Genomic DNA, 142,054 nt, shown 5'->3' with positions numbered 1-142,054 from the left:
TTCATTTTATTATTCTTTCTGCTTTTTTTTTCTTCTCTGTTCTTTTCAGTTCCATCCTTCCACCCTGGTGTCTCACTCTTTCCTCATGTCTTCTTTCTACATCTTTCCTGGTGTCTGCCTTCTAACAACTTTATTTTCTTCTCTTATAGCTTATATACCCAAGTAAATTCTTTCAAAAATATAAAAGTTACAATGTGGTTACATTCTATTTTTTAAGTGAATGATCACAATGAGTACAAGTGAAAAACAACACCTTTCCCATTTCCCTTATGTGATTAAACATTTTACATACTACAGGTGAAAAACAAATTATCCCCCAAAACCCACATGCATTCATGTCCAAGCAACTTGTTATAGATTAACAAAGTGTAAGCAAGCAAGGTATTTTTCTCAGCCAGTTCTTTATTGGCAGGCTGCATTTTTGTGGTTACAAAGAAAGGACCAATCATTTTAGTATTTGTCTCAAAAGGAAATCTTATAAAGAAATCTTAAAAGAATCACAAATCTAAACTTTTACATATGAAAAACAGTCATTTCTACTTTAAATCCTCAGAGTGCATACACACTCATCAGCAGTATTTTTATTAAGTCATATGAGGAAGCTGAGGGCAGAAATGGGTACAAGGAATTAATCATCACCCTTGATCACCAACCCGTCCTAGCAAGAAAGGTATGCCAGGCAGCAATAGCCAGGCCGCATTGTTTTTGTTCCCTGACCTCAACGAGTCCCTCGCTCAACTATGAAGAATGTTTCTTTCTAGCCGGGCGGTGGTGGCACACACCTTTAATCCCAGCACTCGGGAGGCAGAGCCAGGCGAATCTCTGTGAGTTCGAGGCCAGCCTGGTCTACAGAGCGAGATCCAGGACAGGCACCAAAACTACACAGAGAAACCCTGTTCGAAAAGCAATAAAAAAAAAAAAAAAAGTGTGTCTTTCTAAACTTTCAATTGTTCTCCAAAGTTTAAACTTCACATTGTTCTACCTCAAAGTCATTAATAAAAAATGTCTTAACCGACCCTTGTCATTAGTTAAAGCTTTGTTTTAGCTATGGTGCACACCAAAACCCGTGAACATGTCTCCCAACATTAAGAGGAAAAGAATTTGAGCTAGCCTAGCTTCTGGAACCCAGTGGTTTTCCTTACCCATTAACCCAAGCTCCTCAAGAGAAACTCCTAAGTCCTAACTGCATGACACATTCTTGTTCTTAGTTGCTTTATCAGAGGCAGGGCAATGCTGTATCCTACCTTTATCTACATTAATTTCCCCACTAAACTAACCTCTATCATAATCCTTTACACATTTGTTAAAATCCCTTAATCATCAAAATTTAAATTATTTAATATTTATTTTAAATATTTAATTTAACTTTATATTTAAATTAACACTATTTTTAAATTAACACTACTATTGTATAAAATCATTGCTTCAGTTAAACAGTACAGCTTAAGAGGAAATCATCTTCATAATAATCCACAGGTAAAAATGCCCAGTAGATTAGGATATTTCCATGAAATAATCACACTACATTGAAGGCAGTGGGGATCCCCCCACACCCATTCACACCGTGCCAGAGACCAGAGAAAAAGGGCAGCGGCAAACACGTAAAGACACAGCAGTAGCAAGAGACGTTCTAGAACTGAAGCCCTCGGGCCTTGCCTATCCGAGATTCACCCATCAGTGCTTTGCTTTCCTGGTGGACCAACTTCCCAAACTTCAATTGCCACCTGCTGTCCTCTGACGTGGCCCCTGGCACCTCCTTAAGATGCTTTTACACGTTTTCCGTCATGGGGATTAGAAAAGAAACATACCTGGATTGTGGGATTCTGCTGTCACTGAACAAAGCACAGGACAACAGAGAGCAAACCAAAGCCAAGGTCAGGGAAGGCTCCTCGAGGATGTGCCGCAGAGTCTGAGACCTGAAGAAAGAGTAGGCATTGGCTGTGAGGGGAAGGGAAGCCAGGGAGGGGATGCTGGGCACAGAGACTAGTAATAGATAAGCCCAAAGAAGTGACAGAGAAGGGCCTTTGTGACTGTGGCTAGAACACAGAGACCCAGAGGGGGAAACTTGTCGGGTAGACTGAAGCCTTTGGCTACTGGGAAGTGACCTTGAATCTTTGTGGACTGGAGACTTTCCACATAAGCCTCATAGGCCTCGAGGCTCTGCTCTCAATGGACAAGCTCGGGGATGGTCCCACAGATGAAGGTGATCCTGTGACCCAGTGATGTGTGTGGGCAGCTCACACAGCCCAGAAGCATCTTGTGCTCACTGACCTAGTGCAGCAAGAAAGCCACTGTGGCTGTTCATACGCCGAGTCTGGCTGCCCCAGTCACACAGGCCTGCCAGTCCCCCTGCCCCAGACTGCTGTGGGATGGTCTGTATGTCAAGTGTGTTGCTGATTGGTCAATAAATAAATCACTGATTGGTCAGTGGCCAGGCAGGAAGTATAGGCGGGACAAGGAGGAGAATAAAGCTGGGAAGTGGAAGGCTGAGAGAGACACTGCCAGCCGCCATGATGACAAGCCGCATGTGAAGATGCCGGTAAGCCACGAGCCATGTGGCAAGGTATAGATTAATGGAAATGGATTAATTTAAGCTGTAAGAACAGTTAGCAAGAAGCCTGCCACGGCCATACAGTTTGTAACCAATATAAGTCTCTGTGTTTACTTGGTTGGGTCTGAGCGGCTGTGGGACTGGCGGGTGGCAGAGATTTGTCCTGACTGTGGGCCAGGCAGGAAAACTCTAGCTACACCAGACACTGTGGCTTCTCAACACAGTTGCTTCCTCTTAATAGCCCGACCCTATCAGAGGGCTGGTATTGGTTGGTACCCATGGGGCCACTGGTTACTGTGATCTTTGCAAATCAGGAAGATGTTGGTACCAGGGGCTTTCCTTCTCTCTCGCCCTTAACCATCTAGAGAATGAATAGCAGAAGTCTAAAAACCACAGGCTTTGAGGACAGACAGGGTCTGAATTCAGCTGCCACTATAATTAGCTGTGTTATATACAAGCCATGAGTTTCACTGGCTAAAGGAAAATATTAACAGTGCTCTCTGTGTGGGTTTACAGTAGCAAATGATAGAACCTCTGTCCTGTGGCATTCTGCAGTGCCTCAGGGCAACAAGGGCCAATAAAAAAGTGTCACCAATGCTTATCAACAAAGTGATATCAATAGAGGGGCTGGGAATGTGGCTCAATTGGTAGAGTGCATAAATATGGTATGGTGGCATATGCTTGTAATCCCAGCATTTCCATATTCCATTCCATTCCAGGAGGATTGGAAGTTCAAGGTCACCCTCAGCTAAAAAAATTTTGAGAACTCTAACTTATCCAAACTGTGGTCACAAAATGTCCTTTCAAAGACCAAGCTATCTGGACACAGTTTCCTCATTGAAATGATGAGTTTGAGGGCAGGGGCCCATGGGAGAACACACAAGGCAGATTTGCAGGGAAAGAGCCAGAAGCCCAGGCAGGGCACTCGAAGTAGTGAGTGAAGACGCCCTTGTCCGAAATGCCCCAGTGTCCTGCTCAGTGGGCTTCCGGGTCTGAAAGGGCTGCCGCTTCAGGGTGGAAGTGTTAGGAGTCTGCCACTCCTCCAGCAGCATGTCTGCACATGTGCAGTTCAGTAGTTAAGCAAGGGGTCTTTATGCCATCAGTGCGCTGCGTGATTATGCAAATGCGCACAGCGTGGTCACGCAATCGGCACATGCATGGCATAGCTCTGTAAGCCCACATGCGCATGTGCAGGGGAATCTTTAAAAGCGGGTCACAGGCTCCTCCCCTCTCTTCTGCTCTCTCTTCTCCCTCTCTCTCTCTCTCGTGCACGTGTCTTTCACAGGCCTGGTCACTCTCTTCTGTGCCCCCCCCAAAAAAAATGAAGCTCTGATACTGGGTTTTGTCGTGCCTTGAGTGACCTTTCCTCGCAGAGTAAAAGCGCTGCATTTAAAGCCAACAGAAGTGACGTCAGATCTCCTGAGGGGTAAACCAATGACCTCTCCCCACCAAGGCCTCATCTGTCCACGAGGCCCTGTAAAGAAGGGCTGCTGCAGTTGAAGGCACACACATTCCACGACAGTTTGGACCTTCCAAGTGTCTGCTGCCCCTGCCAAACTCAAGGCAAGGAAATCTGTGAAGATACATCTCTCCCAGAAGCTGGTGAGACCTGAGCTGAGAGTCAGGTGGGACCCAGACGGAGAGAGAGCCAGCTCTGTGTTAGGACTGAGGCTCAGGAGTTCCTCTGCTTTACAGGCTCCTCTTTCCTAGGTCCCATCTCGCCTGACCAGCTGTCACCAATACCCGGGCAGGGAATAGAGTAGTACCACAGGGACAGTGTGACCACGGAGTCAGGCCAGCTTCCCAATGGAGCTAAGTCTGAATCTTGTGCCTTCCAGCTGCATCAGCTCACTGCGCACGTAGATGGCAGTTTCCTTATCTGTGGAGGGGAGAGAGAAATGAAAGGAAGGGAAGAAATGGGGAGGGATGGGTAAGGGGGGGAAGGAAGGGAAGAAGGAGAGAGGGATGGGTAAGGGGGAGGGAAAGGAAGAGAAAATTCTGAATCCTCCGTTATGACAAGGGTCATGAGGTGGAGTGAATGGGAACATCTTCAGGCAGAACTTAACAAAGATGTCCTGTTCCACCTCTGAAGAGAACTAAGATGTGTTTCCTCGGGAATTTTCTAGATTTAACCCTACAGACACAGCAGCAGCCCTCCTCTGTGGACTGTCCATCCCGAAGCTTCCTACCCCTCTTGTCTGTAGCTTTGTGGGTTCCAATGAAGTACTTGTGCATTTTCTAGCCAAGCCCAGTTGGACTCAGTAAACAAACCCCTTTATTTCAGAAACCCCTCCACCTCAGGGGTGTTAGATTAACACAGCTATGATTGATTTTAGAATAAAAGTGACTTATCTTGTTGGAAAGTAGGAGCTGTCACTTTCTATACTGATTTGATTTTTTTTTTTAATTAAAATTTAGAAGCATGACCAGAGAGAAGAGGCTGTTAAAGAAAACACTCATCGGGGGACGGGGACACAGACCAGTGATTGAAGCTACTTGGGAGGGTGAGGCAAAGTGATCTCAAGGACAAAGCTGGTGAGTTCAAGGTCAACCTGGGCTCCTTAGTGAGACATAGACTCAAAAGGTAAAAAGAGGTCACGGAGTGCTTGCCTAGCATGCCTGGGCCTTGGATTCAACCTTCAGTACTGCCAAGCAAAGAAGAACAACAAATCCTCTTGGGGCTGGAGAGATGACTCAGGGGTTAAGGGCACTGGCTCTGAAAGGGAAAAATCAGTAGCCCTCTTGAGAGACGCTGCCCATGCTCCTCCTCTTGCTGACCAGCAGTTTTAGAACTGACCAGAAGTTGAACTCATGGGAAGACAAGGCTGAAACAATAAGTCTATATATCCTGGACTTGGCAAGACAGGATATGGGGAGTAATGGACTCAACTGACCAGAAATTGAACTTATGGGAAAATAGGACTGGAACAATAAATCTGAATGTATGTATCCTGGGTTCAGCAAAAATAGGACATAGGGAGTAAAAAATTTATGTCTCTGTAGATACCCTGCATCCTGCATCAGCCATCAGTAACCTCATGCTTATAGTTCAGCCAATAACTTCAAAGAACTACCTCACCCTGAGCCCCCTCGTCCAATCCCGAGATACCTTTCCATATAAACCCCTCGAAGTGAGTGCTCAGGGCCGTCCTCCTCCACTTACTGTGTTGGACGTGGACAAAGCCCGGGTTTGCTTTGTTATTAATAAACCCCTGTGTGCTTGCATCAGATATCGGCTCTGTGGTGGTCTTGCTTTGGGGTCTTTCGACCTGGGCACAACAGCTGCTTTTTCAGAGGACCCAGGTTCAATTCCCAGCACCTGCATGGCAGCTCACAACCATCTGTAACTCCAGTTTCAGAGGACCTGATGCCCTCTTCTGGATTCTGTAGACACTGCATGCACATGGTATGCAGGCAGAGCATATACACACAAATCAATTAGCTTTTAAAAATTTAAAGAAAGAATCCCCAAAGTAATAGCCATTGCCATAGTGGTAAATGTCTAGGTATTCCTCCCTATGGTGTCTACGAAGACATAGCTTTATCTAGCTTTTGGTTGTTTTGTTTTGATTCAAACAGTAGACCAGGTTAGCCTCAACTCAACATGAAGCTCAGAGAAGCAGTGGTCTTCACTTCACAATAAGAGCCCTGGAGACTCAGCAGCAAATCAATTTGTTTCATGAACTTGTAGAGCCAGCATTGGCCCAGAGAAAAGGCAAAAATGGTTGGTGCATCAAATTTGGCACCAAACTGGGTTTGATGCCCCTCAGCGTATTTTTCTGCCTCCTTCAGGGAGTTATAATCTACCTGTGTTGTTAAATGTTTTTTATTACTTACAATGGCTGTCCTTTAGCAACTGCTGTCCTGATCAGAGACTGCAGCTCCTCCATTACCAGCAGCAGTTCAGCTGCAGGAGCCGCAGCCTGAGGGAATTCTGTTCCTCAGGCACCGACTCTCTCAAAGCTAGTAAGGGAATGAGGTGGAATTCTGCTCAGAGAAGCTGAACAGCAAGTAGCTAATCTTCTCCCTTCGCTGGCGGCTTCCAAAAAACCCAACCATTCTTCTGCTCAGCCCCCACTGAAGAACCCTGGCTACACGTGGCTCCTCCCTACCACTTCCTGTCAGCTACTTGCTGACTCAGCCTCCTGCTCACAGGTTAATTTTATTTAATCAAACAAACGTAACACAACTTTGCATCGTTAACAAAAGCAGTAGGGGAAAAAATGCAACACACTTTAAAATAATAGTCCACAACATACCTATTGGCTAGTATTGCCCCCTTCCCAAATTCCTCACCTTAATGGTTCAGGACACAACCCCCTCCTTCTCTGGTATGTGAGCTCAGTCATGTGAGCCGACTACCTGCAACTTTCCAACCCTAGAACCCAGGAAGGATGCCTAGATAAGCTGCCAGGCAAAGGAGCTAGGGACCTGGTGCCCCCTGCTTATCCCTGATGAGCTCTAAACACACCTCATGCTGAAAATGGACCATACTGGTTGATTTCTTACAGAGCCAAGGTTGAGTCCCACCAGGAGCCCCTTGTTGACTGGGCCTGAACAGAGCATATTCAAAAAAATCAAGGTAGATCCACCCATGTTAAATTTTGGTCCCCACAAAGAAACTAAGCTCTTTATCGACCTCCCGGGAGATGAAGAGAAGCTTGAGCTAATTAATGGCTTGCTTACCCCAAGGCTTGGCCTTTGTTGCTTTTCTATCTTGTATTTATTCTCCAACAACTCTGTACAAGTATCAGTGGATCTTGGTGGTATCTACCCCCCCCCCCCCCGCGCGCCCTACCCCCACTCCCCATTCCCCCCCCCCCCCCCCCCCGCACCGACCCAAGCAAAAGGTAGAAAATGAAGTTTGCACAGCCTTAATCCTTACACACAAAAGGACCCCCGATGTTGTTGTCCTGTCCCTGCCCCACTCCGCCTACAGGGAGAGTAACTTTGAAAGAGCGACAGGCTTTCCCTCCCGTGCCTCCACGGTTTCCAGCCATTCTCTGTTTGCAAAACCAGCCTCCGCTTGGCTAGTTAGAACATTTTGTGTCATGGAATGGCGTGTCCCCTGTTCTAGGATAGAAAACAAAGCTTTTAGCGACTTCCTTTCTGGTTAGTGACTGAATGGCCAGCATTGTGGCTTCTGTCCCGATTTGGAAGGACAGCCTCCTCAAAGTCCCTAGAGCGAAGTAGGCGGGCAATAACAAACAGGCCTCGAATTCCTGCAGAAACTCCGGTAGGAAACGCAGGATGCGCTAGGTGCCTTCCCCGGCTCCGCCTGCAGAACAGGAGACATGCCGGTGACGGCGAACTCTGTTCTGGGTGCTGATTGCTTAGTCCTCATCGGAACCCCAGAACTGGATTTCTTGCCTGATTTACAGAAAATGTTACTGATATCCCCGTCCCCACCCACTGCGGGGACAGCAGGCGGGACGGCCCTAGGTGAATCCCCACCATTGGCCCCGCCCGAGGCTCCGCCTCCCTGGGCCGCCGCCTTGGTCACCTGCGGCCCATGGGCCTGGCGCCGGGCCGCGGGCCGCGGGCGGCGGGCAGCGGGGACCACGGGGACCGAGATGTGGCAGGCTGGCTGGTGGGCGCCCCTGCTCCTGTGCCTGCTGCAGAGCGTCCCAGGTAAGCGCGGGCCTCGAGGGGCGGCGTGGGTGGGCCACTCACCCGAGATCCCGAGACGGATGTGGGTGCTGGGCCACCCACCCGGGGACCTCAGGGACCCTATGCTCCTGCCGCGGGTTTGCTTGGTCCCAGGATGAAGCAATCCTGAGCTTGGACGTCCTTTCCGGGAGGAAAGGAGCTGGGTTTCCGGAGACCGAGGCAGAAGACATCTGAGCGTTTACTGTATGTTTACCGAACCCTAGAGTGCGTTCCTGATTGACCCTTATAAATAGGACAGGCCTCTTCTGCCCTCCTCATCCTCTGGCTGCGGATCAGACGCCCCACCCGGGCCCCCGGGGACCCAGTTCTGGATGATCTGGTCCCTCCTATGAGACTCCTTAACAGGGCGTTTTCTCTCTCGGTCTCTCAGCTGGTAAATAAGACACCAGGGCACAAAATACCCGAGGCCAGGACCCAGGCACAGAACCCCAACTTTCCACAGATACCTGCCGGAGGGAGGAGAGCCTCTCTTGATAGCAATAGGCGTACCTCGGAGTCTTAGACTCAAAATAGAAAGGGCTGAAAAGGTTCTTAACTAAGTAAACAATCATAAAAGTCCGCATTATTTTTGTTGCTTCTTTGTGCTGGGCACTGTGTTCTTATTAAGGTTTGCAGCCCAGTTGTCCTGTGAGGCAGATAGGCATCATTTTCAGGTGGGGGAAACTGAGTCTCAGAGCACTTAAGAGGTTGCCATAGAAGTACCCCAGAGGGGGACACAGAACAAAAGAAGCTAGCCTGAGCCTTGGTGTGCTCATGATCAGTGCTACCCAGAGCACCCTCAGCTCTGCAGCGGGGTTTTTAAGTTAATGAGGGTCTTGGGTGTGGGGTATATTCTATCCCCAACACAAACTTTGTCTCTGAGCCCAGTGCCTCCTCCATGAAGGGTGTGAGTGGCACTTCCTCGGAGTGGTGGTTTGAAAGCTGTGACTTTTCCTGTGTGGCTAAGCTCAAACTTTGGAGCCGGCCTGCTCATGAATGGCTTAAAACTAAGGGGCTTATGCACAGACTGGCCTCTTGCTAGGTGCCTGCCTGGCAGGCCAGGAGCTAGGTTTAACGACAGTGGCAGAGGCTCGGAGATGCAGCCTCAGGGCATTGGACAGGATGGAAATAGACTCCCACATCTGAGTCTGAAATACCTGAGGTGAGGAGGCAGCCCAGTCTTGGGACTGAGCTGAGAGACATCATGTAGAGCCGGGATTCTCTTGCCTGATGCCTAAAAATGTATGGGTCTCCGTAGTGATGCACATGACAGAATTCTCCCTGGGACCATGAGCTCCCCTGGGGCAGGAGATGGAGCAATTTCCTTCTGTTTCCTGGCACACGGAGGAACGTGGGAAATGCGGGTTAAAAGTAGTAAACAGGTGTGGTTGCTCGTTCCTGTAATCCTAACACTCTAGGTGCTGAGTCAAGAGGATCACCATAGATTTGATCTAGCCTAGGCTACAGAGTGAGACATGTGCATCCCTGCATACACACACACACACACACACACACACACACACACACACACACACACAAAATCTAAAAAGAGAACATTAGGAAGAATAAGACTGAGCCCAGGATATACTGGAAGAGGAAGCCCAGAGCACAGACTGGAGAGTTGGCTTGATCTAGATTTAAGTATCAGAGAGGAACTTGGTTCCCCGACCTGGGCTATAACACTCCTAGATCACTCCCAAAGCGCTCAGCTCAGCTAACTGGAAGTGACACCTCAGTACAAAAGAAGCTGTGCTTCCTCTGTGGTCACGGTCACCATCTCTTCTTAGAGATGGCAAAGCCGGCTACCTGGAGGAAGTGACATTTGAATAGAATTTTCCAGAGATTAGATGGTGAACTCCAGGTAACCCAAGACACCAAAGTTCAAAGACATCTAAACGATGGGAACTGCAGCTTTGTGAGCCTGTGGGGAGCTGCCAGAGACTTCAACCAGATCGCCAGGCCACCCAGACAAGTCCTTGGACACTTGGATGAGGAGTATGGACTTTATTCTAGGCAGGGGAAGGACAGGAAGTCCAGGCATGGAGCAATCATCTGAGGGTAATTAGTATAACTAGTTATCTGTGAAAGAGGAGGTAGATAGAGGCCAATAAAAGGTGGCCAGGGAGCATGTCACAGGGAACTGTCATCAAAGGAATGTGACAGAAGCCAGTGGGTGTCTAGATGTTGGGAGCACCATGTGCAAAGGCTCAGAGTAGGGGCAGGCCAGCATGCTCCTGGAAGTCACCAGCCAGCAGGACTGGAGAGACGGGGAACAAGGAGGGGTACGGGTCATACTGGGGGCCCCTTGGAGGTTCCAGTAAAGGCTTTGGAGTTTCCTTGGAGTCGGGTAGATGGAAACCTTGAAAGGGTTAAGCAGGAGGCAGACAGGGTGTAACTTTCATTGTAACCCTTGCGTTTGTGCAGAGGGTGGACTGAAGAGGGCACAGATGTTCTGAGAGCCCACAGATACCCGAGGGTTCCAGCAGGAGGCAGTATTCCCACCCTCATCCTCACAGACGCTGCATGGGAGCTGGCTATGGCGTTTTTATGGTGGCTTTCTCAGTGAATTTGTTGGGACAAGCACCTGGGAGAAGCATCTTAAAGGGGGAAGGATGTGTCGGGGTTCAGGGGTTCAGAGGGTCTACGGCCATCGTGGCGAGGAAGGCATGGCCCAGTGGCTCTAATCTGGGGCAGCCAGAGCCTGCGGTGAGGTTGTTCAGAGAATGAACTGGAACAAGGGCTGGGCACAGTGCTCAACGGCCCCCTCCCCCTCCCCCACTCCCCACCCCATCCCTGGTCACCTGTTCTACCAGCCAGGCTCCACCTCCGACAGACAGGCTCCACCGCTTTCAAAATGGCGCTAAGAGCTGGGGACCAAACGTTCTAACTGTGAGCCTGTGGGAGGCATTTCAAGTTGAAACCAGAACACACGGGACACTTCTTGTACCTGGCAGGGTGCCTAGGACCCAGTTGTCTAGGCAACAACCAGGTGCCCCTCATAGAAGAAAACCTCCTGTGGCTCTCGTCTGACTGGTGCCCATTTTAGACCCACCTGACCATCGCCTTGGCACTGAGCGCTGGCCCTATGTTCTCTGTGGTGCCCTAGGAAGAGCCCAGACTAATTCTTCAGTAAAAAGTGTGAATTCAGTACATCACTGCAGGTGAGAATAAGACCAAGGATCCTGACCAGGAGGGTTCGATAAGGCAGGAGGGTTGTCCCCTCTCTCTGGGTCAGGAGAAGCAGGAATACAGAAAGGGGGAAGCGACTTACTGTCTGTATAGGGGAATGGTCTGGGGACCACCTGGCGCTCATGGGCAAATGCCTGAATGCTCTATTTAAATAAGCTAGCCATGGGGAGTGTGCTGGTAGGTGGAAAGGTTTGAGTAGGGTCAACTCTGGTTGGGTCCCTTGGGATGACAGCTCTGTTCCTACCACCTAGGCAGCAAGCTTCACTGTATCTGTCCTGCTCCATCAGCAGGGAGACCCACGAGGGGCCTTCTAAGATTATAGTAGTATCTATTAACTCAACACACATGTATCATGTGTGCACTGTGTCTCAGGAGCCATTCCAGACAGGCACTGGGTCACAGGGTCAATATAATAGAGATGACTTGGTGGGTAATAGCGTCCAAGCCTGATGACCTGAGTTTAGTCCTCAAGACCCATGATGGGAGGAGAGACTCAACTCCCCAGATTTGTCCTCTGACCTCTACATGTGTGCCATGGCATGCACACACCCATACTCACACATACATGTCACACATGTATGTCACACACACACACACACATATACTAGTAATAAATTAACAGTTTAAAAACATAACACACCTTTAATCCCAGCACTCGGGAGGCAGAGCCAGGTGGAACTCTGTGAGTTCGAGGCCAGCCTGGTCTACAGAGCGAGATCCAGGGCAGGCACCAAAACTACACAGAGAAACCCTGTCTCGAAAACAAACAAACAAACAAAGATAACAACAAAAACAATGCTTGCCCCAAGAATCATGTGGAGTTTAGGAGGGGTATGAGGCCATTCACTGGCTCTTGCCCTGTGGCAACCAGGTGGAACCCACCCGCGGGTGCCAGAGTACACAGAGCCAGATCTCTCGCCACAGAGGGGACACTAAGGATTGGAGAGGGCAAGGGCTATAATACAGCAGCTGGCAGATGCTGATACTCACTGAACACCTATCACACATCTCATTCTTCAGCAATGGGAACCTGTGCCAAGCTTAGCCAAGAGCTCCAGGCTTCATGACCTCTTTCTCTTCCACAGGAAGGTCCCGTCTAGCCCCACCCAGAAACGTAACACTGTTCTCCCAGAACTTCACTGTGTACCTGACATGGCTTCCAGGGCTTGGTAGCCCCCCAAACGTGACCTATTTCGTGACCTACCAAGGGTATGGGGCACCTGCATGCTGGTGGGTGGGGAGATGGAGGAGTGTGTGAGGGATGGAGGGGGCTGCCCTGGGCTCTCTGCCTTCCATGTATCAGCACCTAGAAGTTCTCTGGGTCTCTGGGAGATGACCTGTGGCAGGTTCTTGGAGAGGTGCTCTTGCTAGAGGCTAGAGGTGGTAGGAGAGATAGTCAATGGAGAACGGCAGATGATAGATAGGCTTGCTGGAGATGAGGTGGGGCTTTATGTAAAGCTGGAGTAGGGCTTGAGTGGAGCTGTGAGGGCCAAGACACCAGGGGACAGAAGTACTTGGGGTTTGTGTTAGTCACTTTTCTGTTGCTGTAATAAAACACCACAACCAAGACAACGTATGGAAGACAGAGTTTATTTCAGCTCAGGGTTCCAGAGTACAAGTCCGTGATGGTGGAGGAGGCATAGAAGCAAGAGCAGGAAGCTGAAAGATTCCATCTTCTTTTGCTGCCTGGGGGAGCAGCCTCTAGCAGCTCAGGGCTCAAAGGGAATCCACAGAGTTGGCGTACTAGATAACGTTTTTATTTGAGGGGGTAAGGGAAAAGACACTCACACTCTCTTGATGGGTTCCTCCTTTGTTCTTTTTCTATATTCTGATTCTTTATTTTTTCTCTACAGTTTATATACCCCCAACAAAATCTTTCAGGCAATATAGAAATTATAATGTGGTTACATTCTATTTTTCAAGTGAATGATTACAATGAATACAAGTAAGAAACATGTTTTTCATATCCCTTACATGATTTAACATTTTACATATTACAGGTGAAAAACAAATTATCCCCAAGAACCCACATACATTCATACCCAAGCATCTTGTTATAGATTAACAGAGTATGAGCACGCAAGCTATTTTTCCCAGCCAGTTATTTTACTGGCAGGCTGCGTTTTGCAGTTACAAAAGAAAGGACCAATCATTTTATTAGTTATCTTAAAAGGTAATCTTATAAGGAATCATAAACCTAAACTTTTATACATGAAAAAAATCAGTCATTTCTACTTTAAATTTTCAGGGTGTACACTCATTCATCAATAGATTTTTATATCAGGAGATTGAGGGCAGAAATAGATACAAGGAATTAATCATCATCTTTCATCACCAACCAATCCTCGAAAGGAAAGGACATCAGTTAGTAATAATTGGGCTGCTTTGTTTTTTTGTTCCCAACCTCAAAGCTATTATCAAAATACCTTAATCTAACCTGAGATCATTCCAAAGCTTTGTTTTGGCTGTGATGCACACAAAAACCTGTGACTGCATCTTTTAACATCAAGATTAAAAGAATTCCAGCCAGCCTGGCTCCTGGGACTCAATTGTTTTCCTTAATCCTTAACCTGAACTTCGATCTATGCAGCTCTTTAGGTGAAACTCATAGGCCCTAGCTGTATGACATTTCCTTATATTTATTTTTAATCATCAAAACTCTATTTAAACTAACATTATTATTATCAATTAGACAGTACTGCTTAGGAAGAAATCATCTTCATAACAATCCACGGGTAAAAATGCCCAGTAGAACGGGATGTATCCATGAGATAAACACACTACATTACAGGCAGTGGGGATCTCCCCACACCCATTGCACCATGCCAGGTACCAGAGGAAGATGGCAGTGGCAAACATGTGAAGGCACAGCAGAAGCAAAAGACATTCTGGAGTCTGTGGTCTCGAGGCCTTGCCTATCGGAGATTCACCCATCAGGGATTTGCCTCCTGGTGGGCTGACGTCAATTGCCACCTGCTGCTCCCCTGACCTGGCCACTGACGATCTTCAACTGCAAGAACAAAGCCAAGAGAGCAAACAGAAGTGGAGAGAGGCTATATGCTTTCAAAGCCCTCCCCCAGTGATGTACTTACACCAGCAAGGCTACACCATGTCCCCAAACAGTGCCACTGACCGGGGACCAAGTGCTCAAGTGCCTGGGCCTATGAAGGACATTTTTCATTCAAACCACCAAAAGGTTGTTGTAGCCAAACAAGTGGCCAAGGGTCTGGTCCTTCTCCCTGTAGAGCCTGGTCATTGAGGTGGACAGGGTGACAGGGTCCTTATCATCTTGGAAGCCCAGGCTGTCACTATTAGTCTGGAGGAATCTGAAAAGGCAAGCTGGTGTGCCATCTTTCAGTCTTGAACCACCACAGCCAACTGAAATCCGTGTTCTTTCCTCCCTCTTCCCTCCCTCCCTTCTTTCTTTCAGTGTTGGAAATCAAACCCAGGAGCCTCATGCATGTTGGGCAAACACATGACCACTGAGTGACACACCCAACCCAGAGGAAGGTTTTAAAGACCAGATTCTGTGTTGTAACTGCACTGGGCTCCACCAAGCTATTGCTTTAGGTCTTTGCAGTGAACAGTGGTATTGATCATAACACACCTGTGTGCAATTGCTCAGAGAGAATGACTGATGCATTCATTCATTCTGACACTTTCCACCTAAATTTGGTTCTTTGGGATTTCTCTTAACTTCTTGTGTTGACTGGGTTTCTCTCTCTCTCTCTTTTTTTTTTTTTTTTTTTTTTTTTTTTTTAGGTTTTTCAAGACAGGGTTTCTCTGTGCAGCTTTGTGCCTTTCCTGGATCTCGCGCTCTAGACCAGGCTGGCCTCGAACTCACAAAGATCTGCCTGCCTCTGCCTCCCGAGTGCTGGGATTAAAGGCGTGCGCCACCACCGGGGTTTCTCTCTTTTATACTACAGCCTTAGCTGTCGTGGCCATGAGAGAGGATAGCCTTCAAAGAACTTATAATCACTCATTGCTCAATTTTCTTTATCCCAAAGTCTGTAGGACAGCTTCCTATACATGTTCTCTTTGTTCTAGAACAGTGATTCTCAACCCTTCTAATGCTGTGACCCTTTAATATAGTTCCTCATGTTGTGGTGACCCCCCCAACCATAAAATTATTTTTGTTGCTACTTCATAACTGTGATTTTGCTATTGTTAATGAATAATAATGTAAATATCTGTGTTTTCCGATGGTCTTAGACCCAAGGGGGTCCCAACTCGACCCACAGGTTGAGAACCACTGCTCTAGAATCTGCTAATTTTGTAGAATTGTACTGATGTCTATCACTGGTTCTGGGCTGACATCTTTAGGTAATCAAAGTTTCTAGTAATATCTGGTTCCAAGTTGGGTTTTTTTTTTTTTATTTTAATTTCAGGAGATTTTTCTTAGTCGTTCATATTCTGTTCTCTTGCTTTGATTTTTCTTCTTCGGGGACTCCTTTCATTTCCATGTTTGATGGTCTTTTGCTCCCTTAGGTGTCTTTTTCTAGAACATTCTGTTTTTTTATTTATGCATATGTATTTTGTTTGTTTATGCTGTTCTCCAAAGGATATAGGTTCCATTATTGATTGTTTTGGATTCCATTTGTGTTCGTATTCTAGGTTATTCACCATTTTAAATGTTTATTTATTAGTGTGTATGTGTGTATTGAGGGTATACATGATGTGTGTGTGGGTGTGCATGGAGGTCAGAGAACAATTTTGTGGGGTTGGTTCTCTCCTTCCACGTGGGTTTTGGGGATTGAACTTGAGTCACCAGGCATGTACAGCAAGCACCTTATGGCTACGCCATCTTGGTTGTACCTAGTTTTCCTGACATTGTAACTGTTGGTGTCAGTTTTATTGTTTTCTGGTTGAGTTCAAGTTTTCTGTTTAAATCAGCACCTTTTAGTTAAAATTTGCATACTAATAGAACAAAATCCTCCCCATGGATGTGTGCATGTAACCACTCCCACAATGAAGGTGTGAAACATCTCCACTAGCAGCTGAGGTTCTCAAAGACCACTTAGCATTTTGGTCTCCACCCCCAGGTCTGGAAAGCAGCTGCCCATCTGCCTCTGACACTATGAATTAACCTTGTATGTTCCCAAAATTCATATCAATGGATATGATATAGTGTTCCATGCCTGTCATCCCAGAACTAAGGAGGCTGAAGCAGGAGAATTGCTCTGAGTGTGAGGTGAATTCCATCCCAGACTGAACTACAGTATAACATCCTGTTCCTCAAACAGAAAATGGGTTTGTGTAGTGTGCCCCCTTTTGTGCCTGCCTGGCTTTACTTAACACCTTTCTGGGATTCACCCACATGGTTGCATGCACCCTCCATTTCTTTTTCACTACTGAGTAGTATTCCAGTCTCGACTATACCTGTACTTGTTTCTCCATTTTCCCCTCAATGGGTTTTGGGGTTGCTCTCAGTTTGGGGTGTATATCAGTTCACTATGGCTGTTGCATGCTCTTGTCAGTGCTCCCCAAAACTCATGTTCTCCTCATCTACAAGATGCATTCACATGTGTCTCAACAGCCCCAAAGGTCTTACCTCACTCCAGCATGCACTGTCAGTCCAAAGTTCCCTCTAAATATTATCTAAATCATGTGTGGGCGTGACTTAGAACATGACTCACGCTGAGGCAGAACTACCTTCATCAGTGGACCTCAGAAACCAGAGGACGTCACATGCTTCTAAATTGAAATGGTGGAACAGGTATGAGACAGGCATGTCCATTCTCAGAGGGAAAATCAGAAGGGTGACGGATGCCAGTCACGCCTGGCGAGGCAACCTTCAGTGAGGTTTTTTCTTTGTTTGAATTGTTTTAAAAAGATTTATTGCTGGGCATGGTGACATATGCCTTTAATCCTGCACTCAAGGAGGCAGAGACAGGTGAATCACTGTGAGTTTGAGGCCAGCCTGGTCTACACAGTTAGCCCCAGGACACCCAGGACTACAGATTGAGACCCTATCTCAAAAAAAAAAAAAAATTGTAGTGTGTGTGTGTGTGTGTGTACATGTGTGTATGTACATGTAGGTGCAGGTACTCACAGAAGCCAGAAGAGGGCGCTGGATACCCTGGAGATGGAGTTACTGTGAGCTGTCTCATGTGGGTGCTGGTAACTGAACTCAGGTCCTCTGCAAGCGCTCATTACTGCTGAGCCATCTCTCCAGCTCCCTCACTTGTTTGAGTCTTGAGACAAGATTTCACGAGGTAGTGCCGGGCGGCCTCAAGCTTCTTCTACCTCTCAAATACGGGAATTACAGGCATCTGCCACCCTGCCCAGCTTTGCTGATATTTTTTAGACAGGATCTCCCTATGTAGCCTAAACTGACTTAGAATTCACGATGTAGCCCAGGCTGGCCTAGTACTCATGATCCTCCTGTCTCTGCCTCCCAAGTGCTGGGACTATAGATGTACTCCACCATGCCTGGTTCCACTGAAGGCCCCAGAAATGATCCTTTTTAGCTCAGTGTTCTGGCCTTGGGCCCGCTGGGCTGGCAGTTGAGAAGTTTGAATTAACATAGGAGGACTCTCCCCACTTTTCCCTGTAAGGCAGCCCTATCCCCGAGAGAACTGTGTCCCAGCAGTTGGGAAGACAGCCTCGCCTTCACCCCTGCTGATCTCGCAATCCTCTTCAGGCTTCATCATCCCTTGTCCCAAAAGATAATGCTAACTAACATACGAATAACTCATTGTCCCCTCTGGTCAACTTACTTCATTTTCTCTAGTCTCTGTCCCCTTCGGTCAAGGCTGGCAGGAGATTAGCTGGAGCAATTCCACACCCACTTCTGGCTTCTTCTGAGGGAGCTGATTGCGTCCATTAATTACACCCATGAATTCTTTTTTTTAAAGCTTTCTTTATTTCCATGTGTGTAGGAGGTTTGACTGCATATATGTTAGCGTTCCAGTGCAGTGTCCTCAGAGGCCAGAAAACGGCTTTGGAGCCTCTGGAACTGGGGTTACAGATGGTTATGAGCCACCATGTCGGTGCTGGGAACCAACATGGTCCTCTGCAAGAGTAGCAAGTGCTCGTAACCACGGAGACATCTCTCCAGCCCCATGAATTCGTTATCAAAGGATCTTCCAACCACAATGTTGATGTTCTTTCCAGAATACTTTTTTTTTTTTTTCTGGAGCTGAGGACCGAACCCAGGGCCTTGCACTTGCTAGGCAAGCACTCTACCACTGAGCTAAATCCCCAACCCCAGAATACTTGCTTTGAAACAGGATTTCATGTAGCCCAGGCTAGCCTTTAACTCATTAAGTAGTGGAGGCTGACCTTGAACTCCTGATCCTCCTTCCTCTGCTTCCCAAGTGCTGGGATTACAGGCATTCACCGGCACGTCCAACTCTTTATTTATTTTGCTGTATGGGTACGCTGAGACTTGAGACTTTTCCAAGTCTTCAAGCTCTGGTTCCTTCTTTCTTTAACAGCCACCCACATTTTACAGTAAGCTAAAAGCCAGGCCACGCTCTCAACACTTTGCTTAGGAATTTCTTCAGCTAAATATTCACGATCAGGTCTCTTAATGTTTATTGTCAACAAAACACGAGAACACAATTCAGCCAAATGCTTAGCTACTATATAAATATTATAATATAATATATATGTTATAACAAAGACTGCCTTCCCCTTGGTGACAAAGCGGGTGTCCTTTCTGTCTGGGACCTCACGGGAATCACCCTCTGCGGCAGTTTGAGAGATATCCCCATAGGCCCAGGTATTGAACATCTGTTCCCAGTTGGTGGCGCTGTTCTCCAGAGCATCCTTACTGGACTTCTCCATTTTCTCATGACTCATTCATCAAACCCAGGAACATCCTGACTTCCTGTCCTCACACTCCACACCCAGGCTCTGAGCACATCTGACGGGCTTCACCTCCAGAGTATATCCTGGATCTGCCTGCTCTCTCTTTCTCCACCCCTGCTCTTTCTGGCACTGCTGCCGCCTCCGACTCGGCTTTCAGGATCACCTTTGAAAAGGCATTTTAATGTATTGTTATTATGTGCATGTACACGCGTGTGCATGTGTGGAGGTCAGAGGACAACTTTGTAGAGTCAGTTTTCTTTCCATTGTGTGTGTGTGCACATTGTTTTGTTTAATTTATTCATTAATTTATTTATTTTTGAGACAAGCCTTCACTATTTAACCCTGGCTGGCTTGACACTCTCTATGTAGACCAGGTTGGCCTCGAACTCACAGAGATCGGTCTGTGTGCATGCTGGGATCGAAGGCATGAACCACCATACCCAGCCTCTACTCCCTTCCATCTTTACATGAGTTCTGGAGATCAAACTCAGGTGGCCAGTGTTACCTGGCAAGCACCTTTACCTGTGGGACTGTCCTGCCAGCTCCAAGGGTGACCTTTTAAAAATATGTTAGATCACTTCAGTGTGCCTCAGCCTGTTCACGGTGTCCTAACAAAGTACCTCGGTCTGTGTAAGTTAGAGACAGTAACTATCTAGCTCCATATTTCTGGAAGCTAAGGAGCCCAAGGGCAAGTCACTAGCAGACCTGGTCCCTGGAGAGGGACACTCCTAAGATCAGGCTTGCTCACTGCATCCTTACATGGCCGAGATGCCAACCCTGTGTCCTCACGTGGGAAAGAGGCAGAGTGTCCAGCAGCTCTCTGAAGCCATGTTTAAAAGGCCATCCTTGCCGGGCGGTGGTGGCGCACGCCTTTAATCCCAGCACTCGGGAGGCAGAGCCAGGCGGATCTCTGTGAGTTCGAGGCCAGCCTGGGCTACCAAGTGAGTTCCAGAAAAGGCGCAAAGCTACACAGAGAAACCCTGTCTCGAAAAACCAAAAAAAAAAAAAAAAAAAAAAAAAAGGCCATCCTTACTAGCCATATTGTCCTCATGATTTAAACCCAGAAGGCATCACTTTGGGGTTTAAACTCCAACATTCATTTGGAGGAACATGGGCCTTCAAACCACAGCAGACCCCGTCATGCTTAGGATACATTCACACTCCTAACCCAGACCTGGACTGCCCCTGACCTGCCACCTCCCTGTCCCCCTCGTCCCGCATCCACCTGGGCCTCACCATCCCTTACCCACTGGACTTTAGCGCTCTGGCCTTGCGTCTCTCTGGTTGTACCAAACGCCTCCCTGTGCGTTCTAGTTCACTTTCCATTGCTGCGGTAAACACCGTGACCGAAAGCCACTTCAGAAGGAAAGGGTTGATTTGGCTTGCCTGTCCAGGTCACAGTTGATCACGGAGGGAAGTCAGTCAGGACAGGAACTCAAAGCAGGACAGAAACCTGGAGGCAGGAACTGAAGCCGAGACCATGGAGGAGTGCTGCTTACTGGCTTGCCCTTCATGGTTTGCTCCGTCTGCTTTCTTTCTTTTTCTTTTTTTGGGGGGGGTGGGGTGGGTTTTGTTTGTTTGTTTGTTTTGTTTTTCGAGACAGTGTTTCTCTGTGTAGCTTTGCACCTTTCCTGGAACTCAATCTGTAGCCCAGGCTGACCTTGTTGAACTTACAGAGAGCCACCTGCCTCTGCCTCCCGAGTGCTAGGATTAAAGGCTTGCGCCACCACCGCCTAGCTCGGTCTGCTTTCTTATACAGCCCAGGACCACCTGCTCAGGAGTGGTACCGCCCACAGTGGGCTTTGCCCTCCTACATCAATCATTGGTCAAAACAATGCCCCACAGTCTTGCCTACAGGCCAATCTGATGGAGGCATTTTCTCAGTCAAGTTCCCTCTTCCTGGATGATCCTGCCTTGTACTGAGTTGACAAGAACTACCCAGCACACCGTCTCAGGCCTGTGTTCTGTCTCTTGCTCTCTCTCCATCACCTGGTCCTCCTCTTCCTCCTCACTGGGGAGCACCGTCTTCCTGGTCTCTTCTGAGCTGCCCTTTGGAATCAGTCGCTGTGTTTTTAACATGTTATCACTGTACCTACTGCTGTTACTACTGTACCTGGATTTACCTTGCGGGTGTGGTGATTGTCTGCTGTTCCCTCCCATCAGCTGTGAACTTTAGGGAAGCGGGACCTCATCTGCCAGGCTTTATTGAGTCACTGGTACCTGGAATAATGCCTGGGCATAAGTCACTTTTTTGACCCCTGTGTTCTGAGGATGTTGCAGTCATACGAAGCCTTATGTGTTTGCCTGTGACAGTCACTCAGCCCAGCATGGCCCCTGGCCTGTAGCTGGTGGTCTGCAGATGCCTGAGCAAATCACCACACAGAAAGTACCCACTAACATTAGTGATAGGGGCTCCACCATAGCCTTGTGAGGAATCACTGCCCGTTTGTAGACTGGGACCGAGGGCCAGTGCCCTGTGGAAGGACCCAGAGATATCCATGGCAGAGACAGGATTCCCATCCACACTTGTCTGCCGGTGGCTGCCCGGCTGAGCAGATGGACAGGCAGATGTAACAATGGCATCTGGCTGAAGGGTGGGATGTATGTTTGGTGAGTCCATGGCCCACCCTCTTCTGTCTCCCCTCAGCTACTCCAGCTTCCAACGTTGGCGAAAAGTGGAGCAGTGTGCGGGCATCGGGGCTCTGGTGTGCCCCCTGATGTGCCTCAAGAGACAGGATCTGTACAACAAGTTCAGAGGACGAGTGCAGGCGGCTTCCGCACGGGGCAGGTCCCCACAGGCGGAGTCCGGGTACCTCGAGTACCTTTTTGACGGTGAGTCCCGGGGCTGAAGAAGCATTTGCTGCTCTTGCAGAGGACCAGAGTTTGGTTCCCAGTACCACAGGTGGCTCACAACAGACTGTAACTCCAGTTCTAGGGGACTTTGACGCCATCTTCTGGCCTCCTTCGCCACATACACATACACACAGGCATGCACATACATGCATACATACATACATACATACATACATACATACATACAAATAAGATAAATATTGAAGGTAGGTCCTTTTAATGAAAATACTGAGTGAGCAGCTATCCCTTCTAACACTGTCCAGCACAACATCTTGTATGTGCTTGTGTATGTATTAATATGTTTGAATATGTGTTCATGTGTGTGTGCATGTAGGCATGTGTGCATGTAGGCATCATAGGGCGACCTCTAGTGTCACAATTCATCAGGCACAATCCTACCTTTGTTTTCCAGATAGTGACTGACCCAGAACTTGCCATGTAGGCCAGACTGGCTTCTCTGGGTCAGAGGTCCAGGGAGCTCCACCACCCCTCTGCCCAGGTCTCACCATAGACGCCCAGGGCAGAGCTTCTGAGCTCATTCCGGTTGCCAGGCTGAGGTCCCGGTCCCTCACTGCTCACCAGCTAGGAGCAAGCTGCTAAAAATGCCTGCCTTTCTCCTCACGCTCCCACCACCCCCTCTTCTAACTGGAGGTGGCACAATTGTGTGCCAGTCATATCTGCCATCTCGGCACACCCCCCCTCTTCTCTGGCTTTTCTGTTGCCAACAGCAGGAAGGCTCTGGGCCTGTCTGCACGGCCCAAGGATAAACTCACCATTTTAAGGCTCTGAACCTTAACTGAAATTCCTTTTGCCACTCAATAATGACACCTCAGACTGGCCGCATCCAGGGATCAGGGTGGATCTGCCTGCCATGGGCTTTCCTCTTGGCCCCCAAATTCACATCATTTGCAAATGCAGAATTCATTCATGCCATATCAAGGTCCCCAAAGTTGCCTCTTATTACAACATTAACTAAAATTCCAAGATCTCCCGGGTAGTGTCTGAACCAGAGCGTCAGATGGCTTGGATGCAATCCACTCAGTACGACTTATGGGCACGGTTCCTCTCCACCTCTGAGTTGGTGAGGCCAAGGTATACAATCTCTGTTCCCTATATAAAATGTGGGAGAGGAAGGTAACACTAATAAAAAATGGAGGAGACAGGGAAATGGGGGCATTGGTCCAAAGCAGCTGTAAAATCCAGCCAGGTAAACAAATGCCATTCAGGTTGACAGTCTGGGGCAATTCTCCCTGACTCCCAGAGAAGACCTTTGAGCTCCAGCTTCCGCTTCCAAGACAGGCTTCCTTCTCCACCGTGGGCCCCAAGTACCCGCAGCCAAGGGGTTTGCTAGACTCCATCTTGTGAGCAGGCATGAAGTCAACGGCTTTCTTTGGTTTCATACATTAAAGACCAGATGGCAATGTTTCTGTGGATAGAAGAGTCTCAGGAATTACAGATTTCCTGTGGCTGCTTAAAGAGCAGCCCCATGGGACATCTAATGTTATGTCTAGGCACATTGTGCTGGCTTGCTTTCCCTGGACATCTTTAACTAATCCACCTTCCCGCCCCCCACCTTTCATCTTTCTGGGACAGCAAGAGACAAAGCTAAGTTTTGTGAGGTTACTGTTTGGTGTTCACAGCCCCCACCCCACCCCCGTGATCACCCTTCCTCACCCAGACTTACCTAAAGTCAGAAGGATCCCGACGCCCATCCAGTACCCACCCGCTACTAGTAGTGTGTTCTGGCAAGTTATAGCTTTGAGGGTCTTGCTTCATTTTAAAAAACTGAGTTGGTGAAGACTGGGGAGAGAGCTCAGTGGTCAAATGCTTCAGTGAGCCCCAGGTTCAGGGAGAGACCCTGACTCAAAGGATAAGTGGAGTTCAACAGAGGAAGACACACGTGGACCTCTGGCCTCTGCACATGTACTCACAGGTATGCTCACCCACACAAACACATGCATAAAACACACACACAGTGGGGCTGTGACGCTTCCCTCCAAGGGCCAGTGAGAGGTAAATAAAAGGGCTGTGAGGAGCTTGCAGCACAGTAGATATTTGAAAAAATGCTAATGTGACTGCTGTCTGGGCAGGACAGACAAGAGAATGGAGACTGGGCCCCCAGAGGGTTTTGACGGGTTCTATTCTGTTTCTGACAGTGGAGCCAGCCCCACCCACCCTTGTGCTCACCCAGATGGAGAAGATCCTAAGGGTCAACGCCACCTACCAGCTGCCACCCTGCATGCCTTCGCTGGACCTGAAGTACGAGGTGGAATTCTGGAAGGAGGGCGTGGGACACAAGGTAGGGGAGCCTGTGCTGTCCCGAATGGGGTCCCCACCTCACTTCTCACACTGCTTCCTACACTTTCCTCCAGGAAGCCTCCCAAGGCTCCCTGACTCCAGTCAGCCCTTGACGGTGTGCAACACCCACGGCGTGTGTGACAGGAACATTCTACCCAGGAGATCAAGCACAGGGCACTTTGCCCTTCATGGGACAGGCCTCAACTGCTCCATCATCTTGGAAGTTGTGGGCCTTGCCTCCGAGCGGGGTGGGGCACAAGCCCAAGAATGTACACTTGAGTGTGCTAGTGCATATCCACGAGTGTATGTTTATATGGCAGCCCCAAGGTATCTCCATCAGTCACTTTCCACTCTCTCTTTTTTTTTTTTTTTTCAGACAGGGTCTCACCATGTAGCCCTGGCTGGCCTGGAACTTGTTATATAGACCAGACTCACAAAGATCTGAATGCTAGCATTAATGCCCCACCTTATTTTTTGAGACAGGGTCTCTTGGTGAACCAGGCACTCCAGATTAAGCTAGGCTAACTGGCCAGCAAGTCCAGAGATGATCCTGTCTCTGCCTCGATAGCTCTGGGATTACGGACATGCCCAGAGTTTTTATTTATTTATCTATTTATTTATTTATTTATTCCCCAGAGTGCCGGGGATCAAACTCAGGTCCTCACACTTGTGCAGAAAGCACCTTATTGACTAAGTCTCTCCCCAGCTCTCCCTCCCCAACACCCATAAAAGTTTGACTGAAGGAGACTGATTCTCCAAGTCACCGGATTCATTACCGGAAGCCCCGAAAAATTCAGGCGAGCTGCAGGCAAAGCAGAGGCCCCCAGAGATGGCCGTGGATTGCTCTTGAACATCCAGCTTCAGACCTGTTTCCAGCACGTACCGGGAACAGGCCTGAACATTCATTTACAACAGATTAGAAAACCTTTTTCTATACAGGACCAGAGAGTCAATGTTTGCCACTGTGGCCTCAGAGTCTGGGCTCCGCGGCTGTAACTCAAACATCACCGCTTGTAGATAATATGGAAGTAAGTGTGTGTTGCTGGGTTCTTACTTGTGAAATTAGGCGGTGGGGTAGAATTGGCAAAGCCGTGGCTCGACGACCCTGGCTCTTATTCACTCTTCTAGCATTCACACCTGTGATCCTAGGGATGCGAACATAAGGTGGTTTCTGCCTTCCAGAATCTCATGGATAGTAAAACATCACCCCATACTCCATCAACATATACAATTTGTTCAAATCTGGATCTCATTATCCCAAACTCAATCCTCCTGCCTCAACCTCCTGAATGAATACTGGGATTACAGGTACATGCCACCATGCTTGGATTAAATATGTATAATTTTTGTAAGTCAATTAAATCAACATCCTACCTAGCATTGCCCAACAGGAACATACTATGAGCCATGTATATCATTTAAAATTTTTTTATTGCATATAGTTATTTTGTGTGAGTGACTCTGTGGGGGCAGAGCAGGTGTGTATGCCACAGCATGTGTCTGGAGATCAACTTGTGAAGTTGGTCCTCTCTTTTCACTTCCTGGTTCTTAAGGAATTGAGCTCAGGTCATTAAGCTTGACAGCAAGTGACTGGCCCCAAGTCATTTAAAATGTTCCTCATTAAGTTAAAGGAAACAGGTAGCTAGGTTTGAGGGAGAGGAGGTGGTTGAGATAGGATTTCCTATAGTCCAGGCTGACCTTGAACTTGCTATGTAGCCAAGGATGACCTTGAACCCCTGGCCCTCCTGCCTCTACCTCCTAAGTGTTGGTAGTACAGGCATGCACAGCCATGCCTGGCTTGACTTTTGTGTTTCCAGACAGGGTCTCTGCATAACCCTGGCTGTCCTGGAACTCACCTGTGTAGATCAGGCTGGCCTCAAACTCACAAAGATCCGTGTAGTTGGTTGTTTTAACTCTTTGGCTCTTTTGGGGGGCCCGCCACCCAGCTCCAAATAAATATGTGGAGACTTAATTCTTTTTTATGAATGCCCGGCCTTAGATTGGCTTGTTTATAGCCAGCTTTTCTTAACTGAAACTATCCCATCTACCTTATCCCTCTGGGCTTTTGCCTTTTTGTATTCCTATATATCTTTCTTCTTACTCTGTGGCTTGTTGTGTAGCTGGGTGGCTGGCCCCTGGAGTCCTCCTTTCTTTTGTACCTCAATCTTTTTTTTCTCCCAGATTTCTCCTCCTATTTATCCTCTCTGCCTGCCAGCCCCGCCGATCCTTTCTCCTGCCTAGCTGTTGGCCGTTCAGCTCTTTACTAGACCAATCAGGTGTTTAGACAGGCAAAGTAACACAGCTTTACAGAGTTAAACAAATGCAACATAAAAGAATGCAACACATCTTTGCATCATTAAACAAATGTTCCTCAACATAAATGAGTGTAACTCATCTTTAACTAATATTCTGCAGCAGATCCGCCTGCCTTTTATCCCATAGCATATTGCCACGTCAACACGGAATTAATATTGCTGTTTTGCCTTCTTCTTCTCCTCTGTCTCTGGAAACTGATAGGCATTTTGTATTCAGGGCATATCTCCCTTCTCACAAGCCACCCGCCCCTGCCTTGAACTGCACTGGGCAACTGGGGCAGCTTCTGAACCTACAGTGATTGAATAGCCCTTATCCCCAGTGGAAATGTGGGTCCCTGCAGACCTTGGTGAGCTACATAGGAGTGGCCCCGAGTAGCAGTCTGATTTTGAACCCCAATGGTCTATACAAGGAAATTCAGCTGAGAAGAAACCAGGAAATAGAAATCGCCCTTGGTGCTTGCACTTTTTTTATTTTTATTTTTTTATTTATGTGTTCTGTCCGAATGGAATGCTCATTTGCACACCAGAAGAGGGTACCTGATCTCATGAGACTACAGTTATAGACAGTAGTGAGCCCCCATGTGGGTGCTGGGACTGCTGGAAGAACAGCCAATGCTCTTAACTGCTGAGCCATCTCTCCAGCCCCATGCTTGCACTTTAGGAAGGGAAATGAAAGCTCCTGGGTCCCGCCCTATCTCACCTGGCCACCCCACTACATGTACCCATCAGCTGGGCGCATGCTCATTGCTGCTTGCTTCTCCAAACAGACCCTGTTTCCTGCCACTCCACATGGCCAACCCATGCAGATCCCTCTCCAGCAAGGTGCTAGCGGACGTCACTGCCTCAGTGCCAGAACCATCTACACCCTCATTGCCCACAAGTATAGCCACTTCTCTGAGCCCAGCTGCATCTCCCTTGAGGCCCCAGGTGAGTGCAAAATGGCACTAGAGTAGGGACTTCCCTCCAGAACTTCAGAAGTCTCGTGATAGGATTGTTGAAAGTAGAAACTGAGAGATGTGTTCACTTATGGAAATCCCAGCTCTGCCACACTGACTGTATGTCTTTGGGTAGTTTATATAACCTCTCTGAGCCTTGGCTTCCACCAGAAAGGGCTTATCCTCCTGAGGCATGAGGAGGATGGTCACTGGAAGCACCTGGCACACGGAGGGACTGGACCATTGATCCGTCTGCAGTTCCTGTGTTCTCTCCTCCCTAGGGATCAGCTGGGCTGTCCTGGCACTGCCCTTACTCTTACCTCTATCGCTAGCCGCTGCTGCAGCAGCTGTGATCTGGAAGAAACTGGAAGGGGACCCCTGGTTTCAGTGGGTGAAGAGGCCTCAAGTAATGGTATGGCACATCTGGGGTGTATAGAGGGCATGGAGGGGTATGTAGAAGTGAGGTGTTGAGGAACAGAAAGTGGGGCTGAGTTTCAAATGCTTCACACAGAACATCGAACTGGCCCAGAGTGTAAGGTTGGCCGTCTTGTCTCAGTATCTAAATTCCCACCTCTGGCAGTGAGTTCCTTTAACCCCAAATCCAACAGCAAATCTGCCCACCAGGGAGAGATGCCTAAGCCCCTTTCCGTGGAATCACTCCACATCTGCTAAGGATTTATCGGGTGCAAAAAGAAGCACCCAGACCTGAGACCCAGGAGAGAGGGTCAGAAGTGTGTGGGGTGGGAGGTAGTACAGATGGGGGCATCATTTGAGACTCTAAATGCTTAGTTTACAACTTGACTAAGGCTGAGCATCACCAGGCCAATATTGGGGTGCAAGATGCTCTGTCAGAATCCAGGAGCTAGCTGGGGGAAGGGAGAGGCCTAGAGAGTCAGAGGAGAGCTGAACCAGGTGACAGGCTTTGAAGACAGAATGCCCTGTGTCCCTGTGTCATAGCAGAGAGTAGTGAGCAGTGCATTGGGCCAGCCCTGAGGCTGCCTATTCATGACAGTCAGCAGATCTCCCACACCAGCAGGATTTCTCACACTTAATGGCATTCCCCACACCATTTGTATCTCCCTTAATAGCCCAGGTGCCTCCCCCATCGGTGGGGTAGCTCTGAGGTGCAATGGCTCCTCAGAACAATTAAGGTTTTTGCTAGAGAACTGCCCCCCCCCCCCCTCACAGCAACACTCCTTCCCCAACTGTGCCTTGTCCTGGTGTTTTCTGGAAACGCCTCCCAAAGAAACAACTTCCACTTGAACCCATCTGGACTATTGCCGGGGGCCCCAGATTCAGCCAGTCCTGTTTCAAGAAACTCGAATCACTTTCTCTCCCCTTCCCTCCCTACATCAGGACTTCTCTGAATACAGATCTCCGATGGCAACCTTTCAGCCCAGTGGACCTGAGTTCCCAGATGACCTGATCCTCTGTCCCCAGAAAGAACTGACCATAAGGATCAGACCAGTCCCTCGAGTCAGAGGCTCAGGCACACTACAGGCAGGACCAGAAGAGGACAGCACCGAGGATGAAGAAGAGGACACAGATGACAGTGACAGTATCCAGCCCTACCTGGAACCGCCCCTCTTCATGAAGGAGAAGCTCCAGGTTATGGGGCACTCGGAGACAGATGAGTCTGGGGTAGATTCAGGGGGGAGTGAAAACTTATCCACCTGGGACTCTTCAGACAGGAGCTGGCCCAGCACAGGGGACTCCTCACTTAAGGATGAAACTGGATCTTCCAGCTGTTTGGACAAAAAGGAGCCAGACCAAGAGCCTGATGGGAATGGGCACCAGGAGGCATTTCCATGCCTGGAATTTTCTGAGGACTTGGGCACCTTGGAAGAGCTGCTGAAAGATGACCTCTCCAGGTGGAGAATTTGGGATTCCTTATCCCCAAAGAGAGATCTGGTTCCTGGGGAACCCCCAGTTTCTCTTCAGACACTGACTTTCTCCTGGGACAGTCACCCTGAGGAAGAGGAGGAGGAAGAGGAGGAAGAGTGGGAATCAGAACCCAAGGGCAGCATCGCCAGCTGCTGGGACACTTCAAGCCTGCAGAGGACAGAGGTCAGGAATGGGATGCTGGGAGGTTATATGGCCAGGTGAGCTGGCCCTGGTGGCCCATCCAGTCTGGTATTGCTACCTCTACTGCACTTCCCAGGGACCAGAGACACCTCCAGGTCTCAAGAGGCACTTGTCCCTTCCTGAGGTAATCAAGGTCCTGGCCACTATTTGCGGATTACTAACAGGCTCTTGGTCATTTGGATTGAGCCGTAAGATGTGGCCATTTCCTGTGACCCAGCTGCTGCAGGTAACCTGTGAGAGGGATGGAGCTGTGGTCAGAGACTAATGAGTTCCAGTCTGCCCATTGTCCCAGGGATGACAGACCTTATGGAAAATCATCCTTGGACAAATGAAACAGGCGAAGCCAGGTGTCTGTGGACCCCAAGGATAGACACACCCTCGGCCATAGTCATGTGTAGCATTGCATGAACCAGATCTCAGTGCAAATCCCGGCTCTGCCATTTACCAGAGTCATCTGAGCAAGCCACCCTCAATCTCTGTGCCTCAGTTCCCTCTTGTGCAGCTGTCACACGGGTATGGTGAGGATTCAGGGGGTTTTCAGGTATGTGTGGCATGGGGCCACCCATGTCACTTAACTGTTTGTGCACTAGAACCCTCCGTCTGTTCAGACTTGGGGAGACCCCAGGCATCTCTCACCAGGGACCCCCTAAGTCAAGAGTGACAAGAATACCTACCTTCCAACCTGTCTCCCCTCTAGGTCACCCCATTCCTTCCTTGTCACCGTCACACCTTCTAGTCAGGGGCTCTCTGAAACCAGAGCCCAACCAACTCTGCTTCCACTCACTTTATTGTTTAAATGAACAGTTCCCAAAGCTTACTTTCTGGTCTAGCCTGAGCCTTTTAGTCATTCTAAATTCCAGCTCCTTTCAGCTCTTAGGTCATTGACAAAAAGCCTGTGGAAAGCCCCAGAAAGGGCATGAGGATCAACACAAACGTTCATAATGTGTGCTCAGCACTTAACTTGCGTGATAGCCCTGTACACAGCATCTGGGGACTGCAAGGACATTGAGGTCAAAGTGACTGCCTTGGTGTGTGGCTTCGGCATGCGAAGGCTATATACACCTTTCTTACATATTTGTATTTTTATCGAATTTTGCACTGTGTTTTATATCCTATTTAAATAATACTTTAATATATCTGTTGGTATAATATCCAGAACCTTAAATAAAGAGATCTATTTTTAGAGAAAAAGCTGTAATTGGTGGAAACTAATGTACACTCAGCTGTTTGGAATACAGGGAGAGTCCTTGAAAGGAGACCCAGAGAAAGAGGTCTGGGGGATACAGATTCCAGATGATACCATAAGGAAGTGGGGAACTGAGATGGCCAGTCGAGGTACAAAATTAAACAGGTCCCTGAAGCTGGAGATGAGGCCTCCACGCCCTTGGGGAACGTCTGATGTGGGTTCCTGGCCCACCAGATGTGATCTTCTGCCAAGGACAGGAGCTGAAGGACTCAGCCATTAAGCGACACTCATGCTACGTGGAGGTTGTGTTTGGTTTTGAACCTAGGGTCTTTGTGGGAGCCCATTTTCAGGTTCCTAGTGGCTTTACCCAGCAGGTCTGCATAGAGAAGATGATTGGACCATGGGCCTAAGTGCAGGTATCTGAGATGATCTGCACTTGGCTGTGCTGGGGGGAGGTCTTTTGCTCTATCCCTTGGCGTTTCTATAAATACCGTAGGGCAGAGACAGTCAGGGCCCGTTGGAGTAGGTTCCAGGCCCTCTTGAGGCTATCCTGTACTTTCTGTTTATCTCCACAATCTAAATCCTTCTATCTAATATTTCCTGCTGCTTTCACTCAAGAAAACTCTGGGGAACTGTGGGGTTGGTGGGTAGCCGCCCCACAGGTCTGACAGGTGCTAGGTAGGTATCGTACCACGGAGCTGTATCCCCGGCTGTGGGGTATGGCGGACTCCACCATGTGGGCCTCAGGGATTGAACTCAGGTCTGCAGGTTTGCATAGGGAGTGCCTCTGACCCCTTCTTGTTTTTGAGACAGGGTCTCTCTCAGTTGGCTGTGCTGATCTTGAGTTCACCCTACCGCCTAGGCTGGTCTTGTTCTTGTATCTTCCTGCCTCAGCTTCCCAAGTAGTTGAAGTGACAAGCCTGTACCACCAGGCCCAGCCTCTCATGCACGTGCTGTTGGGATCCACATCCATGGTGTGAGCAGGGTGAGTGCCGGCCATGGCGCTGGGTCCTCAGGGCCACCTGCTCTACAATGGGACTGGAGTTTGCTCACTGCCCTGGGAGCTCACCCAGTGGAGACAGTGGTTCACAGAAAGACACAGAACAGTCCCAGTGGGGCCAGCCTCGCAACCTTGACCTCATTGCAGCAGCTCTCCGCTACGGAGGGTGCCCAGCCTCCAGTGACACTCCTGGGGACGGACACACAGTGATTTCGTGACATTGCACCTGCAGGTGTCACCATAGGCGGCTGCCGATCAGACCCCTGCCACGGCAGAGCTGACCAGCGAGGCCAGGAGCAGGTGCTATGACCCCTCCCTCTATAATGAGTATGTGCTTCCTAGAGTATATGATTCCTGCTCTGAGTGGTGGGATGCTCAGCCCACAGCAAGAATGGGGTCTTTGGAGTGAGAAGCCACAGAGGCCAGCAGAGGGTATCACATCCCCTGGAACTAGAGCTGCCATGTGGGTGCTGCGAGTTGAACCTGGGTCCTTTGGAAGAGCAGTTGGTGCTCTTAACCTCTGAGCCACCTCCTTGCGTCCCAGTTTTAGGGAAGTGCCAGCTGTCACTTTTAACCAATGGCTTTCCAATTCACAGGCACAGGCAGTGAACAGTGCAGCTTGTGGGCAGACGCAGGCATCTGTGGCCCGCTCGACTGCTGTGCAATGAGATCATTCCAGAAAGCAGGGCAGATCCTCCTTTTCTGTTGACCCTCAAACCACTTCCGACCCTAACTCCGCTAGATTCCATTCTGAGCACCTGGGCCTGTGTGCTGCCACCTTCTGGACAGTGGTGGGATGGCAGGACTGCCCGAGGATTCTCAACCACCCCCTTTCAACCCTCTTGTCACAAAGAAGGGATGAAATGGACACTACATCAAGGCCCAGGGTGGACACTGGACACTAAATAAATAAATGAAAGAAATAATAAGATCCTAGGTAAGATGGCTGGCAAAGGGAAAAAGAAATTATCCCAAACAAAGAAATAGAGGAAGAGCTTCCGAAAGTCACCGGAAGTGATATGGGAAAGCTGGCAAAACAGCAGAGTCACAGGGAGAAGTGAGCTGAACACAGCCTCGGCCATGCCGTCTCTGGCCGGGAGAGGGGGAACAAGCCACTTCTAAAGCAAGCGACCTGAGACCTGAGCATGCCCACAACCCTCACAAGCCTCAAATCCAGCTACCGGCTTAGCAGTGTCCAATGAGACAGTGATTGGTGTGGCCTATGAATCAGCGGTAGAAAGAAATCCCATTGGCCACACCATCCTCAGAGAAAATCTATTGTTAAAACAAACAACAAAACAAAAACAGACCTACTCCAGGCACCTGAGATCAGGGATTATAGAGAACATGACAGAGAACAGAGCATCCCCACCCCGGGAGAGGGACAGCCTATGTCCTAACTGGTACCTTCCCTAAACTGCTCAACTCCTAATCTGAAGCATCCCCAAGGTGGACTAGAACGATGGGATTAACTCCTGAGTTTCAACCTTATATCCTATCCGGTACCTTCAAACTGCTCAACTCAGAGACCCCGCCCATCTCAAGTCTATAAAATTATGGGATGCCCTGTGCTTTATGAGTTGCTGTTGAATCTCCTATCCCAGATTACCCGAGGCATTACTGAAAGGCATTCCACTTGAAATCCATCTCAGCTCTTCTCTCTGCCGACTCTGAAAAGAATCCTTATTATTTAAGATAACCCACAGATCCAGGAGCGACAACCTGACCCACCATGGCTCCTGGGGGAGAGAGAGAGCTATGCAAGGCAGGAGGACTGGATGCTGACGGGGCTCAGGCTAGGAAACCTACAGAGAACTTCACCCTGCAGCTGGGAACAAATCACATCAACTGAGAATTACCCCGAGTTTGATAGCTCTGATATTGAGACCAGTGGATGCATCAGATTCTGGGCCCTGGGCACGTTAATTTGTCTCTCCCTCCTCTAGCCCAAGAACTCTGAAGTTCCGGGGATGTGTATGATTTCCATGGCAGCATTCCTCTACAGTGGTGGGTTTAAAGGAAGCTTTGAAAATATAAAGACCGGTCCTTTGCCCAGGCCAACCTCAGCTTCTCACACTCCCAACACACTTGGGAGACAGCAAAAACATGGACCCATGGATGCACAAATATGAGGTCGGCACCAGTGGACCTCAGTCCAGGTCAGACTCGGCAACAATATAAACCACAAGAAAAGTAAGAGTCCACTGAACTGGTCAATGTGCTGAGACTACGTGACTCTTGAGCCCTAAGTCCTAAATGAGACACCTGTGTCAAAACCCAACCCCCCCACCCCCCACCTCCCCACCCTCCACCTCCCCACCCCGGCTCAGGGAACATCTACAAAGAGAGGCAGAAAGAATGTTAGGAGCCAGAGGGTGGGGAGGAGCATTGCACGATGCTGTCTTTAGGACCTGACATGGCCATTGTGCTCACAAACTCACCTCAGCTATGGCTGCCTGCACACGATGAAGGCGGTAAGACCAGTCACCACCCCAGCAGGCAGCGAGCTATAACTGAGTTATTAGCAGAAAAATTAGGACATGACAGGATGGAGAGATGGCTCAGTGGATAAGAGCACTGGCTGCCCTTCCAGAAGACTCTGGTTCAATTCCCAGCACCCACATGGTAGCTCACACCTGTCTGTAACTCCAGTTCCAGGGGCTCTGACACCCTTACACCAGTGCACATAAAATAAAATTAATTACTTTTTTTAAAAAAGAAGAAAAAGGAGATGACATGAAGGGGGTAGAGGAACAGTTGGGAGGACCTGGGGAACAAGGTGAATGTGGAGGGGATTCATATGATCAAGACACATTGTTTACATGTGTGAAATTGCCAAAGAATAAATAAAAGTTATTCTATGTTTAAAAAGAAAGAAAGAAAGAAAGAAAGAAAGAAAGAAAGAAAGAAAGAAAGAAAGAAAGAAAGAAAGAGACAGACATTTCTGTAGAGATCCACAGAGGTTTCCTAGTGAGAACTTACTCAGGGTCCCAGAATGTGAGCTTGCTTTACCCAGTAGGGCTGCATAAGGGGATGATTTGACCACGGGCGTGGTTACCAGGTGTTTGGAAGGGTCTACACTTGACTGTGCAGTGTGCTTTGATCTTGCAAGGGGGGAGTCTTTTGCCCCGCCCCTTGACATTGCTATAAAAAGCCCTTTTGAATAAACAGAAGGGGCCATTGGGTAGTGATCCAGGCCCTCCTGAAGCTATCCTGTGTTTCTGTCTTTCTCCTCTTGTTATCTTTCTATCTAAGAGTTTCTTATCCCTCTCTCCTCCTCATAGGAACTTTTTTAAAAGGTGGGAGCTGGCCTCCCACACGTTTCAAATAATAACAAAAAGAGAAAGAACCCAAAAATTCAGCTGACCCTCCCTGGCACTTCTGATCTTTGAAAGCCCAGAGAGAAACTGACTGTGCTGGCTAGTTTTATGTCATCTTGACACAAGTTAGAGTCATTGAAAGAAAGAAACCTCAACTGAGAAAATGTGGCCATAGGTCCAGGTGTAGGGCATTTTTTAAATTAGTGATCGATGCGGGAGAGCACAGTCCATTATAGGTGCAGCCATCCCTGGACTGGCAGTCCTAGGTTCTGTAAGAAAGCAGACTGGGCAAGTCATGAGGAGCAAGCCAGTAAGAAGCACCCCTCTATGGCCTCTGCATCAGCTCCTGCCTCCAAGTTCCCACAGGGTTTGAGTTCCTATCTTGGTTTCCCTTATAATAGACTATGGCTCCAGATAAGTAAGCCAGATAAACCCTTTCTTCCCCAAGTTGCTTTTGCTCATGGTGTTTCACCACAGCAATAGGAACCCTGACTAAGACACTAATCCAGAATATCATTTTTAATTCTTGATTTTCCCCCTTGTAAGTCTTTTTTGCCCCCTGAAGTTTAGTAGGACTTTGACTTTCACATATATAAAAATGAAACGTTATGTTTATTGTTATTCCTCTTTGTGTGCACATCTAATTTTGTTTATGTAATTTTCCCCCATTGGCAGCAATATTTTCCCCTTAGTTCCTCCCTCTTCCCCCATGTTTATTTTATTTTACCTTCTTAATCTTTTTAAAATTTAAATAATTAAAAAAGAAAGCCAGCCAGGCGGTGGTGGCACACACCTTTAATCCCAGCACTGGGAGGCAGAGCCAGGGGATCTCTGTGAGTTCGAGGCCAGTCTGGTCTACAGAGCGAGATCCAGGAAAGGCACCAAAACTACACAGACAAACCCTGTCTCAAAAAAGCAAAAAACAAACAAACAAACAAAAAAAGGCCAGACGTGATGGTGCAGACCTCTAATCCCAAAACCAGGGAGGCAGAGGCAGGTGGATCTCTGTGAATTTGAGGCCAGCCTGGTCTACAGAGTGAGTTCTGGGACAGCCAGGACTACACAGAAAGACTCGGTCTCAAAACAAACAAACAAATATGTGTATGTATCTGAATGTGTATCTGTGCACCATGTGTGTGTACAGGCCCAGGGAGATCAGAAAAGGCGTCAGACCCCCTAGAACTAGAGTCGCAGGAAGATATGAGCCACTGAGTGGGTGCTGGGAACCGAACTCAGGCCCTCCACAAGAGCAGAAAGCATTCTGAACCACTGAGCCATCTCTCCAGCCCCTGTTGCTCTTTTTAGTATTTTAGCTATTATTTTTATACCCCTTCTTGTACTGACCTAATTTTATTTTGAACATCCTCATTTACTGAACAATCTTCTTGTCTCCTCCCTTTTCTCCTACTGTTTCCAACCTCACACCCTCTGCTCTTTCCTGCAAACGCCTTCTCCTTCCTCCTCAGGTTCATTTAACCCTTTGTCTCCTCCTCTTTCTCTCCGTTCCCTGCCTCCACGTTGATCTCACCTGTGCTAACCCCCCACCCCCACCCCGTGGACCTTTGACTCTGCAGCACTCTACAGTTTCCCACAGGCACTGGCGATGTCACTGGTGGGCTGTCACCAGCTTTAAGCCTGTTTCTGTGTTTCACACGGCTTGGCAATGCTGCTGTTCTTCCGACAGTTTGTTTTCCCCTTGCCAAGAGATGCTGGGGATTGAGCCTCCGAAAAGAGACAGCTCAGTGAGATCCTCCCCCAAACCGGGCTATCCAAAGCATCCGACGCAAAACTCCCAATGCAGAAACACAAGACTGAGGAAATGCAAGACAGCTGGGCTCCCCCAGGAGCTCCTCGCTCCACAGCAGATGATCTACTGAACTAGGTCAAGTGTCAAGTGAGTGATTCAAGTGTTTCCTGGTAAAAACGACGGAAGAGGATACTATACGCAGACGTAGCCCATCCAGCTCCCAGGAAAGTCAACATCACCGACCCCTGACATTTCCCTTCTGCTTCACCCAATGTATCAGTGCTTCCCACTGGTTTATTATTATTTGACTCATTTCTATTTTCACCCCAGATTTCAATTTTCTTGCTGACCTTTTCTTCCAGGTTGTTGATTTGCTCATTCATTTTGTTGACAAGAAAGCAACATGACTCCAGACTGACTTCCAGACTAGTGAACATACATGCAAAGGATTCTTGCAAACTGAGGGGCTGGAGAGAGGGCTCAGTGGGTAAGGCACTTGCCACAGTAGCATGAGGACCAGAGTGTGGGTCCCAGCACCCACATTAGAAGCCCGGCAGACATGGAGGCCCCTCTGCACTCAGGAGGTGGAGATGGAGGATTCCCTGGGCAAGCTGGCCAGCGACACTGAGTCAGTGAGCTCCGTGCTGAATGAGAGACCCTGCTTTAATAAACAGATCAAGGGTGGCACCTGACGTCAACTTCAGACCTTCACTCGTATACACATACAAGTGAACGCATGTAAATGGGCATACAGGCACACACACCACACACACATGCCAAAGTAAGTGAATAGGTGACTGAGTGGGAGGCCAGTTCTCTGGGGCTGACTTACATGTGAGACAGACAGAGATCCCCAAGTCCTGCTTCATATAGGTGAGCGACCTTTGTCACACACATGTGCTCTGGGCAGCGGGGGTTGGGGTGGGGGCTGTCAGTACTGCTCAGTGGTCATGGCACAGGTGGGGGTGGCACCAGACAAGTCAGGACCTTAGTTCCCAGACGGTGACCTGTAACATCGCATTGCCTATGCAACATATGCATTGCATTGTCTGACCATCGATGACCCCGCTGCCATCCTCCCTGGGTTCATTCCCGAGTGTGCAAAGTGATCTCATCTGCTTTAAAGAACACAGCCCCACAGTTCCGTCTATATCTAAGGGAGTCAGCCCTATGAGTCACTGCACAAAGACACTTTGGGACCCGGTCCAGCCCAGGAAGCAGGCTCCTGAGCATGAGTTGACAGGCACTCCAAGTGTGAAGAGCAGTTTGCATAGTGCAGAGTCAGGAGTGTCTGAGTGTTTCCCCTTCACTGCTTTACGTGGGCCAGCCCCTGTCCTGGTGCATAAAATCGTCAGCAGATGGGGTGGCCTCCCTGAGTATTATCTGATAATATTCCAGCCTCAGTTCCTCTGGGAAGCCAAATTCCCACAGGGCTCTGGGGTCCCGCATTCCCACCTCTGAATTTAGGCCAAGTTCCCCCTTTTCGAAATTTCAGCATCTTAAACTGTGGGGTGTTTCCAGCAATGTTCACCTGTGCTGCGTGTGTTTGTTGTCTTGGTGTTACATGTGTTCCTGCCTCGGTGCTGCATGTGTCGCTGCCTTGGCACCTGGCACCATACATGCTGTCATGCCACACGATGCTAGTGGTCACTACCTGAAACACATCAAGTCAGATATAAGTTACAGAGTGTGGGTTTTATTTTTTAGTTATATTTATTTGTGTAGCTGTGACAGAAGTGTGGGGGTCAAAGGACAATTGGAGGGAGTCGGTTCCCTCCTTCCACCACATGGGTCCAGGACTCGAACTTAGGCTGTCAAGCTTGGTGGCAAGTGCCTTCACCTGCCGAGCCCTCTCGCTGGCCCAGAGAACAGGGTTCTTACTGGGCACTAGTTTCTACTCTTGTAGAAACATAATGGCTTAATTATGATATCTTACATATTTTTACTTTATGTGTAGAAGTGCCTGACTGTATGTCTTTGTACCACATGCATGCAGAGCCCACAGAGGCCAGGAAGGCACCTGACTACCTGTGACTGGAGTTAAAGATGGTTGTGAGCCTTCATGTGGTTGCTGGGAATTGAACCTGGGTCTTCTGTAAGAGCAGCCAGTGCTCTTAACCACTGAGCCATCTCTCCAGCCCCAGCTTAATTATGAGAAACAAAGACTTTCAGTATTTTTCTATCATCATTCCTCAGCGGGTATGAAATCAGCACATCTCTGGGTTGTATTGTGTTGGAATACTTGATATTAAGATTTAATTGGGGTGGCTTACAGTTTCAGAGGTTTAGTTATTATAAACATGGTGGCATGCAGGGAGACTTGGTATTGGAGAAGGAGCTGAGAGGTAGGCTTTGGGCTTTCAAAAACCCATGCCAGGCCCAGACTCACTTTCTCTGTCTCTCTGTCTCTCTGTCTCTCTCTCTGTCTGTCTGTCTCTGTCTCTCTCTGTCTCTCTGTCTCTGTCTCTCTCTGTCTCTGTCTCTCTCTCTCTCTGTCTTTCTCCTTGTGGATCAAGACTTGACTCACAGGTAACAGGAAGTAACCTGTCTCACTGGGTGTAGCTAGAGGATATACAAGACCTCAAAGCCCACCTTCACAGTGACACACTTCCTCCAACAAGACCACACCTACTCCTGTTAGGTTCCGAGAGTCATCCCACAAAAGACTACCATTCACGTATGCAATCAACAAGAACATTTGTTTCTCAAGGGTAAAAATTCCAGTGTGCAGGGGTCAGCCAAGATGACCCCGAGAGAAGCTCACAGGCTCCTTTTAAGCACAGCTAGGGGGGGGATTCCAGCTGTGGTTAAGTGTACTTTGAAGTGATTGGGTATAGACCATTATTGGTACAGGAATATCATCTTGTGACTAACTCATGACATCTGGTCAGCAATGGAGGTCATAGTGTCTGGGGTCTGTTTGCTGTGTCAGGGGTCTGTTTGACTGAAAATAGCAAGAACAGTTCCTGCTTGTGGCCAGGTGGGACCCTGATTGGCTACCAGACCGGACGTACTTCCTGAGGGTCTGGTTGAAGCCAGATATGAGACAACATAGGATGGTGGGGTAATATGGGGCAGAGATCTTAGCAAACTGGCCCTGGGAAAAACAACAACAAAAAACCAACTAGCCCTGTTAGGGTCAGTCCTGTTATAAGAGGGGATGACAGCTTCACTCTAACAAGGCTGCACCTCCTATTAGAGCAACTCCCTTTGGGGGCCATTCTTTTCAAACCACCATAAACTGTGAACAAAAACAAACTCTTTCTTTTGTAAGTTGCTTCTGGTCATGGTGTTTATCACAGCAACAGGAAAGTAACTAATATACTCCAATAAAAATCTTAGAAAATGCACTTGTGCCACAGGAAGAGAATAAAATGGCTTCTAAATCCACTACCACCCAGAGATGGCTCCATTCATGTTTTCATACCCTTCAAGGCTTCGTCTCTGTTGATGGTGGGATGAGTTTTACCAGGCTGGTGCTGTCTGTGGGTTATATGTGCTGTTTCTCATTTCAGAGTGCTCAGCGAATCTTGACCAGGACATGATGTTTCCACCATTGTTATTGCAAAGTCTGTGTTTGGTGTATCGGTTACTTTACCCATGGCTCAAACCACAGACCTGACAAAAGCCACCTAAGGAAGGAAGGACTTCCTGTGCCTCGTGGTTTGACAGTGTAGCCAGCAAAAAAAAAAAAGCCGGGCGGTGGTGGCGCACGCCTTTAATCCCAGCACTCGGGAGGCAGAGGCAGGCGGATCTCTGTGAGTTCGAGGCCAGCCTGGGCTACAGCGCGAGATCCAGGAAAGGCGCAAAGCTACACAGAGAAACCCTGTCTCGAAAAACCAAAAAAAAAAAAAAAAAAAAAGACAGTGTAGTCAGTCCATTGTGGCAGTCCATTGGAAGGCATAGTGGTAGGAGTGTGGGTGACTGGTTACATTGTATCCGCAGTCTGGAAGCAGAGAACAATGAAAGACGGGGCCAACTCACTTTCCATTTTTCACTCAGTGGGACCCCCAAAGTGCAAAATGATACTGCCCAAACTTCGGGTGGATCTTTCCAACTCAATTAATCTAGACACTCCCTCACAGATGTGTCCAGAGTCTTGTTTCCACGGTGAACTATAGACCAATCACTGTCTATCGCTATTGTGAATAGACACCAAGATCAAGGCAGCTTTTATAAAAGAAAGCATTTAATTGGGGGCTGGTTTACAGTTTCAGAGGGTTAGTTCATTATCATCATAATAGTGAGCATGGCACTGGAAAAGTAGCTGAGAGCTACATCCTGATCCACAAGCAGAGAGAGAGAGAGAGAGAGAGAGAGAGAGAGAGTCAGAGTCTGGGCCTGGCATGGGTTTTTGAAAGCTCAAAGCCCACTCCAATGACACACTTCCTCCAACCAGGCCACACCTCCTAAACCTAATCCTATCAAAGAATTCCACTCCCTGGTGACTAAGCATTCAAATAGATGAGCCTATGGGGGCCATTCTTATCCAGCCATTACAGTGAGTCTGAATCCAATCAAGTGGACAATCAAGATTAATCACCACGTCTTACCTTGGATGGAAATATTGTTATTCATTTAACCAAAGCCAGAGACACAGAGTGCCCTCTTTCTCTTGTGGGCTGTGTGTGTGTGTGTGTGTGTGTGTGTGTGTGTGTGTGTGTGTGTGTGTGTGTGTCTGTGTCTGTGTGTGTCTGTGTCTGTGTGTCTGTGTCTGTGTGTCTGTCTGTCTGTCTTTACTGTGTCTGTCTGTCTGTCTCTGTGTCTCTGTGTGTGTGTTTCTCTGTCTTTTTCTGTATCTCTTTCACACATACAAAATAATGTTTCCAGTTTATTTTTAAATTACATTATTTGTTTGTTTGTTTGTGGGGGCTGTGTGTAGTGTGGCACCTGAGTATGAGTTCAGTAGACAATTTGGAGGAGTTGGTTCTTTCCTTCCACCCCGTAAGTCCCAGGAATCCAACTCAGGCTGTCTGGCTAGGCAGCAAGTGCCTTTACCTGCAGAATCATTTTGCCAGTCCCCAAATTCTTTATCATCTTAGTTTCTGTTCTAGTTTGCCTTCCATTACTGTGATGAACACCATGACCAAAAACAACCTGGGGAGATAGCTCAGTGGTTAAGAACACTGGCTGCTCTTCCAGAGGACCTGAGGACCTGAGTTCAATTCCCAGCAACCACATGGTAGCTCACAACCATCTATAATAGGATCTGATGCCCTCTTCTGGTGTATAGGGATACATGCAGAGCACTCATACATAAAATATAAATAAATAAATAAATTTAATTTAATTTAGTTTAAAAAAAACTGAGGAAGAAAGCATTTATTTCAGCTTACACTTCCAGGTGACAGTCTATGACTGAAGTCCTGATTGAGTGCTGAGTGCTGGCTCATTCTCAGCTAGCTTTCACATACAGCCCAGGCCCACCTGCCTAGGAATGGTACCACCCACAGTGGGCTGGGGCTCTCCTATATCAATCATCAACCGAAACAATCTTTCACAGACATGGCTGCAGGCCAATCTGATCTGGACAGTCCTTCAACTGTGACTCCCTCAAATGAATCTAGGCTATGGCAAGCCCATAGCTGGTGCTAACTGGGACATGTCCCCTTCATTCCTGTGTGACCTAGACAATCACAGCTAGGGCACCTCATCAGATTCTGTAGTTATACTTTCTTGTCAGGATTGCCAGCCTGTAAATAATGACATACAGACTTATTATAAATTATAAAAACTCAGCCTTAGCTTAGCTTGTTCCTAATTAGTTCTTTTAACTTAAATTAACCCACATTTTTAAATCTGTGTTCTTTCACAAGGCTCATTACCTCATCTCTGTACTGTCCATTGAAGCGTAAATCTAATTAATCTTATCAATAAAAACCAGGTTGGCTGGCGAGTCCATCTTTCTTCTCCCAGAGGTCTCTCTGCTGGAAGTCCCACCTATACTCTCCTGCCTAGCTATTGACCATTCAGCTTTTTATTACACTGATCACAGCAATACATCTTCACAAGAAGGTTCCTTCCTCTCCTGCACCCCAGGAACCCCAAGGAAAGCCTTCCTGCTCCACAGATCTGGTGTGGCTGCTGCTTGTCCTAATGGCCAGTTGCCTTGGTCCACCACTATCTCCTCATACCATGGGTCTCTTCTTGGTGCTTTGTGGCCCAGCCCTCTGGATATAGTCTTCCCACTCCAGCTTGTCCCTAAATCATTAAAGCCCCCTTCTCCACCAGGGTCCATTCCCAAGGGACTTTACTACAAAGGGTTGGTTCCCAAGGGGCAAGAGACTGTGGGTCCAGTCAGAACTGGGAAGCAGTCAGCATCCCCACAGAAGAGTGCCACAGGACTGCGGTACCTGTGCTGCTCAGTTGTTGTTGGGTTTTGTGGTTTGGGGTATTTGTTGTTGTTGTTGTTGTTGTTTGCTTGCTTTTGTCAACTTGACATAAAGTAAGGTCATTTGAGAAGAGGGAAATAACTCCATCAGATTGTCCTGAAGAACCATTTCTTCCTTAACCGTTGGCATGAGAGGGCCCAGCTCAGTGTGGGCAGTGCCACTCCTGGACTGCAGGATGGACCTGGGTCTGTAAGAAAGCAAGGCGTGGAGGGTAAGCCAGTAAGCAGCTCTCCTCCATGGCCTCTGTCAGCTCCTGCCTCCAGATTCCTGACCTGTGTGAGTTCCTGTCTTGCCTTTCCTCAACGACGGACTGTAACCTGTAAGCTAAATAAACCTTTCCTTTCTGAGGTGCTTTCAGCCATGATGTTATCAGAGCGTAGAAGACAAGTTAGGGCAGAGCCAGGGCTGGTCACATGACGGAGCTGGGAAACAAAGTTGAAAGAGTCCCAGAGGCGATACAGCCTCTGCTAGGGTGCCACCCAAATGGGGTCCCAGTGAGTGAGAAGTACCTGGCTTCTCCAGTGTGCCCCCAGGGCCTCCCATGGGCTCAGCCTGTCAGGAGGCCACTGGCAAATCTGAGGCATGTCATTTCTACAAATTATGGATAGGGTATATCTGGTTCTCGGGTTAGATAACTTTAGCAGAGGTTCAGGATTAAATTATAACACAGAAAAGAAAATTAGCTGGGGGGTGGTAGTGCACGCCTTTAATTCCAGCACTCAGGAGGCAGAGGCAGGTGGATCTCTGTGAGTTCAAGGGTAGCCTGGTCTACAAAGCAAGTTCCAGAACAGGCTCCAAAGCTACACAGTAAAACCCTGTCTTGGAAAAAAAAAAAAAAAAAAGGAAAGGCAGGAAGAAAGGAAGAAAGGGAAGAAGGGAGGGAGAAAGAGAGAGAGAGAGAGAGAGAGAGAGAGAGAGAGAGAGAGAGAGAGAGAGAAACACAAATCCATAAATCGGAGCCCCTTCCATCCAAACGCCAATCCCAGGGCTGAGGGCACAGCTCAATGTAACTTACTTCATTCTCATGTGAGGTGGATGGGTTTGATCCCCTGGCTTTGCAGTTGGCAATGGGACCAGGCAAATTGCTACAGGGCAGGGTCCTTTATCGTGTGCACCCTATACCTAGCCCAAATAGACTTCTCCCATCATCTCTGGGGCCCAGCAAGAAGGAGAAAAACATTTCTTAAACACACCTTTGATACCATGAAGTTCAACTTCATCTCCATGGACGCTGCTGTCCAGGAGTGCTCTTTGAAGTGGAATAAGAGCTGGGGGAGGAGTTTCAATCCTCACTACCCCAATCTAAAGTCCTATGGTATTGCCGATTCTGGCCTCTCTAACGCAGCAGAAAGAACCCCCTTGGTTATTATTACCTTTTTCTCTCTGCATGCATGTGCATGTTTGTGCGAGTAGGGCCAGGCATATATGTGTGGAGCTTAGAGGACAGCCTCAGCCTCAGCACCTGCTTCCTCTTTCTTTAAGACAGCATCTCTTGTTGCTCACTGCAGCATCCTCGGGCTAGCTGGACCACCAGTGTCTGCAGGTCCTCTTGTCTCTCGCCCAGCCACCTATAGGAGTTCGGGGATCACAGACATTGGAACTGCATGTCCATCCAGCTTCACTGAGGTTCTGGGGTCTGAACGCAGGCCTTCATGCTTGCTTGAAAGAGTCCTCTCCACTCCAATTTCCCCCTACTTTTTATAGCTTCTTCATCCAAGATTCAAGTTTAAGATCGCCTGGGCTTCCCACCTCAACCGTCTTGCCAGGAGGCGGCTGTTCCAAGTGCACACTGTTCAGCCTAGGGGGACGGGATAGGTGCCTTAAGCCCCCGGCATTTCCTCCAGCCGGAATCAAGCCAAGGAGTCATTGCTGAAGCAGCACTCCGATTGCCCCCTCACTTGCCCCATTCTTTTCTTCTTGTAATGAATTCTTAGGGCAGGCTTTGATATGTGCCGATTGCTGTCTGATAAGACTGTCTTTGGGCTTTGCCTTTTCCCTCTCAGTGTGCTGATACACCACCAGGGCCCTTGGGATGAATCAGTCACCAGACCAGATAAACAAGCCCTTCTGCTGCTGGTGCCTCATCAGCACCCAAGAAGGGAACCTCCCTTGGATCTCACCCAGGCCCTGGAATTCCTCAGCACCAGACTAGGTACCTTTGGACCCCTGCCCCCACGGGGCCTGGATCTTACTCTGCTCTCCTCTCCCCGCCCTACGCCAGGCGGAGCCAGCTGCCAAAGCGGCAAGACTTCACACACAGCCCAGCCTCCTTGCAGGGTCCAGAGCCGAGGTCCAAAGGGGCCCTGGGGGGACCCAATGAAGATACTACTGACCATCTTAGCTGTGGGAACCCTAACCGGTGAGTGCTTCCTAACCTGTCCTCAAATGCCCCTGCCCCAACAGCCAAGGAGCACATTTGCCTCCTCGTGCCCCAAGAGCCTCTTAACAACCAGTTTCGTTTTCTTCCTTGCTGGCACTGGACTGGGTGCCGGGTTTTTTTCTGGAGACAGAGCTGGCCTACTCCAGGTAGCTGGAGGGGACGCTAGAGTACCCCTAGACCCTAGCTTCTTGAAAGGACTCAATTGACCTTCCAGTATGCAGGCATTGGCCAGCTGTCCGAACTGGGGGTGCTGAGTCCCCACACTTCAGTAGGTAGAGTCTTAGCCTGGGGGTGGGTACCCACTTCGTGTTCAGCTTCTGACTAAGAAGAGGGCGACAGACTAGACAAAGCTGGAGTTAGGCCATCCATTGCCTCTGCCCTTGTCTCCTCGGGCCACTCTGGCTGGATCAGTAAAAGCACTTTCCTTCAAGAGTGGCCAGATGGGCTGCACTAACATGCCGGGGTGCCCATAGAAATGAGACTATCACTGTGAAGTCCAATAAAGTGAATTTGGGGGTTCATACCTGTGAGAACCTCACATGAGCTGTGGGCATGGTCTGATCTCCTGAAATGGTTCTCAGAAGTCGGAGCTCAGACGTGATGGAAGGAAGTGGTCCAGCCGTCTCATGGACCTCCTCCTTGTTTAGTGCAGAATTCTGTCCCTAAAGAAACAAACCTGCTCTGGCTGCTCTCTCCAAACAGTACAGATGGGCCCTTAGTATCAGCACGACTTCCTCACAATCCAGCCTGTGACAGGCTGTGGAGATTAGAAGCAGCGATCCCAGCCACCACCTCCGCAATTCCTCAAAGCGTGTTCTCTTATGTCCCACAAGTTGTGGTGTGGAGCTGTGACTCTCCTGATACTTTAAGAGGGGTGCGGGAGCAGAAAGGAGCCCTGAGGTGACAGGTCTCTGACATGAGCCTCAGACACAGGCTCCCACCCCAGCTCTCAGGCTGGCTCCAGGTCACAGTGCATGTTGGCTATGCGTTTGTTTGGTTTTTTTTTCCCTTAGCTCCCACACCAGCTGATACATTGTTTTTCCACGCAAATGTGAAACCTGTCTTTTATAAAGTGGCTGGACAGCCAGACTCCTCACCATACATCTCTTCCTTTCCCGGGTTTCACAATGTAGACTTTCAACCAGGAAGTGTAGGGATGACGCAGGCGGGAAGGGGAAAGCAGATGGATTTTAAGAGGGAAAGAGGAGAGAGAGAAGCCTCGTTGACCCCCTAAGTTAGGAGGGGCTCTGCCACGTCAGAAAGCCCACTCGGGTCCTCCCCACCCTGCTTCAATCAGGGATGCTCCCAGCTTCTCCCAGCCCAGACATCCTCCCCGGGACTGTCCCCAGTAGCAGCCTGCCCTGCAGCAGAGTCTAAGCCACCTGGAGGGGACAGACAGACCCCAGCCTTCTCTCAAATCTACTCTCTCCTGTGTGGGGCTCACCCCCCATGTCCACCCAGAAGCCTCTACTGAAGTCTGTATTACTTCTGCTGGTCTCTTGTCCCCAGCCAAAGATCCACCCCAATAGAGAACTCTAGAACTGGCCTCGAATCTGCCCAGCCCAGGATCCGAGCAGAATGATAGTCACATCTCAGGCTCAGCAGCACAGCCACCACACCGGGTAAAGGCAGTGGGAACACTCGAACCCTGTCTCCAAGGTCCCACTGGGAAAGCCTGGAAAACAAAGATTGCCACAGCTGCTGGCCCAGCCTGACCCAGATTTGGGGAGGTGTAACCGGGGCACCTGCAGTAATAAGAATGGGCTGTTCCGATCGATCGTCTGCCCACCCTCACCCCTGCAGCGCACAGATCCCTCTTGAGAAAGCCATGTAGACTTGGACTGTAGGAGTAGCTACCCTCCCCTCAAGCCCTCCATCTGCTGGTGGCTGTAGTCAGGTGTGGGGGAGGCAGGCACGTACACATCAAAGACCTGTGTACTCAAGGCCTTCACTCAAAGCTCTGCACCTGTCCCTTTTCCCACCCTCGCCAACCAGGCTGTTCTAAGTATGTTCAGAGCTGGAGCAGCTCAGCCGCCATTATCTGCCCCTTCTTCCTCACCCCAGGTGGGGTCTGGTGCTTCAGAGGCAGCAAACCCTCCCTGGTCACCCTGGGACCCAGGCCTGTCCGGCCCTTTCCTTGTCTAAAGCTGAGCAAAAGGCCTGAGCTGGAAACAATGGCTGACACACAGGTTCTGTTTTAGTCTGGGGTTGGGGTTTGGGGGACTAGGGGTTGAAGCCCTGCTCTGTCTCCGAGCTACACCCCCAGCCTCTGTTGCAAATTCCCTAGCCTGTCTTCTGTCCTTCTCCCTCCTTCCATCCCCCCACTTGAACTGGTGCCCCCCCCAGGACTCAGATCACTAACGTCCCCACTTAGCAGAGGTGGAGGAGGACATTCCTCCTCCCCCCCCACCCCCCCCACACACACTCCTGCTTTCCAGCCCCTCCCTTACACTCGGGACAGGCGGAGTCCTATGGAGTGCTGGTCACCCACCTCGCTCTACTGCTCAGTTGAGCAGTCCATGTAGCCCTGGGACCTTGTCAAATGCTAACTGTGACACTGGTCAATAGTACTCATGACTAGCTCATTCATAAAATGGGAACAGCAGTAGTCACCATCTCACAGGGTGGGCGTTCAGTGAGTGAAGAGGCTGGGGCCGGTGGCTAGCAGTGGCACATCCTGCCCAAGCGGCGGCTGCTGCTGTTGTAATCGTTGTCTGTTGCAAAGTAAGTCAAATTGTCCCCATCCTAAACTGAAGGAAATGAGATCAAATTGCTTAAACAATTTCCCCATGGTGACCCTGTCCATTCGTCAGCATCCTGCGCCCTAGAAGGTCTCAGTGTAGAAAGCTCCTTTGCCATCCAGCATGGCTGGTAGGTGGGGACTGAAATGGGAAGAATTCGCAATACCTTCTTCACCACTGTGTGAAAGGATTGACTTCAGACATGTGCTGCCTTGGGGCTTTTACCTGGAACACTCTAAAATAAGATTAAGGATGCCAACCTCAGTGTTGAAAAGTGAATGAGACAGTAAGTATTCACAGGGTGTAAAGAAGTCTGACAGCTTGATTACTGCTGGGAGCGGGGGTAGAATTTAATGCTTTAGGAAACCCCTTGGTAATTCCCTCAAAAGTTAAGAATAAAGGCCAAGGCTCAGCAGCAGAGTGCTCATCTATCAACATCTCAGACCCTGGGTTCCATCCTCAGCAACGCAGAAGATAAATGAATAGGTAGGTAGGTAGATAGATAGATAGATGATTGATAGATAGGTAGATGATAGATAGATAGATAGATAGATAGATAGATAGATAGATAGATGATGGATAGATGATAGATAGATTATAGATAGATAGATGATTGATGGATAGATAGGTAAATAGGTAGATAGGTAGATAGATAGATAGATAGATAGATAGATAGATAGATAGATAGATAGATAGATGATAGATAGATAGACAGATAGATAGATGATTGATAGATAGATGATAGATGATAGAAAATGTTCTAGAATTAGGTAGGTAGTGACATCTGTGCAGGGTGGGGATGATCTCAGAAGACAATGACCTGAACACTTTAATGGTGGATGTCTTGGAGTGTAAACCATGGCTCACTAAGCAGGGTGAGAGCCGGGAGCAGCACTGAAGAATGAGGTGCCCCCCTCCTTGAGGGGGGATCCTCAGTGTGCCAACCCGCTGGCTCACCCTGCTTTCTCCTCCCGCAGCTCACACTGCAGAGGACACACCTAGTCTCCTTCAATACGTGAAATTCCAGTCCAGCAACTTTGAAAACATCTTGATGTGGGACAGTGGACCAGCTAGCACCCCGGACATGGTCTACAGCGTGTTGTATAAGAGGCAGGTATCTCATCCTACCCTACCCTCTCCTGACCCTGCTCTGCAGCACCTCCAGGACATCCCCAACTCCAAAAGTCCCCACACAGACAAAGCTCTGCTCCTTTCTATAGCCCTCACAAAGGGAAGACACAATAGAGTTAATAGTACAGGCAGTGGAGTCAGACTGAGTGTGAGAGCCAGCTCCAACCATGTAGCCTTGGACAGTCAGGGAAGCCTCAGTTTCCCCATCTGTCAAGGGTGGGTAATGACAGTGTGCTCATCACGGATCTCAGGTGGAGTAAGATGGCATCACTAGAGTGCATGCCCTCTGTGTGATAAAGTACTAACAACTGATTGTCATGGGCGCGTCTGGGTCCACGGAAGCTGCACCCATGCCTCCTACCTATGTCTAGCTCCAGCACCTCCACAAAGCCCAGGTCCCTTCTTGGTCCTGCCACTTCAACCTGTGGCAAGTCACTCTCCATCTCTGAGCCTCTGTCTCTCACCTGTAAATTAGGGCTCACGGGGGCTTGTGAAAGGCTAGGTGGGAAGGAGCACAGAACAACTCAAGCTGGCAGGGTTCTGTCTGGTCATCAGATGCCCACTTCAAACCCTTGGTCACAGCTTTCTCCTCTAAGTGCAGCTTCCTCCCTTGAGAACAACACAAACACACCTATAAGGACCATTGTGAGAGCTGACCTCAGCGCCCGCACAGACGGCTTTGATGCTGAGTCAATACCAGATGTCCTTATCACCATTAATAAACCACAGGCCCAGTGTGGCTCTTCATTCCCTGCCTGCCTTCACCTACAGGTACGGAGAGACAAAGTGGCTGGCCAAGGCAGGCTGTCAGCGGACCAAGCAGAAGTCCTGCAACCTGACTATGGAGACAGGCAACTTCACCGAATTTTACTATGCCAATGTCACGGTTTTCATCTCAGGAGTTCAAAAAGACTCCAAGAGAAGTGAACGTTTCAACTCACTGCAATACAGTGAGGGGGGGTACCTGCTCACTTCAGGAAGGGGAGAGGCTGGCCACACATCTGGGGGGAGGGAAGAGGCTGGCCACACATCTGGGGGAAGGGGAGAGGCTGGCCTCCACATCTGGGGGGAGGGAAGAGGCTGACCACACATCTGGGGGAAGGGGAGAGGCTGGCCACACATCTGGGGGGAGGGGAGAGGCTGGCCTCCACATCTGGGGGGAAGGGGAGAGGTTGGCCACACATCTGGGGGGAGGGGAGAGGCTGGCCACACATCTGGGGGGAGGGGAGAGGCTGGCCACACATCTGGGGGGAGGGGAGAGGCTGGCCACACATCTGGGGGGAGGGTAGCGAAGGGAGCGTTCTCAGACCTTCTGGAGTGGATGGGGACCCAGCAGATCTCTGCACTCAGGGATATGGCTTTCAGAGAAGGTATTTCCAGGCCAGGGCACATCCCAAGGAGTTGCTCCTTTTCTTCTACCTCTATTCAGAACTTCTTAGGTCAGAGGAGGCCCCACCACCACAGCTGGGGCTCCGAATTCATTTCCCCACTCTCTTGGTAGCCCTTGTCCATCCTCTCAGGATGTAAAGCCCTCCAGCTCTTCCTTTGTTGCTGAGTCTTAGATAAGATCCGGTTCCTCCCTTGGCCCTGCCAGTCCTGCCTAGCCCAGTCACAGGTAGAACTCTGCATTCAGCAGGTCTCATTCTCTGCTGGTTCCTGCCTCAGAGCCTACACTGCTCCTCAGGTCTGGGGGCTTAGTTCACCATAGACTCCGAAGAGAATCCCTGCCTCCAGCCCTGACCACCGGTCAAAGCCAGCTGAGATCTTTATTCTTTATCTTTATTTATTCTTCATCTCAGTGGCCCTCGGATTCAACCAAATGCAAATGAAAAATATTGGGGAAAATATTGCATCTGCACTGAGAGTCTGTCCACGTTCTTCTTCCCTTTGCTCTCTGGGTGATACACAACAGTTTATATAGCACTTACATAGTATTAGGCGTTATCTGTTAACGGTGCACAGAGACCGTGTTAGGCTGAGCACAGTACTGGGCCACTCTACACAATGGACTGAGAACAACAGATTTGTGCATTGGTGAGGCAATCCAGAAGCAATCCCCACAGACACTGAGCCCCTGTGCACTGTTCATGTCGTCCTCACGGCTCAGGTCACAACTGGCAAAGACCACATTTGCTTATTCTCAACCTCCCCAACAAAGACACGAGCTTCAGGACAGCCTATGGGACCCACTGTGTTCCATGCCATTAGCAGAGTGCCTGGTACATAGAAGAGACTCCAGATGTGACCACAGAATGGATGAATGAATGAAAGAATGAATGAATGCCAGGTGCCAAACCCTATACACACTAAGCACGTGGTGATGTCAACTGACTTACAAAGTCACAATTCCCTGTGTTTTGAGAGAGGCTTTTTGTCTGTAGCCCTACCTAGCTTGGACATCACTTTGTAGCCCAGGCTAGCCTCAAAATAGCAATGTCTTGGTTTGCTTCCTGTTGCTGTCATAAACACTGACCGAGGGAGACACGGGCTTCTCTAAGGCTTACATTTCCAGATCACAGTTCATCATTGAGGGACACAAGGCAGGCTCACCGCAGAAACCATGGAGGAAAGCCGCCTTCTGACGTGCTCACAGACTCACATGCAGCTAATTTTCTTACATAGCCCAGACCTGCCTGCCTAGGGATGGCACCACCCACAGTGGGCTGGACCCTCCTACATCAGTTGCAATCAAGAAAATGCCCCACAGACAGGCACACGGGCCAATCTGATGGGGGGATTCCACCTCAGCCTCCTGATCTAGTGTCACACTCTTGTTCTGGAACCTCTTTTTTTTTTCTATATAACAGTGTCACGAACTTTGCCCATTCTAGGAAACATTTTCCTCAACCTGATTTCCCATAGCTATGAAACAACCCATTCTAGTGGAATCCTAATTCCTTTTCCTTTCTGAAGATATTTCTCTCCATTTTCCTTCTTTTTTTATGATTTCTTTTTTACATTTATTATTTAGTTTTGTGTGTCTATCTGTCTGTGTGTCCATGTCTGTCTGTGTCAGTGTGTGTGTCAGGATGTGTGTCTATATGTGTGTATGTGTGTGTCTGTCTGTATGTGTGTGTATGTGTCTGTGTGTGTGTGTATGTGTTGTGTGTGTCTGTGTGTGTGCGTATGTGTCTGTGTGTGTGTATGTGTTGTGTGTGTCTGTGTGTGTCAGGATGTGTCTGTGTGTGTATGTGTCTGTGTGTGTCTGTGTGTGTATGTATGTGTGTATGTATGTGTCTGTGTATCTCTGTGTGTGTATGTGTCTATGTGTCTCTGTGTGTGTATGTATGGGTCTGTATGTGTGTATGTGTCTGTGTGTGTGTGCGTGTATTTGTCTATGTGTGTCTGTGTGTGTGTGTCTGTGTGTGTCTGTGCGTGTGTATGTGTCTGTGTGTCTGTGTGTGTATGTATGGGTCTGTATGTGTGTATGTGTCTGTGTGTGTGTATGTGTCTGTGTGTGTGTTACGATGTGTCTGTGTGTGTGTGTCAGGATGTGTCTGTGTGTGTGTGTCTGTATGTATGTGTGTCTGTGTGTGTATGTGTGTGTCTGTGTGTGTGTGTATGTGTGTATGTCAGGATGTGTCTGTGAGTATGTGTGTGTCTGTGTGTCTGTGTGTGTTGAGGTCAGAGGACACCTTTTAGGAGTTTGTTCTTTCATTCCATCATGTGGTTTCCAGGGACTGAACTCAGATCATCAGACTTGGTGGCAAGCACCCTTACCCACTGAGCCATCTTGCCAGCTCTAGCTCTGCTTCTCAGTTTCGCGGGAGTAAATTCTTTGGCTATGATGGTCTAGACCTTGGAGAGCAACAAATCCTTGTTAGACTTGTGCAAATCAGATTCAGGGCAAGTGGGACGCATGAACTCCTGAAATTGGATGACAGATTTTGGTGTGCTGACATTATCATGGACCAAAGCACCAGAGCAATCGTCATATTATTAAAAAAGCTACGCAGGGGCTGGAGACACAGCTCAGTCTGCTCTTGATATATAGCTGTGAGGACTTGGTTTGAATCCCCAGCACCCATGTAAAAAAAGTAAAAATAAAAATTGTCAGGCATGGGTGTGCCGGCCTGTGACGCCATCACTGCCGTGCTGACAGGTGGGGCCTGGGAGCTCAGTGGCCAAGCAGCCTAACTGAAACGATGACTTCCAGCTCAGTGAGAGGCCTAGCACAAGACACCCAACACTCTGACCGACAAACTAGCTCAGCAGTCAAGAGCACTGGTTGCTCTCGCAGAGGACCCGGGTTCGATTCCCAGCACCCACATGGTAGTTCACAACCGTCTGAACTCAATTCCAGGGGATCTGACCCTCTCTTCAGTCTCCTTGGACACCAGGTACACATGTAGTACATAGACAGACATGTAAGTGCAACACCCATACACATAGAATAAACCCAATATCCCCTCCACGTGTACACACACACACACACACACACACACACACACACACACACACATACTTTTTTTTAAAGGTATTGTAAAACAGAGAAGGTCATTTGGAAAATTCCATCCTGAGAGAGCAGAGTCTTGGCAGTAGAAGCGATAGCATTGGACCGGGTATTATTTAGACTCTGTCTGGACTCAACAGCCATCGATACCCCCAAAATTGTCATTGCAGCAGACTAAGGGGAAGGGTGTTCCAGGCACATATTGGGGATGCCAGGGCTAGGATGCATCGAGGTGGAACTAACGGCATCAGATGCAGGCCTAGTTCCCTTCCTTCCTGAGTACCTCCCATCCACCCTCTGTCACCCCCAGGCAGCCTCATTCTTGAACAACAGCCACTCAAAGGCCTCTCTTCACATGTTGAATTCATCACTGCTCCACAAATCATTCTGAGCTTTTCTCTCTCCCCCTTTCTAGCTACCATCAAACCACCGGCTGTGACCTGTATCCCCAAAGTGCGGTCCATCCAGATGCTAATCCACCCCACATTCACACCCGTCCTCTCGGAAGATGGCCACCAGCTAACTCTGGAGGAGATTTTCCAGGACCTGTTCTACCGCTTAGAACTCCATGTCAACCACACCTACCTAATGGTAAATATAGGTCATATCCCAGACCTTCCTGAACCCCCTTCCCTCCCAAGAATATCAGTCTGCTTTCGGCAAAAGTGATGCATTATATAAAACAGCACTTCCCCAAAAATGTCCTTGTGGGGTTCCTAGAATCCTAGTGGGGTCATGAGCCACGACCGACCTCTGTAGGCTCACATATTTGGTAGCATGCTCAAGGGAGGTCCTCCAGAGCCAAGGCTTCAGTTTTGTACCATGCAAACTGTTCATATTTAATTTTATACCATACAAACTTGTCATATTTAATTTTGTACCGTGCAAACTGTTCATATCTGTTGGACCAGATTCCTTTGCTTGGTTGGTACATTGATTGGTGTTTGTTTGTTTGTTTGTTTGTTTGAGGCAGAGTATCACTCTGTAAGCCAAGATAGTCTTGAACTCACTACAAACTCATAGCAATCCTTCTGCATCACCGCTAGTATTACAGGCTTGTGTCACTGGGCCTCGTTCAGAAAGCTTTATTGTTTTTTTGCCTAATATCCTCCAGTATCCCAGAGAACAATATAGTTCTATTAATATCTCCAGTCCTTCTCTTTCTCTCTTTTTTTTTTAAATTTATTTTATTTATGTTTCAAGACGGGGTTTCTCTGTGTAGCCCTGGCTGTCCTGGAACTCACTCTGTAGACCAGGCTGGCCTCAAACTCACAGAGATCCACCTGCCTCTGGCTCCCAAGTGCTGGGATTAAAGGTGTGGGCCACCACCTCGCAGTCAGTCTCTTTAGAAAATGTTGGAGCCATGGGGCAGCATCCATACCTGTGTTAGTAGTCCTTGCCTAGTATGTGCAAAGCTCTGGATTTGGTTCCCCAAACCACAGAAACCAAGTGTGCTGGTGTATGCTTATAATCACAGCTCAGAGGTAGAGGCAGGAGAATCAGGAGTTTGGGACCATTCTGAGGCCGCAGGTTTGACCTGTGTGAGTCTGTGTCTAAAAAAGAGAGAAAGGAAATTAAAATCCTGGAGTGAGCCCGGAAGTGTTTGGGGAAACTGTGTGTCAGGAGTGACTTAAGATGGGTCCTAACAAGAGGTCAAAAGGCCACAAGTGGCAGACAGTATGCAAATGATCCAACTGTGTACACTCCCCTGTGTACCATTAATCCATGACTCAGTTGGGTGAACCTTTATTTCCTTCTCTGCAGTTCTGGAAAAAAAAAAAAAAAATCCCTCCAAGAGTGAATGACCTAGTGGGTGGGGGAGGGGTTAAATCAAAAATTGGAACAGGCAACGAGGCATGTCAGCTCGACAGGACCTAAGAGACTGCGGAAAACTCTGGGGTGTCCATGCCACTTTCTGAGGCATGCAAGCATGTCACTTATCTTCATCACAGCTCCCTGAATGGGAGCTAGCATCCTCATCTTTGAGATGAGAAGACACAGACTCAGAGAGCTTAAGCCACTCACTGGACAGGGTCACATTTGTGAGCAAAGCCCGAAGTTACCCTGGAGGGCCTCCATCTGTGGCGGCACCATGATCAGAAAGAGAAGCAGTACCAGGCACAACGTTTTTGAAAAGCCCAAAGCTGGCTGTTCTGGCTAGAGCGTGAAGCCACAGGAGGCCGTCTTCCCGCACACACACGCATGCACGTGCCTTGGACCAGTGGCGTCAGAACCTCCCAGGGAGCTTGGTCAAAGAGCAGCTCCTGTGGGACCTGTCAGAAGTAACTCAAGGGACAATAGGAGTCTCAGAGGTGTCAGGAGGGGTGTGGCAGAGCTGAGTGCTGCAGGTCACAGAAGCAGGAAACACAGAGAGAGGACACAGGAAGAGGCCAGGGCATGACTCAGGCGGGCTTCAAGGACACACATTCAGTGGCCTCCTTCCCCAGAAGACCACTTCCCACCTCTCACTGCTTCCTAGTGAAGCCATCAGATTACAAACCCATTAAGGGATTGATCCATTCATCAGGTCAGAACCCCAGCAATTCCGTCCTGAACACACTCTCACAGACTCAGCCAGGGACAGCCTCTCGGTCCCCTAAGTGGCTCTTAATTCAATCAAGCTGATGAGACGGACCATCAGCTCCCCCCACCCCCACCCCAGTCTGCTCAGATGTTTGTAGCGGCCTGTCTGAGACCTGGATTGTAGTGACCATCCCACAGGGCACTCCTCCCTCGCCTTGAAGCTGGAGAACCTCGGGTGTGGAAGCACTGTGGGAGACAAGCTTGAGGAGCCTGTTGGGACTGTGCTGTAGGGGCCAGGGGTGCAGGTGGTGGAGGATTCCTGCAGTCGTCATGGCAACAGCTAGAGATTAGCCCATCATCAAAGCAGCTCCTTCTGATAAATATTTGGGTTGGACTAAAGATTTTATGATTCCTGATTTCTAATTTAATTTGGCCTGTGGTCCGTGAGCCTGCTCTATCTGAATTAGTCTTTTTTTTTTTAAAAAAACTCATGAAGGTTTGTTTTATGGCCTGCCATCTGCTTGGCTTCTAAAGAGAGTAAGTGTGTTTGGAGGTGTAGGGCAGTGTGCTCTGCAAACACCAACTAGATAGTGGAGCCCAATGGAGCTCTCCCATCTGTATCTTTTCTGACGGGGGGGGGGGGGGGGGAGTGGAGTGCCTGTATTGTTTTTTTAGCTAATAAGAGTACTGGACTCTTCAGCTAGGCGTATGAGTTTATTTATCTCCCTTTAGTTCTGTGCATTTTTCTGTCATGCATTTTGAAACTCTTATGAAACACATGCATGCATGATTTCTCACATCTCCCTGATAAGTTGGCCTCTAGTCACGATGACATCCCTTTTTGTCTCCTTGTCTCCACTTTATCTGACATGGATATTGCTACTCCGGTCTCCTTATAGTGTGTATGGCAGATACATACATATATATTTAAAGGTTTATTTAATGTGTATCACATGCATGCTTGGTGCCCCCAGAGGTCAGAAGAAGGCATCAGATCCCCTGGAACTGGAGTTATGGATGGTTGTAAGCAATTATATAGGTGTTGAGAACTGAACCTGGATCCTGCAAAATTCTCGGATGCTCTTAACCACTGAGCCATCTCTTCAGGCCCCAAAAGAGAAGCTGGAAAGATGGACTCTGATGTGGGTCTCAGGAACCTAACTCTTGGAGTTTGGGTTTTCAACTGTAGCCTTTAATGTCTGACTATCTATCCAGCCCTGGTGCCTTTCTATAACCATTCACCTTTAGCCTGTGTCTTTATATTTAAAATACATCTTTGCAGACAATATCCTGACAGCTTCCCTTTCGGGGTTTATTTTGTGCATGTATGCCCATGTAGGGGCATGCATGTGTCACGGCGCATGTGTGGAGAGGTCAGAGGCCGTCTTGCAGGAGCTGATTCTCTCCTTCCACCACTCAGGTTTGAACTCAGGCCCTCATCCTTGGCGGCAAGCGTCTTTACCCACTGAGGCACCCCGCAGGCCTTTTTCACTGACAGGCGACTCATATGCCATAAAAACACATTCTTTCCTCACCATTTTTGTAACGTGTGGACTAGAACTCAGAGCCTTTCAGATGCTAGGTGAGCACCTGGCCACATGCCCAGACCTAAAGTCACCCTCTTAAGGTAGAGTCCGAGGTTTTCAGCACACCACAGAGGGGCACCACCATCCCTCCGACTTACTGCGATTCATCCTGTCCATTTGTCTTCAGGCTTCTGTCTTCTCTCCTTCCCAAACCGTTGTTAAGGCCACTCTGCACTTTTTTAAAATAAGATATTGTTCAGTTCTGGTTTCCAATATTTCTATTTACCAGACACTACTGAGATTTCTTTCTTTCTTTTTTCGAGACAGGGTTTCTCTGTGTAATTTTGGTCCCTGTCCTGGAACTCACTTGGTAGCCCAGGCTGGCCTCGAACTCACAGAGATCCGCCTGCCTCTGCCTCTCGAGTACTGGGATTAAAGGTGTGCACCACCACCGCCCGGCTTTGAGATTTCTTTACTCGCTGCACTTTGTGCGTGTGTAAAGGGGCACAGGTGCCAGGGCACGAGTGTGGAGGTCAGAGGACATGCAGGAGTCAGTGCTCTCCTTCCTCCAGGTGGGTCCCGGGGATTGAACTCAGATCCCCAAGCTTAGCAACAAGCATCTTTATCTGCTGAGTCATCTCACCTACCCTCATTTATTCATTATGAACATATTTTCTTTTACTTCCTTGAACACAATTTGACAGCTGATTCAAAAGTGTTGTGTGTTAAGTCCAACATTCTGGTCACACTGGGGTCACAGTATCCTGAATATTATGAATGCCGCATTGAAGTGACTCTGGATTGTGTTAACACCTCCAAGGGGTGTAGATTACTTTTTGTTCTTTTGGGGGGTTGTTGTTTGTTCGTTTGTTTGATGTAACAAAGTCTCCCGCTGTAGCCCAGGCTAACCTGGAACTGATCGTGTAGCTAAGGTTGGCCTCAAACTGGCAGCTGTCCTATCTCTGCCTCCCGACTGCCACCGTGCTCGACTTCCTGGGGTGTTTTTGCGTTAACTTGGCTAAACTCCACTCTCTGACGTCTCCACTCAGTCTTTATTTCATCTAGGCTTGGAGGCTGCCTCACGCATGCAGTGTGTATGTGAAGGCATCCAGGGGTAGGGCTGAGTTCACACAGAGACCTGGGCCTCCTCCACAGAGTGTTCCCATCTCAGATTTGCCCCCACCTTTCCAGTCACTGGGATCACCCCAAACTGTCCTCTGGTTATTCTGGCAAAGTGACACGGCCTCTAGGCTTCAGCCACCCCACAGAGTGCAGGTTGGAATCTGCCTTCCGGATAAAAGGCATTAAAAGTTCGGTTGCTGTTGACCCTCCCTCACCCCTCTGTGGTTCACTGCCCGGCACCTTGAGACAGCTCTTTTTTTTTTTTTTTTCCATTTTGGTCATTTTATTAATTGCTTTTCATTGCCATGACCAAAGTACCCAGCAGGACAACTTAAAGGGAAGAGTTGGCTCTTGGGCTCACGGTTGCAGAGGACTCAGTGTGTGGTTGCTGGTACCGTGTACTCGGGCAGAATTCATGGTGGAGGAATATATGGCAGAGAAGGCTTTTCATACACAGAAAATAGAAAGCAAATTGAGGGGAGGGGAAGGGACAGGAGGGGAGGGGAGGAGGGCTGGAGAGATGGCTCAGTGGTTAAGAGTGTGGCCTGCTCTTGCAGAGGTCCTGAGTTCAGTTCCCAGTCAGGTGACTCACAACTGCTGGTAACTCCAGTTCCAGGGGATCCTGGCTTCCAAAGGCACTGCACTCAGGTGTGTGTGCGCGCACGCGCGAATACATACACACACACACACACACACACATCTAATTTTAAATAAATAAATAAATATGAAAGCAGGGTCAGGGACATAATATCTCCAAGGACCCACCCCTTGACCCTTGACCTACTTCCTCCACCCAGGTCCTGCCTCCTGAAGTTTCCAGAACCTCTCAAAATATTGCACCCATCTGGAAACCAAGCAGTCAAAACCTGAGTCCATGTTGGACAGCTCATGGCAAGCAGTCAGAGTGTCATAGACATGTCAGTAATAGTTGTTAAATCCCTAGAATCAGAGTGAAAAGTGATCAGACATGTGAACAGAAGAGCGCAAGGTGGGGAGCCAGAGGGTGACATGCTAAGCCAAGACAGAGGCAGGGAAAGCTTGGGAAGGGTTTGCGGTGCCGTGATGACTGCCCCAGACTTGTACCACAGGATATTTGCTGTATGAGCCCCACAAAAGAGCAATTTATAAAATAAAGCCACATATTCCACCCACTTCATGCAGACATCCCTGTCCCCACCAGGCCAGGCCCCTCCCCCATCAACCAGCGCAGGGCCTTAAACCTTGGCTCATGTGTCCAGGAAAGAGAAAGCATGGCCGAAAAAGTCAAAAAAAAGGAGTCCTGCTCCTTTAAGGGAAGGCGTTAACCACAGAGGACAAGTTAAGTTTGGGTCTCCAAGGTGAGGAAAGTTAGAAGTTATAAAGAGAATTTGAGGACAGGAAGCAGTGTTAAGGGTGGGGTCTGGGAACATGTAGTGTGGGAGTGCCTGCCTGGTGCCACCCAGAAGGGGTTTGTTTTGTCCATCAGAAACCCTTCAGAGACACGCATCAGTGACCGTAGAGGCCACAGGTCCAGACAAGATCATTAAGTGACCAGACAGAGATAAAGATGGGTGAAGAGTTCATCCTGTGTGGCACAGAGGGGCCGACACAGGTGACCTAGCCACAGAGTGACAGGAGCCCCCCAAGGGCGGCACCAGGCAGGCAAGCTGGGGGGATCCAAGGTAGGGGAGCTAGAGAAACCTGGGGCACCACAAGTGGTTACAGCAGCAGGACAGCAGACGGAAATGAACCCCAGCTTACTCAAGTCAGGGGTTCACCAGCGGCCCAGGGCCCTGCATGCCCAGAGCTTTGGGGGGGCGCTGTAGATGGGGTTTGACTAGGATGTCGTTGCCTTGTGGATACGGGCCAAGCAGCTGAGGCTCTGGAGTAGCTTTTAGAAAGATCACGGTGGCCGGGCGGTGGTGGCGCACGCCTTTAATCCCAGCACTCGGGAGGCAGAGGCAGGCGGATCTCTGTGAGTTCGAGGCCAGCCTGGGCTACCAAGTGAGTTCCAGGAAAAGGCGCAAAGCTACACAGAGAAACCCTGCCTTGAAAAACCAAAAAAAAAAAAAAAAAAAAAAGATCACGGTGGCACCAAGATGAATGTGACAGTGAACAGGGGCCACGGCAGAGGTGAGTGACCAGCCAGGGGCCACGGCAGAGCCCAGGCTGGGGAGAGCAGGGCAGGAGGGGGGGGGGAGGAACAGAGAGTGGGGGCGGGGTTGATGATGGAGCGGGCAGGGGCGGGGCAGGGATGGCGGTGGCAATCATGCTGTCACCGCAGCAGCTGGTATCTGTAGGCGCCGCAATATGACAGACCAGGTTCTCTGAGAAATGATAAAAGAAGATGGAGCAGAGTGAAAGGCCACCAGCTGAGCTGCCCGGTCAGGCAGGCTGAGGGGGGGTCATCTTAGTCAGTGTGGTGAAGAGGCGTGTTTTGTACATGTGTATGGGTGTGTGTGTGTGTGTGTGTGTGTGTGTGTGTGTGTGTGTGTGAGTCACACTGGGTCCTCTGTCCATTTCAGCACCTTGAAGGCAAACAGAGAGAATATGAGTTCCTGGGTCTGACCCCCGACACACAGTTCCTCGGGTACATCACAATTCTGGCTCCAATGTGGTCCAAGGAGAGCGCCCCCTATGTGTGCCAAGTGAGGACGCTGCCTGGTGAGTTCAACTGAGGTCGTCGGGGGAGGATTCCTGGGTGCCCAGCTTAACCTCATTCCTTCCTCCCTGTAACCAAGGGGATGCTCAGCATGCCTCTGAGAACCCTTAGAGACTGGTGGTGTCGTATTAAGATTGATCTTTGTTTATCCATAGCTGAGTTGTCTAATGGGTTCACTTAGTGAATGTTTAATCACCGCCCTCAGCCAACGCCTGAATTTCTTTCCTCTGGCCAGCTTTGTGTAAACTCTGGCAAAGCAAACATATGCATTATCAACTCAAGGAGCATATACTAGGGGAGGAGGTGTGCAGGGGTGGGACAGAGAGGATAAAATAATCCTCAATACCTTCAAAGCCAATGAACCACAATGGTGATAATGATAGCTCAAATGTCTGCTAAGCGGACCAGGGACTAGTCACTATGAACCATGACTCCCGCACAGTCTTGGGGGGCGGGGGAGGGGTACTTCAATCACCCTCATTCTACAGAAGAGGAAACTCAGGTTCAGAGTGGTTACATAATTTACCCAAGGTCACACAAGAATGATGGAATGAGGCCCAATTCCAGAGACTCTGTTCTAAGCACTGTTACTGTTACTGTACAGATAGTTTTGAGTCATCTACTTGGGGAGATAGTGGCATGGCCCCTTCCTCTAGCACATTTTGGGGACTCGGGCTATGGCTCAGTAGCAGAGTGCAGGCAAGGTTTGGGGTTCCGTCCCCAACTACGGGAAGTAAACTATGAAAAGCTGCGGAGCACCTGCTCTTTGGGTAGGCTCATGTTCCCAAGCAAGTTAGAAGAGTCGTGATACTAGTCGTGATGTCCAGCTAGAGCAGGACAGTGATGTCAGTCGGTGGGGATGTCTGTGAGCGTGGGGGTCCACCCGAACTGTCGTGTTCAGGTGACTTCTGCCAACGGTAGTCTCCCTCAGAACTCAGTTTGAGAACTGCACAGCAGTACATGGCACTGCTTGAAAAATGGTCCCTGTCCTCAGCTTTGTCTGGAAACTCAGCCCATCAGAACCTGCACGAGACTAGCTTCTCTGCCTGAATCCCAGAGCATTATCCGGCAGGAGACGCAGCTGGAGGGCAGCCAGCCCTGGCCGACATGACAGGGCATGCCCTTCCTTCGTGAGGGCACTAGAATAGAACCTGGCAAGCAGGAGGCTCGGAACAGAAACCACTTTGCGGGTGCCAAGCTGGGGCGTGTATAATGTGATCTTTGACCTTCACCCCAACCTCATGGGATATGTGTCACCTGTCCCCAGGCACCCCACCCCACCCTCCTTCTGGACAGCGGACGGGCCACTCTGTAGCTCGAGTTTTCCTACCTGGCCTACAGTCAGGACAAATCTCTGTCACCCGCCAGTCCCACAGCTGCTCAGACCCGACCAAGTAAACACAGACACTTATATTGGTTTCAAACTGTATGGCCGTGGCAGGCTTCTTGCTAACTGTTCTTACAGCTTAAATTAATCCATTTCCATTAATCTATACCTTGCCACATGGCTCGTGGCTTACCGGCATCTTCACATGCTGTTTGTCATCGTGGCGGCTGGCAGTGTCTCTCTGACTCAGCCTTCCACTTCCCAGCTTTATTCTCCTCCTTGTCCCGCCTACACTTCCTGCCTGGCCACTGGCCAATCAGTGATTTATTTATTGACCAATCAGCAACACACTTGACATACAGACCATCCCACAGCACCACTCCTCATCCACCCTCCTGGGGGCTTGACCCCACGTGAGCTGGCTTGCAATACCACACTAGGTCTTGTTTGGGTTTGGCTTTTTTGTTATGTTTTAAAACAGGGTCTCCCGCTGTAGCCCAGGCTAGCCTCTAGCCTCCTGAGATGACAGGCACACTTTCACCTGAGAGCAACGCTGCTTTCAGCTGAAGCTTGCTTTTCTCGGGTGTTTCTTGCCCGTGGACCTCAGATTCTTTCTCCTTAAAGAACGAAGTATGTTACAAGCTTCCTGCTGTTACGAACGACTCCGTGGCCAACATGCCAGATGCTTTATGCACTCTTCTCTCAGCTTTATGATTGCATATACTTCTTAATTTTTAAAACACTCCCCCACCCCAAATGGTGGTAGCATAATCCTCATTTTACACAGGAGGAACTCTGGCTCAGAGAGGTTAAGTAACTTCCCCAAGGCTACACAGCTGGTCAGGGAACCCAGTTAGCTTTGCCTGACTCTAACCATCTCCTCACAATCTAGTGTACAGCTAGCCCCTTCTGCCTCAGGCTTACCCTGCCAGAGTGAACATCCTGCCCTTGACCTTAGTCTAGGTTTGCCCTCTCCCCAGATCCCAGAATCCCCTCTTTATTTCCTCAGGATGCCTGGGAGTTACAGAATAGCATCCCAGCATCTTGGTAGGGAAAAGGGGTGTCAAAGTTGTCTCACCTTGTATATTTCACAAATGAGGAAACTGAGGCATAATTGTACATTGTCTGTGAGGATACGCTCTGGAGTCATACTCATCCACCAAGGAGCTGTGTGACTTTGGGCAAGTCACTGAACCTCTCTGGGCCTTCTTGTTGCCAAGAAGAGGAGAACATCCCCATCCTTCTGTGTGTTCTGGTGACTTACTTGGAGAGCCTGGGCATGCAGGTAAAGCTCAATAACTACAGGCAACTATTACCAAAGATGCTGGACCAGAGAGGATTGCATGGCAGGAAGGATGCTCAGCTCAAGAGCAAAACAGACCTCTAATGTCCCTGTTCCTCATCTTCAGGTTGTCATCATTATCTTCTCACCCTGCCTCCACCTGGGTGAAATGACCTGTGGAAATCTGTCAGGCCAGCGATGTCCATGTCCCTGGTACAAAGAGCGATGGCTTTCCACTAACACGGGGCGTATTGCAGAGATGTCCATGTCATTCTTCTCACTGTAGAAGTGACAGTGACAGGGGCCAGCTCATTACTTCGGGCTGGCCCAGATCCCCCAAGGCCCTGGACTAGAGGAGGCTGGAGGTTAGGACTCTGAGATCTCTACCACGTCTGGTAATGGACTCCCTCACTGAAGCCAGCTGGGGTCACAGGGGGTCGTGGAGAGAAGGAGGCAATGAGGGGCCAGGACCCCAGATCACGTAAACAGCTGGTCACCGGAGCTTCCACCAGCCTCTGCCTCTCCAGCCTTTCACAAGCACCACTCCGACTGACAACAGGGGAGATCACGCCAAGAACCCTCCGCGCCTATCCCAAGACAACGGGGCAGCACAGAGACAGAAGTCTCAGCACTCCGACTCTGTCACTTTTCAGAGGCTTGGCGACACCCCAGGGTCCTCCGCCAATGCCAGAGACAGGGGACAGGTCTTCCTCAGTCTACCCTCTGACCACTGTCAGGGAGGCAAGATGGCCCTCAGACCCCAGCGGGGGTGGGGAGGGGGACCCAGCCTGCTCACTGCTCTCCTGCCAGGAGCCCTTCCTCTGATATAAGAGAGATGAAAAAGGCCCTAGCAAGAGTGACAGAGCCGTCTGGACCCTCTACACCAGTGGTTCTCAAACTTCCTAAAGCTGCGACACTTTATTACAGTTCCTCGTGCTGTGGTGACCCCCCCCCACCATAAGATTAGTTCCGTTGCTACTTCATAACTAAAATTTTGCTAGTTATGAATCGTAATGTAAATATTGGTCTTTTCTGAAGTCTTAGGCAACCCCTGTTTGTGGCCCACCCCAACCCCCAGGTTGAGAACCAATGTTCTAGAACCTTTTAGACCAAACTCTGAATAGCAGACACTTGGAAGTCCCCGTGCCTATGACAGAGCTTGCGTCCTGACCAGGCTCACCTCCTGCTGAAGGAAGATATTGGCTAGCATACAGATGATTGGCCCAGAGAGTGACTAGAAAGTGTCTAGATGTGGGGTCTGAATGAACCGGCCGCGTGGGCTGGGACATCAGTGGCCATCTGGGACCCCTAGCTATGTGACTTGGAGCCACACTGAGGAAAGAGACCTGAAAAGAGGCCTTCCTTAGATCCCACTTTTGGTTTTTTTTTTTTTTTTTTTTTTTTTTTTTTTTTTTGGTTTTTCGAGACAGGGTTTCTCTGTGTAGCTTTGCACCTTTCCTGGAACTCACTTGGTAGCCCAGGCTGGCCTCGAACTCACAGAGATCCGCCTGGCTCTGCCTCCCGAGTGCTGGGATTAAAGGCGTGCGCCACCACCGCCCGGCTCCACTTTTGTTTTTAAGGCAGGGTCTCATGTAGCCCAGAATAGCCTTAACTCACCCTGTACCTAAGGATTGCCTCGAGCATCTGATCCAGTCTCTGCCTCCCAGACGCTGAGATTTCAGGTCTGCACCCTGCTTACACAGTGCTTTACTGAGTCCAGGGCTTTGTGAATGCTAGGCAAGCCCGCTCCCCACCGAGCTACATCGCTAGCGATGCATTTTGCCCTTGAAGGTGGTGAAGAACTCATCCTGACTGATAGGGTCACATCGATTTTGCTAAGGACGGGGGCCCGGAGGCCTCCAAGCCTCACACAGCCTCCTTCTGTCCTCTCCTGCAGACCGGACGTGGGCCTACTCCTTCTCAGGTGCTGTGCTGTTCTCCATGGGCTTCTTCGTCGGCTTGCTCTGCTATCTAGGCTACAAATACATCACCAAGCCCCCTGCACCTCCTAATTCTCTGGTGAGTCAGCCACCTGGGGCTAGAGGGGGGTATCTTGGGGAGACCCTCCAAGTCCCAGAGGACAGGGGAGCCCCTGAACAGTGTGAAGTTCTGCCACAAAGCAGATTGGGGTTGTAAAGATGGTCTGGCAGGTTCCAGGGTGTGAAGAAGGCGTATGATCGGGGCAGTGGGATTGAATGGGGGTGCCCTTGAAAGCATCGGGGCCAAGTGGGAACACAGGTCCTGGGGAACACCAAGGGCTGAGCAGTGGGGCTCTATGGGGCTGCAGAACCCCTCACTATTTGACTAGAAAGTCAAAGCTCAGTGTATGGCTACAGTCGGGTAATCCCAGGACAAGGGGCCCGGATACAGAAAAAGCTCAAGGTCCAGGCCAGCCTGAGATGCACAGTGAGACTTTATCTTACAAACCTACCCCCACCCCTGACACAGAAAAAAATGAAAAAACAACAACGAAGAAATAAATCAAAAACACAGGCAGAGTGGTAGCTATCCCAGCACTCAGAAGTTGGAGGCAGGAGGATGGGGGTTTCAAGCTCATCCTTAGCTAGAGTGAGTAAGAGCCTGTCACAAAGTGTAACAAGGGCTGGGGACAGAGCTCAGTTGGCAGAGGGCTTCCCCAGCACGCACAAGGCCCTGGGTTTCACCCCCAGCACTGTAATCCTAGCACTCAAGGAAGGGGAGGCAGGAGGGACTCAAGGTCATCCTTGCCTACATATCAAGTTCAAAACTAGCCTCGGATACATAAAACCCCGCTTCAAAGAAACAAAACCAGCCAGTCACGATGGCCCACATCCTTAACCCCAGCACTCAAGAGACAGAGGCAAGAGGATCTCTGTGAGTTTACAGCCAGCCTTGTCTACATAACAAGTTCCAGAACAGCCAGGCTGCATAGAGAGACCCTGTCTCAAAACAACAACAACAAAACTAAATAAAAAGCCCCTAAATGGGCAACCCAGGTTTGCCCAGCGAGGCCATCCACTGCCACTTTTTTTTTTCCCATGAGAATCCAGGCTTCAGATTGTAACGTGAAATCTCTAATTTCAAATACTGACATCTAGTTTTAGCACCAAGTCCCTAGGGAGTCAACACATCTCATCAGCGGCCCCACGTGGCTGTGGGCCTGGCCTCGGCTCCAGCAGCAAGGTCACCATCAGAGCCTCAGGCTGAGCAGTGTGGCTCTGGAGCCAACTCTCTCCATCTGCAGGTCTCAGAGGGCATTTCACATAGTGTCACAGTCCTGGCTATCCAGTGTCTCTCAACCTCTTCTGGCCCTCCCCACATCCGCATCCGTTTCCACCTCAGTTCCTCAAAGCCATGCAAGCCACAACCCTGAGGAAGGCCAAAATCTGGGTCATCTACTTCCTGGGCTGTCAATCACCTAAGTTACTCTACCAGAGATGTAACCTGGACCTTAGATGTCACAACATCCATTTACTTGTTTGGTTTGGTTTTTCAAAACATGGTCTCACGATGTAGCCCAGGCTGACCTCAAACTCAAGATCATTCTGCATTGGCCTCTCTAGCATGAGCTGCCTCAGAGGCTGGGTGCATTTGGAGGGAACTCTGTGGGCAGGGATGGATTGTGTACATCTTGAATGGACCTCGGTGCCTTGACAACCCACATAGAGGGCCTTGCCTATCTATATCACAAACAGAACATGGAGCTGGCTTAGTGGGTAAACACTTGCCATGTAAACATGAGGACCTGTTAGGATCCCTGTACTCACATGAATGCTGGGAGGGTGTGGCCGCCCACCCATAAACCCAGTGCCCTAGAGGCAGAGACACGGGATTCTCAAATCAAGGTGGCTAGTTAGACCAACCAAATTGGTGAGCTCTGGGCTCATTATCAATACCCTGCCTGCTACAAGCCGCAAAAATATACAAAGCAGGATTTCAGCTGATTACAACAAAGCTAATACCTGGAAGAAGCCAAGGGCCTTCCAGAGGTCAAGCTGAGGCTCAAGGAGCCTTGGTGATATTTGGCTTTTGATTATCAGCTGTTTCCTGCTGTGAGTTTCTTGTGTGTTTTTCCATCATTGATTGGGCACCATTTCCCCTCTACTAAAGGAATATTTAGATAACCTGCGCTGACAGCTATGTACAGCCTGAACCCCAGTTCAAGCCTCCCTGTAATTATTATCATCATTGGCAGCATCCAGCCTGGACAATCCCCAGACGGAGCAAAGTACCTTATCAGAGATACCTCTGTACTAAGAACAGACTTAAGCATCCAGACTACCTGTTTGAGAAGGCCTGGCAGATGTGCCAATTAAGCTTAACTACCTCCTTTCCCAAATCTTACCTCTAGTTCCAGATCTCCCTTTAACTATCACCAGAGGCATCTAGCTGTACACAGGTTGACTAGCGACCAAACACACCTTTCCCCACTCTGCAGAAAAAAACGGCAGATAGCTTGGACAGATGGGAGCCACAGGAAAAAAGAAGGCAGTTTTATTTTCTCCCATTGACCTAGCGACTTATAGATTCTTAACATTTTCTACCAATCACGTTTAAGATTATAGGTGAGCACATAAGATCCCTCTTCTTAGCTATTACCCAAATTTAGCCTTTAGTTAATTCATTAGTCACTTCCCTTTTGGGTTGCAAATGATAATTAACAATGACTGCCCCTCTGTGTGATTCTTATCACCCCTCTGTTTGACCCTGGAAGCCTGACAATCACTGTCTGAGGAAACTCTTACCTGCCTTTAGGACCACACAAGAATTCAAGCCTGGTGACCTTGCTCGACCAGGGGTCTGCTATTGCTTGGGTTTATAACTGGACTCCTGTAAGACTTGGGGGGTCTGAGGAGGTACGTAGAGAACTGAGAGAACGGAGAGACAGACGGAGAACGGAGAGGGACAAGGAGGATTTTGACCAGAGAGAACGTGTGGACAAGATGGAAGATGAGGAAGAGTCAGATGGGGAAGTACTAGCTGGGTAAGAACGAGATGAGAAGGACCTAGATGAGGCTGAACTAAGACGAGAGAATTAAGATGGAACTTAGAGGGAGCAGTAGATAAATATAGAGAGAGAAATCAGGCAAGAAAGGAGCTGGGCATGAGAGCAGGACTGAAGCTGTGTAAACAGGATGTTATTCCAGAGGAGTTAAAGAGCTCGGTGTGCTGAGATTCTATTTCCCGACAATAGTCCTCGTCGTTAGTAGCTCTCTCTCCTGAGCCCCTGGGATGTGTGGTATTAAGGCTGGTCCCTCTAACGTTATACAAGGCCTGCCTTGATATAGAAGATGAAGAATGGCCAGAGATACTGGGTGTCAGTCTCTGGCTTCCACACACATGTGCATGCACACACACTTAAGCACCCATGAGCACACACATCATGTACAAGATCATGAGAGAGAGAGAGAGAGAGAGAGAGAGAGAGAGAGAGAGAGAGAGAGAGAGAGAGAGAGAAAGAGAGAGAGAGAGAGAGAGAGAGAGAGAGAGAGAGAGAGAGAAGGAAGGAAGGAAGGAAGGAAGGAAGGAAGGAAGGAAGAAAACAGAGCATGCCCTAAAAGGTGGATTCTTGTCTTCCCACAGAATGTCCAGCGTGTCCTGTCCTTCCAGCCGCTACGCTTCATCCAGGAGCGTGTTCTGATCCCTGTCTTGGACCTCAGTGGCCCCAGCAGTCTGGCTCAGCCCATCCAGTACTCCCAGGTGGTGGTCTCTGGGCCCAGGGAGCCACCTGGAGCTGCACAGCGGCACAGCCTGCCTGAGGTCACCTACATAGGGCAGTCAGATGTCTCCATCCTCCGGCCCACCAAAGCACCACCTCAGCAGACATTGTCCCCACCATCCTATGCCCCAAAGGCTGTCCCTGAGGTCCAGCCCCCTTCCTATGCACCTCAGGTAGCCTCTGATGCCAAAACTCTAGTCTACTCACCACAGCAGGTGATGAAGACCCATCCTTCCACCCACACCGGGCAAGGCATTCTGGACAGCTGGCCTGCGTCCTACGCTGTGTGTGGGGAGGACACTGGCAAAGACTCCACTCCTGAGCGCCTCTCCAGTCCCAAACACCCCGTGCCAAAGGGTCAGCCTCAGGAAGACACTCTTGCTGGAAGCTGTCTCCCAGGGGACTTTTCTCTGCAGGGAGTCACCTCCTTGGCTCAGGAGGAGATAAAAAGACCAAAGTCACTCCCCCTACCTCTGGAATTTTGCACAGACAGAGGGCCTGACCTTCATGCACTGCACAGCAGAGCGCCAGAGACACCACGGTACCTGAAGGGGGCGCTCTCCCTCCTGTCCTCTGTCCAGATCGAGGGCCACCCTGTCTCCCTCCCTTTGCACACCCACTCCCTCTCATGTTCCCCCTCCAACCAGGAACCAAGTCCCTGGGGCCTGCTGGACTCCCTCGTGTGCCCCAAGGACGAGGGTCCAGGGACTGAGGCTGAGGCCATGAGCCACAGTGTTGCAGCCTCCGAGCTGGAACAGTCCACAGAACTGGACTCTCTTTTCAAAGGCTTGGCCCTGACTGTGCAGTGGGAATCCTGAAGGAAGATCAGAGCAAGCAGGCCTGAGCTTCCTCCTGCCCAACCTGGCTGACAACCCCACACCCACTAGGCCACAAACTCCTGAAGGCCAGCTCCAGGTGGGTGCCCTGGCGAGAACCAGCGAAAGGGAGATTTGGGGCCCAAGTGGGGATCCAAGCGTACGGTGAGGGCTCTAGCGGAGAAGTGGCATGTGCAAATGGCCTGTGCCACAGAGCCAGGCAGGTAGGACAGACGGAGTGGGGTAATGCAGGGAAACCTCCTGGAGACCCACCCCACTCTACCCCTCAGCTCCTAGGACATGGGGCTAGAGGCTGCCTATCTTCACTTGCTTCCTGGCCAGCTCCCTAATGTAGTTTAACTAAAAGTGAGGCATCCGCCTTCTCTGAAGGAGCTCAGATTGGAAGCGAGGAGACCCAGCCTAACAGGCACTCTGCCAAGGCCGGAGGCAGCACCATGGCAAAACTTCAGGGCAGAGTGTGGCTCGGGGCTCACTCCCTGCCAGAAGCCCCTTCTTTGCTCTTCTGTGGGAGGCGTCACCCTGGAATAGCCTGTTAGACCGTCATAAGGTGAGGGGTGTGCTGCACAGAACTTTTCTGCAGGCAGGGGTCCAGAAAAAAAGCATTTCAACGGGGCGTGGGACCGTGAACCCAAAGACTTTGGAGCCTCAGCATGTCCGGGCTCATATTCCGGCCTCTCCACATGTCTGTCGTCTGCATGACATCAAACAAGTGAATTAGCTAGCTCAGACCTCAGCTCCTTCATCAATGAAACAGGGATCATCACACTGGTCTTAGGAGGTGGTACCAAAGATGACATTAATGTCTGGGAGGTGCTTTGTGGCAGGGTCCAATACCCGGCCACCGTCTTCCACTGTGAGGGTCTTTTGTTTTGTTTGTTTTTAAGTCTGAAAACACAAGGAGGGCCTCCTTCCTTGCGTGTTGGCTCATGGGTGTTTTCTCCTGGGACAGAGACTGTTGCAGGCAAGGACTGAGCTATCTAGGGCAGACAGGAGGAGTCTCTACAGGGCTTTCTGGAAACAGGCCCAGAGGCAACACATGGCAGGGAGCCTTCTCTTTGAGACTGTGGGTGGAAGCTGTTTGGACAGAGGCCATCTCACAGGGCCTTCTTGGCGTGGAGGAAGCCCCAGGCCTCTGTCTGCCCCATCTCGTGACACAGTGGCAGTTCTATACCACCCTGGCCCCCTGACCCCGTGCCTGTACCCAGGAAGAGGAAGCATCCTTTACTCTCCGCTGTCAGGAAGCCATGCCCATTATACCACTCCCATCTCAGATGGGCCTTACAGGAGGAAGCTGAGGCCCAGGCCTATCCAAAGGCCTGCCGTGGAGCCCACCCTCACATGCAGGGTCTTTTGTGTCAAGAGTGGATGCTCTCTGCCCTGTTGAAATTCTGGGGGGGCTGAGTCTGGCCGAACACAGAAAAGGAAGGGCCCCTAAAGGGCTCCTGAGAGATAAGTGCCCTCCTCATCACCTTCTTGTCCCAAATTCCTGAGACACAGCACCACACTCCATCTGCGTCATCGTGGCCTTCCAGAAGTACACCGGGCCCTTCCGCTGTGCTCACCTGTGTTTCCCCCTTTTTTCCCCACTTCACCCCCTTAATGACACATAGTGACAGGTGGGGCGCTTATCTATATATCATTAATATTTAACCTCCCTCTAAGGTCATTGACCCAGTATCTCCGGCCAAAGGTTAACTGCCTTCACTTTGTTTAAGAGTGAAAAGTCATCGAATGATAGGCCTGTTCTTACTCGGTCAGTGCAACCAGAGCTGCAGAGACGCTTTTATGGAAGGCCATAAACTGGCTGCCAGCTCCCAGAACTATGTGTGTAGCAACCATAACAGAAATGAGGGAGAAACAGGAGTGTCTAAGGAGGAGCCCATGGCCCCCCTCTGAGGGCCCCTCTGAGGGATCACTACACACGCTCCTCCCCTGGCATCCCAGGTCGATAGCTGGCCTGGATCCTGCTAGAAGGCAGGCTGTCAAAGTTTCACAGTGTCTCAGGTGAGCCTAGCTTTTCTGAGAGCCCTACCCTACCCCATAACCTGGAAAGTCTTCAGCTCTGCCTGTGGTGCCCTGTCCCACCCAGAGAAAGGTGAGTCTCCGAGTCGCCTGCCTAACAAGGAATGGCAGAACCAGGAGTACAAGACTAGTGACCACAGCATTCCCCCAACCTTATCCTCTGGGGACAAGTGGAGACCCCAGACCCCTGTCCAGCTGGAACCCACAAGCTGCATGCAGCCAAGGAAAGCCGTGACTGCATCCCAACACGAAATGGTAAACTTACTTAAAACATCATGACATGTTTCTGTCTCTTTTTTTTTTTTGGAATGTAGTTGCCTGGTTTTGCAAGTATGAAGATAACAGTGTCATATCCAGAGGATGCTTGAAACCACAGGAGCTTCCAAATCCTGCAGATGCTCTGGTGTGTTACATGCCTGTGATAAATCTTAATTTGTAAATTAGGCACCTGAAGAGACACCAAACCACAGAATAGAATGGCAGCTGTAGGAAGCACAGTAAAAGTTACTTGAACACAATACTTAGTTACCAATAGCCAGTCTGACTGAGCGATGGGTGTGTAGCATATAGAGAGTGGATACACCAGATCACAGGATAGTGCCCATCTATGGCCAGATGGAAGAGGATGGCATGACATCTTATCATGTCAATTGGAATAAGGGGCCACATAAAACTTATAGATTATGGGGCTCAGTGGCTAAGAGCACTGGCTGCTCGTTCAGAGGACCCAGGCCTGATTCCCATCACCCACAAGGTGGCTCACAACTGTCTGTAACTCCTGTCTCAGGGGATCTAGCCCCCTCCCCTGACCTCTGGAGCACAGACATGCATGTAGGCAAAACATCCATACACATAAAATAAAAACGAAAGAGGGGGAGATGTTTTAAACTTATGAATTATTTCTGGAAATTTCCATGTAATATTGTTGACTAAAGGTAACTGAAACCAGGAAAAGCAAAAGCGTGGATGAGGAGAACTCACTGTAGCAGCTGTGGTGAGAGGGAGAAAGGGCCCGGCCTGTCACTTAGTGGATTTCCGTCTCCACCGTCTATCCTCCTGCTAATCTTCCTTCCGTGATGCACTGCGGTACCCATCCTTCCCAAGGAGGAAAATGTGGCTCAGAGAAGTGAGTTTTCCTCGTCTCAAAACTTGGGACTGAGAGTTAGGGACCTAGATAACTCAGCAGGTAAGAACATTTGCTGCACAATCCTGAGAGCCTGAGTTCAAATCCCCAGCACCCATGGGGAAAAAAAGGAGTGGACCGGTAACCCAGCCTCGGGAGAGGGAAGCAGAAAAGGACCCCTGGGGCTTGCCAGCTGCTAGCCCAGCTCCAGGTTCAAGGACAGACTCTATCTGAAGGGAGTAAACAGCCAGTGACAGGGCAGGATGGTTGATGTTATCCTCTGTGTTCTGCACACATGTGGGCAGGGCACACTCACCCACATGTGTGCATTCACCACATACCACACTCACATTCACACACTCACCCACATGTGTGCATTCACCACATACCACACTCACATTCACACACTCACCCACATGAGTGCATTCACCACATACCACACTCACATTCACACACTCACCCACATGAGTGCATTCACCACATACCACACTCACATTCACACACTCACCCACATGTGTGCGGGCCTGGCGGTGGTGGCGCACGCCTTTAATCCCAGCACTCGGGAGGCAGAGCCAGGCGGATCTCTGTGAGTTCGAGGCCAGCCTGGGCTACCAAGTGAGTTCCAGGAAAGGCGCAAAGCTACACAGAGAAACCCTGTCTCGAAAAACCAAAAAAACAAAACAAAACAAAAAAAAACCCGCATGTGTGCATTCACCACATACCACACTCACATTCACACACTCACCCACATGTGTGCATTCACCACATACCACACTCACATTCACACACTCACCCACATGAGTGCATTCACCACATACCACACTCACATTCACACACTCACCCACATGTGTGCATTCACCACATACCACACTCACATTCACACACTCACCCACATGTGTGCATTCACCACATACCACACTCACATTCACACACTCACCCACATGTGTGCATTCACCACATACCACACTCACATTCACACACACACTGTGCCAACAACAACAAAACTTGGGGATTCAGCTCAGTCGGTAGCATGCTTACTTAACATTCACAAACGCCCTAGCACCGGCACATACCTGTGACCCCGGCATGTAGGGGAAGAGGCAGGAGGATCAGAAGTTCGATGCTGATTGGGTGTGATGGCTTCCACCTTTAATCCCAGCACTCAGGAGGCCGAGGCAGGCAGATCTCTATGAATTAAAGGCTAGCCTGGTCTACATGGTGAGACACTGTCTCAAAAAGAGGAGGAGGAAGAAGAAAAGTTGTTCAAGGCCATCCTCAGCTACGTAGTAGGTTTGAGGCCAGCCTGGTCTACATGAAACCTTGTCTCAAAAAAGAGAAAGAGGAAATTTTTCTTTGGCTCATGGATTCTGAAAAAATGTTCTGTCATGGCGGGGAGCGTGTGCTGGAGGCAACAGCAGCTCCTTCTCTCGTGGTGGGAATGAGGTGACCACAGACGCCCAGGCCTTGTTGAATCGGGAAGCACAGAGCTCAAGGCAGCGAGGAAGAGGATATATGCCCCCTCTAAGAGACCCACTTATGCTAGCTAGATCCCATGCCCCCCAAAACAGCACCACCAGATGGGGACCTGGCATCCAGACGCATGGGCCTATGGGAGGCATTTAGGCTCAAATTTTGACAGGAGTTCATTGAAAATATAATTTCCCAATATTGCTCTGGGAGAGAGAGACAGACAGATGGACAGACACAGACAGATGACAGAGAGACAAAGAATACACGTTTTGTTGTCAGTATTTGGGACAGAGTCTTGCTATGTAACCCCAGTTGGCCTGTCTTTCATTATGTAATCAGGCCGGCTTTGAACCCATGGCAGCCCTCATGAACTCATGGCCTGTGTCTCCCAAGAACTGGGATTACAGGTGTGCAGTACCGTGCCAGGCTTAAGAATGTGTGTGTTCATCAAAAGCCTTCAGACCAACTTCAAAAACATTGCTCTCAATATTGGTATATATTCTATACATGAATTTATATATGTTCTAATTCATCTGCAAGATAATTAATTAAAAAGTTAAGTGTTACCAAAAAAAAAAAAAAAAAAAAAGAATGTGTGTGGTGTTATGTTTTATCTATTTTGCGTGCATGTTGAGGGGTGCCCGGGCCACGCAGGAGTCAGTTCTCCCCTCTTCCACCACGTGGTTTCTGAGGATCAAACTCAGGTCATCAGGCCTGGCAAGAGCCTTGACCTCGATGAACCATCTTGCAGGCCCAAGAGTTTATATTTTTAGCAAACCCTTGTGAGGTTCCCCCTCAAGCAAATTAAAGTTAACAGTGTCTCCATCCACAGCCTCAATTTACAATCCTCCAACAGCCCATCACAGGACAGCAAGGCTGGGGTGATTAAAACCCTTAACCTCCAAGCCCTCGGCTCTGTGGACAGACAGGACTTGCCTGGGTTTCTGTCCTGAAATAAGGCTAAACTCCTGCAGGTCTCTAAAAGGCCAGGTCCTTCTGTGTCCCTACTGAGTCAGGGTCAGCCCGAGCAAGAGGCTGTGACCACTTCTTCCTCCGCCTCCCCACCTTCCAGACAGTGGAGCAGAAACAGTGCACTGAGACAGGCAAGACCAGAGAGAGTCCTGTTTGCTTCCCATCCTGGCTGCCTTGAGAATCAGAGCTCTGAAGCCCCAGCCCACACACTCAGCCCGCCCTGGAGACTGGAGTAGATCCAGAATCTCCATGGACCAGGAGGAAGGAGGCATCTGGGTAGGCAATTCTCCACAGCAACCAGAAGTTGGTGCCATTGGCCATGGACAGTTGCTCTCTGAAAACAAAACAAACCAACAAGAGATGGTTGTAGACTGAGTTGTGGACAGAGGTGACAGAACTCCAGTGGCCCTTGGTTTGGTCATGAATCCAAGAAAATAACGGACAAATGAAAGGGAGAAAGAAAGAGGAGAAAGATGGAAACAGATGTGGGATACGGAGCCAAGCAAAAATGCATTTCTTGTGTTTTGATCACAATTTAGTCTTGCAACTATTCTGCAAGACAGGTGACTCTGAACGTTGGTGCCCCCCCCAAAAAAAAGTGTGTGTGTGTGTGTGTGTGTGTGTGTGTGTGTGTGTGTGTGTGTTGTGTGTGTGTGAGTGCCTACATGTGTGTGGGGGCACATGCAAATGTGAGAAGGCCAGAAGTCAGCATCGGTGACTCTTCAGTCACTCCCTACCTTAATTTCTTCGAGTCTCTCATTGAACCTGGAGCTCGCTGATTGGCTAGACTGGCCGGCCAGCGAGGCTCCTCCTGTGTCTGCCTCCCAGTGCTGGAATTACAGGCCCATGCCCTGCTCAGGTCCTCGTGTGTGTTCATCCAGCACTTTACCCACTGAAGCATCTCCGGAAGCCCTCACAGGCTGGCACTTACCCCTTATGCAGCTGGGTCAAGAGCCGGGAACGTTACAACCTGATTAGGTCCTGATGAGGGGGTCAGTGGGCATGTCCTAACCCCTTCAGCTCTTCTGTCACATGAAGACACAGCAAGAAGAATCTGAGACATGCTACACTGGCTGGTTTTATGGCAATTTGACACACGCTAAAGTCATCTGAGCGGAGGGAGCCTCAATTAAGAAAATGCCTCCATGAGATCAGGCTGTAGGCAAGCCCATAGAGCATGTTCTTAATTAGTGATTGGTGAGGGAAGGCCCAGCTAAGTTGGTGGCCCTGGGTTCTATAAGGAAGCAGACTGAGCAAGCCATGAGGAACAAGCCAGTGAGCAGCACCTCTCCATGGCCTCTGCATCAGTGCCTGCCTCCAGGTTCCTGCCCTGTTTGAGTTCCTGTCCTGACTTCCTTCAATGGTGGACTACAATGTGGAAGTGTAAGCCGGATAAACACTTTTCTCCCCAGCTTGTTTTTGGTTGTGGTGTTCCACCACAGCAACAGTAACCCAACCTAAGACACATGGAAAATGAGACTTGACCTTGAGTTTTCATACCTTCAGAACTATGAGAAATAAATGTCTATCCTTTTTAAATGACCTAGTGTATACCAGGTCAAATAGACTGAGACAGTATTTATCCACTCATTTTTTTGTTTTCTATTAATTAATTAATTAGCTTTGCTTTGAGACAGGGTCTCATGTAGCCCAGGTTGACCTCAAATTTGCTATGTAGTTGAGGCTAGTCTTGAACTCCCGATCCTCCTGCCTTGACCTCCAAAGTGGTATGATTATTGGCATGTACCTAGCTTTCCATTCATTTTTAAAGACAAGTTGAGGGCCCGCCTGTACTCCAGGCAATATTATTTCCTTGGGGCTAGGGACAGAGAGAATGGGACAAGTAAGTGTTCCTGCTATCTAAAAACCTTTCCCAGTCTACAGTTAAGGAAACTGAGGCTCAGGAAGGAGGCTGAAGGCTGAGCATGATAGCACATGCTTGTAATCCCAGCACTCAAGGTGCTAGGGCGGGAGAATCATGGATCTGAGGCCAGCCTCAGCTATAGAGTGAGACTTATCTCAAGATTTAACAATGAACTAAAAACACAGAAAGGAGGTCAAGGCCCTCAGAGGCCAAGTCTCCCTCGTTAGTAAATAGAGGTTCCTATGACCAGCATTGAGACAGAGAACTGTGGAACTGAAATCATCTTCCTGCCACTCTGTTTCCCGTCTCAGGGTTGGCTATACTTACAAAGGACCAAGTGATTGGGGCTGCATCACCATGCATGATCAGCTGAGGGAGACAGGGGAATGGACCCCGTGTCCAGATGGATAGGGGAGTGGTGAGACAAGGCCTTCAATGTCCCCAGAGTTCAGGAGAGACCAGTAGAGCCCTCATTTGTCAACCATCTACGGTATGTCTGGTGCTGTGGGGGAAGCTGAGGAGTCTGCTTTCTATTAAAAGGTCCAGTTGGAGACAAGGTCTCACTGTGTAGCCCAGGCTGGGTCTGGATGCCTGGGTCCATCTGCCTCAGCCTCCTGAATGCTGAGATTACAGGTCTGTACCACCATGCCCTGCAGACAGACCATGAGGCAGCCATTACTGTCCCCTGGAATATAGATAAACCAGAAAAAGGTAACTTGCTAAACCAGAAAGCCAGGGGACTGGTCGGGATCCTGAACAGTCACTCTGAGGTGCCCCTGACTCTGGCCTGTGTCTGAGTTCGTCCCTTCCAGCTGCCTCAGAGGGCAGGGACAAAAAGGCCTATTTTAGGACTGTGTTCTTCTGAGAAGAAGGTGTGTGGACCCAAATAAGCTCTTTCTAGATGGGAGAATAGGAGATGAGGAGGCAGAATGGTACATACTTGAAACCATGGCACTTAGAGACTGAGGCAGGAAGATTGCCAGTTGCAAGCTAGCCTGGCTTACCTTGTCTCAGAATAGTAACAACCTTGTGTCAGAACAACCCAAAAAAAAATGGTCAGGCTGAAATGATTTCTCAGTGTTAGAGCCCTGGCTCCAGTGAACCCGGGTTTAATTCCCAGAACCCACAGGGCAGCTACAATCATCTGTATTCATCAGTTCCAGGGGAGCTGATGCCCTCTTCTGGCCTCTGTAGTTAGCAGGCATGCATGTGGTACACAGACATACATGCAAGTAAAACACTCGTACACATAAATTTTTTTAAAAAGAAAAAAAATGTTTAAAGAAAAGGGTGTTGGAGCCAGGCACTCCAGCATCCTCCCTGGGAGCTGCTATGACACCGGCCTGGGGAAGAGACAGAATCAGGGAAGCTTACAGAGGGCTTTGCAAGTACAGCAGGAGATTAAGATTAGGACTGAAGAGCTCAGTGCCACTCACGCCCTCTCCCCAGGGAACAGCCTCCCAAGTTCTAGGAAGAGCAGCCGGTGACATACCCTGGTGCCTGTGGTCCCGTGAAGAGGCCCGTAGAGAAGCCATGTTCTCCAACCTAAAGCTGGCACCGTCTTCCCAGACCTGCTCATGCTCTGGAGGGTCATGTCCCTCCCTCATGGCTCCCCAACTCCTCTCCTGGGCCTGCCTCACCCGCCACACACAACCGTGGGCAAACCAGGAGCCAGGCCAGTAACTGCTAGAATGATGGACCGGAAGAAGCCACACGTCTCTGCCTTAGCCGAGGGAATCAGAGTTTTCACATTCGGGTCACATATCTGCATGGAGCTCGGTACCCCGGCACGCTGTCTCTGTCTTTCAAGAAGGAATTCAGATCAGGGAAGCTGAAAGCTGTCCCCAAGGTACCCCGCAGCCGGAAGGAGAATTGAGAACAAATTTCTATAGCTAGGAACACAGCGTGTCCACCTTCCCCAAACCAGGCTGGAGCTCTAGGCGTTACTGTTCGCTCTAGGCAGGGAATGGGGTGGGGTGGAAAGGCTAGAGGTGGGGGAGGAGCAGCATGAGTAGTGGGGGCCACCCCACCTGTTGCTGCTGCCCAGCAGCGCTGGCAGGAAGGCGCGGCCCTCCCCTCTGCCTCCACCCTCACCATACTTCCCATCCATTGTCATCACACTGTCTCAGCGCTGCTATATTTAAGACGGTGCAGGGCTCCAAGATCACATTCTTCACCCGTCCTCACTGAGCGGAGGGCAGGAAGAGACCAGGGACCTTCTTCCTGTCCTGGAGACATTTGCGGGGACACTGCTGTTTCTGTGAGTCACACACAGGGATCAGGGTCTGAGAGAGCCCTGCTGAGAGAGACCCCAAGTCTCTTTCCACAGGGAATGACCTATGTGGGGGTTGTATACAGTGTATGTGTAGTGTACATATCTGTGGTGTATGTGTGTCTATGGTATGCGGGTTTGTGTATGAGTATATGATGTGGGAGGTGGTCTATTCATAGGTTTACATGTATGTCTATAATGTGTGTATGTGTTCATGCTGTGTGTGTGTGTATCATGTAGTGAGGGGTAGTGTTTGTGTGACTGTGGTGTGTGTGTCTATAGTATAGTGTGGGGGATATGTGTATATGATGTGTGTATCTATTTTGTGTGGGGTGTGTGGGTATGTGTGTGTGTGTGTGTGTGTGCTATAGGGTAGGTGTGTGTTTATTGTGTGTATATATATGTAAATATATTGGGAAAGGGGCTTGGGAGATTTGAGCTTGTTAGCACCCCAAGTGAAAACAGGGAATCCCAGAACTCTATGCCTCATTTCACTGTCGTAGCCCTGGGTCATCTGAGTCTTCCGGTCCGAGTCCTCCTTGATAGTAAAGCTAAAAATAAAGAAAAGAAAGGCCCTTGGGGGGACACTTGGAACTGGAGCCTTTGCTGCATGAGGCAGCCAGTCAGGGAGCTCAGAGCTGACAGGCCCAGCAGGGCATGCAGTATGCCTGCTGAGTCCTGGTTGTTCAAACCCAAACCCTGCAGTCCCAAATCCTAGGGCCACCAGGTTCATCAGGCACAGGGGATGGGGACGTGGGGCTGGGAAAGGAACAGCCTCCACTAACCAGGCCAGATCATCACAGCCCTCCAGGGAGCTAGGAAGCCACTGCATGTCCCGGCCTGTGCCGACCCACTGGGCAGGATCCATCCACTCCAGCCCAGCCAATACAGCTCCTCACAAAGGGCAATGGAGGCCACGAACCTGTTCCCTGCTTTAATCCCACACTTCAGTCAGCGCTTTAAAAAGCATCCATGGCTCACCACAGAGGAGGGGGTCTGGAGGCTGAGTGCCAGTGGGCCACTGTGTTCCTCAGGGCAGAGTATCAGGAGAGAGCCAGTGCTGACGTCAGAGCATACGAACCCTTGCTGTGGGGGTCGTGGCCAGTGTCCCAGGACATCAGTGGAGCCTCGCTCCCCAGGGCAACCCTTGTAACTGAGGAAGAAGTGTGTGATGGGCAGATCTGACTAGCTCTCTGGGTGTATAGATTTTTCCTATCCAGGAGATGCCAGAGCCAGCCTAAGTGGGCAACTGTCCTTTGGCTCTGCTGAGACACTTAGGTGCCAGGAGACCTTTTAGAACAGCCCTTAACGGCTGCAGGCTACAGCAAGCCACTGTCTTCCCTGATGGTCACAGCTGTGGGCAGCACGGAAACCAGACCTTAATGAAGTGGAAGAAACGCAGGCCCATTGACTAACCCTCAGCAGCCTGAGCCCCACCACCATCGAGTCACATAAGACCTACATACAGATACGAAATAATCAGTAAGAGGGGGCACTTTCTTAATCAGGACCAAATTGTAGGGTAGAGATTTATAACACCAATAGGAGTAAAGGAAAGAAAGTTCTAGAAGGCCTGCTATGTTTTTACAAGGCTTCTTAGGAAGATGGTGGCCATGCCTGACACTAGGGTGGGACTTACTTCTCCAGGCTTTCAATTAACCCTTTTGAGCCCCTGTCCCAGGAGTGTGGTGGGTACATTTTACGGATGAGGAAGCCAAGTTATAAAGTCCAAGGGCATGCACTTGGAAGCAGGAAGAGGAACAAGGGTCGTGGGATTGCACCCAGTCACGGACCCACAGTCTCTGCATCATGTGTTCACATGGCACCTTCCCATTGGTCTTGGAAGAGTGGCTGGGGTGAAGAAACCTGTAGTTCAAAGGCACAGGGTAGGACTCAAGGAGATGAGACACCTGCCTGTTCTGGGACCTAGACCCAGCCTCGGACAGCATCATGCTGTCACTCAATGTTGCTTGGATTCTAATGGCTTCCTTGGGGGAGGGGGTGAGAAGGCGTGGCATCAACGACACAGACACCAGGAGTCCGTTGAAAGCAAATAATGAACTCATTTATTCAATAACAGGGAAGGCCTTATATACCCTCCTCCCAGCACCCAGTCTGTGTGGTTGTCCCTCATTGGCTGGGCACGATCAGGAACTCTGAACATTGACTGTTGCTAGGCCCTCAGGCAGACTCCAGGTTGGCTCTTAAGGAATACTTACGTGCATGCCTTGTCAACTGGTCTGAGCCAATTTCCTCGACCCTATGGGCCTGTCCTACTGCAACTCATCATCTAGAAAGCCAATGAAGGGGATGAATGGGACAGGACTGTGGCTGACAGCCAGGACTCTGCTCCTCAGTGGGGTTCTGCTCACCCACTGCCAAGGCACGTGGGACATTAGAGAAACCAGGCTCTCTCTGTGCCTGCCTTGGTCACCTTGGTCCCTCACCTTCTCAGGCTTCCGTTCCTATGTTCCTCTAGAGCAGCGGTTCTCAAACTGTGGGTCGTGACACCTTTGCGGGGGCGGGGGGGGGGGGTCACATAACAGATATTTATATTCCAATTCGTAACAGTAACAAAATTATAGTTATAATGTAATGAAGTGGTAACGAAATAATTTTATGGTTGGGGATCACAGCGTTAGGAAGATTGAGAACCACAGCTCTAGGGAAAGAACCTCTTACTCCAGAATGCTCCCAGAGCACTTGGGGAGGGAGCAGAGGATGCCTGGTGGGATGACCATACACCTTGGCCTTGACAGGTTGCTGCATTCGCAGCCATGACTCTGCCCCACAGTCCCGAAAATGCAGGGGAGCCCCAAGCCTCCCAGGCTGTGCAGGTGCACAGGCTGGAACACAGGCAGGAGGAGGAGCAGAAAGAAGAGCGACAGCACAGCCTGCATATGGGCTCTTCCGTGCAGAGGAGGACCTACCGCAGCAGGTAGGAGCACCTACCGCAGCAGGTGGGAGCACCTACCGCAGCAGGTGGGAGCACCCATCCCTGGCCCCTTCCTGCCCCAGGACCCCAGTTTGAAGCATAGCCCAGCTGTCTGTAGAGCCTGTCTGAGACGAGACACGGGCTGATGGGGGAGTGTGTTGTGACTGTTTGTCACCATGTCAAAGCACCGAGAAAAACACATTAGGAGTGTGTGGGGGGGTTGTTTTGGGTTTTTTAAGGGGGGCTAGCCATTTATGGGGTGCATTCCAGTCTTGACTCCACTGCTTTGAGCCTGAGGTGAGGCAGAGCAATCGTGACAGTGTAGCCAGGAACAAGGAAAGGAGGGAGGCGCCTGGGACATGACAAAGTTCCCAAGACCTACTTCCTCCAACCAAGGTTCACCTCTGGATGTTTCTTCTGCTCCCAATAAAACCCTCGAACTGAACCCATCAGGGGATCCATTGACTGATGAGTACACAGCCCTGTGGTCCAGTCACTTCTCAATGAGTAGATCTGCCAGCTGAGGACTGCGATTTCAACACAAGTCCTTTAGTGGATACCTCAGATCCAGACCCTAACAGGAGGCACAGCGCGTCCTCCAGAGCCTGTCTGGGGTGGGCAAACACCCCTGCTCTCTGAGACCCCAGCATGAAGAGGGAGGTTCAGTATGAGAAGGGAGCTCAGGGGGTGCCTGCTGGTACCCTAATGTATAGCCATGGCCTCAGGAACCCCAGGCAGTCCCCCAAGAGCAGTGACCTCCCTTTCTCCTGGCAGTGAGGAGGAACAGCAGTTCAGCTCCGAAGACTATGCCCTGGCTGCTGCCCTGGCCCTGACAGCCTCCTCAGAGTTGTCCTGGTAAGTCACATGGCTGTCCCTGGATGAGGAAGGGCTGTCTTGTCTTGACCCTGGTCCCTGGTCCCCTGTTCCCTACCTCACCACTGGGCTCCCACTGATACACAGTGGACCTGTCTGAAGTCCCTTTGGAGGAGAAGGGCTGGGCAGGGTGCAAACCAGCCACTTTCTCCACACCCAGCTTCACACACACACACACACACACACACACACACACACACACACACACACGAAGAGTCCCCACAGCAGGAAAGGATTGTCCCCAAGCAGCTATCCTCATTACCCAAAGTAAGAGAGGGATTGGCCATGGATTACAGAGCTGGTAATGATTGCAAGTCTCACACAAGGAACAGAAGGTCCCTGAGTGCCTCTCCAGAGGTACCATAGCTTAGGGAAGGGCCCTGAGCTTAGAGGTCTGGGACATAGTCTTGCTGTCTCTAAGCCAATCACTGGACCTCAGTTTCCTACTCTAAGAAGTGGGGAGAGGAACACGTGTCCACTTGGACACAGCAAAAATCAACCAACAAAGCCAGGCGTGGTAGTACACATCTTTAACCCCAGCACTCAGGAGGCAGAGGCAGGAAGATCTCTGTGAGTCTGAGACCAGCCTGGTCTACTAAACAAGTTCCAGGACAGCCAGGGCAACACAGAGAAACTCTGTCTCAAAATAATAATAATAATAATAATAATAATAATAATAATAATAATAATAATAATCAGCCAGTGTTTGTTGAGCAGCCTCACACACTCCATTCACAACTACATGCTTATTAAGTTCTGTTGGTTAGCAGGTCCCCCACACATATGCACATTTACATACACACTTTTTTGAGACAAGGTTTTATGTAGCCTAGGCTGGCTCAAACTTGATATGTAGCCAACGGTGGTCTTGAACTTTTGGTCCTGAGTTCCGGGACTGTAAGCATGTACCACCACATCTGGTTTATGTGGTTCTGTAGATCAAACCCAAGGCTCTGTGCATTTGAGGCAAGCACTCGCTGAATCCCCAGTCCCCTTCCAAGGTGTCTGCAGGCAGAAGAGGATGCAAGGCTGTGCTTGGTCCTAAAGCACACTAGCATGTGGGGGTCGGGGTACGACTGCTCCAGCCTCCATGGGCCCTGTCTGAGTCCTGACCCTGCAGGGAAGCTAAGCTGAGACGCCAGACCACCACAGTAGAGCTGGAGGAGCGTGGACAGAGGCGCGTGGGCTTTGGCAATGACTTGGAGCGGATGGAGATGGCCTTCCTCCGGACCCAGAGGCTGCTGCGCCAGAGACGTGACTGGAGGGCCCTGCGTCAACGGGTGAGGCACTGGGGTCCGCCTTCCCGCCAGCCTTGGATCTAACACCCACCACAAGCCCTATCCTCACTCTCACTCCTTCTCAAAGGAGAGGACTCAGATCCTGGGTTCCCATCTCAATGCCCTACACTTGGCTGTGTAACCTGGGAAAGGGTCAGGCTGTTCCTGAGCCTCAGTTTCCCGCCTGTGTCTCGGGTGTGGCTGTAACAGCTCTGTGCTGAGGTAGAAATTAAATGAGCTTAGATTTGTAGAGTGACTTCTCAGTGTCTGTACGAACTTCATAATTGTGCAGGATCCGATGTCCCTTCCCCACCCGCTGTCTAGGTCAGACTTCAGGCAGCTTCTTTACATAACATACAGTGTTTTTCATGGATTGACTCACTTACTCCCCATTACAACCCCCAGGAAGGGGGGGCGAGCGAGTAAATATCCTCATCATCCTCATTTCACAGGCAAGGAGAATGAGGCTCTGCCTGTGATCCCATAGCTGGTCCTAGAGCACATTTCCTGCCCACTGAGCAACACTGCCTCAAGGTGGAGTGGATGAGGGCTCAGCCAGTCTGAATGCTGGGGTTGGGGGGTGGCAACATTGTGGGGAACCCATGCCTAGCCCCTAGGAGTCACACACCCCTTCACCTCCAGACAGAGGAGAAGGTCCGAGAGGCCAAGGAGCTGATTGAGCTGTGCTCTGGCCGCGGCCCCTGGTTCTGGATCCCACTTCGCTCGCATGCCGTCTGGGAGCACACCACTGTACTGCTGACCTGCACTGTCCAGGGCTCGCCTCCATTCCAGGTCACCTGGTAAGCTCCTGGGGCTGGAGACAGAGTGTTCACACTCCACCCATCTCGCTCGGAGGTCTTTGTGGTCCTCCATCTTCACCCAAGCTTCCTCTGTCTCAGCAAGGCCACAGCCCACAGACTCTGAGTTCTGCCCACCCTACACACAGAGCAACGACAGCTGCCTGGGAGCCTCAGGCCACCTCAGGCCTTGGTTATTCTTAGTCACCTTCCAGCCGGGTTGGGCCTGGAAGACTGGCCCCCTGGAGAGCCAGCCCTTGTAAAAATATGATTCTGGTGGTGTGAAAAGGCAGCTGCTCTGAGCTGAGCATCTTCAGCACTAGTGACTGTCTGGGAGGACGGAGAGCTAGGGAGGAGAGGTGGGAGGGCAGGACCCTGCTGGGAGGGCAGGCTCAGATCTAGAGTGTGAGCCTAAAGTCAGGCCTAGCATTCCCTCCGCTGAGTCAGAGTGTGGCCTCAGGTGTATGATGTAACCTTCCCGGATCCGGTTTGCCTTCACCTCCTGCCCATACAATGGACTGAAGATCCCTTATCCAGCTGATGCATGCTAAGAGTTTAATGTCCCACAGAGGAAGTCCTCAGAACTTGACAAGAGCTGGGAAAGTGCCAGGCATGGTTGCGCATGCCTGCAATCCCAGCACTCGGGAGGCTGAGGCAAGAGGATCATGTTTTTAAAAGAAAGAAAAATGGAAAGAGCTAGGAAAGCAGGAGACATTTCCAGAAGCACACCAGAACCCCAGAAGCCTCATAGCTGTGAGGGTTCCCCTGAGCAAGGTGGTGGAAATGGGGATAATAGTGGCCACTTCCTAGAAGGAGTCACACTGTCCACAGAGTGGAGTCCCTGTTCACAGGGTCTTAGGCCAATTGCCAGGCATGCTAGCGGATAAGGAAGGGGTTTCAACAATATTTACCATCAGTATCACCATCCCAGACCCTGTCAGGGTCTCACCATCAAGGAACGCTCAGCCAGGGAGGACTGGCCACAGAGAAGTATATTCATGGTCCTGCTCAGATCAAAGGGGACGGAGAGGGAAGGTAATGGCTGTCCAGGACTGGTGTCCAGGAAGGCTTCTCAGGAAGATGTGGCATGGGAGCTAGACGATGAAAAGCCCATGGTCCAAAAACAGAAGAAAAAGGGTAGCATCTTGCTGGGGCCCGCTTTACACAGACCTTATCTAAGGTCACACAACCAAAGTGGACCAGGATTCAAATGCGAGAATCCTTCCAGTAGCCACAGAGCAAGAGATCAATAGGTAAACTCTTTTTTTTTTTTAACTTAAAGCACACAGTGCTGAGGAGTTGAGGATGGGAAGCATGCAGGCAGGGGATATCTCCAGAGAGCTGGCCTCCAGGCTGGCCAGTTCCAGCTGGCACGCTTTCAAAGCCGAGCACAGGGCAGTGTGCCGGGCACCGAGACCGAGGTGCTGTGGAGACCAAGGCAATCCTATGTGGCAGTGGCTGGCCGCAGTGGGAGGTCTGCTTCCAACTCAGATCTGGGTTGAGTCGGGGTTCAGAGCCCCAGCTGTCCAACTGCAGCCAAGCCCCGCCCATCTTGGCTCTTAAGCCCACATCTAAGGCATTCCATGGGAGCCTCTAGGAGGGGGATTGGTTTCTGCTCCAGCCAAGAAGGCCAGCCCCACAGAGCCAAGCATTTCTGAAAAGGTAGAAGTCAAAGCCAGGCTGTCCAGCCCCACTGACTCTGGTGGCCCCTGGGGCCCCTGACTTTGCAATTCCGGAGCAGAACCATGTGACTGGTCTCTAAGGGTAATATCCCTGCTCAAGATGCAGGCTTGTCAAGAGAGTCCATTCATTCAGCAACTATTGAGCATTTCCTAGCTGCAGAAGCATTGGGAGGACTCAAACGCACGGCCTTACCCTAGGGAGGCAAACTTGCTGAGCACTGGGTTACACAAACTGGAGCTGGTGTCACTGAGGGTGCTGGAGCTGGTGCTGGTGTCACTGAGGGTGCTGGAGCTGGTGCTGGTGTTACTGAGGGTACTGGAGCTGGTGTCGATGAGGGTACTGGAGCTGGTGTCGATGAGGGTGCTGGAGCCGGTGTTGCTGAGGGTACTAGAGCTGGTGTCGATGAGGGTGCTGGAGCCGGTGTCGCTGAGGGTACTAGAGCTGGTGTCGATGAGGGTACTGGAGCTGGTGTCGATGAGGGTGCTGGAGCTGGTGTCAATGAGGGTGCTGGAGCCGGTGTCGCTGAGGGTACTGGAGCTGGTGTCGCTGAGGGTACTGGAGCTGGTGTCGATGAGGGTACTAGAGCTGGTGTCGATGAGGGTGCTGGAGCCGGTGTCGCTGAGGGTACTAGAGCTGGTGTCGATGAGGGTGCTGGAGCTGGTGTCGATGCGGGTGCTGGAGCTGGTGTCGATGCGGGTGCTGGAGCTGGTGTGCTCACTGAGGGTGGATTTGCGACTTAGGGCAGGCAGGGAGAGGGGTCCATCCTCCGGTGGCGCACAGTGGAAGCCAGTGCTCTTCTTGGGACCGCATGTGGACAGGAAGGAGAAACCCAAGTCTGGGTATTTGGGGGAGCTCAGTGCTTAGAGGGGTGCCAGGAAGAGGCGAAGGGAGGGGTCAGCAATGGCTGGAAAGCAGGCTGGAGCCAGACAAGGTGTGTGACTGACCAGCCCAGGTACATGGGGGATACTGGAGAGTTCTGGCAGCTTCAGTGTCAGAGACGAGGTGAGACATGGAAAGGGAGAGACACGGGAAAATGCAGAGGATGCCCACAAACTCCAGGCAGCTAGAGCTCTCGGCCAGATTGATCAGGTCAAGGGAGGTCCACTCTGGCTATGGTTAGCCCACAGAAATAAACCTTGAATCTCACTAAAGTCACCTAAAATAAATCTCTCAGACAAAGTACCCTCAAAAATGAAATCTAGGGCTGCAGAGATGGCTTAACAGTTAAGAACGAGTACTGTTCTTCCAAAGGTCCAGAGCTCAATTCCCAGCACCCATGCTGGTAACTCACAACTGCCTATAACTCCAGCTCAATGAAGCCAAAGTCTCTGGTTTCTATGGGTTCACATACACAATTCCCCCCAACACCTCCTGCACATAATTATTTTTAATTAAAAAAAAATCTTAAAAAAAAAAAGATCTGAGTTGTGGTTCCAGGACAGCCAGAGCTACGTAGTGAGACCCTGTCTCAAAGACAATCAATCAATCAATCATCAACCAATCAATAAAATCTAGCATCAAAATACACTGGGAGCGCTAAGTGTGGAAACGCAGGCCTCTGATCCCTGTTTTTAGGAGGCTGACTGAGGTAAGAAGGTCACAAACCTGAGGCCGGCCTGGGCTACCCAGTCAGACACTGTCCCCACGAACCATGAGATTTAGGCAAATAGTAAAAGTCTCTCTCATGAGGCCTCTAGCTGCAAGTGCAGGATGAGGCTGAGGGCCTTGCAGTGCAGGCCACGCCCTGAGCTACAGCTGCTGCGTCTTGAGAGGAAGGCTGGACAGGCTGAGGTGTCTGGAATGTTCCTGACAGGTGTGGGCTAGGGGCCTGGCCCTCAGAGCTGGTGTGTGCCCAGATTAGGCACTGCCCTCCCCACAGGGGACTTAGCTGGGCCCCTTTCCGAAATGCAATGCGTACAGCCTGGGGACAGGGTGGGTGTGCCTCTGTTCCGTGACCATGGAGATAAACAGAGCACCCGGGACAGACAGGCCAGGTCCAAGGAAGGCTTGTCCTCGGCCTGGGGCGCCCTCTGTCTGCAACAAGATGCCCTCCTCTTCAACCTTAACTGCCAGCACTTGAGCAGGAAGAGGCATGTCTGCATTCACCCCTGAGACACACAAACACACACACCACTACCACCACCACAACAACAACAACAATACTGGCGGTGTGCTCAGAGTTTAGCACTTGCCTAGCATATATCAGTCCCCAGCAGGACTACACACACACAGACACACACCACACTGGTGTTCAGGTCCTACACCAGAAGTCCTAATTTTGTCTGGGACACAGCCTGCCTCCTGAGCATGGAGTTGCTTTGTTTTATCTTCCAACAGCTTAAATAAGGTAGGAATTCGTTTTTCTGGTGTCTGAACACAGCACCGGCCACCGGCAATTCTGCCCACAGCATCCCAGCCTTCTTCCAGCCACAGGACACAGAGGAGGTCACAGTGATGCAAAGTGTGTCAGCAGCAGCCATGGGGCACCTGTCCTCATTTGCTGTTGACCATTGTCATATGACCACACCTCCCAGAGAAAAGGGCAAAGAGAAGGCAGTATGTTGGGAGGCGCCAAGGTAAATCCTGTTTCTTTAGAACTGATATGAGAGCAATGGGTGGTCACTAACACAGACCCTACAAGGCTTGCGTCAAACACCATACATAGTAAAGAGCCCTTGGGGACTGCTGAGACAAACCCGGGCCTCACGTGTGCCAGGCAAATGCTCCACGCTGAGCCTGCACCCCAGCCCCCTGTGGAGATCTTTAAGGTTCCTTGGGTGATTTAATCGAGAGCTAAAATTAAGAATCAGATGTGGAGGTGCACACCTGTAATCCCAACACTCAGAAGGCTGAGCCCTGAAGATCTCAAATTCAAGGCTCATGTGAGCTACATAGTGAGACCCTGTCTCCAAAGAAGATTGAGGAGGAGGTGGGGAAGAGGAGAGGAGGAGGTGGAGGAGGAGGGAGGAAGGGGGAAGAGGAGAGAGAGGAGGAAGAGGGAGATGGAGGAGGAGGAGGGAGGAAGGGGGAAGAGGAGAGAGAGGAGGAAGAGGGAGATGGAGGAGGAGGGAGGAAGGGGGAAGAGGAGAGAGAGGAGGAAGAGGGAGATGGAGGAGGAGGAGGGAGGAAGGGGGAAGAGGAAGACAGGCAGCAGCAACTAGGCTTGGTGGCTGTTCACTTGTGATCCCAGTGCTTGAGAGATGGAGGCAGGAGGATTAGCAATTCATGGTCATCCTTGGCTACATTTCCAAATCAAGGCTAGCCCAGGCTACCTGAGACCCAATTTCAAAACTTTAATAAATAAATGACAGTAATTATAATCTCTGCCCTGGGGAGTTATAGAGAGAGGTTGTGGGGCTTTCGTTGGTACAGGCCCCCCAAAAAGGAGCAAAAGCTCAAGGCTTAGTCCCTGGTGCACCCTGGAAGTGCCTCTGGTAGCAACCCCTAACTGGGGCGGATCTCTGAACAGCGAGCAGAGCCGAGGAAGTGTTACCCCCACCTCAGAATCACAGCAGTTCTGCAGAGTCGGCCCTGTGTGCAGGGCCAGCCCAGTGCACTCCCACTCCCCAGGTGAGGACACCGAGGCTGGCAGTGAAACTCCCCTGGGTGTTGCCGGCCGGTGAGCCGCACATGACTAAGGCTGGAATCCAGGCCGGAGAAGCTCAGCTTTCCTCCTGCTCATGGCAGCTACTCTGTCTCCACAGGTACAAGAATGACATCCGGATTGACCCCCGCCTCTTTCCAGCCGGCAAGTACCGAATGACCAACAGCTACGGACTGCTGACCCTGGAGATCAGGAGGTAAACCACAGACCCAACGTGGCCCTTCCATGACTCGTGCCCCAACATCTCTGAGACCAAAACTGGACTCTGGTGCCCGGGTTTAGTCATCCTCAGAAGGCTTGGAAGACCAGGGGGAACCTTAGGGGTCAGGTAAGACTGGTCTTTGAAGCAAGAGAGATCTTGCCCCAAGTGCCAGGGAACAGGACACCAAGGGACTCTTGGCTTGCTGATTGGGCCAGATGGACACATCCTACCGTCTACTCTGTCATCAAGGTACCTTGGACAGGAACCAGTCATGCTTTTTTGGGCACACACAGGGTTGGTCTGGCTGGTGATGAGACCCAGGCCTGAAAGAGAAGATCTGGGCATTGTGCCAGGGTCTGGCATGGATTGGCACTAGTCCTCAGCAAGTCTACTGCCCTGTGTGAAAGGAGACAACCCTGCTCCTGGTTTTTGACATGGAGATGTCAATAGGGGAGGAGGCGGTACCTGGAAAGAGGCACAGACAGCTGCATTGAATTTCAGCTGCTGTGAGATTCTGGGAGAATCGCTTCACCTTTCTGATATTCTACAGTCAGTGATGAATGCAGTATGGAACACGATATTTTCAAAGCCCTTGAGCTGGTTTAGGCTGATGAGTAGCCCTAGTTTTTCAGAGAGACCCAGTGACCAGTCCAAAGACACACAGCCCAGAGTCTTCCCACCAGGCTTCCTTCTCACCCAGGCTTTCCCATCGGCAGAGGGGCGTGTGCTCCTACCAGATTCCCCCTCCCTCCTTTTCAGATGTACGGTTGAGGACTCAGCCACCTATACTGTGCTGGTGAAGAATGCCTACGGCCAGGCCTCTTCCTTCGCCAAAGTCCTCATCCGCTGTAAGTCCACACATAAGCCCCAAACCAGCAGATAGTCATGGACCTACGGTCACCATGAAGAAAGGGTCATGTTGGCTGAGATTGGGAATCCTGGGGGCAAGGACAGCTAGGTAAGCTGATGGCATAAGCGTGACAAAAAGGAACCTCTGTCCCTGGAAATTGATGTGGAGAGCCACCAGGAGAAGAAGGAAGGTGCTAACTCCCCGCCCCCCAGCACTCATTATGCATCGAGGGTATACATTCTCTCTATCCTGTGCTGGCCTTGAACTTAGCTCTGTCTACAGGGTCATAACAGGCATGTAAGTCACTAGATTTTGTGTGGATGAACTAGGTAGACGGACTAGAAAAGGGGGACTGCCCTCCACGTGGAGGACAAAACAGACTGGGTTCAGGCCCCAACGCCCCTTGACAGCCCTCCGTGGAGAACCTAGTCGACTGTTCCAGGTGACCTTTGTCTGCCCATCTCCATGAACATGTTGGAGCCTGGCCCAGATGAGAGCCTCCAAGAGGGTGGTCCAGGAGCACAGGGGATGTCTAAGCCTCCCTACGCCCTGCCCCACTGACGCTCTTGGCTTTCTTATGTGCATTTTCCTGTTGGTCTCCTCCCCTCCTAGATGTTGCCCCATGAATATTCAAACAGCACAGCTCACAGCAGGTCAGACACCCAGGCATCAGCCAGACCTGGCTTCCCACCCTGCCTCTGCCCCAGCTAGCCGGGATCCTGCTTCTGCCTCAGACTGACATACTGCTCCTGGGAGAGGATGTTGTCCTCTGTCCCTCTGTGAATGCCACACCTGGCTTTCAGGGCTCTGGAGTGAGAGGCCCGCGGTTGGTGTATTCTCTCTCTGTCTCTCTGTCTCTGTGTGTGTGTCTCTCTCTGTCACCCATCCAGGCAGGGCAGCTGTCCAGCTCTGCCCTCCTTGCCTGTCTCTATCCTTGTTAAACTGTCCTTTGCCATCCTCTACTCTGTACATTCCTGAGATAGCTCTCGGGAGGCAGCTGTCCCCGTCACCCATCCTGCTTCTCTATGTAGACATTTGAGCTGCCCCCTAGGCTGTGCCCAGAGTGAAGCCCAAGGTCACACACTGGCCATACACTGTCTCTCTGGCCAACCCTCCCTCCCTCCATCAAGGCCAGCAATTCAAGGATCCCCGCCCAGGGCATCAGCTCACAGATACTATTCCTGCCCTCTGTGTCATCTCCATGGTAACATGGGGTGCTGCTGTCTCTACGCATGTTCCTGTGCTGGGAGACAGGACCCAAGGGTCTAATACTGAATCTCCCACCAGCTCTGTGTGCTACCTGGAACCTCCCCCTACCCTTTCCAGACCTAACGCTGGGGACCAGGGTCACACCATGGCTCAGGCTGCTGGGGTTAGCTGGGTGACTCTGCCTCGGTTTCTCCATCTGTGAGGATAGGCAGTTAAGCCCTAGGGGTGGCTGCTCTTGGGGGGACATGTCCATTTCACTCTGAACTTCCAGTCTCTGTCTATGATGATACCATGATACCCCCAGAAAGCCCAGAGTCTCTGGCCAGGATTGTCCCCTTTGAGGACAGTGTACGATCCAGTCAGGAAGTCCAGGCAGAGGAGGAAAACCAGCATTTATAAAGCACCTACTGTATGCAGGGCACTGACTGGGGGCTTTATTTGTGGAAATCAGTTTGTTCACAACCCACACCTTCAGGGAGCACTCGCAGCTCCCATTTTACTGATGAAGAAACTGAGGCACAGGAACATAATGACTTTTCCCCAGAGGTGCTGCAGGGGTCACTGACAAGTCAGGACTCAAACCCACACCCAAGGCCATGTCCCCAAATGTATAGGATTGAGGGATCTGAGTCCTCTCTAGCCGTGTTTGCCTTATTTTCGCAGCTTACCTGGGAAAGGATGCTGGCTTTGATTCCGAGATCTTTAAACGTAAGTGGGCTGGGGGGTGCACAGGGCATCTGGGATCCTTCCTGCTCAGAAGAGTCACTGTTGCCTGCAAAGGCTATCCACAGAAGGTTGTCTGTCACAGGCACAGATTCCTAACTGACATGCCCACTTACGGGGTTCCCTCCTCCCACCCCAGGATGTCTTTCCCTGCTGATACCCCTTTGAGAACTGTGAATCCCGACCTAGAGGAATGAGCACAGCCCAGAAGAGTTCTTGCTCCCATTTAGTCCCCGGGACAGGCTGGTGTTCTAAAGACTTTGATCTCGTGTGTCTGTCCCCACCCAGGATCTATGTTCGGCCCCAGCGTGGAGTTTACATCGGTGTTGAAGCCCATCTTTGCCCGAGAGAAAGAGCCCTTCTCCCTGACCTGTTTGTTCTCGGACGATGTGTTAGGAGCCGAGCAGAGGATCCAGTGGTTCAGAGACGGTGAGGCTTTGGCTTTCCAAGGCAGAGTCCCACTCCCTCCCAACCCAGGGACAACACCCGGTCAGCCATGCCCCTTCCCCAGGCAGTGCCAGAGGAGTGATGGGCACAACCAGGTGGAGTCCCGAGTTGTCTTTGTTTCTGTTCCTGGTGCCGAGATACAGCACCCTGACAATAGCAGCTTAAGGGAGAAAGGGCTTATTTCGGCTCACGGTTCAAAGGTACAGCCGACCATGGCAGGGAAGCCATGACAGCAGCCACATGAAGCGAGCGGCTGGTCACATCCCATCCACAGCTAGGGAAGCAGAGAGCAGTGAGTGATGAACGCTTGCTGCTGCTCAGCGCCCTTCCTCTAGACAGTTCAGGACCCAGTAGGGGAAAGTGCTGCTCCTGTGGGTGGGTCTTCCCGCCTCAATGAATGCAATCAAGATAATCCCCCACAGGCACACCCTGAACTCACAGTCTTATTCTTTTTTTTTTTTTTTTTTTTTTTATTATGTATACCATGAGTGTTCAGCCTATAGGCCAGAAGAGGGCACCAGATCTCATTGTAGATGGTTGTGAGCCACCATGTGGTTGCTGGGAATTGAACTCAGGACCTCTAGAAGAACAGCCAGTGCTCTTAACCTCTGAGTCATCTCTCCAGCCCCCACAGTCTTATTCTTAAACATCCTTAGTTTGATGGAGGAGGCTCAGCACTGTCCTTAGGAATCCCTACTCTGAGGGGAAGAAACAGCTAGTCTGATGGAAGGCACCAGACCCATCCCTAGGAGACAGCTAGCTGTTCAGGGAAGGGTCATGGCTGCTTCTTGAGGTGCCCTCAGTCTGAGGGAGGCAATCAGTCTGCCCTGAAGAGCACCATCTCTGGGGGTGCTGGGGGCATAGTTCTCTCAGCCCTTAGAAAGCATCCTGCCTCAGATTTGCCCCAGCTCCCGTCTGTTTCTATCTGCCCCACTTTGGACTCCAAGACTCCACTCTGAGTTCAGGTCCAGGAGTGGGCAGAGACTAGCATGGCCGTAGGGAGTTGTATGTCAGAGAAGCCACCAGAGCCACCGCCAGTGAGGTCTACCCAGGCGGCTGTCCTCAGGCACTGGCTTCATGTGTCTCCCCGACCCTGGAGTGAGCAATGATATTTGAGACAAAGGGACCAGAGGCCAAGGGGAGGGGGCAGGACAGGCTGTGTAGCTCACCCCCGGCTTTTTGAAGACAGTGTATGATGTACAAGCGCATATACGTGTACATGTGCGTGCACTTGTGTGTATGTGTGTGTGTTCAAAATAAAGAGCTCCAGACTGGGAAAGGCTAGAGCAGGCTACTCTGTGAGGACAGAGGACAGTTGACCCTCTGGTCCTGACTGTGGCCAGGCCTGCAGCCTAAGAACAAGGGACACACAGCCTCCCTCCCCATGCCCTTGCCTTGAGCCCAGGGAGGAGGCATCTGCCGGGGGGTGGAGTGGAGGAGCTCTGAGGGACAGCTGCAATAACAAGACCTGTGTGTTTTCCCAAACCTGTCCATCATTCAAAATAGAGTGCTGACAGGAAGGAGGAGCTCTGGAGACAAGAAAGGACTGTTCTCCAAGGCAGCTCAGGGAAGGCTGCTCGGAGAGCCCCACTCAAGGTCCTAGTCACAGACCGCCCAGTCCTTCTGCTGACCTCTGCCCCCCTTGCCCAGGCCTCTGCCCTCCTCACTGTGAGAGACCCTGGCCCTTCACTGAGCTCCCTTCTCTCTCAGTCCACTTCCTACATTAAAGTGCAAGCCGCAGCCCTTTTGACAGGGGACTTGGCCTATCAAGCCTGAAGCCCTGGCTTCCATTCCCAGGACCACATAAGTACGGCATGAAAGCATATGCCTGTCATCCCAGCACTCAAGAGGCAGAGGCAGGAGGATCAGAAGTCTGAAGGATACATAGGCTACATGAGATTTTATCTCAAAAAAAAAAAGTCACTACTTCCATTCAGTGAGTCCCCCATGAGAACCCTCATGAAGGGTTCCTCTCTTCTTCCCATAGAACCAGTTCCTCACCTGCTAATTATCTTCCTAATCCTTTACCCTCTCCTTAAGCCCCACCCTCCCTGAGCTCCGGTCCCATCCTCCAAATATCTTAGAAAAAAGTCCAGAGCCCGAACTGACAGATCTCTGAAAGCCCTCAGGATCTACCTCCACCATCAAATTGGACCTCAGCCTTCAGCCACACCAGCTCTCTCTTGCACCTGGCCAGGGCCTCCAGAACCCCGAGCTTCTGTGAGCTCCTGGGTGAGGCCAGGATCCCCCATGAGCTCACACTGGACCATCTTCCCCTCCACAGGCAGGCTACTGAGGTCTTCAACACGCAGGCAGATACTCTACGCAGACCGCCAGGCATCTGTGAAGGTGTCCTGTCCCTACAAGGAGGATGAGGGGCTCTACATGGTCCGAGTTTCCTCCCCCTTTGGGCCGCAGGAGCAGAGTGCTTACGTCTTTATAAGAGGTAAGGGGTGGTGGTCAAGAGGAGCAGCTGGAACCAGAGACCACAGCTTGGTAGGGGAGACTTTGTCCAAGGCCCCTGCTCTCTTCAAAGCCAGGGTTCCTCTGCTATAAGATGAGGAGCTGGGTTGGGTCCCTGCAGTAGCAACATCCTGTGGATCCTAAGAGACACAACCAAGTCTCCACAGCCCCCAATAGGAGACGCAGTGGGGACCAGGAGGGAGGGCTCTGTACAGTGTTGGAAGGTTCTGGTCACTGACTTCTGCTTCTGGTGTCTTAACCCTGCCTGTGTTCAGCTCCTGGCTTGGTCGTTCTGTGAGCCGGGTGTCCATGATTGTGTTGCTTTACCTCTGTGATTCTCAGTTTCTCAACTCTAAAATGGACGTTGCTCTGGAGTTCACAGATCGATTGTGTCAACTGTTCAGGTGCCTGGTATAAAATGACACCTAATAAATGATATGTCGCCCCTCCCCCAGATGCATCTGTCTAGTGGGGGCCAGGTTAGCCCCCAGTCACTGGTCCTCCAGGTCAGAACAGGCCCTGGAGGACTCAGGGAAAAGGAGGTCTAGGGTAGGGGGAGATCTAGGTGCCAAATGGTCTCAGAGGATGAGTCCTTGTTGTTGGTTGTTTTTCCTCTTTTTGGGGGGCCTGCCACCCAGCTTCCAAATCACACATGGAGACTTATTCTTACTTATAAATGCCTGGCCTTAGCTTGGCTTGTTTCTTGCCAGCTTTCATTAACTTAAATTATGCCCTCTATCTTTTGCCTCTGGACTTTTCCTGTTCTCTTATTTCTGTAAATCTTACTCTTACTCTGTGACTTGCTGTGTAGCTGGGTGGCTGGCCCCTGGAGTCCTCCTCATTCTCTGGCTACTTCTTCTTTGATCTTTCCTCCCAGATCTCTCTCTCTCTCTCTCTTTTTTTTTTTTTTTTTTTTTTTTTTTTGGTTTTTTGAGACAGGGTTTCTCTGTTGTAGCTTTGGTACCAGTCCTGGATCTCTCTCTGTAGATCAGGCTGGCCTCGAACTCACAGAGATCCTCCTGGCTCTGCCTCCTGAGTGCTGGGATTAAAGGTGTGCACCACCACTGCCTGGCTCAGATTTCGCCTTTTAATTCTCCCTGCCTGCCAGCCCTGCCCATCTTTTCTCCTGACTTGCCATTGGCCGTTCAGCTCTTTATGGGACCATCAGGTGTTTTAGACAGGCACAGTAACACAGTTTCACAGAGTTAAACAAATGCAACATAAACAAAAGTAACACACCTTAAAATAATATTCCCTAACAAGTCCTTTTTCCCCCTCTGGGGTTCAGATGCTGCAGCTGAGAAGCCAGGAGTCCCAGGCTCCCCACTAAATGTCCGGTGCCTGAATGTGCATAGAGACTGCCTGACCCTGACCTGGACCCCACCCAGTGACACCCGGGGTAGCATCATCACTGGTTACTCCATCGAGCTGTGAGTTACATTCTGGTGTGGCAAAGCCGCTTGGGCAGAATACTGACAAACAACTTGTTGTGGGGGTGGGGGCAAGAGGTGGGAAAAACAAACTCCGAGCTAGGTGTCTCATCCCTGATTCTCAGAATAGAGCAAGGGGCTAACAGTAAGAAACAGCTTAGAGACAGCGCAAGGGTGTCCATTTTTCCAAATCTCTTTCACAGTGATGCCTAGAATTCTGGGACAGAACCGTTAAGTACTTTGAAGCCTGAGTCCCTGTGAATTTGGTGGCTAGGTCAGACCCCAGAGGGGGACACACTGAGAGTGGGGACGGAGGGGTGCAGACACAGAACTCCCTACCTCCATGTGCTGTGGACGCTGAAGCCGGAGCTAAGGAGAAAACCAGGCCTAAGAGAAGAGGGGCCGGTGACTGCAGTGCATGCCTGGGCCAGATTTCTAGCTCTCTAAGTATGCAGGGACAGGGGAAAACAAAATCGAAGTGGGGGTGAAGGTCCCATCATAGTGTTGGGGACACAGCAAGCTCTCCAGAGGCATTGGACCTTCCCATCATGGCGGTGGATGGTGAAAGGTCTCTAGGCCCAGGCTGGGGCAAGGCTTCTTTCTAAGTGGGAGTGGAGGACATGCATAGGCAGAAGGCAGCTGCAGCCTGTGTGCAGGAAACAACCCCTGTAGGAGTTCAGACATGAAGGGCTGAAAGCCAGGATCTATTTCCACAGGTGCCAGGGTGATTCGGAGGAATGGGTGCCCTGCCATATGGCCCCTGGGGGAACCTGTCGGTGCCCGATCCAAGGCCTCATTGAAGGGCAGAGCTATCGATTCCGAGTGCGCGCCATCAGCAAGGCCGGCAGCAGCCTCCCTTCCAAGGCCTCAGAAGTGGTTGTCATGGGTGACCATGACGCAGCCCAGAGGAAGACAGGTGAGTATGGAGATCCTGAGGGGACCCTGGAGGGACCCAGTCAGGGCTCTCAGAATAGACAGCCTCAATGGGAAAGAGGTGACCTGGTGCCCGTTGTCAATGCTGCTGTAAAACACCTAATAAACGGAGTGTAAGAAAGGAAGGGCTTGAGCTGGGCGGCGGTGGTGGCGCACGCCTTTAATCCCAGCACTCAGGAGGCAGAGTCAGGTGGATCTCTGTGAGTTCGAGGCCAGCCTGGGCTACCAAGCGAGTCCCAGGAAAGGCGCAAAGCTACACAGAGAAACCGTCTCGAAAAACGAAAAAAAAAAAAAAAAAAAAAAAAGAAAGAAAGAAAGGAAGGGCTTGTTTGGGCTCCCAGTTTGAGGGTGCAGTCCCTCACAGCGGGAGAGCCATGACCCTGGGAACACAAAGCAGCTGGTTACATTCTGTTCATGGTCAGGAAGCAAAGAGAGGCGGCCACCACTGGTGGTCTCAATTTCTTCTTTTTACTTAATCCGGAACCCCAGCCCACAGAATGGTGCCACATGGCAGCTCACAATCGTCTGTAACTCCAGTTCCGGGGACCCTGACACCCTCACACAGACATACATGCAGGCAAAACACCCGTGTACATAAAATACAAATTTTTTTTAAAAAAAGAATGGACACACACACACATTTAGGACAGGTCTTTCCACCTCATAAGACTCCCTCACAGACATGCTTAGAGGTTTGTTTCCATGGTGATTGTAAATTCTGTCAAATTGACAGTCTAACACTAACCATCGCCCAACCTCCAGAAAGGCCCGAGTCTGAGACTAAGATAAAGAAAAAGAAGAAGATACTGCCCAGTCCTAGTTTGATGAGAACTCATGGTCTGATTCTTGAGTATCCTTAGTCTGGTGGAGGAGGCATGGTCCTGTCTTTAGGAACCCCTCCTCTGAGGGGGAAGAAACAGCTGGTCTGGTGGAAGGCACCAGACCCATCCCTAAGAGACATCTGACCAAGCTCTGATCACAGCTGCTACTTCAGGTGCCCTCAGTCTGAGGGAGGGGACCATCTGCCCTCAAGCCCCACCTCTGGGGGTGTTGGAGACACAGCTCTCCCAGCCCTTAGAAGTTACCATGTCTTGGGTTTGCCCCAACTCCATAAGCTTGAAGCATGTGGCTCCTGTGTCTGGCTCCATCTGCCCCAAGAACAACACGGCCCACTTTGGACTCTAAGAAAGCTAGACCCAGAAGGCCCATTCCTAAAGCTGCATGGCCAGGGCTGCGAGGCCAAGCAGAATCAGGCAGGATACAGAACCTAAGCTGACTCCTGACCCAATCCCCTGTGCTCCATCCTGCTTCCTAGAGATTCCTTATGACCTGGGCAGCAAGATCACCATCAGCAAGAATGATTTCGAAGGTATGTGTGACCTTCTCCAGCTCTGTCCCTGGAGCCAGCCCCCTCACAGTTCCAGGACTTGTGTTCATTGGCTGGCAGAACAGGGAAGCCATTGTGTTCAGAGTGTAGAAGGATCTACTCAGAAAAAAACAAACATGGGTCCCCATAGAGTGCCTGGCCGTGCCTCTGTGGAATAAATGACTTCCCCGGAAGACCCTTGACAGGGCCTCAGGGAACCAGGGTCTGGTGCTGGCTCTGTCTGGGTTTGCTGGGTGAGCTAAGACAATCTTCTGCCCCACCCCACCCCACCCCTCCATGCTCCTAGCACCCTCTGTGGAATGCAGGGCTGAGATTAGGGGTCATTGACGGCAAATTCATCTCTCTCTTGATGACTCTGGATTCCAGATGCTGTAACCATTCCCTCAGCCCCAACCAATGTCCACGCCAGCGAGATCAGAGAGGCCTACACAGTTCTGAGCTGGGAGGAGCCACGTCCCCATGGCAGAGCCCCACTGACTTACTCTCTGGAAAAGGTACAGATGGGACTAAGAAACAGCCCCCAGGATAGCCTAAGACATAGGCAGCTATGGGATCTGGGGTGGAGGTGGTGCAGAATGTGGAGAGCCCCAGGAACAACTTTGAGGTCTTCAGAGGTGGGAATTACTGCCTGGAAGAGCCTGAGCTAAGCCTTACTCTAAGGCAGGAGGATGGATTACATGACCTTTTTGTGGTGAAAGCCAAGGTAATTACAGATAGTGCTCCCTAGGGTCAGACAGCTGTAACTACAGTGAGATCCACTGGCTTCCTGGGCACCTCCATACCTCCAGGTCAATGGCATAGGGCCACACCCAGGGCCCAGCACTCGAGGCCATGTTGAGTGGCAAGTGAGGCTTATACTCACCAGACAGGGCACTGAGTAATGGTCCTCACTAGGGACCGAGGTGGAGCAGGGGAGACTGTGAAGGAGGTGGAAGGAAGATGGCCCTTCTTTCTTGTCCAAGCAGAAGACAACATTGATGGACTCCAGTCAAATCCAGGCTCTGCTGTCTGAGGCTGAACCAGTTTCCTAAGCTCACTGTGGCTCAGTGTCCTCCATCCTGTATTGGAAGTCTGCCTGGGGGGGTGGGGGAGAACACTACACATAGCCAGGGCTAGTAACTGCAGCTCACTCACCTCCCTAAAGGCAGAGTCTGAGTTAGTAGATGAAGTAACTGTTAGGGTCCTCAAGAAGTCCCATAAAAGACCACCAGTCACATATGCAATCCACAAGAGTGTTTAATAAAAAAAAATTCCAGCATGCTGGGGTCAAGCCATCTGACAAAGAGGCTAAGGGTGACCCCAAGAGAAGCTCGCAGGCTCCTTTTAAGCACAGCTAGGGAAATTCCAACTGTGGTTAAGTGTACTTTGAAGTGATTGGGTATAGACCCTTGCTGGTACAGGAATCATTTTATGATTGGCTCCTGATGTCTAGTCACCAACTGTGGTTACAGGGGTCTGTCTGCTGTGTCAGAGGTCTGTCTGCTGTGTCAGGGGTCTGTCTGTTGTGCCAGGGGTCTGCCTGTCTGTCAGCTGTGTCAGGGGTCTGACTGAAAATAGCAAGAACAGTTCCTGCTTGTGGCTGGGTAGGACCTTGATTGGCTACCAGACTGGACACACTTCCAGAGAGTCTGATTGAAGGCAGACATGAGTCAACATGGGATATGAGGGTAATATGGGGCAGAGGTCTTAGCAAACTAGTCCCTGGGGAAGAAAAAAAAACTGGCCCTGTTAGGGTCACTCCTGTTGTAAGAGAGGACAGCCGATTCAATAATGACTTAGCTGAATCCATGAATTTAAAATGTCCAAGGAGGATTCACTACCTCTGATTCTCCAGAAAGACACTCTTCTCACCTAGCAGATAAACAGCCTTAATTCTCTGGCATAAGAGAGCTGCAGATAACTGACAGTTTGTGGGGCTGGGAAGATGGCTAAGTACTCACTGCATTCAGATCCCCAGCATTCGCATAAAAAGCCATGCATGCCAGTGGGCTCTGGGAATCCCAGTGCTGGTGCAGACAGAGATAGGAGGCTCCCTGGGCTGGCTGGCCAGTCAGTCTAGCCAGTGAGTGAGCCCCAGGTTCAGTAAGAGATTGTCTAAAAGAATAAGGAGGAAAACAATTGAGGAAGTCATCCAGTGTCAACATCTGGCCTACATACACCCACACCTGCATGCATGTACGCGCACGTATGCGCGCATACACACACACACACACACACACACACACACACACACACACACACACACACGAATGCACGCACCCACACATGCAGGCACCCTTGCCTAGGCATACCATTTCCTCACACAAACATATGCACAAAAGAGAAACTTTGTTTCCTGGGCTACGGAGCCAGGGCTACCTGGGCTCAAAAGCTGCTTCTGCAAATTAGTAGCAATGCTGTTTGTGTTAACCCTTCTGTGCCCCAGTTTCCTGTCTGGTACAATGTTCATAATAACGATACATAATAACATAATAAATAACACACACCGTGTAGGTCTGAGCTGTGTGTCGTCTGAATGTGCAAAGCGGAGCCCAGCACACATGAAGTGGATGGTAGTGTCCACTGATGCCTGCGATCATTTTTTGGTGGGTTCTAGGCCCTGACAGTCATGTGGGCCTTGGAGAAGAAGGGCCAGGGAGGCAGGGTCAGCAGGTCCTCATTGTGGCTCTCTACCCTCCATCCAGAAGCTCAGGAGCAGTGGTTGCCTTCTGAGTCCCTGATAAAGCAGAGTGTGAGCTGAGCTGGTGCGGCCCACACGCGAGTTTGTGTGCCCTATCCGCATCTTGCTTGATGGGTGACTTCAGACACGTTATCAAAAAGTCTCAACACCTACGCTCCCTCCCTCGTGTGGAAAGTAGCATCCACCTTGCAATTCCTGAGAATTCATTTAGTCATCCATTCTCCCATGGGCAGGGACCGATCCTGGCCCTGGTGATATGGTGAGGTGGTGAGGCCTGAGAGACAAGCTGGGGCTGTAAAATTAAGGACAAGAGTTCATTGTCTAGTGAGAGTTCCTAAGGAATAAGACAGAAAGTAGGGGAGGCTTCAGAAGTCTTAGGTGTGACTGGAGGCTTCCCCAGAAGGGGAGTTCTTAGTGAGAGCCTATAGGAAATTAGGAGCCAAGAATATTCCAGAGCATTCCTGATATAGGTTGCAACAAGTATGAAGGCCCAGAGATAGGACCTGGGCCTCTGGAGAGCAACAGGAAGACCTAGGTATAATGTAGTGGGGAAAGGAAAGTGAATGGTGGCCAGATAGGCGGCAAGTCACAAGGAAGTGTCTCGTAACAGGTCAGGACACAGGAGCTTGAAAGGGTTCTGAGCAGACAGGGACCGGTTGCTATAGAGGATCCCACTGACAGCCACTGAAGAAAAGACCAGAGCGAGACATGGTGGTGCACACCTGTAATCTCAGCACTTAGAAGACAGTGGCAGAAGGATTCAAAAGTTCAAGGCCGCCCTTAAATGAGTATTATGCCAACCTGAGCTACGTGAGACCTTGTCTCAAAAACCAAAAAGGAGCCGGGCGGTGGTGGCGCACGCCTTTAATCCCAGCACTTGGGAGGCAGAGGCTGGCGGATCTCTGTGAGTTCGAGGCCAGCCTGGTCTACAAAGCGAGTTCCAGGAAAGGCGCAAAACTACACAGAGAAACCCTGTCTCAAAAAACCAAAAAAAAAAAAAAAAAAAAAAAAAAGGGGGGGGGGCAGGCATGATGACACACACCTTTAATCCCAGCACTTGAGAGGCAGAAGCAGGCAGATCTCTGTGAGTTCAAGGCCAGCCTGATCTACAGAGTGAGTTCCAGGACAGCCAGGGCTACATAGAGAGACCCTGTCTCAAAAACAAACAAACAAACAAATCAAAAAGTGCTGGAAAGATGGCTCAGCAGTTAAGAATCCAGACTGCTCAATCAGAAGACCAGAGTTCAGATCCCAGCTCGGAACAAACACCTATAACTCCAGCTCCAAGGGATTGGATGCCCCCTGCTGGCCTCTGGGTACTCTCACACACAAAATAATAAAATATATCTTCAAAAGAAAAAAAGATAGCAAGAAGTAAAGAGGAAAGGGGGAAGGGGGAAGGAAGAAAAGAAAAGTAACAACAACAAAAAGCTGACGTCAGAATGAGAGGCGTCAGTGAGACTACTTAGTAATTCAAGCAACAGGTGAAGCTGGCCTGGATCCAGGGTGTCGAGGGGAGCTCACATTGGACCCTGGATGTGTTTTGAAGGTGGAGTCAACTGGCTTTGTGCCTAAAGCACAGGTTTGGGCCCAAGTGATTGCAGGTATTAATGCCATTAGCGTCGTGTGAGCCACATCGGAACCCACAGTTAGTGCTGGCCACACCTCCCGCGAGGGGCTCAGCAGACCTCAGAGTGAGGAGGTTGAGGAAGCAGACGGAGGAGAGATAAGGCACCCAGGAGTTCATCCCAGCTGCAGACAGCCGCTCTGAGAGCCTGCAGGGGAAGGGCCCAGCCCACAACCAGGCTCCAGCAGCCACTGAACCAACCCCAATCCTTCTTGCTCCCCAGTCGGTCATAGGTAGTGGAACCTGGGAAGCCATCAGCTCAGAAACACCCATCAAGTCCCCGAGATTCGCCCTCCTGGACTTGGAGAAAGGAAAATCATATGTCTTCAGAGTGCGAGCCTTGAACCAGTATGGCATGAGCGATCCCTCAGAACCCAGCGAGCCCATTGCCCTGAAGGGCAAGCCAGGTACCGAGTGACGCTGCTCCATGGAGGGAAAAGGCGGGCTATTCAGGTTGTCAATCCTGGGATAGGAACTCTGGCTTCAGCAAGGAGCATTTCCCTGTCACTGAAGCTGAAAAGCATCATAACCTCCAGTCTGTAAGGTTTTGAGTTATCAGAAATTGCATTTCTCTGGGCAACAGGCCTGGGGAGGGATGGGTGTTTTCCCTGGATCAATGATTTCACACTGGACAGTCACCAGCTGGGTTAAGCACAGGCGTGAGCATGAGGAAGCATCTCTCAGTTGTGAAGGTGTCCTGAGTCTCTTAAATGGGTGGACTTCCTGTGCAGGCCCTTACTTTCTCCACAAGTGGCCAGACAGTCCCATGTGAGAACTGGCTCTCCAGGCAGACCTGGTGCTCTCACTTGCCACACTTATGATTCGGGGGCCCCTGGTGACTGTCCCCCCAACCTTTGACTCCTCCTGAGTTCCCCCATGGGAGCTCCATCCCACCCCAACTTCTCAAGGCCCCTGTTCTTTCAAAGCCTCTGCATTCTAAGGTTCTCTGCTCTCCAAGAGGATCTGAGGGCTCCATGGAGTAGCCCTGGATTTGCCCTGCTTCAAAAATTTATGTATACGTGTGTGTGTGTGTGTGTGTGTGTGTGTGTGTGTGTGTGTTAGTCACTGTTCTATTGCTGTGAAGAGACACCATGACCAAGGCAACTTTAAAAAAGCTTTTAATTGGGGGCTTGCTTACAGTTTTAACAGATACTCCATTATCACAATGGCGGGAAGCATGGCAGCACACAGGCAGACATGATGCAGGAAAAAGGCTGGGTCTAGTATGGGCTTTTGAAACCTCAAAGGCCATTCCCCTACTCCCCCCCACCCCCGTGACACACTTCCTCCAACAAGGCCACACCTCCTAATCCTTGTAATCCTTTAAAACAGTTCCACTCCCTGGTGACCAAGCATTCAAATATATGAGCCTATAGGGGCCATTCTTATTTAAAAACCACTACAGTATGTATATACATGGCACATGTGAGTGGACTGGTGGGCAACTGGTGTTTTTCTTTGATTCTAGTCTGATGGACATTTCACTTTGATTCTGGGCTTTGCCAGTGAATGGTTTGTGATTAGATGCCTGCAGCCTCTAGACCAGCCTCAGAACAAGACACTGGTACAATTCAGAAAAAGAAGGAATTGAGAAGGAAGAAAAAAATAAAGAAGCATTTCTTTGTATTATGAAAGTAGATTTTACTGTACAAAATGAAAAGAAAAAACAAGAGAGAAAAGCAAGGAGAGAGAGAGGGAGAAAGAGAAGAAAGGAGGGAGGCTGTGCCAGGCTCTTTCTTTTGGGTCACCAACCAGCTCCCAAGTCATGACGTGGAGACTTATTAGTTATGAGTGCTCAGCCTTAGCTTAGCTCTTATTTTAATCTTTCTCTTTATCTACAATTTGCCTCTAGGGTTTTGTTTTTTTTTTAATCTTTCTTCCTTTCTGTCTATCTTACTTTCCTGCTGTCTCCATGGCCGGCTGGAGGCTGCCTGGCTTCCAGCCCCAGATGAGTGTCTCTCCTTCTCTTCCCTCTCAAGCCTAGATTCTCCTCCTACTTATTCTCTCTGCCTGCCAGCCCCGCCTATCCCTCTCCTGCCTAGCTATTGGTCATTCAGCTTTTAATTAGACCAATCAGGTGCCTTAGGTAGGCAAGGTGAAATAAATGCAACACATCTTTACATAGTTAAACAAATGCAGCAGAAACAAATGTAGCATACCTTCACATAGTTAAAGTAATATTCTGCAACTGGAAGCCCAGAGGAAATGTCCTTCTTCCCATGATTCCTCCTCTGGAGGTCGCTGTTGTAAGCATCAGGGTTATCAGCTTCTACCCACCCATTCATTCATCGGAGCTCCCACCCACCCATAGGCACACACATATCCACCCATACACACACATACACAGACACACACACACACACACATCAACCATCCATTCATCCACCTATACATGCTTGTATACCTCCATATATACATACAAACAACCATCTGTCCATCCATTTAGCAAATCGTGGGAGTCCCAACTCAAGCAACTTGGTCTTTGGGAACCATGAATATCAGTATAGAATTTTCAAGAAAAGAAAATCAAGTTGTTGTTGTTGTTTGGGGTTTGTTTTGTTTTGTTTTGTTTTTTGTTTCTGTTTTTGTTTGTTTTGTTTTGTTTTTAAGATTGAAGCTAAACCTGGGGAAAGTTGTTCAAATTGGAGCAGGGTGGGAGGAATGGAGGGAGGGAGGGAGGGAGAGGGGAGAGAAGGACTGACTGAGATTGATGTAGAAGGCCTTAGTGCTTGGGTGAGGAAAAGGTGCTGTAGGGCAGGAGAGTGGGTATCAGGCACACTCAGCTTGGGCGGTCCCAAAGCCCTGTAGCAGGTCAGGAACCTAGCCACTGCCTTGACTGCTGGGGAAGTCCTCCCAAATGCCCCCGTGCTCCTCCTCCTCCCCCTCCTCACCTGTCAGAACCATAACTCTGTGCCCTCTCTCCGCCCCTCCTTTTCAGCGACTCTTCCTCCGCCAGCTCAAGTTCAAGCTTTCCGAGACACACAGACCTCCGTGTCCCTTGCCTGGGAGCCTGTGGAGGGTGGCACGGAACTCCTGGGTTATTACATCTACTCTCGGGAAGCAGGGGCATCAGAGTGGCAGACGGTGAACAACAAGCCCGTCCTGGACACCAAGTAAGTCTGTCTCCCTGGCTCCTGGCCAGGACACCCCAGGCCGAGCGCCGCTCTAAGCTCTTCTGTGTGTTGAGTTCTTCTAGCTCACTGCAATCCTGCCTTCAACATGGCTGTGTGTGCTGTTGTTTTAAAGATGGAGAAACTGAGGCACAGAGTCTTAACTTAGATGTAGCCAAAGTTCCTATAATAAGTGAGGGCAGGGGACCCGGATCCAGAGGGTCTGTTTTAACACATCCACTCATTGAGAGGCCTGTTGGCAGGAGTCTGAGGGTGGAGGTAACCTCTGTCAGACAGGCACCCCAGAGAGCTACAGGAAATGTAGGTGAGGGAAAAGGAGGCCCAGGGTTCCTGTATCATCCAGAGGAAACAGGATACGGAAGGCAGTTTCCTACAAGGCAGGGTTTCTTTGAAGGGCCTGGGATGGTAATTCTCTGGAGGGTCTTTCAAAGGATTCTCAGAAGCTGAGTCATGGCATCAGTGTAGATCATACCAGACACTGTTCTCCAAAGCTGAGCGTGCGTCCTGAGCATGAGCACGCGTCCTGAGCATGAGCACGCGTCCTGAGCATGAGCATGCGTCCAGCAGCACTGGGCGGGAGCTAGGCTTCCTTGGGCTTGACCTAGCCCCCTTCCAGGCGTCTTTGCATCTTTTGTATGTTTCCCAATGTGGTGAATGTGTGCATCTATCTATATGTTCGTGTACGTTTGTGCACGTGAGTGTGGAGACCAGAGGTTGACATTAGACGGCTTCCTCGGTCAGTCTCCACCTTTCTTTTTGTAAAGTGTGAGTGTGTGTGAGTGTGTGTGTGTGTGTGTGTGTGTGTATGTGTGTGTGTGTCTCGTGTCCATGGATTTGGGTGTGCACATGACACAGTAGACCTTTGAAGGCCAGAGAACGACCATTGATGTCAGTCCTCACCTTCCAACTTGATTGAGTTAGGGTCTCTCGTTCACTGCTGTGTGTGCTCAGCTAGCTGGCCTGTGGGCCACGGGCAGTTCTATCTGCCTCCCACCCTGTTAAGGAGAGCTGGGATTACAGACTACCATGTCTGGCTTTTTGTGGCTCCTGAGGAGCAAAACTCATCTCCTCGGGCTTGCTCCACAAGGACTTTACCCACTGAACCATCTCCCGAGCCCCACCTTTTAAAGATATTTTAAAATTATGTTTATTCATTAATCTGGGTGCATGTGGAGGTCAGAGGACAGCCTATGGGAATTAGTTCTCTCTTTCCACCATGTGGATCTGGAAACCAAACTCGGGTGGTCAGGTTGAACCATCTGCTCAGCATCTCATCTTATTTTTTGAGACAGGGTCCCTCAATGAACCTGGAGTTCTCTAATGGACTAGGCTGGCCAGTCAATGACTCTTTCCTTCAGGGATCCTGTCTCTATCCATGCACATACACCAGGAGCAGAAGTTACGCACACACATCACCACATACCACTTTGGCAATGGTGCTAGTGACCAAACTCATTTCCTCAGATGTGTGTGGTACACACTTTACCAACTACGCCACCCTCCAGCCCCTCATCTTTACATGTGGGTGATGAATTCTAGAAGAACAGATATTCCTTTCAACCCTAAGGACGACATTCTTCATGTGCCATTTCGTATGTCACCAAGAGACTGGGGCAATATTTTAGACTTGAATCTTCTACTCCTAGCTCACTAGTGACCATTTAATCCCATAAGGCAGTTGAGATACTGTCAGCTGTTTGGACACCCCTGAGGACTGAACTTTTCTCTCCCAGGTTCACGGTTCCAGGGCTGAGGACTGGGAAGGAGTACGAATTTTGCATCAGATCCGTCAGCGAGGCTGGGCTTGGCGAGAGTTCAGCTGCGACACAGCCTGTCAGGGTCAAGCAGGCTCTGGGTGAGTCCAGGGCAGGTCCAGCCTGCAATCCTCAGGGAAGCCTGGCCTGAGCAGGAGCCAAGGCCATGTCTTGGAAGGTCTATTTCCAAAACTCTCTCAAGGGGACGGGAGCTCTTTTGCTCACTCTTTCCTTCAGGGAGGAAGTGACAGTGCCCTGAGGCCATGGTGAGTACTGATCCTGGGCAGTGGGAGAGTTCCCAGGCTCAGAGATCAGACTCCAAGACACCCTTGAAGGGAGCAGACACTGCTACTCAGAGCAGACTCCCAGATCACGTGGGCACCCACCAGGGGAGGCTTATCAGCTCCCTGGGGCCCCACTGCTCAGTTCAGCCACCCCAAGGAGCCCCTCCTTAGTCCTTGCCTCCCCACAGCTACCCCATCGGCCCCATATGATTTTGCACTCCTATCCTGTGGAAAGAATGAAATGGTCATTGGCTGGAAGCCCCCCAAACGGCGTGGAGGTGGCAAGATCCTGGGCTACTTTGTAGACCAGCACGATTCGGAGGAGTCAGACTGGCACCCAGTCAACCATCAGCCTATCCCAAGTCGGGTGTGCAAGGTGAGGCTGCAGCTCCATCACTACTGCTGTGCAAGGTGCAAGAAGCCTGGCGGGAAAGCCTCGGGGCTCCCCAGGCCCTGCCACCCAGTAGCCCCCAGAACAGCCATATTGGAAGCCCCACAGGTCTCCCGCTCTGGCTGTCCCACCACCATGGTACCTCCCACTTCCCTGCCCCAGCCTCAGTTCCACGATCTGACTTCCCACCTCTGCAGGTCACCAACCTTCACGAAGGCCATTTCTATGAGTTCCGAGCCCGGGCAGTGAACTGGGCGGGTACTGGCGAGCTGTCGGCACCCAGCAGCCTGTTTGAGTGCAAAGAGTGGACGATGCCTGAGCCAGGTGAGAGACCGAGAGCCAATACCCAGACTTGTTCCCACTCCCCCTCATCATACCAACCACACAAATGTCACTGCCCACCCTGGGCATCCTGCCTTGTTCTGTTGGTCCAGACCCCATATCCTGCACAAGCTGACCCTGTAAACCAGTGGTTCTCAACCTTCCTAATGCTGTGACCCTTTAATACGGTTCCTCAGATTGTGGTGACCCCCAACCATGAAATTATTTTTACTGCTTTTCCACAACTGTAATTTTGCTACTAAATCATAATGTAAATATCTAATATGCAGGATATCTGATATGTGACCCCTGTGAAAGGGTCATTCAGTGCCCCCTCCAAAGGAGTCATGACCCACAGATTGAGAACCACTGAGGTAAACCCTGATGCAGACTGCATCTTAAGCCGGCCTGAGAGGATCCCTAACTAGACCACTATCTGGTCCCAGCCAAACTGTCACCCACCTTGACACCGTCTGATCTCTTTCTGGCCACAGACCTTTCATTAACTCGAAGGCCACACTGTCGGGACAGCCAGGCTCACCCAGGCCTTTCAATCTACCACCCTCAAACCCAGTCCTGGACAACCAGGGACAGTCAGCCACCCTGAACACAACTCCTGCAACCTTACTGGCACTCTTACCAGAAGCCTCCTAGCTCTCTCGTTCCTAGGAAGAAATAGTCTCTGCCACATCGCCCTGTGTGTCTCAGTTCTGTGTTCCACGTAAAACCTTCCCCAGATGCTGGGAATAGCTCGGCGGTGGAGCACTTGCTGGCATGTGGGATGCCCTGGGTATTACAGGCTGGGATGCGATTCGGAGCAGCTAACATCAACGGGGTGTTTGCTGTGTGGGCGCTTTCTATGAATGATCCCCCCGTTGCTCTCTACAGCTCCACGTAATAACCACTGTTGTTGCCTCGCTTTGAGGTGAGGAGACAGGAACACCAAGGTTAAATAATTCCAAGTCCCCATCACTAGGAAAGGTAGAGTTGGGACGTGACCCTGGCAGTCTGGCTCTGGAGGTCATAACCAGTACACCTGCCATCCTTGACAACAAAGTGGCCAAAGTCTGGGAGGGGTCATGCTGTCTCAGAAGGGGTGGGGAAGGTCGGGGAGGCTTCTGGGAGGAGGTGAGGCTGAGCATATTTTAAACAGCGAAGCTCCAGGTCCAAGGTCTAGTGTTGTGTAACCAAGGCTGGGCCAGGTCTCTCTGTGCCCACAGGAGTCACTTCCAGACTCAGTGATGACTGACAAAGTGTCCAGCTTGCACACTTACTGCCCACTGCTTACACACTGACTCACACAGCTTGCTGCCCACCTGTCTGGCTGATGGATGGTCAGGTAGCCGTTGCCTGGCTAAACAACCCCCATCTCTGCCCATATTTCACTCCCCACAGGCCCCCCATATGATGTGAGGGTGTCTGAGGTGCAGGCCACCTCCCTGATGCTGCAGTGGGAGCCCCCACTGTATATAGGAGCCGGGCCAGTCACAGGCTACCAAGTCAGCTTCCAGGAGAAAGGCTCTGAGGAGTGGAAGCCTTTCTCCCCAGACGCCACCTCTGGCACCCACCTCAGGGTGAGTTTCTGCCCCTCTGTCCTCCCTGCCACAGCATTTAGCAGACATCAGTTGTAATTACAAATACCAAGAAAACAAGATCCTCGTGAACAAGTGAAGACGTACAGGGAAAGTCTTTTATACCGACAAATGTCACTATCAAATGGTGGCTTCGAAGCTGAAATGTTTAGATGACATTAGGTCTTCTAGACACAGGAGTGTGGACATAAGGTGAGACCAGTGAAGAGGTAGAAGTTTGGCAGAGTCTGGGTTCGTCTCTCCACAGTAGAGTCGGCCAGTGCACGGTGGATGGTCTTCTTGCCGCTTCCCGTGTGTTGGCCCAGGCCAGGGCAGATGGCCTCCGTGACTTGGCACTGGTTTCCACCTTGGGACGGTTGGCTGCCACTCAGTAACTCACTACCCACTTCTTGACACCTACTTACTGCCAGATCTGGACCAGGTCCCAGACATTTTAAGCTAAACACGCCCTAGGCATTGGTGACAGAAGGGACCAGAGGGATTCTAGGAGCTCCAGGGAGGAAAGTCAGAACTGCTTGCTGGCATCCTGGCATAGGTCACAGCTGAGTAAGGACGCCTAGGTTGGAATCAGTTAGACGGAGAAGGAAGTGGGGCTGGGGTGTTCAGGCAGAGACCTCAGCAAGGGCAAAGGCTGGGGACCCTGGGGGAGCTCTAGAGTGACGGTCACTTACATAGGAGTAAGAGGGCAGAGGCTCAGGTACATTGGAAGACTTTAGGTCATAAACATCGGAAGTGGAAATTGACCCTGAAGACCCCTGGAAGATTTAGGCATAGTCAGATTGGCAGAGGTAAAGACAGACTGGAGAAAGGTCCAGGGGGCAGAAATATCTTTGAGGGAACTGTGGGGCTAATCCAAAAAAATAGAGAGAGAGTTTCCATCGAGGCACAGCTGGGACACGGACAGGAGCGCCTCCTTTAAGACGCGTTAAGGAGCCACATTTGGTACTGCCGTCTAATCCCAGCTACTCCGAAGGCCCAGGCTGGAGGGTAAAAAGTTCACAGCCTGCCTGGCCTCCAGAGCAAGTTCAAGGCCAGCCTGGGCAAATTATTGAAACCCTGTTTCAAAACAAAATATTAGAGCTGAGGATGTGGCTCAGGTAGCAAACTGCCTGCCTAGGATGCGCAAGGCCCTGGATTTCATCCCCAGCACCAGGTAAGCCAAGCATGGTGGCTTGCAATCTCCTCGACCAGGAGGTAGAGGCAGAAGGATCAGAAGTTCAAGGTCATCCTTGACTACATGTCTGGCCTACATGAGATTGTTTCCAAAAATTAATTAATTGATTAATTTTGAGACAGCATCTCACTGTGTAGTTCTGGCTGGCCTGGAACTTGGATGTAGACCAGGTTAGCCTCAAATTCATAGAGATCTGTGCCTCTGTACTGGGACTAAAGCGATGCACCATCACACCCAGCTAACTTTTTTTTACTATTAGGGATGTAACTCAGTGGTAGAGTATTTGTTTAGCACCCATGAGGGGCTGGGTTCAATCCCCAGTGCCATTAAGGGGAAGAAAGAAAAATAACTTGTTTAGGGCTAAGAAAGGAGCATGGAAGGTGACCCCAGGCCTGTCTCAGAGCCTCTGAGGAGAAGGCAGTATCTGTGAGAGATGAGGAATGCAGGAAGGAAGGGGGCTTTCTAGATGGAAAGACAGTGAGTTACATCCAATCAGCGCCCAGAGGATAAAGCCAGAGGGGGAGACCAATGGAAAACTGGAACTGACAGGCAGGCATGGTGGTGTGTGCCTGTAATGCCAGTACTTGGGGAGTAGAGACAAGAGGCTGGGGAGTTCCAGGCCAGCCCCAGCTGCATAAGCAAGTTAAAGAGCAGCCTGAGCTGCAAGAGACCCTGTCTTAAAACAAACGAAAATTAGAACTTGGAAGCCAAGAACGAGGATACTGGCCTTTAACCTCAGTAGCCCAGAGGGTAAGCCAGGAAAATGGTGAGTCCCAGGTCAGTCCGGGCAGCGTAGAGAGGCCCTATCTCAAAACAAAATCAAAACCCACCGTGGATCCCAGGAAAAGGGCCTACTCCTGGCCTGCCCCAGCCCAGGCGGGGTCCCAGCAGCTCTGGACAGTGTCTGGGCAGATGCCCCCTTCCTGTCCTCACAATCTGCTCTCCCACCCCCAGGTATCTGACTTGCAGCCAGGAAAGCAATACATGTTCAGGGTCCAGGCCATGAACGCAGCTGGGCTAGGACAACCATCGGTGCCCACTGACCTTGTGCTCCTGGAGGACAAGCCAGGTACGATGACCAGGGAGTGCCAGGCTGCACTGAGGGATGGGGTCTGGGTGCAGGGGATGCTCAGAGGGAAGACGGGAGACACATGAGGATGCATCTGGAGGCCTGGAGCCATTGGGCTCTGACCCACCCACCACTCTACCCACTGCCAGCTCAACTTTCCCTCGGGCTTGCGCCCCTCACCACTCTCTTCCACAGGCTGGGAGGGCATCTTCCATGCTTTCCGTGCCATAAGCATGAAGTTATGCAACAACCTGAACTGATACCCAGTTCCATCTCGGCCACTCTGTGTAGCTTTCTCTCCTCAGCTCCCAGGGCCTGCAGTCTCTCCTGCAATGCATGTCAAGAGTTGCGCCTAGGTCCTCACACAGGAGGACTCACTTTGTTCTAGTGCAAAACAGTTCAACCACCAAGGCCCACAGACAATAGACTCACCTACATGGCGAGCTATATAGCACATTCTGTTAAGTATTCAACCCACAAATACTTGGTGAGGGCCACATGCACCGGGGACGCGGCTGTGGGTGAGGCAGCGGATCTAGGTCCTCATGCACCGGGGACGCAGCTGTGGGTGAGGCAGCGGATCTAGGTCTGCATACATGGGGACGCGGCTGTGGGTGAGGCAGCGGATCTAGGTCCGCATGCATGGGGACGCGGCTGTGGGTGAGGCAGCGGATCTAGGTCCGCATGCATGGGGACGCGGCTGTGGGTGAGGCAGCAGATCTAAGCCCGCATGCACCGGGGACGCAGCTGTGGCTGAGGCAGTGGATCTAGGTCCACATGCATGGGGACGCGGCTGTGGGTGAGGCAGCGGATCTAGGTCTGCATGCACCGGGACGCAGCTGTAGGTGAGGCAGCGGATCTAGGTCTGCATGCATGGGGACGCGGCTGTGGGTGAGGCAGCGGATCTAGGTCTGTATGCACCGGGGACGCGGCTGTGGGTGAGGCAGCAGATCTAAGCCCGCATGCACCGGGGACGCAGCTGTGGCTGAGGCAGCGGATCTAGGTCCACATGCATGGGGACGCGGCTGTGGGTGAGGCAGCGGATCTAGGTCCGCATGCATGGGGACGCGGCTGTGGGTGAGGCAGCGGATCTAGGTCCGCATGCATGGGGACGCGGCTGTGGGTGAGGCAGCAGATCTAAGCCCGCATGCACCGGGGACGCAGCTGTGGCTGAGGCAGCGGATCTAGGTCCACATGCATGGGGACGCGGCTGTGGGTGAGGCAGCGGATCTAGGTCTGCATGCACCGGGACGCGGCTGTAGGTGAGGCAGCGGATCTAGGTCTGCATGCATGGGGACGCGGCTGTGGGTGAGGCAGCGGATCTAGGTCTGTATGCACCGGGGACGCGGCTGTGGGTGAGGCAGCAGATCTAAGCCCGCATGCACCGGGGACGCAGCTGTGGCTGAGGCAGCGGATCTAGGTCCACATGCATGGGGACGCGGCTGTGGGTGAGGCAGCGGATCTAGGTCTGCATGCACCGGGACGCAGCTGTAGGTGAGGCAGTGGATCTAGGTCCGCATGCATGGGGACGCGGCTGTGGGTGAGGCAGCGGATCTAGGTCTGTATGCACCGGGGACGCGGCTGTGGGTGAGGCAGCGGATCTAGGTCCGCATGCATGGGGACGCAGCTGTGGGTGAGGCAGCGGATCTAGGTCCACATGCATGGGGACGCGGCTGTGGGTGAGGCAGCGGATCTAGGTCCACATGCATGGGGACGCAGCTGTGGGTGAGGCAGCAGATCTAGGCCCGCATGCATGGGGACGTGGCTGTGGGTGAGGCAGCAGATCTAGGTCTGCATGCACCGGGGACGCGGCTGTGGGTGAGGCAGCGGATCTAGGTCTGCATGCATGGGGACGCGGCTGTGGGTGAGGCAGCGGATCTCTGCTGTTGTGAGAGTGGAGACAGGTGCAGGGAGTGGACCGACAGTAAAGGCAGATGGCAAACTAGTCCATGAGGAAGTTTTAGGACAGCCAGGAGTAAGGTAGGGATGTAGCTCAGTGGTGGAGGGCTGGCCTAGCTCTGGGTTTTGTCACAGTACTGCAGGGATGAGAAGAAAGAAAAGAGAAAAGGAATTTTTAGAGACAGGAGCCAGGTGTGGTTGCACACACCCATTACCCTAGCACTCCAAAGGTCAAGGTTGTAGAGTCGTGGATAATCTGGACTACATAGTGAATTCAAAGCCAGTCTGGGCTAATTTAGCAAATTTTTATTTTAAAGAGAAGAATTAAGAGGGGCAGGGAGGAGGAAAAGGAAAAGTCAGTCAAAACGAACTTAAGAAGTCTGAGCTCTAATCAGGCAAACGACACAACCCAGTCATAACACCCCCGCTGTCCCTTCCTGGACCTTACCCCCAGATGCGCAGGAGATTGAAGTTGGCGTGGACAAGGAGGGCCAAATCTACTTGGCGTTCGAAGCCCCCGAAGCCCCCGACTTCTCTGAGTTTCAGTGGTCGAAGGATTACGAGGGTCCACCCGACCCGCAGAGGGTGGAGGTGGAGGACGAAATTAACAAGTGAGTGGGGTGTGGGGGCAGCATCTATGAGACACGCAGGTTGGCCAGAGCTGCCCCATCTGCCATGGCGGTGCTAGCTGCCAGCTCGGGGGAAGCAAGGGAGGGTGCCTTTACGGGCAGACATGAAGGCATTCTTTAAGGATTCTTTGCCGCTGCCTACAATCCTCAAGCATGCACGGAGTCACTGGTTGCTTGGTTGCAGATCATGTGCCACACTGCCCAGCTCCAGAGCTTTTGCTGGCCCACAGGGGACCTCAAGAGGGTGCGAGGGAGTAGCTGTCCCTGCTGTCAAGCTTGGCCAGGACTTGGGACAGGGCACAGGGCACAGAGCCAAGATTCTCCAGCTCCTGCCCTTCATGAGCCCAAAGCCCCATCACAGAGCATCAGCTTGTCTCTCTCTGCCAGGTCCAAGGTCATCCTGAAAGAACCTGACCTTCAAGACTTGGGTATCTACTCAGTGGTGGTCACCGATGCTGACGAAGACACCTCCGCAAGCCACACGTTGACAGAGGAAGGTAATGGCCTTACTCCCTGCCACCTCCTCAGGGAAACAAATCCTGATCCAGAGCCCAATCACCAGTGCCCATAGAAGCCAAGTGGGCCTTGAGGCTCAGCCTGACCAGAGCTGGGTACTAATGTGGTCACGCCTGCAGAGCCTGGCATGTAAGAGGTGCTTTTCTGAGCCGGTGGGGAGCATGCAGCCTTGGGGTGGCCAAGGGTAGCTGCAGCATCTCCCACAGTTCCCCAGGACCAAAGCCCACAGTTCTCACCACCAGCCTCTGTGAAGCACATGACCGCAGGCTGATGGCAATGTGGAGCTCTCTTGGAACGTCTCAGCGTGGAGACCCTAGGATGGCTGCAGTGGGACCCTGTGGCCTAATGTCACATCTGTTTTCTTTCTTGCCCCTCGCTGTCCCAGAGCTGAACAAGCTGAAGAAGTTGAGTCATGAGATCAGAAACCCAGGTAAACACCGAAGTGCAGCTTCCTCCGGTTCCTAAAGGCCGGTGAACATGTGCTGAGCAGAACTGAGTCAGACAGATGTAACTGAGTCAGTCAGCAAGGATACGAGGTGGGAGCAAGAGCTAGGGGAACCACAGACTGGAAGACCAGAGACCAGACGCACATGGATGGGGAAAGGACAGCCGCAGGGAGCCAGAGACGTGTGAAGAAGGAAAACAAGGCAGTTTCTTACAAGGCATAAGCATCACCATCATCATCACTACCACCCTTATGACCACCACCATTACCATCATCACCATCATCACCACCACCACTACCATCATCACCACCACCACTACCATCATCACCATCAATACCATCACCATCATCACCATCATCACCACCACCACCACCACCATCATCATCACCATCATCCCCACCCATCATCATCACCATCCCCACCCACCATCATTCCCACTCATCATCATCACCATCATCATCACCATCATCCCCACCCATCATCATCACCATCCCCACCCACCATCATTCCCACTCATCATCATCATCATCATCACCATCATCATCACCATCATCCCCACCCATCATCATCATCACCATCACCACCACCACCATCATCATCCTCCTTATCAGCTCTTGAGACATCTGGACGTGAGATCATCTAAACCTCCACTTCCTTCCTTTGTCTCTGGATGATGGAATCCCTTAAATCCAGTCCAACATTTTATCACGTACTGGAATCACCTTGGGAACTTTTCCAACTCTCGCTCCCAGGCCATGCCCCAGCCAAGTCAGAACGGGCAGGGGTGAAGCCCAGACTCCAGTGTTTAAGGTGCCTTGACGAGGAAATGCTTTTCTGAGGTCAATTCAGTCTGTAGAGAACTTGCAGGCCTCCAGCCAGGCCCAGCTCCTTCAGGCTCTGCAAGTGTTTCCCACATTCACTGCCAAGGGTGGGGCTGGGTGGGGCCAGGAGAGTGCAGAGAGGAGAGGGCTCCTCCCCACACCCTTCCTGTGTCTCCCAGTCATCAAGTTGATCTCTGGCTGGAACGTGGACATCCTCGAGCAAGGCGAGGTGCGGCTCTGGCTGGAGGTGGAGAAGCTGTCGCCAGCCGCCGAGCTGCACCTCATCTTCAACGAGAAAGAGATCTTCAGCTCACCGGTAAATGGTGCCCACAGCCCCTGGGGAGCTCCCCTGCCCCAAGGCCTCACCTGTGAGCTGGTGCCTGGGACCAGCTGTCATTTCAGAAATAGCTGCCATTTTGGGGGGGTGTGGGGTGTGCATCTGTTTTGTACAAGTCCTGGTTTTCCCCGTACATGACAGGCGGGGACAGGAAGAGGACGCAGGAGTATTGGTTACTAACCAGTTCAGGGGACATGTCTACAAAGCACTTTCCACACCCACTGCCACTTTCAAATGTCCTCCCCGGCATCCCTAAGATGGAAAGCCTATGTTGGGGCTGACGGTTTCCCAAGCTTTTTTCCCTCTGCTTTAGATAGAAATCTATAGCACTTTCATCCAGGCTCAACAGACATCCAGGGAAGAGTTGCTCTTCTCTCAGCTGTTTGACTCTTGCTTGTTCGTTTTCCTGTTCTCATCCTTTGCTTTCTCCCCCCTCTCATTACAAATCAGAGCAATGGGCTGTGACTGTAGGTCAGGGGTAGTGCGTTGTATCCAAGAATCTACATGCCGAAATACACGGGTTTTATTTTAAATGATATTTATACAAGAGTATTGTCTTGTTCTCCTTTTAATGCATGGGGAATGTAAATAGGTTAGAAGGGGCTGTTGACATTCAATTGTTTTTACCTGGAAAAGTGACAGTTTCATTCAGTCTCATGACAGTGGTCACTTGCGGATTTCATCTCCACGTGGCAAACATGGATTAGGGCAGGGATGCAAGTCAGTGGTAGAGCACACACCTCGCATGGGCAAGACCCTGAGTTAGAACCAAGGAAGGAAGGAAGGAAGGCAGGGAGGGACGGACGATGGACGGATGGAGGAAATAGATCTTCCAGAGAAGGGGATGACGGTTTGGATCAGAGGAAATATCAGACAGATGTGGGGAATGCATGACCAGCCCTGTGGGTGCCCCGTGTTCCCTTCTCTACCTCCCTCTCTGTATCTGCACAGCAGGGCACATTTTCCCAGGATCAAAAAAGAGTAAGCCGGGGAGTATTCTGAAAGTTGTGTGTAAAGAGTACACACTGAGCTTGCCACATGTTATGAGAGGCACTGTAAGGTCTACAGCAGTGGTTCTCAACTGTGGGTCTCAACCCCTTTGGGGGTCGAACAACTCTTTTGTAGGGATCATCTAAGACTATCAAAAACATGGATATCTATGTTCTGACTCATAACAGTAGCAAAATTACAGTTATGAAGTAGCAACAATAATTTTACGGTTGGGGTCACCACAACATGAGGAACTGTATTAAAGGGTCACAGCATTAGGAAGGTTGAGAACCCCTGGTCTAGAGACTTTCAGTGTACATTGTTTGGATAATCAGCCATCCTTAGGGAAAAATATAAGTAGGTCATTCCCTTCAATCATACATGCAAATAAAGCCAGGGGTAGTAAGGACCTAAATTCAGAGAATAAAACTTTTAAACTGTTAGTGTGCAGCAGGATGTAAATGACTGTTATTTCTAGAGAGTGAGTATTAAATTGTAAAGGGAATACTGGGCGTAGGTAGTACTAGCTTGTGATCTCATCACTTAGGAGGTTCAGGCTGAAGGATCAGAAGTTCAAGTTTATCCTCAGCTACAGGGCAAGTTTGAGGCCAGCCTGGGCTACATGAGACTTTGCTTCAAAAAATTATGGGGGCCAGTGGCTGGAGAGATTGCTCAGTGGTTAGGAGCATTGACTGTTCTTGCAGAGGATGCCCGGGTTTGGCTCCCAGCACCCATATGGCAGCTCACAACTGTCTCTAACTCCAGTTCTAAAGAATCTGATGTCTTCTTCTGGTCTCCATGGGCACTGCATGAGCATAGTACACAGACAGACAGACAGACAAAACATCCATGCCCATAAAATATAAATCAATCGATCATTTAAACAAAAAATTGGGGGTGGGAGAGAGATGGTCCAGTGGGCAAAGGCACTTGCCACCAAGCTTGGTGACATCAGTTCATCCTCAGGATCCACATAATGGAAGGAGAAAACAGAACTGACTCCCACAAATTGTTCTCTGACCCCTCCACACGTGTGCTGTGGCCTATGCATTCCCCACCCCCACAAAACACACACACACACACACACACACACACACACACACACACACTAAATTAAAATGTAATTTTTCACTTAAATTGTAAAAAAAAAAAAGTTGAAAATAACCAACAATGAGACATACTGAAGGTACAGAGTTTATTATTAAATTATAATTAATTAAAGCATAGGGTGCTGGGGACCCCAATCTATTCTCTCAGGAACCAGGACCCCCTCCCCCACTCCCTGGACATTGACAGTTCTGCACATAGCACCCCAATCTTGATCACATTCTGAGGTGTGCCCCTTGGTAGAGCTCCCAGAACAGGAAATGCCCAAAAAAGGACTCTGGGATTTGTTTCCTCAGAACCGCAAGATCAATTTTGTCCGAGAGAAGGGCCTGGTGGAGGTTATCATCCAGCAACTGTCCGAAGATGACAAGGGGTCGTACACCGCCCAGCTCCAAGATGGAAAAGCCAAGAACCAGATCACCCTCACCCTGGTGGACGACGGTCAGCCGGGCCCCACCCCTCCCTGAAGCACCTGCCCGCCAGCTTGAACCCACCCTTCCCTGCACACCCTCCCGAGGCTCTCCGCTCACAGCGCTGGGGTCCGCGGAGCACGCCCCTGCTCGTCCGTCCGCCCCAGCGCCCACTCTAGGGACCTTTGTGCTCTCCACTCACGCCGCTTCCTCCCGATGTATTCACAGATTTTGACAAGCTCCTGAGGAAGGCAGATGCAACCAGAAGAGACTGGAAGAGAAAGCAGGGTAAGAGCCGTTGAAGTTATTTTCATTTAAGGAGCTCCCAGGCTCGTCGCTTCACCCCAGTCCCAGGGTCTTTAGCAGCTGAGTTCCCCTGTCTGACCACCAGGTGGCGCCCTGGCTCAGACTAAAGCACAGGACTCAGGAACGTGTTCTCGTCCCCTGCAGGTCCTTATTTCCAGGAGCCTTTGAAGTGGAAAGTCACAGAGGACTGCCAAGTGCTTCTGACATGCAAGGCAAGTCTCCACCCATCTCACTCTGCCATCAGCCCAGTGACTCATCCCCAAGCCCAGTGGCTGTCCTTGCCCACTCCATTCTGGAATTTTATCTCCTGTGCCTGGCTGATCCCACACCGGGGAAGTGCCCCCCCCCACATACATACATAGACACATACACACATGCACACATACATACATACACACACATATACACATATTACATATACACATATACACACACATATGTAGACACATCTACACACATATACACTCACACATAACACACACACACACATACAGACACACAGACATACACACATGGTGGCGGGGGTGACGGCGCAGGATTAGTGTGAGTTGAATCATCAGCTTCCCAGCCCCAGAGATCTGGGAGCTAGTGAAGGTTCTCTGTGTTGACGGGGCTTCCTGTTTGTTTTAACCCTTGCCGGACACTGCTCGGTGCACCGAGGCATGAGTTAATTTCACCTGCCTCGCAGTCATCTACACTTTACCTCAGAGATGAGAAAACAAATAAGGAAGCAGCTGAAGACACAGGTCACAGGGACCGGGTCCCAACCGAGTCACCCTGCCTCCAGAGCCCAGGTCCTCCCAGCATCTCGCAGCTCCTTTGATAACATGCAAGGGCCCCTCACCAACAAACTGAGAAGAAAACCACCAGCGCTCAGGAGGTCCTGGTCATACACAGTTCTCTTCGGCCTCTGGGAACCCTCAACACAAGGCAGAATTACTGAAAAACAGCATGCCTTGTGGTTGACCAGACACAGTCAGGAAATGTATTAATTGTAGGGCAGGAGAGACACTCTGGGGCACCTCCAGGAAGACTTCCCGGAGGAGATGTCATCTGACTAGTTAAGAAGTGTGTACAAGAAAACAGCAGAAAGGGTCGGGGGGGGGGGGGGGGAAGTAACTTTAGGAAAAGTCAGGATCCAGAGGAGACCTATGATGTGAGGAAGGGTCAGCTGACTAGTGAGTCTCAGCAGGAGGAGCTGTGCTTGTGAAGAAGTATCCGAGTTAGGCTTTTGTTTTTAAATGGAAAGTCCGGTGGACTGATGGCGTCCCCTCACACTTCCCTCAGGTGACCAACACCAAGAAGGAGACTCGCTTTCAGTGGCTCTTCCAGAAGAAAGAGGCTCCCAGTGGGCAGTACAACCCGCAGACGGGAGACGGGCTTCTCGGCATTGAGACGGTAAGTGTGGCTGGAGTTCCAGGTTCACCCTGATCAGCTGCCAACCGGGCAGCGCCAAGAGCACTGGGTGGAGCCGGAGCACAGCCAGTCACACGGGAGCACCAGAACCCGGCGAGATAAATACCAGGGGCTGGAGAGCTGCCTCAGCGGCTCTTGCGGAGGACCCAAATTTCCAGTTCCCAGAACCCACAGGACAGCCCACAATTGTCTGTAACTCCAGTTCCAGTGGATCTGACGCCCTCTTCTGGCCTCCATGGGCATTACACTCACATGGTGCACAGATACATAAGCGAACAAGCACTCATACACATAAAATTTTTAAAGAGAATGTTTTTTAGAAGATAAATACAGGGACCTGGGAATGTAGCTCAGCTGGTAAAGAGCTTGCTTAGTATGCATACAGCCCTGTGTCGACTCCCCAGCACCACATAAACCAAGTGTGAAAGTGCTTGCCTACAGTCCCATGGGGAGGCAGGAGGATCAGAAGTTCAAGGTCATTGTCAACTAAATACGGTGTTTGAGGCCAGCCTAGGTTACAAAAGTCCAAAAAAAAAAAAAAAAAAAACTCATGCAATATTTTAAACTCAAAATTAACATTAAAAACTGGGACACAAATGTTTCAAAAGACAGGCCCAGTATTACTTGTTACTAATTTTTTTTCCTCTCTTGGGATCCAGGTCTGGTTCTGATCCAGCATTTGCAGCCTTGGGCTAGTCACTGGTGTTGGTTAAGTGGCAGCGGAGAGTCACGAGCCATAGTTACCTTTCTAGAGCTTTATTGGGAGAGAGAGGGAGAGAGGGAGAGAGGGAGAAAGGGAGGGAGAGAGAGAGAGAGAGAGAGAGAGAGAGAGAGAGAGAGAGAGAGAGAGAGAGAACTGCTGCATGGAGGGGGGAATACAGAAGGAGAGAGTGCAGAAAAGAGAACGCACAGAGGGCACGCCCGCTTTTTAGACTGGGACACCGTCGCAGGCTGGTGACGTAATTAAGGACATACCCCTTACAACTGGCCCTCTCCGACCTTACAGTTATCTGTTCTCTGTGAGCTCCCTGTCCCAGTCTAGGGCTGAGGAAGGGATGATGTCCTCCAGTGAGGCAGGTCCAGAGGAAAGCAGGCTTGGAGCCGGATTCTTTCCTACACACAGTCCCCAGAGGACTAAGGCAGGCTGGGAGAGCAATCCCAGCCTGATTCCCCACCTGCCAGATGCCTCTGTCTGCTGCTGACTCCCGGGACCTTCTGGCTGGGTGCTGAGGGCACTGGACAATTGATCACAGGTTCCGACTAGAAAGGAAGTGATGAGTCCAGGGTCTTCTCCCACCCTTGACCAGGACAGTGCCCTGTCAGCCTTTGTCACTGTGAAGCATGCACCTCAAAGGGGTGTGTCATTCAGTAGGCACTTAATATTCATGGATTCTTTTTTTGTTTGTTTGTTTGTTTGTTTTGTTTTCGAAACAGGATTTCTTTGTGAAACAGTCCTGGCTGTCCTGGAACTCACTCTGTAGACCAGGCTAGCCTCAAACTCACAGAGATCTGCCTTCCTCTGCCTCCCAGAGCTGAGATTAAAGGCATGAGCCACCACTATCACCTGGCCTGTGAGGAATTTTCATTTGAATAGTTTATGAGACTTGAAAGGTCTAATCCTGAGCTGGTTGTAGTAAGATCACATGCCTATGATCCCTAATAGGTTTTCTGCCCACCCATTCCCCATAATAAGTTTCTCCACCTATGAAGTAAGCCAAATCAAGCTGAATTGAAAAAGTGTAACAAGAGGTATATTGTAAAGCAACTCCCCGGCAGGTTCACTGGTCTCACAGACCGAGACCAGAGAATTCAGGTGCCAAGAATCCACCAATGGACTCTTGATACAATCACTTGTCCTGTGGAGGCAGAGCTTTCTAGCTTTTGTGGTGTTCATCCCTGGGTCCTCTCAGAACCTGGGGTACATAGACAACAAGGATGTCAGAGCTGCTTCACACATGAGTAAACTGAGGCTCTGCTGGGTGAAATGCAAGGACATGAGGTCAGAAATCACTCCCCAATGGGTGCAGCCATGTCTGCTCCACAAGGCTGAGGCGTCCTTGGTCTTCTGTCCACCCCAGTGGCCACTCTAGGGACCTTTGCCCTCTCCAGTACCACCCCAATATGATTGGGACTTTATGGCCTTCTGTGGGTAAAGAGGATGTTGTATTATAGAGGAAGACTGACCTCTGCCTTGGATCCTGCCCTAAAGGCACTATGTGGAGGTGGCCTGGGTGGGAGGGACCTTTGAAGAGCCCTGAAGGAGTTGCCTTCTAATTAGATGTCTCTTCTGACTCTGCTTCTTGCTCCCAAAGCACGCCCCTGGGCCGAGGCTAGCTTAGATGCTTTGCCTAGCACATGAGAGACCAAGGTTCCATCCTCAGCAAACATTCTCAAAAGGGCAATCAGGTTCTTACTTCGGTGGTTGTTGCTTCGGATTTAATTTGAGACTGCAAACACATGCCAGAAGAACCCCGTGTTCTGAGCCAAGGAAAACATGCTTTCTTCTGGGGACCTTGCAGGGATCCTTGTATCAGGGCCTCAGGGAGATCTCGGGGCATGTTGGAGAGTTTGTGTCTTCTACAAGCAAGTTCTGCCCAGGCTGGACATGCTGAGTTGAGCTGGGCTCCAAGGAGCCTCCTGGGAATCCAGATAGGGTGTCCATTTCTACCTTCAGTACACACACGTGTGCATGTGTGCACACACACCACATTCACTCATACAAGCTCTCACACATACACACACACATTCACACACACTCTCACACATACACTCACATACTCACAGGTACACTCACACACACACACTCTCTCACACACATTTTCACACACTCACAGACATACATGCACATACTTCCTAGACGCACCAACTCCAGAGCTGACAGAGGCCACATAGGGTTGGGACCTGGGACCTCCTGACTTGCTGTCATCTCTTCTTCTGGGACCCTTGCACTGTCATCCTCTTCTGTAGTTTTCCAAAGAAGATCAGGGAATCTACAGAGCGGTGGTTTCTGATGACAGAGGAGAAGATGACACTGTCCTGGACCTCACAGGTGAAGGTAGGAGCCAGTGATGTCAGAGATAGGCCACACTGGAGCGAGAGACTGTGGTGTGGCTCGTGGCCTAAGATGTATGGGCTCTCCATATCACTTGGGAAAACTGAGGCACAGAGCAATTGAGTTGCCCAAGATTGCACAGCTAGCCAATAATAGGGACCTGGTATGCTACTGTGGTATGTCACAGTTAATCCAGGCTTGAAGACCCCCCACACACACACAGAGGGCACTTGCAGTTCTTGCAGCTGGTTAACACAGCTCACAAGAAAGTTATTGGATCTCAGTGTTAATGCCTGATCCGTCACTCACCACCCAAGAACCCCTCCCATGCCCAAGTCATTCTCCAGAGCTCTCCACCCTCAGAGAGACTCTGAGTCCCCTCACCCTTCTCCAAAAACACTGCCACCACCCCTGGACATCCCTAAGGGAACCCACCCAGCTGAACATTCTCTGTCTTCCCCAGCCCTGGATGCTGTCCTCACTGAGCTGGGCAGGATTGGTGGTAAGTGAGCATTCCCCTCCTCTTTGCCTTGTCCTGATGCCAATGAGCCTCCAAAGATTCCCCCCAGCAGCCTCAGCTGCGGGCATGGGTCTAGTGTCTGCCCTTGTGACGGGGACAGAAGCCCCCACACAGTATTGTGTTCCTACCTTATGGCCCAGAACTGCAGCAAGCGGGCTGGGCCCAAAACAAACCACTCACTGCTCCTTGGGGGAGACTCACCTTTGGCCTCTGCATCCTCAGCTCTCTCGGCAACGCCACTGAAAATCCAGGGGACTGAGGAGGGGATCCGGCTCTTCAGCAAGGTCAAATACTACCATGTGGAGTACATGAAGACCGCTTGGTTCCACAAGTAGGTTGGCCTTGAACCAGAGACTGTGCAAGCTGAAAGATCCCAGCACCTGCCCCATTAGGATTCTCCTACTCCCCTACCTAGTCCTCCCATGGGTCCCAGACCCAAGCGATCAGCAGAGGGGAAGTTCTTACACAGGTCTGTCCACAGGAATGAGAGGGATAGAAGAGTCTTCCCCCAGGGAAGATGGGAAAGCTGGTGGTAGGACCACTTCCCTGAGGTCTCCATGACAACAGGATTATGGTCCTAGGGCAGTGTCTGGAAACCAAGGGAGGAGACGATTCGGGAATCAGGGAGAGCCAGTCACAAGAGTGATGGTGCACTTGTGAGCCTCTGCAAACCCGGGTAGCCAGGCTCAGGAGGCAGGTACAGCCAGAGAGAGCTGTGGGAGGGTCAGGACAAGAAATCCCCCAGATAATTTGAGAACAGGATCTCCGTAGAGCGTCTTGTCACGTGTGTGTCTTGGTCCTGTGGAGTAGCCATGGCTGCACCCACTCTATATCAAAGTCTGGACCAACTTGGGCAAATCTGTACCATGAGAGAGTGTGAGGGCCACAGGAAGTGTCAGGATGATGGGGGCCCCTTTTCCAGCCAGAGCTCCTGAGCTCTGTGACAATAAGCCTGGGCAACAGAACCTTGGGAACACGGACTTGGTGTCTTCAGGGAGGAAATTAAGTAGAGAAGAGAAAAAGTTGAACCTTCACTGGTTTCTGAGTTAGGAATGACTGGGCAGAAACCCTAGGAGGGTTAAGTTGGGAATGAGGTGGGGGAGTGACTCCCAAGGGCAGGGAAGTCACTGCTTCAAGAAGGCCATTTGCTCATTGTCCCAGCCTGCAAGTCGTAGGACAGATAGAGACCCAGCTTTTTTTTTTTTTTTTTTTTTTTTTTGGTTTTTCGAGACAGGGTTTCTCTGTGTAGCTTTGCGCCTTTCCTGGAACTCACTTGGTAGCCCAGGTTGGCCTCGAACTCCACAGAGATCCGCCTGGCTCTGCCTCCCGAGTGCTGGGATTAAAGGCGTACGCCACCACCGCCCGGCGAGACCCAGCTTTTGTATGAAGTTGATCTGCCATGGGATTTGATGAAAGAAGGAAGAAAGGAATGGGTGTTTGAATGCTGAATGAATAGATGATCCGATGATGAATGAAACCCTGAACAATGAATGGGTGAGTGATGGTCAGATGATGAATGAAACCCTGAGCAATGAATTTGTGAATGATGGTCAGATGATGAATGAAACCCTGAACAATGAATTTGTGAATGGATCTATAGCAACTGTCTGGTGGGTGGTCACACTTCTCAGTCCCCCATCTGAAAACAACACCCAAAAGAGGGGCTGTGGACAGAGAATCCGACCCACAGTCAGTCTTAGTCATTCTCTGCCTTTGCATTCAGAGACAAGCGTCTGGAGAGTGGCGACCGGGTGAGGGCGGGCACCACCCTGGATGAGATCTGGCTCCACATCCTGGACCCCAAGGACTCAGATAAGGGCAAATACACCCTGGAGATAACTGCTGGGAAAGAAGTCCGACAGCTCTCAGCAGATCTGTCTGGGCAAGGTAAGCCATCCTCCTGTCTGTCTGTCTGCTGAGAGACCTTTCTAGAAAATCACATGGGGTCAGGCAGTGTGGCACACATCTGTAGTCCCCTCGCTAAGGCAGGAGGATCCAGAGTTCAAGGTCATCCTCAGCTCCATAGTGAACTTGAGACCAGCCCAGACTACATACAACCTTGTCTCACCACAGAGGACAGAGGGTGACAAGATGGCTCAGGGGTTAAAAGCATTTGCTACAAAAACCCGGTGCCCTGAGGTCAAGTTCCACATAAAAATGGAAGAGGAGCCGGGTGGTGGTGGAGTACGCCTTTAATCCCAGCACTCAGGAGGCAGAGGCAGGCGGATCTTTGTGAGTTCGAGGCCAGCCTGGTCTACAGAGCGAGATCCAGGAAAGGTGCAAAGCTACACAGAGAAACCCTGTCTAGGAAAAAAAAAAAAAATGGAAGAGGAGAAACAACTTCGTGAGATTGTCCTCTGACTTTCACATCCACGCACATTAATAACAATTAAAAAAAAGTTTTAGCCGAGCGGCTGATAGCACACGCCTTTAATCTCAACACTTAGAAGACAGAGGCAGGCGGATCTCTGTGAGTTTGAGGCCAGCCTGATCTACAAAGCGAGTTCCAGGGCAGCCAAGGCTACAAAGAGAAACCCTGTCTCAAAAAATCAAAACAAAACAAAAATTTTAAAGGAAAATTCCATAATGAGGTCAGACAGGGAGGCACATACATCCCTGCAATCTTAACACTTAGGAGGTAGAGGCAGGAGGATAGCAAGTTCAAAGTCAGGTCCTAGGCCACCAAGTGGGAACTTGTCTTCAAAAGATAAAGAGAAAAGAGGGTCCCAGGGTCTTTTGGGAAGCTCTCTCCTCCTCCAAGCCTCGCACCGCCCTGTGAGAATCCTGGAATGGGAGGGAAGTTGCCAAGAGTCCCCTGAGCCCTGTCCTGCTTCTCTGTCCTACAGCTTTTGACGATGCCCTGGCAGAGCACCAGAGACTGAAGTAAGTGTCCCCCACAGTCTCCTTGTGAATCACGGAACCCCCGAAGGGGGAGAGTGACTGTTTTCGGGCCCCTTCCCGGAGCCCTATCCAGCTCCACCTTCCTGGTCTCACAAAGTAAGAGAAATTACATGCGACAACACAACACTGTGTTCCCATTTCTGTCTTTCAGGGCCTTGGCCGTCATTGAGAAGAGTGAGTCCCCAGTGTTCTCCTTCCTCACGTTCCTGAGTCTAAGCTGGCTTCTCTAGAACCCAGCCTCCTGGCAGACAGCCAAAGCCCCAGCTCCCCAGCAGGCTCCATGGAGCTCTGGGGCCTCACACAGCTACTGGGGACACCTGGGAGCTAGCTGTAAAAAGACAGATGGATAAAGGAAGTCATGGGTTAGACAGGCCTGGTGTGGGTCTGGTGCCAAGTGGGTGCATACAACTCTTGGTGGGAACCCCAAAGGCAGGGAACTGAGAGGAATGAGCTAGTCTTTCCAAGTCGGCTGTAAGAAGGGGATGACCTGGAACTTGAATGAGGCTTGGGGGAGAGGGGATGGAGGTGATGATGGGTCTAACCCAGAATTGCCCCAGGTCCAGGGGATGTGACACAGCTTCTGAGCTACCCAAAAAAACCGTTAATCCATGTTCAAATCTGCCCCACTTATGAGGTGTGCCCCCCCCCCCCGCCCGCCCCACCCAAGCTAGCTTTGAACAGCCCAGTGTTGGGACTATAGCCCTCAGGTTTCCCTGACTCAGTGACGGGTGATAGGGATTTCAGTGACAGACAGTGGCAGCAGCAGAGTCCCACAGCCTTGCCAGCCTGACAAGGAAGGGACCTAGATGGCTACCAGTGTCAAGGACACTGCAGGACCATCAACACAGAGATGTTGGTGACCCTCCCTGCATGATGCGATTTTCCCCTACTGTCCTCAAGTGACGGGAAGGACAGGCATTGGATATGTAACTGCAGCCCTGACAATCCAAGGTTCCAAGTGACCTTACCGTGTCAGCCAACAATGGGGGAGACGGTACATCCAAAAGCCAGCTAGCTTCACATGCGCTCAGGACAGAGGGGACCCTCACACCACCACCAAGTTATATGCCTGTCGGGTTGGGGATTTAGCTCAGTGGTAGAGTGCTTGCCTAGCAAGCGCAAGGCCCTGGGTTTGGTACTTGGCTCCGGGAAAAAAAAAAAATAGAAAAAGTTATATGCCTGACACAAATGTCCCCTCCCATCCAGGACTCCCATAGAAGGAATTTAAACTTGACTACATATGGTTGCTGGGGCTGGAGAAATCAGAGTCAGTGAGAAAAATGGGTCTGCTCCCTTAGCTGTGGAGAGCTGGTGCAAATTCCTGCCTGTGGGCGGAGTTTTCCTGTCCCACAGCTGCTCTCAAATAATCACTCAGAGGCTTAATATTAATTAAGCTCGGTCAATAGCTCCAGCTTGTTACTAACTAGCTCTCACATTTTAAGTTAACCCATATTTCTTATTTACACTCTGCCATGTGGCAGTACCTTTATTAGCATGGCACATTCATCTCCTGCTTCTGCAACTACCTATTGACCCTCTGACTCCGCCCTTCTGCATCCCAGCATTCTCTGTTTGATTGTCCCACCTAACTTGATCCTACCTTGCTATAGGCCAATCAGCTTCTTTAGTCCAATGAGAGTAATACATATTTATAGTGTACAAAAGGGCTATTCCACAGCACCTGCCCAGGGCAGTGTCCATCCCTGGGACCTTCCCTGTCTGATTCAGGATCCTTCTCCCTTGCACACACTGGACAGCAGCCATATGCGCCAAACTTTTTGCACTTCTGGGACGCAGGGTTTAGGTGTCCCCATGGCCTCTGGTGCAGTATAAGGGACACATTTACTCCCTAGTTAGTATTTTATAACCACACTGTCTTCCTGTGGCCACCAGGACCCTCCTTGGACCAGAGTCAGGGTGTCCAAAAAGCTGCCACTTTCCCAGACCTCTCTTGGTCCTGCCCACTTCCCCATGGGTCAGAGACAAAGTTTGTTGGGTAGATTCTGTTAACTCCAGTTCATAGCAATCCCATTCACCTTCTTTCTCTTGAGGACAAGGCAATCACTGTCACTCCTGGGTACCGCTCATCGTAGTGACCTCAACTCCATGGCAGAAGCAGCTCATGTAGCTCATCTTCTGCTACCTGTGCAGACAAGGAGCACGGGACAGGATGTTGAGGCAGAAACTAGAAGGCTCCCTGATGCTAACCCTCCACACTGAAGAAAGCTGCTGGGCAGGAGGGCAGCTGGCAGAACTTCAGCACTCAGGTCTTTTCTTTCCATTCCAGATCGGGCCAAGGTGGTGAGGGGCCTGCCAGACGTGGCCACCATCATGGAAGATAAGGTACCATTCCTCCCAACCCACAACCAGCCAGCCCATGCTTGTGTCCCCTCGAGGATTCCTTCTGGGTCATGATAGAGCGGAGTGCTATGGATTCGAGAGCCCAAGGTGACAGGCTGACCAGGGAGGTGGACCCACCACAGCTGGCCAAGTGACTCAATGATCACATGTGTATCTGAGCCTGGTGTCAGACCCCTGTGCTCCACCCGGCTCTGTACCATCTTTAGAGTCTTGGTGGGAGCCTATGCCTCTGACTTCCACAAGAGTTCAACTAGGGAACCCCTGAAAGCTGTAGTAATTTCAAAAGTCTCCTGTTGGCTTTCTGCTGGCTACTAGTACATGTTAGTACATATCTCCTCAGGGCAACCACTGAAAATAGAGTATTGGTTCTAGTCCCTCTTGACAGCGAGGGAAACTGAGACCTAGGGTGGTTAAGTGTTATACAACCTGATGGATAGAGCCAAGGTTCGTACCCCAGCAGCCTAATTCCAGAGCCTGGGAGCTTCATCATTATGTTGTAGTATTCTGCCTTAGACCTCACTCAAGAGCTTCCAAACTCAATTCACAAACCTTGGTGTTAAAGTGATACAATCTTCAGGGATGGGAGACGGCTCAGCAGTTAAGAGCACTGGCTGCTCTTCCAGAGGAACCAAGTTCAATTCCCAGCATTCACATGGTGGCTCACAAGCATCTGTAATTCCGGTTTGAGGGGATCCAATGCCCTCTTCTGACTCCTGAGGGCACTGCACATATATACATACATGCAGGCAAATATTCATACACAAATTTTTAAAAAAAATATGATCTTATTTATGTGGTAATGTCACAATGGCATATATCTTACCAAAAGCAAAAGTGCAAAGTGCAGGCCATTCTGGGTAGGCCATTGTTAGAGAATCGTCTAAGATTCTACCTAGGAAGGTTTCCTGTAGAAGGTTGAGGGTTGGAGAAGGGGGTTGAAATAAAACATGTCTCCCTTTATGGGTTACAACAGAACACTGGAAGAGCTGGGAACGTAGCTCAGTTGGTAGAGTGTTTGCCTAGCATGCACAAAGCTCTGGGTTCAATCTCCAACACTACATAAGCTGGGCATGCGTGTATCCCAGCTCTGAGGATGTAGGGGCAGGAAGAGAGAAGTTCAAGGTCATACTCAGGCACCTGGCAAGTCCAGGGCCAGTCTAGGATATGGGAGACCTTGTTTTTAAAGCGCACAGGCAAACACGCCCATGCACACATGCATGCACGCACACATACCCTTTGTTCATAGCAGCTGCCTGTACTGGGAACTCTCCATGTGCGGCTTAAAGGCAGATGCGGAGTTCAAGTTACAAGGAACTAAAATTGCTCTCTTCCTGTCAATCAAAACAGACCCTGTGCCTGACCTGCGTCATCTCAGGAGACCCGTCCCCTGAAATCTCTTGGCTAAAGAATGACCAGCCTGTCTCCTTCCTTGACCGATACCACATGGAGGTGAAGGGTACTGAGGTCACCATCACCATTGATAAGGTCACCAGTGAAGACAGTGGGCGCTATGGAATCTTTGTCAAGAACAAGTATGGCTCAGAAACGGGCCAGGTCACCATCAGCGTGTTCAAACATGGGGAGGAGCCCAAGGAGCTGAAGAAGATGTAATGGGAATGTCCAGGGACAGCCTGAGATCCACCCTACACAGACCAGCAGGCCAACCAGCGGGTCATAACTTAGCACAGGCTATGGGGGTGGGACAGGGAAAGGGACAAGGACATGACAGAGCTGGACCCAGTACACCAAAGAAGATGAGCAAAGATTTTGCTGGGGTCCTCAGAGGACTCTGGGATGTAGGGTAAGCACTGGCCTTAGAAACCGGAAGCTGGGGTACAGGACTCAGTTTCACAAAAGCGCTTCACAAGCCTTTCTCATCCATCAGATGGGCATTCCTAGCCACTCCAAGGGGCTTTATGAAAATCCCTTATCAATCTATATCAGTGGGTCACAGCAGGAGGCATCTTTGCTCTGCAGGGGACAGTTGGTAAAGCTGACAGAGTTTGGTTGTCGCAACTGGAAGTGTTTACTGGTATTGAGTAGGTTGAGGCTGTAGATGGTGGTGAGCACTTCAGCTCCCATGGCACAGAATAGATCCTCTTTTAGGACAGGGTTGTTACAGTTCTGTAAGTCCATCACTCATTGGAAGAATAGCACACACAAGGCTGAGGACGACCCTGGAGCTACATCGGTAAACATTACGCAGCCCCCCTTACCCCCCCGAAACGGACTTGGGTGCAGGTGACTCCAGGGCAAGGCAGGAGATAATAAAGGTCACTCAGTGGGTCCACGTAAAGTATCTTCACTGATCAGAGGAAGTGGGCAATGGCCGATCCAACTGGAGATGCAGCGCTTTACAGTGCCCTTCACACTGGGTGGGACGGGGCCCTGAAAGGTGACTTCAGTCTGGCCGTGGAGATGGGAGGGCACCGCAGGAGCAGGCGTGGCAGGAGCAAAGGTGAGGACCGAAGAGAGTCTGCCCCTGCCTAGGTGACCTGGGATGCCAGACACGCAGCTGATGACCTTCAGGGCTTCTTCCAACACGGAGCCTAAATGACCTGTGACAGACACTTTGGCTGGCCTTACGCCGTGGATCTCAGTACACAGCTGGACATTTCTCGGCCTTCCAATTTCCCCTACTGCAAACAAGATTGGTAGGCGTTATAAAATTATAGCTGTTTGTTCCTAAAGCTTCGATAACTTTGGAAATTAAAAAGGAGGAAATAAAAAAAAATCCGTATTCTCGAGATCAGGAGGCAGCGCCTGCCTGTGGTTTCTGAAATGACCTTAGAACTGAGGGACAAAAGGAACCAGCCCTCAGCCCAGCAGCTAGTCACCCAGCAGGATATGTGGGCGCCTGCAGCCCCCAGCGGCTCATGTTCTGGGCTCCATGGTGCTTAACGAGATCTCTGCTGAGGAGAGGTAGGGATAGGGGTGGGAGGTCTTGATGAAAGTTTGGGGAGCCATGCAGGTCTTTCTTTTATCACTAATGTTTGTGTGTGTGTGTGTGTGTGTGTGTGTGTGTGTGTGTGTGTGTGTATGCACGTATGCACGTGTGCACACCATGGCGTGCATGCGGAGGCCAGGTGACTTATGAGAGTTCCAGAAATCAGTCTCAGGTCATCAGGTTGTGGGTATGTTTGTTCTCTGAGTCATCTCACCCCCAAACACCTCGACTTCAAATACCTTTCTGTCTTCCGGCCATGGGTCTTGCAAGTATTCTTCCTTTTTCTGAGCTTCAGTTTCCCATCTATAAAACAATAAGACTGTCAGGTAGAGGTGACACATGCCTGGAGTTCCAGAACCTCAGAGGTGGAGGCAGGAGGATCATGAGTTCAAGGTTATCCCTCAGCTTTATGGTGAGTTTAAAATCAGCCTGGACTACATAAGACCTGTCTCAGAATTGTTTTTGTTTGTTTGTTTTTGTTTTTTCGAGACAGGGTTTCTCTGGGTAGCTTTTGGAGCCTGTCCTGGATCTCACTCTGTAGACCAGGCTGGCCTCGAACTCACAGAGATCCGCCTGCCTCTGCCTCCCGAGTGCTGGGATTAAAGGCATGCGCCACCACCACCCGGCAAGAAATAATTTTAATTAATTTAAAAAGCAGTGAGCCAATAAGATACCTCCGTGGGTGAGGTGCTCAATGGACAAGCCCAACAACCTGAGTTCAATCCCACATAAAGGCGAAAAGAGATAAATGGCTCCGCAGAATTGTCCTCTGACCTCCCATGTGCACACAGCCACGTGCATCATACACTGGCATGCACATACACACAAATAATAATGATTAGTAAAAATTGGGGATAGCCGGGCGGTGGTGGCGCACGCCTTTAATCCCAGCACTCGGGAGGCAGAGCCAGGCGGATCTCTGTGAGTTCGAGGCCAGCCTGGGCTACCACGTGAGTCCCAGGAAAGGCGCAAAGCTACACAGAGAAACCCTGTCTCGAAAAACAAAAAAAAAAAAAAAAAAATTGGGGATAGTGAAATGACTCACTAGCTAAAAGCATTTGTCATACAAGCCTGACAACCTGACTTCAATCCTGGCAGCCACATGAAAAACCCCAGCATCTTTACATCAGGATGGGAGGCAGAGACAGGAGGATCTTCCAGAAGCTAGCAGGCCAGATCGTCTATGCAATGTGGTTGAAACAAGAGAGACCCTACTGTAACAACGTGGAGAGAGAGAGAATCACCTGCCAGAAGTTGTCCTTTCCTTGTATGTGCTCTGTGGCACACATGCATCCCCTGCCACACAATAATTAATAAATACATAAATGCAAATTTCCAAGCCAGGCTGAGGTAGCGCATGCCTTCAATCCCAAGACTTGGGAGGCAGAGGCAGGCGGATCTCTGTGAGTTCGAGACCAGCTTGGTCTACAGAGTGAGTTCTAGGACAGCCAAGGCTACACAGAGAAACCCTGTCTCAAAAAAACAATACAAAGCCGGGCGGTGGTGGCGCACGCCTTTAATCCCAGCACTCGGGAGGCAGAGCCAGGCGGATCTCTGTGAGTTCGAGGCCAGCCTGGGCTACAGAGTGAGTTCCAGGAAAAGGCGCAAAGCTACACAGAGAAACCCTGTATCGAAAAACCAAAAAAAAAAAAAAAAAAAAATACAAAACAAAAAGTAATTTCCAGAGCCTGTCCAACTGACCCTAAATTTTTTAATGTATCATTATTATTATTATTACTTTCCACAACTCTGTTCTCCTTTGCTTTTCTTTCCTATAAAAATGTGTAGAAAAAAAGTTCCCTCCTGACCCACACTCCCATTCATTCACATATTCAAAATCTCTAAAAGGAATCTTCAGGCTTTCCTGTGTCTATGAAAACAGAGCAGCACTTGGGTGACATTGAATAGCTATTAACCATGAAGGAACTAAGTGTGAGCGCCCCCTATTGGCATGGTTTGTGTTGCATTCGAAAAAACAGATAACAGGAAAGCCTACCCTGGGGAAAATGGGAGCGTCTTATTTAGGTGATTAAAGGCGTGAGCCACCACCGCCCAGCTTTATTTAGGTGACAAGTCCATTTGAGAACAGAAACTGGCCCCTGCTGCTGCTTTATAGTCTCTGTAGCACATTAATCATAGATGGGTTGTTTGTTTGTTTGTTTGTTTGTTTTTAAATCCCTGATCCGATAATTCCAACATCTCGGGCATCCCTGAGCCTGTCTCTGATACCTTGTGTGGTCTGCCTTCTAGCTTGCCTTTGTATTTTCCTGTGGAAAGACAGACCAGATAAAAATAACCAGGTAAAAATAACTGTCATAAATAATAAAACACCACATGTTTTATGGGAAAGGTACAGGCTTTTAATTATTATTTAAATCTAATTTTATTAAATTTATTGTATAAATAAATTGGCATAAATAAAAGGGAAAAAATAAAGGCTTTTAATGTTGAGGGGAGGCATAAAGTGTGGAAGAAGAAAAAATATTATCTGATGTGTGACTGGGTCTCAGGTTTTGGGGGAAGAGCAGTCTCATGTAGCCCAGGCTGGCCTGGAGCTGGCTATGTAGCCAAGGATGACCTTGAACTCCTGATCCTTGAGTCATCACTTCCCCAGCACTGGCATTACAAGCATACCCAGTTTAGGCAGGGCTGGGCATTGAACTCAGGGCCTTGTGCATGCTGGGTAAGCTGCATCCTGGGTCCTGAATCTCAAACTTGGGTGAACCTGTGCCCAGTCCCTGAATTCCACACACCCCCCTCAGGCTTTTCTTTCCTCCCCAAGGTGGGACAGGAAAACTCCATGGCTGGCAGTAGGTGTTTCCTTCAGCTGATTAGGACCTGGTGAAATGGTTGTCCTAAGGTCAGGTTCTAGCAGGACTAGAATGCTCTCGCGTGTTAAAAACTGGTTAATTTTTCCTCCTGTTGGACATCAGAGCGGATTTTTCTCGGCTATTCACTGTAAGGACATGGTCTGGCTCCTACAGGTAAAACTCCCAGAAGACTGGATCCCCTCAAATTCTCCCTCAGACTTGGTAAACTGAGTCTCCAGCACTGCTTCCCATGTCCCCATGAGTCCCTGTGTTCACCTGTCTGTCTCTCCACCCCTAGAGATGGCAATATGCCTTGTGTCCTCAACTTCTAAGACAGATGGGTCTAAGAAGAGAGGTTCGGTACTTATTAGACCAAGCAGAGGCCCCGGCTCTGAAGAACACAGCCTCCTGTGGAAGCTGGAGAGCCGTCTGAGGCTCTTTTCTGGTTGTTGTGATACAATATCCTGACAAATGCAACTTAAAGGAGAAAAGGTTAATTCTAGCTCACATCTCAGGGCACTAGTCCATCACGGCAGGGAAAGCAAGGGAGCAGGGACTTGGTTACTTCTTATCTGTAGTCAGGAGCAGAGAGCGACAAAAGAATGTGTGCATGTGTGGGCGATGAATGAATGTGTGTGTGTGAGAGAGCAATGAATGAATGTGTGTGTGTGTGGGCAATGAATGAATGTGTGCATGTGTGCCAGGGCTCAGCACGACCCCTTTTTACACAGCACTGGATCTTCTGCCTAGGGAATGGTGCTACCCACAGTGAACAGGTCTCCCCGGTTCAGATAATCCCTTACAGACATTCTTGGCGGCCCATCCTCCAGGTCATTTCGAGCTCATCAAGGTGACAATTAGCACTAGTTATCACAAGGCCTCCCACACTCTGACCTCTTGCACTTAGTCCTAAGGAGATCTCCAGTACCACAGGGACAGGGCCCACGTGAGGAGAGAGACACGAACCAACAACCTGCCCATGGGTCTTTTCCATCTCCAGCTTCTATATTCCTTGAGCCTGGGATAAGTGGCCCTATGGTCCAGTTAAGCCAGACTGCCCATCTTCATCTCTAGGAGCTTGGAAGCCTGGCCTTCCCTGTACTCTCCCTTTCTAACTTGCTCCAAGACCCCCTGATTCCTGCCTGCTCCTCCCAGCATCCTCAGCTATGATTCCCATCAGCCTCTCCTACCATTCTTTGCCTGACTCCTCCTGGGAATAGCTCAGTTCACCCAGCTGAGTCCTGGTCCCCTGTGTGGAACACTGGACATGAGGAACCTTGACTCTTACATGGCAGGAACCCATTAGCAGCACACAAGCAAAGAATCTCCAGAATACCCTAACAGGGGATCTCTCAACATGTTATTCTTTCAAAGAGCCCAGGCGGGACGTGCAGGTTGGAGGAAGCACGGGCAGCCAGCAGGGTCCCCTCAGTAACATACTCTTTTCCCACCCTAGTTATACCACCTCTCACAGAATAAGCAGCGCCAGAGGGGAAGAGCACCAGGTACAGGAGCCTGGCTGGCAGGAAGCGGCAGGTGGGTGATAATGACTGCTAGAGCTCCGCTGAGGCTCCAGGTGGATACTTTTAATACTTAGCTGCCCCCCCCCAATTAATTAACTTTTAAAAATTCCAAATAGCTTTAAGCAACGTAGGTGACATTTTCACACACACACACACACACACACACACACACACACACACACACACACGTGCAAATAGTTTCTGAAGCAACATTCCTCAGATGTCTCTAATGACAGGAAGCCAGATATTTGACTTTCAGCATTTGAGAAAACATAATTGCAGAAGCTGGAGACATTTCAGCAAAGGAAGGCCCTGGGTAAGGGCAAAACAAATTACACAGCCTGTGAGGAATGTACCCCGCCCTCCTGGGCCTCCCAGAAATCTACCGTCTCTGAGCCGACCTTTGCCAATGACCTGTCTGTCCTGTGCTAGCCGGTCTACAGAAGAAGAAACTCAGAAGCCTTTTTGTTCCCGATGAGGATTGTCCGTGAGGAAATGAGTCTCCTGGGGTTTTGCTTTAAATGCTCCGGTGTAGGATGGAGTAGGAGGAGAGAAATGAGAAAGTTAATACTGGTGTTTCTTAGTGGGACGTGGTGGCTCACGTGGTAATCCCAGCACAGGGGGGCTGAGGCAGAAGGGTTGCTGTGAACACAAGGAAATGGGAGCTACATAGTGAGTTCCAGACCAGGGTACAGAGTAGAGACCCTGTCTCAAAAAGTCTATGTATTAAAAAAAAAAAAAAAAAAAAAAAAAGCCGGCTGGTGGTGGCACAGGCTTTTAATCCCAGCACTCAGGAGGCAGAGCCAGGCGGATCTCTGTGAGTTCGAGGCCAGCCTGGGCTACCAAGTGAGTTCCAGGAAAGGCGCAAAGCTACACAGAGAAACCCTGTCTCAAAAAACAAACAAACAAAAAATATATGTATTATATACATCTACTAGAGATAATTCTTAGAGCCTGGTGGTAGCGAGCTAGAATTCTCTCTAGTTTGTGTATGTTTGACATTTTTTTTTCAAAGTAAACTTAAGGAACCCCAGGGGGAAAGAAACCCTCAACTGTCTTTTCATCTGAAGTTTGAGTATTATTTTAGGATACTGAATTCAGGCACATGAGTGCAGACTCCCTCTCTTGGGATTGAAGTGGCCTGGTTTTGTCCAATTGTCCTAACTCTGATTAACAGAAGCTCTACTCAGAAACACTTCTCTGGCCACGGAGATGGCTCTGAAGGTCAAGGAGGCTGCCGGGCACTCCCCACAGTGGCTTTTCCTGAACAAGCTGTAGACAGTCTTCCAGCTGACATGGGATGTTTCCCCTGGCATCTGTCATAGCTGGGTCATAGTTGAAAGTGGAAGTGATGAATGTGGGCTGGAACCCACACTCCAAAGCTACAAAAAAGTCCGTGGGAACATATCTGTGCAGGGTTGCTTCAATTTGAAGCTGCCTAAATCCTCTTCTCTTATTGGATTTTACTTTGTTTTGCTGTTTTAAACAGTAAAAGGCCTGGCCTTTAGC

The 142,054-nt window shown here is 50.3% G+C and overlaps 3 protein-coding genes across 5 annotated transcripts; all 3 read left to right on the top strand.

Annotated features, from left to right (window-relative positions):
• The first annotated feature begins 7,658 nt into the window (after positions 1-7,658).
• Ifnlr1 (interferon lambda receptor 1) lies at positions 7,659-30,884 on the top strand. 3 transcript variants are annotated; one of them, XM_052716727.1, is made up of 7 exons: positions 7,673-8,182; positions 12,475-12,598; positions 21,852-22,036; positions 24,214-24,356; positions 27,438-27,597; positions 27,887-28,017; positions 28,962-30,882. In XM_052716727.1, the coding sequence occupies exons 1-7, from the start codon at positions 7,846-7,848 to the stop codon at positions 29,709-29,711; spliced, it is 1,830 nt and encodes a 609-aa protein (XP_052572687.1). In that variant the 5' UTR covers positions 7,673-7,845; the 3' UTR covers positions 29,712-30,882. The 3 variants fall into 3 exon arrangements, with proteins under 3 accessions (XP_052572689.1, XP_052572687.1, XP_052572688.1); XM_052716728.1 differs by lacking the exon at positions 12,475-12,598 and having other exon boundaries at positions 7,990-8,182; positions 28,962-30,883; XM_052716729.1 differs by lacking the exons at positions 21,852-22,036; positions 27,438-27,597 and having other exon boundaries at positions 7,659-8,182; positions 28,962-30,884.
• A 14,242-nt stretch (positions 30,885-45,126) lies between these two features.
• Il22ra1 (interleukin 22 receptor subunit alpha 1) lies at positions 45,127-76,090 on the top strand. Its single transcript, XM_052718322.1, has 7 exons — positions 45,127-45,694; positions 49,434-49,566; positions 50,359-50,537; positions 54,456-54,631; positions 61,716-61,854; positions 66,359-66,480; positions 70,024-76,090. The coding sequence occupies exons 1-7, from the start codon at positions 45,283-45,285 to the stop codon at positions 70,975-70,977; spliced, it is 2,115 nt and encodes a 704-aa protein (XP_052574282.1). The 5' UTR covers positions 45,127-45,282; the 3' UTR covers positions 70,978-76,090.
• Positions 76,091-80,503: 4,413 nt separating this feature from the next.
• Myom3 (myomesin 3) lies at positions 80,504-136,018 on the top strand. The gene is made up of 37 exons (XM_052718247.1): positions 80,504-80,706; positions 83,478-83,656; positions 84,428-84,508; positions 85,647-85,806; positions 86,446-86,603; positions 91,988-92,083; positions 92,849-92,937; positions 94,812-94,856; positions 95,160-95,300; positions 97,603-97,764; positions 99,070-99,211; positions 99,928-100,127; positions 101,460-101,513; positions 101,898-102,025; positions 106,062-106,245; positions 108,777-108,951; positions 110,703-110,824; positions 111,196-111,383; positions 111,596-111,722; positions 113,115-113,293; positions 115,440-115,554; positions 117,908-118,064; positions 118,470-118,579; positions 118,984-119,028; positions 120,045-120,181; positions 122,596-122,740; positions 122,938-122,997; positions 123,160-123,227; positions 124,303-124,413; positions 127,399-127,486; positions 127,947-127,985; positions 128,226-128,334; positions 129,727-129,890; positions 130,850-130,886; positions 131,056-131,078; positions 133,192-133,247; positions 134,613-136,018. The coding sequence occupies exons 2-37, from the start codon at positions 83,496-83,498 to the stop codon at positions 134,874-134,876; spliced, it is 4,320 nt and encodes a 1,439-aa protein (XP_052574207.1). The 5' UTR covers positions 80,504-80,706; positions 83,478-83,495; the 3' UTR covers positions 134,877-136,018.
• Positions 136,019-142,054: the final 6,036 nt, after the last annotated feature.

The sequence above is a fragment of the Peromyscus californicus genome, unplaced genomic scaffold (assembly GCF_007827085.1).
Source record: "Peromyscus californicus insignis strain IS unplaced genomic scaffold, ASM782708v3 Scaffold_5__1_contigs__length_169319896, whole genome shotgun sequence".
In the NCBI taxonomy this organism is placed as follows: domain Eukaryota; kingdom Metazoa; phylum Chordata; class Mammalia; order Rodentia; family Cricetidae; genus Peromyscus; species Peromyscus californicus.
The sequence above is the reverse complement of the archived record's forward strand: the minus strand, read 5'-3'. Positions and strand labels throughout refer to the sequence as shown.

Coding starts and splice junctions, on each gene's coding strand:
- Myom3 (XM_052718247.1), top strand. CDS start 83,496: ATGACTCTGCCCCACAGTCCCGAAAATGCAGGGGAGCCCCAAGCCTCC. Junction 85,807..86,445: donor GGAGGGCCCTGCGTCAACGG/GTGAGGCACTGG, acceptor CTTCACCTCCAG/ACAGAGGAGAAGGTCCGAGA. Junction 123,228..124,302: donor AAGTGCTTCTGACATGCAAG/GCAAGTCTCCAC, acceptor CACTTCCCTCAG/GTGACCAACACCAAGAAGGA.
- Il22ra1 (XM_052718322.1), top strand. CDS start 45,283: ATGTGCCGATTGCTGTCTGATAAGACTGTCTTTGGGCTTTGCCTTTTC. Junction 54,632..61,715: donor TCAACCACACCTACCTAATG/GTAAATATAGGT, acceptor TGTCCATTTCAG/CACCTTGAAGGCAAACAGAG. Junction 61,855..66,358: donor CCAAGTGAGGACGCTGCCTG/GTGAGTTCAACT, acceptor CCTCTCCTGCAG/ACCGGACGTGGGCCTACTCC.
- Ifnlr1 (XM_052716727.1), top strand. CDS start 7,846: ATGCCGGTGACGGCGAACTCTGTTCTGGGTGCTGATTGCTTAGTCCTC. Junction 8,183..12,474: donor CCTGCTGCAGAGCGTCCCAG/GTAAGCGCGGGC, acceptor TCTCTTCCACAG/GAAGGTCCCGTCTAGCCCCA. Junction 28,018..28,961: donor TGAAGAGGCCTCAAGTAATG/GTATGGCACATC, acceptor TCCCTACATCAG/GACTTCTCTGAATACAGATC.